The 131,742-nt window shown below is 45.8% G+C and overlaps 2 protein-coding genes across 6 annotated transcripts; one reads left to right on the forward strand and one right to left on the reverse strand.

Moving 5' to 3' along the window:
- Nucleotides 1-30,182: 30,182 nt before the first annotated feature.
- SNAP47 (synaptosome associated protein 47) lies at nucleotides 30,183-96,923 on the reverse strand. Of its 3 annotated transcripts, XR_009495113.1 has the most exons (6): nucleotides 96,789-96,923; nucleotides 86,531-87,075; nucleotides 55,626-56,116; nucleotides 48,955-49,079; nucleotides 43,189-43,417; nucleotides 31,666-31,756 (listed from the first exon to the last, which is right to left on the reverse strand). XR_009495113.1 is itself a non-coding variant. In XM_024994637.2 (5 exons), exons 1-5 carry the CDS (start codon nucleotides 96,921-96,923, stop codon nucleotides 31,610-31,612), a joined length of 1,194 nt encoding a protein of 397 aa, XP_024850405.1. In that variant the 3' UTR covers nucleotides 30,183-31,609. The 3 variants fall into 3 exon arrangements, 2 of the variants coding, with proteins under 2 accessions (XP_024850405.1, NP_001095790.1); XM_024994637.2 differs by lacking the exon at nucleotides 43,189-43,417 and having other exon boundaries at nucleotides 30,183-31,756; nucleotides 55,626-55,867; NM_001102320.1 differs by lacking the exon at nucleotides 43,189-43,417 and having other exon boundaries at nucleotides 31,114-31,756; nucleotides 96,789-96,879.
- Nucleotides 96,924-97,144: 221 nt separating this feature from the next.
- Nucleotides 97,145-102,358, forward strand: JMJD4 (jumonji domain containing 4). 3 transcript variants are annotated; one of them, XM_002688513.7, is made up of 6 exons: nucleotides 97,145-97,654; nucleotides 97,883-98,048; nucleotides 100,087-100,212; nucleotides 100,513-100,780; nucleotides 101,319-101,465; nucleotides 101,911-102,358. In XM_002688513.7, exons 1-6 carry the CDS (start codon nucleotides 97,390-97,392, stop codon nucleotides 102,211-102,213), a joined length of 1,275 nt encoding a protein of 424 aa, XP_002688559.4. In that variant the 5' UTR covers nucleotides 97,145-97,389; the 3' UTR covers nucleotides 102,214-102,358. The 3 variants fall into 3 exon arrangements, with proteins under 3 accessions (XP_002688559.4, XP_015327345.2, XP_059744479.1); XM_015471859.3 differs by having other exon boundaries at nucleotides 100,549-100,780; XM_059888496.1 differs by lacking the exon at nucleotides 100,087-100,212 and having other exon boundaries at nucleotides 97,857-98,048; nucleotides 100,599-100,780.
- Nucleotides 102,359-131,742: the final 29,384 nt, after the last annotated feature.

A 131,742-nucleotide genomic window follows, 5' to 3' on the forward strand; every position in this document is an offset into this window, starting at 1 on the left:
CAGAGGTGTCCACACTGGCCAGCACTCTGAAGCGCCCTCCCCTCCCAGGGCCCTGGCCACTCTGTGGCCTTCCCAGCAATCTCCCTTGGCTCCTCCACTGCACCCTGCAGCCCCAGGCCACACCCTCCACCCCCTACTGCAAGTGAGTCCTCTGGCCCACTCTACCCTGACCCGTCCTGAAGCCCATGGCCACGGCGCACTGCCATGATGGGCGACCACTCCCTGGCTGTGCGGGTCATATGGAGCAAGGAATACTTCTGTTGGTCTTTCTTCAGGAGATGGATCTTAGCAGCTAGGTTCTTTTGCTTCTGGAGAAAGAGATTCCCATGTCACAGGCCTCAGAATCATTAGGCTACAAATTCAGATCTCTGGGACCCATAGGGTTCTGGCCCTGGCCTGCTGTGGGGCCCAGGAATCTGTATTTATGCCTTGAAACCCATGTGAAGGGGGCAGGGCCAGTCTGAGCTCTAGACTCTGATGGGCTGAGCCTCAGGGACTGGAGGGCATCACTCCCTCCCCTGCCATCTTCGTTGCATCCCTGAAGCCTTTTCCTTCATGCCCCAGAAGCTCCTGCCTGCTGTGCTGGGTGCTGCTGCTCAGCCTCCTCTTTCAACTGACTCTCTGAGTGAAGGATACCCAGAAAACCACTGTCCTCAAGCAGCCCACTTTGGATGCTAAGACAGAATTACCCCAGAGAAGCAAGAAGAGGTCCTGCCACTCCTGTTCTTGAAGTCTGTTGAGGATATGTGGAATCAGATACTTTGAGTATCTTACCATTCGGGACCTTCCAAGACTTTTAAGAAATGATACCGAGCCAGAGGCAGCAGCATCGACTGAGACCCTAGACAGCTGCTGCTGCTGCTGCATCACTTTAGTCATGTCCAACTCTGTGTGACCCCATAGACGGCAGCCCACCAGGCAATCCCGTTCCCGTCCCTGGGATTCTCCAGGCAAGAACACTGGAGTGGGTTGCCATTTCCTTCTCCAATGCATGAAAGTGAAAAGTGAAAGTGAAGTTGCTCAGTCGTGTCCGATTCTAGCAACCCCATGGACTGCAGCCTACCAGGCTCCTCCGTCCATGGGATTTTATAGGCAAAAGTACTGGAGTGGGGTGCCATTGCCTTCTCCAGTCCTAGACAGCATCCCACCTCTTTTCAGGCCTTCTGAGGGATGAGACTCTGGGGTCCAGTGGGCCAGGGGATTACACGGAGGAACAGTCTGAGCTAAGCTCTGAGAGAAGGAGCTGTCCAGGTAGGCTGGGGTCTTGGCCAAGCTTCTATAGCAGGAGAGGGTAGGAGCAGGGGGCCAGGAACTGATGGCAGAGAGAGATAGGGCCCCTGCCTGGGAGGGGTCTCTGGTTAGGTGGGGCAGGGCCAAGAGAGGCTGATGAGTTTAGCATCCTTGGGGTACGGAACACAGGCAAGAGTGGGGCAGAGCCTGGATGGGACATGGTGGCCAAGTTGGGGCTGCAAGACCCACTGGTCCAAAGGATGAGATGCTGGGGGTACCTGGGAGATCCCAGCTCCTGACCACCTGGAGCAAACTTGAGCCTCTCTCCAGCTGGTGGCTCAGATGCTGAAGAATCTGCCTCCAACGCAGGAGACCTAGGTTCGATCCCTGGGCCGGGATGATCCCCTGGAGAAGGGAGTGGCAACCCACTCCAGTATTCTTGCCTGAAGAATTCCATGGACAGAGGAGCCCGGTGGGCTACAGTCCATGGGACTGCAAAGAGTCAGACACAACTGAGCAACTAACACTTTCACTTTTCACTTTCCTTCTGGTACAGTTAGTTCTCTTTCATTCACCACCCTCTCATTCATTCAGGAGTCCCATTCCTGCCCAGAGAGAGTGCAGTCAGCCTGGGGCATAGGAACCCCTCCAACAGCAGGAGGGGGCAAGTTAAAGGAGGTGATATGTATGTCAGTCTCAGCCAACCCAGGGGTTACCCAAACAAATGAAACCCCTACTGCAGAACCCAGGCATGATTACCTAGGAAGCAGCATAACTCAAGGCTGGGCCTGGCTGTGGGCCTTTGGCCCTCCTGTGAGTCATCTCTGGTGGCCCCAAAGGTCCTGGCCCACCCCAGGGGACAAGAGGGCAGCTCCACCCTTCCTGGGAGCAGCAGGCCTGTCTAGTTCCAGTGATGTCATGAGGATTTTCCAAATTACGTTTCTGGATCCATCACACGGGTCAGAGGAGGCATGAGGAACAGGCGGGACCTGGGCCCTTCCCTCTTTCCTCCAGGCTACAGCTCAGACACTGAGGTTCCACTGCTGCTGCTCTGCCCCCAGAGCCCCCCAGGTGCCCCTCCAGCGTCTGGGGACCTGAGTTTGGATTCTGCCAAGAGGAACTGGGATTCAAGGTGACTTCCCCGTCCCTGGGCCTGGCCTCCCTTGCTGTCTCTGACTAGGGAAGTTCCAGCATGTCTTCCTGAGCCAAGGCCCCTCTGCCACCCCCTGCAAGCCCTGTCACATCCCAGAAGTTTGTCAGCTCTTCATGGGCATTCAGGGCTGCACCCCTTGGTCAGCACCCAGAGTCCGGCGCTGGCCAGGAGCTCCCAGGCCTCCCCTTCCTCACTGCAGAGAACCCAACTGTGAGTGTGCACCTCCGTGCGGGAGTGAGCCCATCCTGGATCCTGTTGCTCAGTCCCTTCTAAAGACATCACAGGTAGATGTCATGAGTGGAACCCTCCAAGCACCTCACAGTAGATCTTAGGTATCCCTGAATGATAGGGATAGGAGCATGTCTAGAGGGGGAGGTTCCCGGGTGGAGGTTGGGAGGCTAGAGAAGCGGTAAGTGGAGAGGACTGTGAGGATGTGGGAAGGGTGTTTGTTTTAGGATGATCTAAGGGTGGGCTTAGATCGGAGAAGGCAATGGCACCCCACTCCAGTACTCTTGCCTGGAAAATCCCATGGACAGAGGAGCCTGGTAGGCTGCAGTCCATGGGGTCGCTAAGAGTCGGACACGACTGAGCGACTTCCCTTTCACTTTTCACTTTCATGCATTGGAGAAGGAAATGGCAACCCACTCCAGTGTTCTTGCCTGGAGAATCCCAGGGATGGGGTCGCACAGAGTCGGACACGGCTGAAGCAACTTAGCAGCAGCAGCAGCAAGGGTGTATGTGTAAACTGATGAGATGATCTAGGACAGGGGTTGATGAATTATGGCTCATGGACCACGTCTGGCTGCCACCTGTTTTATAAATGAAATTTTATTGGAAGAACCACCCCCCTTTGTTTCCATATTGTCACTGGCTGCTTCTACTCTACTGCAGCAGAGTCAAGTATGTAGTAGTAACAGAGACCATAACCAGCTCGATTAAACTCAGCGGGGGCCACTGGAGAGGCTGGGAAAGATTCACAGGATCTGCTCTTGTCCTAACTAAAGGAAACTGAGTGGTTGATGAGTTTTGGATGGACACAACCGAGTGTGACAGCTCAGCACCTTCATATTGCCCCTGGGGAGCTATAGCTGTGACTCAGCTCAGCGTGCTGTTGCTCAGAGACTGAAGCACACACGCAGGCCTTGGGCCTTCTCCTCTTCTGGGGCCTCTGTCTCACCACCTGATCCACCTCACCTGGGCTGCTCCTCCTCACTCAGGCTGCCAATGAGACCCTATGCACCTGAGATGGAGCCTCCAACTCAGTCATCAAAAATATCGATAATTTTGGAGAAAGTCTCAGATCCTATGGGTTTTACACTGCAGTTGTTGGATGGGGACAGATAAGGATTTAAACAAACAGGGGAGTCTCAGACAGGATGATTGCTACAGAGACCCTGGCGGGCTCCTCATCAGGCACCTGCCCCATGAGAAGCCTGTTCACTAGGTAGGTTGCTACCTTAGTTTTTCTTCTCTTCCACGATAACTTTTCTAGGCTGTCAGATGGCCCCCGCCAGTTGAGAACTTGCACCTGTTCTGGTCTGAGGTCTTACCTGTGGTCTCTATTCCTACTGTGTGACTGTGGAGGCTGACCTGACCAGGAAAACAAACTCACTTAAAGGGCCCAAGGAGTAGCAGGCCCTTACTGACCAGATGGCCAGGCTGGGAAGGCCTAGAGAGGGAAGGAAATGCCTGGCACCACAGGGCTGCCCAGCTGGGACAGGTCTCTTGGCTACCAATCATTGCTCTGAACAAAAAGGGCAGAGATGGCAACACAGAGGGTGTCCTAACATGAGCTCCCCCCATCCCTCCTTAAAATACCCTCTCTGATCTCCAAACCATATCTGGACCCAAGAGAACAGACCGCAGTGCTCCACCAATGGCCTTTGTTAACACCAAAGCCTCCGTATTCATCAGGGGCACGAGAGGCACCAGACACAGGCTATGGGAGCAGAGTGCACCTGCAGAGGCCTCGGGAAGGAATCCTGTTCTCTCACCAAGCGGCTCCGACATATGCCATGCACTGCTTGGTGCCGTGCTCACAGCAGGGCTTGGGGTGGGGGTCGGGGGCGGTTCCTGATGGAAGGGCCTGTACTTCACATGGAGACACCATCTAAAGATGCCAGGACAGGTGACTGGGCATGCAGCTTCTCACCTGTGACACGCAGGATAATCACACAGGCCTCACCTAGGCGCATGGTGAGTGATGCTTTCTGTTAGCTCTTCTTCCTACCTCCAATCTGATGCCACTATACTTTTCCCAAATGTTCTTTCTTGTCACTTATTTATTGTGTGAGATATTTTATGCATCCTTTACAAGCTGCTCCAAAACTAAACAACAAGGAGCACTGAGTATGTGCTGTGTGCCTGCCTGCCTGCATGTGCCGGCAGGTCCCCATGTGTCTGCGTGCGTCTGCAGGTTTCTTCATGTGTGTGTCTCTGTGAGCATCCCTGAGTGCCTGAGTCTGCCTGCACACGTGGGTCTCTGTGTGTGCATGCCTCTGCGTGTGCACACAAATGCACATGTGAAGAAATAACTGCGTAATTACATCTGAGTTGCTGGGGGATGAAGTCCCCGAGCAACTCTCCCACGTTGATTTTAGTGAGTTAGCACATGCTCCAGGAGCCCGTGTGATGGAAGGCTTGCTTCCACGGAGTGGCCACCAAAGGTAACTGAGACACAGCCTCCTCCTTCTGGGCCCAGTTCCAAGGGAAGGAAGTTTGTGTGACAAAACCTTGAATACACACAAACATTGCACAACATTACAAGTGCTCCTGACATCATAGGAAGACAGGAAGCTAGCCAGCAGCCCACGGTGCCCAGTGCTCCCCAGGGCATGCGTGGCCAGAAGGTTCTTCTGATGGCCCTTGGAGCACGGGTTTCTAGACTCACACACTCTAGCTGTGTCTACAAGTCAGAGTTTTGCCTGAAAATAACCTCCATTTCCTTATAAAGATTAAAAAGTAACTAGAGAAGAAAACTATTTTTCCAGCATAAACTTCCCCTCTTCTTTCCTTTCATGAAGACTATCTACTAACATAGATTTTGAGAATATCACTCCAAGGTGTACTAAAAAGCAAACATCAGTTTTGGAGAGAAGGTGCAGACTCCCACCCTGCAGGGTACCTGGTGAGAATGTGTCTGCACAGTTACTACTGCAGATGGTTCTTCGGAAATTAGTGTTTAATGGTCAACCCATAAATAAGATAAAAATTGCAACTGAGGAACAATCCCAGAGAGGAGGTTATGGATTTCAAGCTTGATTTCAAATAAATATAATGATGCACTTACCACCATATGTTTAAACTGTGACTTTTACAGAGGTAGCCAAGGAAGAGGCTGTTTTAGGGCCAGTCTCAGCTCCAATTTATTTTGTTGGTTTTACAGTAAATTCAATGTTTTAAGTTTGCCTTGCAATATCAAAACACTGATCCAGAAGCTCCAGGGAAGGAAAACTTGTGTTGCAAAGCTCCACACAGCTGCTTGTATTTTTAATTATAAATAACACAAGTCAGCAAGAAGCACCCAACACTTGCAAGGACCATGGAACCATCCCTAATCCATGCACACATTTAGTTCCAACGTTCGTGGGTCACGGAAGAACCAAGAGAGCTCCAGAAAAGCAGCACGAAGTTAGCACCTTAAAGGAAGACTCCAGACAGCTCTGCGTGGAAGGTGGCAGGTGGAAAAAAACCCACTTCTCCCGTCAACTCTTCAGCTTGCCCACATCCATCCAGAGATATGACAAAAGTAGGTATTTACATGCCATTTGGCCTTGGCCCAGCCTCCTGAGGTGACTTCACCCAGTCTCCTGGTTTGTTTCCTTCTCCACAAGACAGAGTTTCCTAAGCTTTTTTCCAGTTTTAAGCGTTCCATATACATGTTTTTATTTTAAGCCAGCATGATCCTTTCTGAGAGAAAGTAAACACAAACCATTAATTTGTTGACTGGTATGTTATCTGGTTATAGTGGCCCCTCCTTATTTGCAGGCTCTGTATTTGTGAATTTTCCTACTTTTTAGTGCTGGTTTCCCTTTTTGAAACTTATTTGGCCCCTTGCAGTGAAGGCCTGTGAACACAGGACCGGGGCTGGGGAGCAGCGCCTGACCTGGGCGGGACGGTCCTGCCCAGAGGGTGGACTCAGAGGCTGTCGGCCCTATGCTCCTTTGGTTAAGACTGTATGTTTTTGGCTCTCAGCACGGCGAGGCCGTGGGCCGCCTTGGAACAGTTCGCTCCACCTCTGCGGAGCCTCAGCGCTGCCAAGGGTGGGGGTTAAACCGGGTGCCTTTCTGCCCCCTCAACCCTGCTCGGCGGCCTCTCCTTCAGCTCTTGCAGTGTCGTCCAGCACTCAAAGAGAAGATGAGCCAGGCTTAGGAAAGGAGGGTGGGCAGCAGCCTCGCTTTCTTCAGTGGAAACCTGGCCCAAAGGCTTCCTTTGGCTGTGAAAAAGCTCTGCATGGCTGCAGCGAGGAACTGGAGAGGAGCTGACAGCACTCGGGGAGGACGGGGTCTGAGGGACGAGGGTGTGAGTGTCCTGCTGCCCCCTGAAGTGAGGAGCTGGGTGGAGGCCCGCCTCTGGGGGTCACCATCTCGACCGGAGCCTGGGCCCAGGTGGGATAGTGTAACTGCCTCACTGGACCTTCCCTTCTCCCATCCTTGCTTCTCAATGGCTGTGAGTCTAAGCCTGAGCAGCTGGGAGTGAAGCAGCACCTTGGTGGGCGGGAGGATAGGACTCTACAGAGGGTGGATTCAGAGGCCATCGGCCGCATGCTCCTTCTTGGGTAAGACTGTATGTTTTTGACTCTCACCATGGCAAGGCCCTGGGCCACCTGTGGCCAGTTCACTCTATGGACTGAGGAAGATGGACTCTTGCTGGCTTGCAGAGAACTTGGGGTGCCACAGCTCCTGTCCTCAGTCTTTCACCGCTTGCCCCAAGTTTCCCTGGATGGTGCACTGAGAACAGGACTCCTGGTATCACATGGGGCCTTGGGTCTCTCGAAGCCAGCCACAGATGGGCCAAAGGGAGCCCTGTGGTGTGCACACCCTGTGCCCTTCCTAGCTAACCCTCAGGGTGCCCTGATGAGGACACAGTCCCTCCCCCTTGGAGGGAGGAAGCAGCTGGGCTGGAGTTGGGAGGGCACAGGAAACGAGCAGGCCCCACAGAGGGCGTGCCTTGCTTGAGAAACGCAGGTGGGAGGTTTGAATTCTGTGAAGTCATTCTGGCTAATGGTTTCTTTACCACTGTGCCCCTCCAGGGGGACTGTATGGACAGTGCATCCTCTAGGGTCCCTCAGGTCCCAGGATGAGAACGTGCCATCCTAGTGTTCATGACAAAGTCCCACACACTGGGAAGCTTCTCCCAGGCGCGTGAAAGGTGCAGGGTCTTTGATTGAAGCAGAAGACTGGGAGAAGAGTGAAAAGGTCACATGGTGGCCCCAAACGTGGTGAAAGCAGGCCTGTCTAGTGCCTAGTGGATAGGGCACAGACTGCTGATCTTTCACAGGGACAGGACGTGGCGACCTGGGACTCACGCTGCAGTGACGCAGTCCAAGCGCTCACTGTTGCACTCTGTGCTGAGGCGGTACTAGTTAACTGTTGCCCGGGGAATCACAGGGGATGAAAAAGAGAATGATGCTTACTAGCGCCAGGACAACCTGGCTGTCACCAAAAGGAAGGCTTTGGCGTCAGAAGGAAGGACCACACACCTGGCTGAGAAGCCGGAGCTCACCCAGAGCACACGCACCATATGCTGGGTCTGGAGTGGGCGAGGAGCAAGAGTTGGCCACACACGTGGAGACCAAAGCCCAGTCCCTCAGACGGCAGCACTTCTGCCCAGGCGTGGGTTTCATCTCCCTGAGGGACCCCACATGCAGCTGAGTGGTGGCTGCTAGGCGTCTTGGGCACACCACCCAAACGAGCACCATTCCCTTTACTGCCCTGGCTGAGAATACTCACATTTCCTAATTCAGAAGTTGCGACTAATGTCCTGTGGGTGGTAGAGGGGAAAATTTGGAGTAGACAGCCCCAGATCTATCCCTGCCCAGGGCTGTGCACATCTCGGGGAGGTGCTGCCTGATGACAGAATGGGGCATGGCTGACCTCAGCTACTGGGAGGCAGAACTCCTTGTCCTGGCACAGGGCAGCCTGGGCCAGGCTCCCAACCCACCCAGACTCTCTCACACACACATGTGCACACAGTCACACCCCAGCCCCTTCATATGCACATATACCCCACACCCAAACGCGTGTACATACTTATGTGTACATTCATTCACATGCACACACACACACCCAAACTCTTGCACACACATATACATACACCCATGCACATGTAGGGCTTCTCTGATAGCTCAGTTGCTAAAGAATCTGCCTGCAGTGCAGGAAACCCCGGTTCAATTCCTGGGTCAGGAAGATCTGCTGGAGAAGAGATAGGCTACCCACTCCAGTATTCTTGGGCTTCCTTTGTGGCTCAGCTGGTAAAGAATCCACCTGCAATGTGGGAGACCTGCGTTTGATCCCTGGGTTGGGAAGATCCCCTGGAGAAGGGAAAGGCTACCCACTCCAGTATTTTGGCCTGGAGGATGCCATGGACGGTATAGTTCATGGGGTCTCAAAGAGTCGGACATGACTGAGCAACTTTCACTTTCATGCACATACAAACTCATACACACCTAAATTCACACACATACCCTTGCACACACATCTCCAAATCCACTCACACACCCTCCATTGCACATATATGACTCCACACATAGTGTACACACACCCCACACACACACACACTCATGTATCCACACCCCTTGTCCTACACCACCCCACACACACACATGTTCATGTATCCACACCTTTTGTCCTGTGGTGTGTACACACACCACACACTCATGTATCCATACTGCTTGCCCTGTGGTGTGTACACACCCCCCCACACACACACGCTCATGTACCCACACCGCTTGTCCTGTGGTGTGTACACACCCCACACACACACACGCTCATGTACCCACACCCTTTGTCCTGTGGTGTGTACACACCCCCACACACACACGCTCATGTACCCACACCCCTTGTCCTGTGGTGTGTACACACCCCCACACACACACACGCTCATGTACCCACACCCCTTGTCCTGTGGTGTGTACACACCCCCACACACACACGCTCATGTACCCACACCGCTTGTCCTGTGGTGTGTACACACACCCCCACACACACACACTCATGTACCCACACCGCTTGTCCTGTGGTGTGTACACACCCCCCACACACATACACGCTCATGTACCCACACCCTTTGTCCTGTGGTGTGTACACACCCCCCCACACACACGCTCATGTACCCACACCGCTTGTCCTGTGGTGTGTACACACCCCCACACACACACACGCTCATGTACCCACACCGCTTGTCCTGTGGTGTGTACACACCCCCACACACACACACGCTCATGTACCCACACCCCTTGTCCTGTGGTGTGTACACACCCCCACACACACACACGCTCATGTACCCACACTGCTTGTCCTGTGGTGTGTACACACCCCCCACACACACACGCTCATGTACCCACACCGCTTGTCCTGTGGTGTGTACACACCCCCACACACACACACGCTCATGTACCCACACCCCTTGTCCTGTGGTGTGTACACACCCCCACACACACACACGCTCATGTACCCACACTGCTTGTCCTGTGGTGTGTACACACCCCCCACACACACACGCTCATGTACCCACACCCCTTGTCCTGTGGTGTGTACACACCCCCCCACACACACACGCTCATGTACCCACACCGCTTGTCCTGTGGTGTGTACACACCCCCCACACACACACGCTCATGTACCCACACCGCTTGTCCTGTGGTGTGTACACACCCCCACACACACATGCTCATGTACCCACACCGCTTGTCCTGAGGTGTGTACACACCCCCACACACACACGCTCATGTACCCACACCGCTTGTCCTGTGGTGTGTCTTCATCCAGGACCAGGAACACTGACCGCAACAGCGCGGAGGGAGCTTGGCGAGCCACAGGTCAGAGCACTCCCTCCCACTGGCTCCCCTGCCCTGGAGCCAGGCTAGCCCTCCCTCTTCTACCTCATGAGGCTGTTCCCACTGTGTCCTTGGACAGCCCTAGGCATGCATCCCCAGACCAAACCCAGCTCCGCAACGAAGAGGAAAAGAAGCCAACGCTGAGCAGGGCTGCTAGTCAGTATCCTATGCAAATCCTGGTGGCCAAGGCCTGAGGAGGCCACAGGGCTTGTCAGAAGGCGGGACCCTCGGAAGGAGCTGGGAGCTTCCCACGGTCAGCTGACATCTGCCCAGGCTGAGGGCAGCCTGCATGCAGACATACTTGTCTGGAGGGCTCCACAGTGTGCAGGTACCACTGTGTCACCTCAGGTACTGTTTCCAGAACACCGTCAGGGTTTCACCCTGTCTCCCTGCCTAAGCTCGGTGCCTGGAGGGTGCGGATCCTTTGCTCCCCCTCCCCCTATCCTTTGCTGCTTACCAAAGACCTCCCTCCTAAAGAAAGGGAGCTCGGTGCATTGTCCCTTCCCACCTTCAGACTCCAGCTGCCGGGAGATGCCCCCCAGCGCTACATGCTGCCCTTTCTATCACCTGTCCCCTCCACTTGGATGCCCTCCTGCTGCCATGCCCAAATCCCCTTCCACCTGACCATCCATTGCCCAGCCCACACTGCTCGGCCCCTTCTGCCTCGCTGCAGCTGTAAGCTCACTCTCACACCTTCCCAGTGGTCTGGAGATCAGTGGGGCCCAGACAAGCCCATACGCAGAGATGATAGAGCTCAACATATGAATGAGCAAAATATTAATACTCCCCGCACAAAATTTTCATCTGGATCCTTTAGCACTATACAGATAGAAGGACTGTATTAAAACAGGCCTCAGACTGTACCTAATTTTTATCAGACTCTGAACATAAGGAAAGAATTAAGCTTTGAAGGAGGTATCATTTCCAAATTTAAGCAGATTTTTGTTTTGGAACTTTCTCCCTTGAAAATTACCAAAAGCCAAAACTGACAGGCATGCTTTCTTCTGAAATTGCAGAGTAATTTATTTATTTATTCAGGCCATGTGCTCGCTGGGATGGCATCTGGAGATAAACATCTGCTTTTGGTGAGAGTCTGCAATTTAGTCATGCCAGGCGCACAGCAACTTCAGGCGTGCAAACACACAAAATATCTGGCCCTCTTTCTAAAATAAGAGACTGGTCAGAGGTGGGAGCCAAGTGTGGAGTCCTTCCACATCCTCCTGTGATGGAGCTTGTCCCAGGCAACGGGTCTTCTTTACAGGAAGGGGCCTTAGGAATGCCTATCCTGCCCTCTCCCCAGGACCCTATCCCAGGCCTTCTGCTTTCTGCCTCCTCACTCCTGCAATTCCATGCTCACCACTCCCCTGCTCAGACACACCCAAGCTGAAGGCTTTAAGGCATGGGGCAATAAAAAGTAACCTCTCCCAGTGGCATACTCCTCAGAAGCTCTCCCATATATTATCCATCTGAACTTCATGTAGCCAGGACCCTAAATGGGTTTTGGTACGAACTGTGTGCCAGGCATGCCCTTATGGGTGCAAACGGTGCCCACTTGACCCCTGGGAGGCCCCACTGGAAGAGTGGAGAAGCCCAGCTGCAGGCGGGTATAGCTAACACACCCAGATCCTAATGAGGGCTCCAGCATCACCTCTGGGCCTGCTTGGGGCTCACCCTGAATGCCAACAAGCTGCAAGCTACCTGCCCGATCTCCTGTCCCCTCACATGGAGTTCCTGTAGTCCTAGTGTAAAGAGGAGAGGGAAGACTGTAGTCCTGAGGGCTGGAGAGTCTCCATCTCTGTCTCCCAGAGACACGCTTCATGGCAATTTCCAAAAAGTCTCTCAGGCACTGGACAGATGACAGATGAGCTTTGCTCCGTGCAATCAGTCAATTCAACACAAGATCTGTCAACAGCACTGAGTCCTTGTCACGCACAGAATTTCAGACACCCGGCTTGTTCTCTCCATTCTGTATCACTCAGAGGCAGCTTCCTAGTGCCCTGGGTGCCATCAGATGATCTCTGCCCCATTTTGGCCTCGCCCCCTCTCTCCATGGATGGAAGAGCCTCTCTTCCCTCCCGGAAGCCAAAGGGGTTTTGTTGAACAAATTCATGATCTCAGGACAAGCCAGGAGGGCCAGACTTGTCTCAGGTTTAAACACGAGCAATTTGAGTCAGGGACCCTCTTGACTGATTGGAAAAGACTGTGATGCTGGAAAGACAGAGGGCAGGAGAAGGGGATGACAGAGGGTGAGATGGCTGGATGACATCTCCAACTCAAAGGACATGAGTTCAAGCAAACTCCAGGAGATGGTGAAGGTCAGAGGAGCCTGGCATGCTACAGTCCATTGTGTCACAAAGAGTCAGACATGACTTAGCAACTGAACAACAAAAGTACCATTCTTCTAGATTCTACATATATGTGTTGGTACATGATGTTTGTTTTCCTCTTTCTGACTTACTTCACTCTGTGTGATACTCTCTAGGTCCATTCACGTCTCTGCAGACAACACAATTTTGTTCTGTTTTACGGCTGAGTAATATTCATATGTACCACATCTTCTTTATCCATTCCTCAGTTGATGGGCATTTAGATCACCTGGAGAGCATCACCAACTCAATGGACATGAACTTGAACAAACTCCAGGAGACAGTGGGGGACACAGCAACTGAACAACAGATACCCTCTCGTAACAAGATGACACCACCCTTATGGCAGAAAGTGAAGAGGAACTCAAAAGCCTCTTGATGAAAGTGAAAGTGGAGAGTGAAAAAGTTGGCTTAAAGCTCAACATTCAGAAAACAAAGATCATGGCATCTGGCCCCATCACTTCATGGCAAATAGATGGGGAAACAGTGGAAACAGTGTCAGACTTTATTTTTCTGGGCTCCAAAATCACTGCAGATGGTGACTGCAGCCATGAAATGAAAAGACGCTTACTCCTTGGAAGGAAAGTTATGACCAACCTAGATAGCATATTCAAAAGCAGAGACATTACTTTGCCAACGAAGGTTTGTCTAGTCAAGGCTGTGGTTTTTCCTGTGGTCATGTATGGATGTGAGAGTTGGACTGTGAAGAAGGCTGAGCGCCGAAGAATTGATGCTTTTGAACTGTGGTGTTGGAGAAGACTCTTGAGAGTCCCTTGGACTGCAAGGAGATCCAACCAGTCCATTCTGAAGGAGATCAGCCCTGGGATTTCTTTGGAAGGAATGATGCTAAAGCTGAAACTCCAGTACTTTGGCCATCTCATGCGAAGAGTTGACTCATTGGAAAAGACTCTGATGCTGGGAGGGATTGGGGGCAGGAGGAGAAGGGGACGACAGAGGATGAGATGGCTGGATGGCATCACTGACTCGATGGACGTGAGTCTGAGTGAACTCCGGGATTTGGTGATGGACAGGGAGGCCTGGAGTGCTGCGATTCATGGGGTTGCAAAGAGTCAGACATGACTGAGCGACTGAACTGAACTGAACTGAACAAGCAGGCAGCAAGATGGGCTGTTGAACCACAGCATTTCATGACGTTATGTGATGTACAGGTCCCTGTGGCCATTTCTCAGGAGAAAAAAAAAAAAGTGAGACCATCTCTAGCAGTGTCAGGAGTGCCCTGGCTTCTGGAACACCTCCAGGATGGGAACACGTCAGAAATGCTTACTGTCCCTAGTGGGAAGGAACTAAACTCAGGGGGTCCTGCTTTCAAAACAGACAAGATGCAAGCCCCAGAGGGCAGGGTGCTCTGAGTTTGCTCTCCAATCGGGGAGCATCAAAAACACTTGGCCAGCATTAGCCTGCCTGTCTCCGCCACACATCTACAGTGTGCAGAGAGTGGAGGGACCCTGCCTGAGCACAGCGGGTTCCATCGAGGCCTCAGCACTCTTCTTGCTGTCTCCTCCCTTCACACTGCCCTGCCGATGGAGCACGCTGCACCCACAAACAGCAGCAAACCATGATGTCCCTCTCGGACGCTTACTCCACTGGTCACTGGTAACTGGACAGCACCCTACTCACTCTATGGGGGTCCTGGATCCACTATTACTTCCTGTCTCTCCTGACTTTACTGCTGTAAACACCAGGCACCACGACACAAACTATTAAACTAAAAACATGCTGAACATGGGGAACAAATAGGAACATTTCCATAGACGGGTCTGGTGTCCAGCTGGCCATCTGCATTTTAAGTCCCCTGCTGTACCTCCCGGGCCCACTGCAGGTTCTGGTCTGGCTGTCACCTTGAAAATAGCCTGCTGGAACCAGAGCAAGAGGTTCCTTTTGCTATGACAAGGACACCTGGTCCCCAGGCTGAGAGGGTGAGGGGGTTTCCTCCCCACAGCTGTGGCCCTCATGACTGCCTTCATCATACTCCTTCTGTCTCCTCAAATGTGTGATGGAGAGGAAGGGACTTCTCCCAGGACCTCAGCACTAAAGACCTCCTGGAAAAGGAGTGGCTTCACAAAACCCTTTGTTCGCTGTCTCCTAGCTCCTGAAGCCACTGTGAGGACATCTCACAGCCACCAGGGGTGCGGAAGTCTCACAGATAAGCAGATAGGAAGTAATGGCTTGGGCCAGGGGCTCTGGCTGGTTGTAACAGTGGGCCTTTAGAATCCATATGTTATAGATGCAGAAGTAAGTTACTTCCCACTTCAGAGGTGGGAAGTAACTTACAGAAGTCCTACAGACAGACAGCAAGGAGAACCAGCACTGTGAGCTTATGCATCGGCCCTGTGGGTGAGGAGTGAGGTCTGCACCACCACTTTCCTGGAGGCAGGAAACAGCCAGGGGTAGATCCTAAGACACCCTCAACATTCCTGCCCTTGTGTTCACACAGGCTTGCCCAGCTTTTTGATCAAACACTGATAAGGTGTTGCTGCATAAAGATTTTGTAGATAGGATGAGGGGACCTTAAGATAGGAAGATATCCATGTGGGCCTGACCCAATTACATGACTTCCTTTAAAAGTATTTTTCTCTACCTGGTTGCAGAGGAAGAGGCCTAGGTTCACAGCATGAAAAGGATTTGGCCTGCTTCTGCTGGTATGAAGATGGAGGAGGCCATGGGGCAAGGAACATGGGTCACCTCTAGGGGCTCAGAGCAGCCCAACTGAGAGCCAGAAAGGAAACAAAGACCTCAGTCTCACTGCTGCAGGGAGACGAATTCTGCCAACAACCTGGATGAGCCTGGAAGAGCCCCAGATGAGCCCATATGAGGATGCAGCCTGGCTAACACCCTGATTTCAGAATTCTGGCCTCCAAGACTGTGAAAGGAAATTTCTGTTGTTTCAAGCCACCCAGCTTGTAGCACTTTGTTATGGCAGCCCTGGGAAACAAATACAGATTGTATTACTTGGGAGTGGTACACCACTGCAACAAATACCTAAAAACATGGAAGTGGCTTTAGAATTAGGTAATGCCTTGAAAAGTTTAGAGACGCATGATAGAAAAAGCCTAAACCGCCTTGAACAGACTATTGGTAGAAATATGGATGTTAACAACTCTGCCAGTGAGTACTCAGAAGGAAATGAGTAACATGTTATTGGAAACTGGAGGAAACTTATTATAAAGTGGCAGAGAACTCAGCTGAACTGTGTTCCACTGTGGGGTGAAAAGCAGAACTTGTAAACGAACACGAGGAGATTTCTAAGCAAAGTCTCGAAGGTGCAGCCCGGTACCTCCTTGCTGTTTATAGTAAGACTTGTTAAACAGAAATGATGAGCATCTGATGATGTGGGAAACTCTCAGCCTGTTCAGATAGCAAAAGAGGCTAAAATTAGGAGATTCGTCATGGTTAGTAAGGTATCCACTAGTGTGGCTGAAGAGATTAAGGGTGTGACTCAACCATCTCAGCAGAAGCAAGGAACAGAGATGGGGTTACCCAGGAAAGATCTAATGGAGGATCTTCTTGTCTGCGGTGTGGATCCCCATGACAAACACAGGAGACCCACACGTGTTTTGAGAATGTCAATCAGCAGAAACACTGCCAGCTGGGACTGAAAAGGATGAAGTGGAAAAGGGCTGTTGGACTTCTAAAATTCTACAGGCAGGAACCACGCTGATAGAGCTACTGAGCTATTGACGTGTTCCACCCTTCAAGAAAAAGGAAGAGTGTGCTGGGCCCAGAGGACGAAGCCTTGAACCACAGAGGATTCTTCTCAGGTCTTGAAACTGAGTGGGATTTGCCTTGCTGGACTTCCTTCCTTTATCTCCTTCTCTCTTTCCCTTATTTTTTCCCAGTGGTCTTTGTTTCTTAGAGCGGTTTTAGGTTCACAGCAAAACTGAGTGCAAGGTATAGAGAAAGTAATCCCTGGCCTGATGTTCACAGTGTCTCCCACCACAATCCCACAACAAAGGGCACACTCATTATAATCAGTAAGCCCACACTGACACATCACTATCATCCAAAGTTCACATGAGGGTTCCCTCTCGGTCTCATACAATCAACGGGTTTTGACAAAAATAACCCTATTTTTTAGCAGTATCATACAAAGTGGTTTCACTGCCCTAAAAATCCTCTGTGCCCTGCCTATCCATCCCGTTCTCCCCTCCATCCCCAATTCCTGGGAACCATTGATCTTTTTACTGCCTCCATGGTCCTGCTGTTTCCAGAACATTATATAGTTGGAATTATATAGTACGTATATTCTCAGATTTTCTTTCAGTTAGTTAATATACATTTAAGCTTTTTCCATGTCACTTCATATTTCATAGCTCATTTCTTTTTAATGTTGAGTAACATTTCATTGTCTAATCAGCAAACTGAAATGGACTGGAACGGGTGAATTTAACTCAAATGACCATTATATCTACTACTGCGGGCAGGAATCCCTCAGAAGAAATGGAGTGGCCATCATGGTCAACAAAAGAGTCCAAAATGCAGTACTTGGATGCAATCTCAAAAACGACAGAATGATCTCTGTTCGTTTCCAAGGCAAACCATTCACTATCACAGTAATCCAAGTCTATGCCCCAACCAGTAACGCTGAAGAAGCTGAAGTTGAACGGTTCTATGAAGACCTACAAGACCTTTTAGAACTAACACCCAAAAAAGATGTCCTTTTCATTATAGGGGACTGGAATGCAAAAGTAGGAAGTCAAGAAACACCTGGAGTAACAGGCAAATTTGGCCTTGGAATACGGAATGAAGCAGAGCAAAGACTGATAGAGTTTTGCCAAGAAAATGCACTGGTCATAACAAACACCCTCTTCCAACAACACAAGAGAAGACTATACATGGACACCACCAGATGGTCAACACCGAAATCAGATTGATTATATTCTTTGCAGCCAAAGATGGAGAAGCTCTGTACAGTCAGCAAAAACAAGACCAGGAGCTGACTGTGGCTCAGATCATGAACTGCTTATTGCCAAATTCAGACTTAAATTGAAGAAAGTAGGGAAAACCACTAGACCATTCAGGTATGACCTAAATCAAATCCCTTTTGATTATACAGTGGAAGTGAGAAATAGATTTAAGGGCCTAGATCTGATAGATAGAGTGCCTGATGAACTATGGAATGAGGTTCGTGACATTGTACAGCAGACAGGGATGAAGACCATTCCCATGGAAAAGAAATGCAAAAATGCAAAATGGCTGTCTGGGGAGGCCTTACAAATAGCTGTGAAAAGAAGAGAAATGAAAAGCAAAGGAGAAAAGGAAAGATATAAACATCTGAATGCAGAGTTCCAAAGAATAGCAAGAAGAGATAAGAAAGCCTTCTTCATCGATCAATGCAAAGAAATAGAGGAAAACAACAGAATGGCAAAGACTAGGGATCTCTTCAAGAAAATCAGAGATACCAAAGGAACATTTCATGCAAAGATGAGCTCGATAAAGGACATAAATGGTATGGACCTAACAGAAGCAGAAGATATTAAGAAGAGATGGCAAGAATACACAGAATTGTACAAAAAAGATCTTCACGACCCAGATAATCACAATGATGTGATCACTGACCTAGAGCCAGACATCCTGGAATGTGAAGTCAAGTGGGCCTTAGAAAGCATCACTACGAACAAAGCTAGTGGAGGTGATGGAATTCCAGTTGAACTATTCCAAATCCTGAAAGATGATGCTGTGAAAGTGCTGCACTCAATATGCCAGCAAATTTGGAAAACTCAGCAGTGGCCACAGGACTGGAAAGGTCAGTTTTCATTCCAATCCCAAAGAAAGGCAATTCCAAAGAATGCTCAAACTACCGCACAATTGCACTCATCTCACACACTAGTAAAGTAATGCTCAAAATTCTCCAAGCCAGGCTTCAGCAATATGTGAACCGTGAACTTCCTGATGTTCAAGCTGGTTTTAGAAAAGCAGAGGAACCAGAGATCAAATTGTCAACATCTGCTGGATCATAGAAAAAGCAAGAGAGTTCCAGAAAAACATCTATTTCTGCTTTATTGACTATGCCAAAGCCTTTGACTGTGTGGATCACAATAAACTGTGGAAAATTCTGAAAGTGATGGGAATACCAGACCACCTGATCTGCCTCTTGAGAAATTTGTATGCAGGTCAGGAGGCAACAGTTAGAACTGGACATGGAACAACAGACTGGTTCCAAATAGGAAAAGGAGTTCGTCAAGGCTGTATATTGTCACCCTGTTTATTTAACTTATATGCAGAGTACATCATGAGAAATGCTGGACTGGAAGAAACACAAACTGGAATCAAGATTGCTGGGAGAAATATCAATAACCTCAGATATGCAGATGACACCACCCTTATGGCAGAAAGTGAAGAGGAACTAAAAAGCCTCTTGATGAAAGTGAAAGTGGAGAGTGAAAAAGTTGGCTTAAGCTCAACATTCAGAAAACGAAGATCATGGCATCCGGTCCCACCACTTCATGGGAAATAGATGGGGAAACAGTGGAAACAGTGTCAGACTTTATTTTGGGGGGCTCCAAAATCACTGCAGATGGTGACTGCAGCCATGAAATGAAAAGACGCTTATTCCTTGGAAGGAAAGTTATGACCAACCTAGATAGCATATTAAAAAGCAGAGACATTACTTTGCCAACAAAGGTTCATCTAGTGAAGGCTATGGTTTTTCCTGTGGTCATGTATGGATGTGAGAGTTGGACTGTGAAGAAGGCTGAGCACCGAAGAATTGATGCTTTTGAACTGTGGTGTTGGAGAAGACTCTTGAGAGTCCCTTGGACTGCAAGGAGATCCAACCAGTCCATTCTGAAGGAGATCAGCCCTGGGATTTCTTTGGGAGGAATGATGTTAAAGCTGAAACTCCAGTACTTTGGCCACCTCATGCAAAGAGTTGACTCATTGGAAAAGACTCTGATGCTGGGAGGGATTGGGGGCAGGAGGACAAAAGGGGACGACAGAGGATGAGATGGCTGAATGGCATCACTGACTCGATGGACGTGAGTCTCAGTGAACTCTGGGAGTTGGTGATGGACAGGGAGGCCTGGAGTGCTGCGATTCATGGGGTCGCAAAGAGTCGGACACGACTGAGCGACTGATCTGATCTGATCTCTGACCACAGTTTATTGGTTCGTTTTGTCCTTTTGATTACAGTCCTTACCAGGTATGTCTTTTGCAAATATTTTTTTCCCCAGTCTGTGGCTTGACTTCTCATTCTCTTGACAGTATCTTTCACAGACCTGAAGATTGAAATTTTAATGAAACCCAACTTATCCATTCTTCCTTTCATGGATCATGACTTTAGGGTTGTATCTTTCCTAAGATCTAGGTTTTCTCCTATGTTATCTTCTAGGTATAGTTTCATGCGTAATACATTTAAGCCTGTGACCCATTTGGAGTTAAATTTTTGTGAACAAAGTCTGTGTCTAAAGATTAATTTTTTTTCATGCGGGTGTCCAGTTGTTCCAGCACCATTTGTTGAAGTGTATATTTGCTACATTCTGTCGCCTTTGCTCCTTTGTCAAAGATTCACTTACTACATTCAGGTGAATCTACTTCCGGGCCCTCTACTGTTTCATTGATTTGTCTATTTTTTCAACAATACCACACTGTCTGGATTACTATCGCATTATAGTCATCTTGAAGTCAGTCCTCAGACTCTGTTCTCATTCAGTATTGAGTTGCCTATTGTGAGTCTTTTGATTCTCCAGATAAACCATAGAATCAGTCTGCTGATACCCACAGAGTGACTTACTGGGATTTTGGCTGGCATTGCATTGAATTTATAGATCAAGTTGGAAAATACTGATATCATAACAATAGTGTCTCTTCCTATCCATGAACATAGAGTGTATTTAGCTCTTCTTTAATTTCTTTCATTAGTATATTGTAATTTACTACAATTACATAATACTACATACATAATTACATATACTACAATTATCTATAAGAGCTCTCATAGAGCTCTTATATATATTTTGTTAGATTTCTACCTAAGTATTATATTGGGGGCGGGTGTGCTAAAGTAAATGACATAGCAGTGAAACATGTATAATATCATGTATGAAACGAGTCGCCAGTCCAGGTTCGATGCACGATACTGGATGCTTGGGGCTGGTGCACTGGGACGACCCAGAGGGAGGGTATGGGGAGGGAGGAGGGAGGAGGGTTCAGGATGGGGAACACATGTATACCTGTGGCGGATTCATTTCGATATTTAGCAAAACTAATACAATATTGTAAAGTTTAAAAATAAAATAAAATTTAAAAAAAAAAGAAAGAAAAAGAAAGAAGATAGGAAACCCATGAGAAAAAAAAATAATAAAGTAAATGACATTGTTAACTTCAAATTCCATGTGTTCATCGATGGTATCTAGGAAAGTGATTGACTTTTGCATATTAACACTGTATCCTGCAACTTTGCCATAATTGTTTATTAGTTTCAGCAGTTTGTTTTGGTCAATTCTGATTTTTTTCATAGGAAATCATAACCTCTGCAAGCAAAAAAACTTTTATTTTTCCTTTCCAATCACTATACTTTTTATTTCTTTTTAGTTTCATTGCATTAACTTTCAGAACAATGTTAGAAGGAACACTTTTGCCTTGTCCCTGATATTAGCAGAAAAACTTCAAGCTTCTCACTATTATGTATAGTATTTGCTTTAGATTTTTTTGTAGATGTTCCTTATGAAGTTGAGAAAATTCCCTTCTGTTCCTAGTTTGTTGGAAGATTTTTTTTTTTTTATCGTGAATGAGTATAGGATTTATCTTATGGTTTTTCTGTATCTATTGATATGATCATGTGATTTTTCTTCATCTGTTGATGTGATGGATTATACTGACTTTTTAAAATGTTGAACCAGCCTTGCAAACATGGGATAAATCCCACTCAGTCATTGTGTATAATCATTTTATGCTTTGTTGATTTGGTTTGCTAACACTTTGTTGAGGATTTGTGCATGTATTGGTACCCTGTAATACTTCTGTCTGGTTTCGTATTAAGGAAATGCTGGCCTCATAGAATGAGTTAGGAAGTTTGCCCTGTGAACTCATTTCTTTAATAGATATAAGGGTTGTTGCTTTTCAGTTTGCTCAGCTTTTAACTTGTTGTTAGGATGGAGAAGTGACTTCCCAGCTCCCCTCATGCCAGACAGCAAACAGGAACTCTGGTGACCCTTCCTAACTTCCATATCCCCTTCCCCCCTTTTGGAGTAAGAACAGCCTATCACTTTATCATAGGCCTGCCCCACTACTGTATTTAGAAGCAATCTGTTTTCTGGCTTCACAGGTCAGAGATGGAGAGAAATTTTGCCCCAGGATGGACCATACCAAGTGTCTCACCAATACTAGATGTAAATGATTCAGATGATGAGGTCAGAGCTGATGATATTTAGATGAGACTTTGGATGAAGAGCTGTCATGTAATGGGTTGAGACTTTTGCAGATGTTGGGATGGACGAATATATTTTCTATGTGGGATGAATGTGAATTTAGGAGGAACATCAGACAGATTATAACAGGCTGAACTATCGCCCTCAAAAGACATGTCCAAGTCCTAATTCCAGGAACCTGTAAATATGACCTACTTGGAAAAAGTGTCTCTACGTATGCAGTTAGGTTACAAATCTTGAGATGACCAGGCCATATGGGATATTTTAGTGGATGCGAAATCCACTAAGTGTCCTTGTAAAAAAGAAGCACCGGGAATTTTGAGGCAGATACACAGAAGAGGAAGCGGTAATGGGAAGATGCAGAAGAAATGGAGAAATGTGGCTTCAGGAAGTGGAGAGGCAAAGATTCTCCCCTGGAGCCTCTGAGGAGACCAGGGCTCTGCTGACACCTTGACTTCAGAATTCGGAACTCTGGAATTGAGAGAGCTTAAATTCTGTTGTTTCAGGCCGCCCAGTTTGTGGTATTCTGCTACAGCAGCCCCAGAACCATATGTCTCCATCTACTTTGCAGACAGGCCAGGTAATGGGGAGATCCTAGTCCATGCTGTGAGGTCTGTGAGTGAAGGGCTGGGTGACGCGGAGACCCCACCCCTCTGAGGTCTGTGGACTGTGAGAGCAGAGTAACATGGACACCCCACCCATGATGATGTTCCTGTGCTGGGCAGTGTGACAAGGGAGAGCTGAGCAAGCAGGAGTGGGTGGATCTGTGAGCAGCCTCAGGCTAGTTTATGAGGCCAAGAGGGCAGAGTGCTTACTTCACAGGATCCAGAGGTCAGAGTGGGCTTGAACAAGATGCAGTGGTGTCTTTTCTTATGACCCCACGCTCCAACAAGCACACAGAGCAAGTGAGGCTGCAGGTTCAGGCATCTCCTCATTTTGGGTTAAGCTGACAGGACAGTGAGTGACCGAGAAGGCATCTTGTTGCCTCCCCAGCTATTGCTTCAACCCCCTCTGTGACCCTCCTGTGCTGAAGCAATGTTCTACACATGAATAAGCCAGTTGGGAAGACAGGTGGTCTCTAAGTTTAGCAAGCAGCTACTGCTTCCAAAAAGAAACAAATTTTCTATGACATGGGGCACAAAATGGGTGGGTTTGGATCTGTAAGTAACCCTGGTTCGTTGAGACCACACCCGTGACCTGGGACACTTCCCTTCTCTCCACACTGTTCTGCAGGCTCACTCCTGTTGGGCAGTCAGGATCTCAGCAGAGCCTTGACTACAGACCCTGGGGGGGGGGGGGGGGTGTTAGGTATTTTGTTTCCTCACTTGTCAGAAAGATAAACAGAGATGCCCTCTGGGGAACTTCTGTGAGCACTCTGCAAAGCCAACAGGCTTGTGCGTCTGATTCACAGACGAACCACTTACTGGGCACTTAGGAATGGGATCCCTGGTCTCGTCTTCTGACCCACTTCCATCATCTTCATTCCTAATCTCTATTCCCAAATTGTCTATCTCTATGCTGCCATCGCATTAGGAAACGAACCGCCCTCTAAAGCATCACTTCCATTGGAAAATGCAGCAGAAGGTCCAAACAACTCCATATGAGACTTCACAAGGCTGTGCATTCTCTGCTTGTCCTCACCTTCCGTGGTAGGAGAACCCAGTGCCCGCACCCCACCTGCCACTCCTTTCCAGGGCACCTGCCCCGAGCCTCTAAAAAAGGGTCCAGCCTCATTAATCCCAGCACCAGCTCCACTGACCAGAAGTGGGAACAGAACAGCCGCTGCGTGGGGGGAGCCGCGTGAGTGTGGCGGAGAGGCATGGGCAGCAGGCTTGGGCTGTTTGCACATCCTGGGAGGGCCGATCCTCCTTTATGGATAGCTGGGTTTCTGCATCCTGCCCTTTACTCACTCTGGGGAACATGCCCTAGACCTACTAACCCTCCAGCCTCCAGAAGAGATAGATGGCGGAAATGAGTTGCCGTTCCCTAGCTCACACCTCCCTCCCCAGGGTGAGAGAAAGGGCCAGAGGTTGTGATAGAAGATGAAGGTAAAATGCAGAGGTCACTGAGGAACCAGTGCCGCCTCGGACCTGGTGGGAGAGCACATGGCACAGTGTGGCACTACCGCACCCCAGGACAGCAGCTGCTCATGGTGCGACGGCCTGAATATGGCTGCCTACCCAGCGAGAGCCCAGGACGTGAGCCAGGCTCAAAGAACACAGCCTTGACCATGGTCGTGCTCACAGCTCCCCACTCCTGAAGCCGGGATCTCCTCACCTGGACGCTGCACACGGGCCTTGAGTGGCTCCTGGGTTGACAAGCAGCCCCTGCTGTCTTTGAATTGATGCCTTCTCTGCTCCTGCTGGTCTGTTTCTCACTGAGGAGGCTGAGGGACGAGACTAGGCAGTCCTTCTGGGAAGCAGGACCACCCTCGTCTTCAGACTAGCTGAAGGACCAACCTTGTGGCTTTTTACTTTCAAAATGAATCAGGGAAAATTACCTCCTGGGTAAACCCACTGCTGTTCTGTTTCCAGATGGGTGCCAAAAGCTTGAGATACTATGTGGCTGCGGAAATCAGTTGCAAATGCGAAAACTGATTACAATTTGCAAGTTGTATTCAAACCCATGACTAATAATTAAATCAGGAGCAGTGAGAGGCGAGCGGACTCCTCATAGGTGAGGCCAGTGGGGCCTTGGAAGCTTGCAGCATGGTCTCATGCCACGGCTGACATCCCAATCAATACAACTTCCTCCAAGAGGGCATTCCATCAAACCCAAAACCAAAGCCCCACACCCCAACTAACTGCCTGTAGTCAAGTTTCCTGTGTTATTTGAAAATGTCTCTAGGATTGACTGCTATCTTTTTCTCTCCTAAAATGTGTGTGTGTGCTGTTTTGGAGCCTCCAGAGATTACTCGTGGAAACCATTACCTGCCATTTCCCATCTCATTCTCTCTCTACTGTCCCCCATTTCTGCCTTATAAAGGGAGGGGACTGACTAGTGCCATTAACGCAGGCTTTGAAGCTCTGAACAGCTGAGCAGAGTCAGGAAACAAGCCGGTGGGTGTCTCCCAGCCTGTGGCTGGTACTTGTGCTGTAAGCAACTTTGCTGCGAGCAGTTTGGTCTCACAATTGGCTGTAAGGCAATTGTTCCATGAAAGATAATTGACTACAGTCTTGCAGAGCATTAATTATCAATTCTTTAGCTAATTTAGACACAGCAGCTTGTTCTCTAATGCTTTCTTAACCAAATTATGCAATATTAGAAGCTGGAGGGAAAGAAGAATCAAGGACCTCCTATTCCCCCCAACTCCAAAATACATGGTTATGTGATTCCTCATGAGCATAAGTTTCTTAAAAATGGTGACGTTATTTGATAGCAGAGTACGTGATGCAGCTAGAATTTTGGTATTTGGCACAGAATCTGGCTTAGATGATTTGGTTAAATATTAATATAGGAATGGGCATGTGATGGAACACTTAAATATAGGCCATGTATGTACTACCAATTATACACAATATATTGATAATAGCATCCTTCATCTGTTCATTTTACTTCCAGGAAAACGTCAAAAGATTTCAGATTTTTTTATATCATAAAGAACGTACAACTGACATTAGATCCTGAATCCTTAAATAATTGACTGTGAAAAAGGAAGTATCATCACTTTCTCTTAAAGTGAAATTGAAATAGCTCAGTCATGTCTGACTCTCTGCGACCCCGTGGACTGTAGCCCACCAGGCTCCTTCGTCCATGGGATTCTCCAGGCAAGAATACTGGAGTGGGCTGCCATTTCCTTCTCCAGGGGATCTTCCCAACCCAGGGATCGAATCAGGGTCTCCCGCATTGCAGGCAGATGCTTTAACCTCTGAGCCCCCAGGGAAACCATACTTTCTCTTAAGTTATACCCAAATACAAGTATAACCATGAATCTACACACATTTTAATGACATTCAAATATTTTTAGCATTTTCATTTTTCCAAAATAAGATCTTTTAAAGATTCTGTCATTAGTTTTTCATGTTTCATTGTCATTTTTGCCTTTTTATCTTTTATGGCAAAAATACCCAAAACCCTCCCAGCCGCAACCCTAGACTCAGTGCTGGCCACCACAAGGAATGCCGTGTGAAGAGCTCAAGCCACACTTGAGTTTGGGGCTAAGGAGGGAAGTGAGATGCCCTCCAGACAATGCTCAAAGACTCTGATGTGAAACGTCAAAGGAACACACCCATCTGGGCAGGTGAGTGCAAAGCCCTGCAGTCTGTTCTCCTATGGCTTGCAAGCTGGGGACGTGTCTAAATGTTCAAATGGTTGAAAGAAAATCAGAACAAGAATAACATTGTGGAACACATGAAATATATGAAATTCTAACTTCACAGGTAGTTTTGATGGAACACAGCATGACCATTTGTTCCTAAGTCCAGGCTGCCTTCATTTAACAGTAGACCTGAGACATTTCAACAGATACCACATGGCTTGAAAGATGAAGTATTTTTTACCTGGCCTTTTATTGAAAAAGTCTGCTGACCTCTGCCCTAAACAAACAAAATAATCAGCCATTTTTGATGAAATGTCAAAGCAGTTTCATTTCAGCTCAGTATTCGTCTCACGGCTGCATTAGATGTGGGTCCTTATTCTGCCCACCTTTATAGTGTAAAACTGAACTTAAAGAATTACATGTTTTAAGAAGTGCAAACTCCTTATAGGGTGACAACAAACTTAACTCAATCCATTCCCTCAGTCAGAGGTTAAAGGGCAAATAGATTGTTACTCACATGCGTGAGCTTGACCCCCCCACACAAACCCAAAGTCAGTGTTAGGAGGACAAACTCCACATCAGGAAAATTAAAAGCACAATAGGAGACACAACAGGTCCTGATCCAAACACCAGTGGTGATGATCACGGGCTCGGTGTGCCTTTCCTGCCACTCTCCAGAGGGTCTACTCACCTGGTAGGATCCACTTGGTTCCAGCCGTCACGCTTACCACCTAGGCCGCCTGAGGGTGGCAGGAGAGCTCACCAGCTGACCTGCTTGTCCCCTTCCCTTGGCACTGCTTCTAGGAGCATCTCAACAGCTGTCCCCCTCGCGGCCTCCCCATGTCCAGAACACAGAGGCAGAGCCAGTGCACCACAGTTGCAGGGAGCAGTGGGAGGTGGAATTACTTCCCTGGGATAAGTGTATCATGGGAGTCACTGCCTGGTTTCATAGAGTTCCTGGCAATTTTGCTTCAGCCTTGGTGACTAACCATTTGGCAGATGGATTTTCTGCTACGGGAAGGTGTTGAGGTTAAAAAGTTAGTTCTGGGGTCAAGGTTTAAAAAAAAATAGCGTAAAATGGTCTTTGATGGCCCCCTTTTTTTTAAAAAAAAAAAACACACTCTAAGTCTCCACGTCAATTTAGCTATTCATGGACGAGAAAGGGCCCAGAGAATAGTCCTCTAACAGTACAATGTCTTCTGTGCCACACACCTTCATGCTCAGAGTATCTGGTGATGGATAAGGAGAGGGTGAGGCCCACAGAGCTCAGGGCTTGTTCCTGGCAGGGGATCACCAGCAGAGTCCTGGCCCCTGCTTTCCAGAGGCCTGTTGGCAGCTGAGGTGTGTATGGTCCTGATGCCAGAGGAGTTACCTATTTTCAGGATGAGCAGAGGCTGGCTGGCTGCTGGAGACTGAGCTGGGGACCTCTGACCAGTGCCCACCTGTATTCAGAACAGCATCATGAGTGCACGGATCTGTGTTCATGTCCGCTGCTCAGGGCTCTCCAGAGCTAGATGCAGAGAGCGCAGGTCTGGCAGTAAGTCACCTGCTAATTGAGACATCTGGGTAACGCACGCACCCTCAGGTGTCCTGACTCCGGGCCTGAGGTCAGTGTGTGTTGTGTGCATGTATGTCTGTGTTTTCTGAGTCCCAGGCACGAGCCCCGTGCGTGGCCATGGTGAGAACCACGTACTCTACCCCAGGGGACACACTCTTTGAGGGATGCCATGAGAAGCTATGGTATTTGGGTGTAGCCTGCCCACCTGCACTTGCCTGTGCCCAAGGCACATGTGCTAAATCTCTTCAGTCGTGTCCAACTCTATGCAACCCCGTGGACTGTAGCCCTCCAGGCGCCTCTGTCCATGGGATTCTCCAGGCAAGAATACTGGAGTGAGTTGCCATGCCCTCCTCCAGAGGATCTTCCCAACTAAGGGATCTAACCCGTCTCTCCTAAGTCTCCTGCACTGGCAGGCAGGTTCTTTACCACTAGTGCTACCTGGGGAGCCCATGCCCAGGGCACAGGCTGCCTTTCCTCAAGTGTTCCTCCAAGTTCCACAGGGATGTGATCCAGCTGCGGCTGCCTCTAGGCTGCCTCTCAGTAACTGTCCTTGTTGACACACCTTCCCATCTGCTGTGTTCTCCCTGACCTCCCTGGGATCATGCACAAGAAAGGGCGGCATGGGCTCAGACCCCATGGAAGGGGCACGAGCTCTGAGCTGATCCGTCATTTGATGCAAAGGAAAGGTCAAGAGCAACTCTGCACATGCCTGCATTGGTACGAGAAACCTCGAGAGGACAGGCCCACTTCTCATCTTGGAGGTTAGTGAGTACAAACCAAGGAAGACAAACAGAGACCAGGAATATAATTTACCAAACTGAATAAAGAAAGACCCTTATGACCATTACTCTCTAGAAATGCTACTTTCCATGTCTTTTTGGAATGGATCGGCTCTCACAAGGCTGGGCATCCCTAGGTGACCCAAAATCCATGCCCACTGGGAACCTCAGGCCTAATGTGGAAATGGGGTCTCTGTAGACATCATCAAGGTAAAAAGATCTTGAGGTGAGATAACCCTGGATTAGGACGGATCCTCATAAGAGAAAGGACAGGGAGTTTTGAAACACAGAAACGTGGGATGGTGGCCACATGACAATGGAGGCAGAGATCTGGGTGATGTGACCACAAGCCCAGGGATACCTGGAGGCACCGGTGACCTGAAATGGCACAAATGATCCTCTCCTAGAGACACCAGAAGGACCGCAGACTGCCCACACCTCAACCCTGAATTTGCGGCCTCCAACCATGCATTCCTACTGCTGTAGGCCTCCTGTTTGTGGTACTTTGTTAGGGCAGCCCCAGAAAACTAACACTGTATCTGTGAATTAATTCTTAAAACCACCCAGGACTTAGTACGCAAGTGGAGTGGTGCGACGTGGCAGCACAGGGCTTGCAGGCGCCATCCCAGGAGGGCTGTAGCAACGGCGCTTCACAGCAACACCGTACAAGGCCTAAGTGAGCTTCTCTGGGCAGGGCTCTTGGGATGTGATTTCAAAGCAGCCTGAACGGGGCTTGTTGTGAGAATGGGAGGACGCCACCCACTTCTCTACTCTCCCTCATCTTCCCATGAGGGGCTCTCCCAGGCACATGCTGTGCTGTGCTGTGCTTAGTCACTCAGTCGTGTCTGACTCTTTGAGACCCCTTAGTCCATCAGTCTCCTCTGTCCATGGGGATTCTCCAGGCAGGAATACTGGGGTGGGTTGCCATGCCCTCTTCCAGGGGATCTTCTCAACCCAGGGATTGAATCCAGGTCTCCCACATTGCAGATGGATTCTTCACTGTCTGATCCGCCAGGGAACACACTAAGACACCCCAAACCAAGCGAAAAGGCATCAACGTATAGCTTCAGACAACATTCTAAAACTAGCATTTCTGTCTCTGGATAGAAATGGGGCAGAAAAGCAAAAATTAACACTATTTAAAACAGGTGCAATTTCACCAGTCAGAATGGCTGCTATCTAAAAGTCTACAAGCAATAAATGCTGGAGAGGGTGTGGAGAAAAGGGAACCCTCTTACACTGTTGGTGGGAACGCAAACTAGTACAGCCACTATGGAGAACAGTGTGGAGATTTCTTAAAAAACTGGAAATAGAACTGCCATACGACCCAGCAATCCCGCTGCTGGGCATACTCACCAAGGAAACCAGAATTGAAAGAGACACGTGTACCCCAATGTTCATCGCAGCACTGTTTATAATAGCCAGGGCGTGGAAGCAACCTAGATGTCCATCAGCAGATGAATGGATAAGAAAGCAGTGGTACATATACACAATGGAGTATTACTCAGCCATTAAAAAGAATACATCTGAATCAGTTCTAATGAGGTGGATGAAACTGGAGCCTATAGAGTGAAGTAAGCCAGAAAGAAAAACAATACAGTATGCTAACGCATTATATATGGAATTTAGAAAGATGGTAACAATAACCCTGTATACGAGACAGCAAAAGAGACACTGATATATAGAACAGTCTCTTGGACTCTGTGGGAGAGGGAGAGGGTGGGATGATTTGGGAGAATGGCATTGAAACATGTATAATATCATATGTGAAACGAATCGCCAGTCCAGGTTCGAAGCACAATACTGGATGCTCGGGGCTGGTGCACTGGGACGACCCAGAGGGATGGGATGGGGAGGGAGGTGGGAGGAGGGTTCAGGATGGGGAACACGTGTGCACCCGTGGCGGATTCATGTTGATGTATGGCAAAACCAATACAATATTGTAAAGTAATTAGCCTCCAATTAAAATAAATAAATTTATATTAAAAAATAATAAATTAAAAAAAATAGGTGCAGTATGTACTGTTTTCATGTTTGACTAAAAACTGAACAGTTAAAGAACATTTCAGGTGTCTACAGGATGATCTCGGGGTGCACCAGGTGTACTCTTAGCTTTTGTTAGAACTTACAGTATAACCAAAGAGAAACTGACCTGTCCATCAGAGAAAAACGGAACAATGTGAAGGCAATGGGGTCTGTGCTGAGCAGGCCATGCAGGAGAGGCAGGCTCAGGACTGAATGTAGTTCTGGAGAAGAGATTTTCCTGACAAAGGATACGCCTGCAGTGTTCAAACAGGCAGAGGGTTAGAAATAAGCAGATTCTTTCATAGAGACATAAATCATCCGTTTTATGGTTATCAAGAGGAGACAGGATGCAAATACAGCTAGTTGTGCACTGGAGACCTGGGACTGTGGCCAGGCAAAGTGGTCCCTGAGGCCTGCGTCCAGCTCACCCTCAGAATGAAGACGCCGTGCTGCCGTGGCCACCTCACAGGGCTCAGCCTGTGTTTGAATGTGTGTGCGCTCCTGACTCCCCAGGCAGCCTGGGAGGGCCCTGCGGGCAGGAGCTCACTGTACTTGTAGGCAGAACTCCTTCCCTGCACGTTCAGCTCCCTACAAGGGAATCCCTTGGTGGCAGCTACGATCACCCCGAGCCACTTTCTCAGCAGCCCTTCATCCTGAGGCAGCCATGCACCTCCCAGGACAGGCACTTGGAATGACTTTCCGGGGTCTTCATCTCAAAGGAAGCATGCAGGATCTGAGAACAACGTACTCAGAAGTGATTCTCATCAGAAGCAGTCGTCCTTACGCTTGCCTGTTCTTCTAAGTCAGTTTCTTCATTCGTCGGTTATGCTTGTCGATGGTTAAGGTCGCCCGGTCCACAGCTTCAGTGATGCCATCCAAGGCCTCATCCTGTCTCTCCAGCTCTGTCTCGGTGTCTAACGCAAGACCTTTGAGCTTCCTCAGGATCTGCAAGAGAAGTAGAAATGATAGGAGGGGCTGCCTTTTCTCATGCTCTCAAAAACAGATAATGTATCTTTCCATTATTTTCATAATACTCAGAAAATGTGTAAGTTAATGGAGATAACCAACCAATGTGTAAGTTAATGGGGAGGCTCTGAGCACAGAGCCTCCAGCTCTGACCTGGCTTTGGGTCTCAGCGCTGCCGTTTTCTGGCACTGACCTTCGGCGAGGTAGGGCTGTTGGGAGATGATGCATCCGCTGTCTGGCCCTGCTCCAGGCCATAAACAAGGAGACTGACCACACAGCCCCAGGAGATACATCCCTGAGGCACTGCTGTTTCCAACCCGTGATTTCGACGCTGACCGCCTTGCTGAGAATGTTACCACATCCACATGGAATTCCTGCGAACGGCAGTGGCACGGCACAGAACCAGGAATCCGGAGGCTACAACTCAGATCTGAGTCCCAGCTCTCACCTCATCACTGCTTCATTTACCTTTCTGCACCCAAGCGCCTAACTGCAGACTGAAGCTGGAAAAGCAAAGCTTAAAGAGAAAGGCAACCCCCCTTTTTCGTCTGTATATTTGGGATATTTCACACACAAATATAAAAGGCAGAACACAACAGGAGAGATAGCCAGAGGTGATGAAGCAGGGACACACCATAGCCCCGTGGGCCTACCCAGAAATGCGGGGACAGCCCCGCGAGCGCAGGCCCTGGCGTCCCAGCGAGCGCACACACGGGGGACACACAGAGACGCCATGAGCGCACAGTGACGCCCGGGGAAGGACGGCGTCCCAGACCAAGGGAGCGGCCCAGGCTGGACGGCAGCTCCTTGCTCCATTGCCGGGACTCATGTCATACTTCATACAGTTTTATAAACTAGTTGAGGGCAACACTGTATTACTGTGAAATGTACTTTAATTATATACCTACTGAACCGGGGTTTAAAAATTTAATGTCTTTGACAACAAAAAGAAATGATTTTGAGAGAAATCTTAATGACCAACTACTTGCAATAAATATCAATACTGTTCCTCTTTTAGAGAAAGGTTCAGGAAAGGAACTGCACAATCTGAATTAAGTCGAGCCCTTGGTGCCCGGTTTACTAACTCCCGATGGACCAGCCTGCCTATGGATCCACGCCAAGTCCTTTATCACAGGAGGACGGGTCTGACGATGAGCAGCCTGGGTGAGCACCAGAGGAGGACCCGAGTGCAGTCCTACTGATGACATATCACACTCCAGACTGAGAGCCAGTCCCCGCGCAGGTCCCACCCAGAGACACAGGCAAGAAAGCTCTGGGCTCCACAGGCGGCCTGGGATAATCCTGAGCAGTGCTACTGCCTGGGAAAGGAGGCCACACCTCACAGAGAATAAAGTGCAGCCACATGGTGTCTCAGAAGGCACAGTACCTGTGAGGTCAAACGAATCAAAAAGCAATGCCTGAGCACCTGGCCCACCACCCACTGCCTGGGAGAACTCCTCCGTCTGATTAACAAGAAACAGAATAGGCAGGGAGATGGTCAGGAGGAGAATACGATCAACTCCTTGCCTAAGAACGGTGGGGCTCAAATGAGATCACAAATGTGAACAAGCTGTGAAAACCATAAAGTGCTGTGTAAGGCGCCGCCGCCAAGTCTTCGAACGCTCAGGCTGAAGGAGCCCAGCAACACGCCCCGCTTTTCGAATGCTCAGGCTGAAGGAACCCAGCAACACACCCCCGCTTTTTGGAGGGCGATGTGGAGATGAGGCTCGCTGAGGTCATCCGCAGTTATACGCAAGTCAGCGACAGAGGCAGGATTTACCCCGTCTCTCTTCAAACAAAGCATCATCACAGGGATCTTCGTCATGAGAAAGAAGAATAAATCCTGATCCAAGCTAGCAGTCTCAGACACTACCTTTTTGCGCCCTCTGGGAGCTGGTGGAAACTCCATCAGTTGAGTCACTTGAAAAACTGGACAGAGCTCTGGAAAGTATACTGTGGGGTCAGTCAGCTCTGGAGGGGATGGGCTAGATGACCTCATACAGGAGGTCTTTTCCATCTCTCATTTCTATGATCTCATATGGCTGAGGCCCAGACAGCATAATAAAAAAGTCACCACTCACCACTATGTTAGGCAGGTCCTTCCATGCTGTTCTCTCTGGTCAACTATTCCTTCCTTATTGCCTCCATTTCAGTGTGATAATAAGGCCATTCTACCAGAAACTTGCGCAAAATGTCCCCTTTGTCAGACACCTGCATCCTACGTGACACCTTTGAGGAGGTCTCTCCCCTACGCTGAGTGATTAGGCCACACAGACCCTGTGACTCTCTTTGCAACCTCTACATCCTTGTCAATCACATCAAAACGTGGTCAAGTTTATTTTCAACTGAACTGTTTTTCAGGACTACCAGGTTCTGAACTGTAAACAGTCACTGTTCGCACATGCACTGATGGCAGGAGACGGGCTTCAGCAAGGGAGCCGCGTGCTCCCTTCCCTGCACACAGCCAACTGTTTTGCTCTGTTCTGATATTAACAGTGCACACAGAAAACCAGGAAACAGAAGACATGATAAAAGTCCTCCAAAACCCAAATCCAAATTAGTGCCTGTTAGACAAGCACTGCTGATAATATTGCTTTATCATCCCAACACCCGAACACTCTCAGAGGAAAGTAAAACTGGGGATTAGAGAGTGTGTGTGTGTGTGTGTATCTATATATGCGTGTGAGCTCAGCTGGGTCTGACTCTTTGCAATCCTTTGGACTGTAGCCTGCCAGGCTCCTCTGTCTGTGGGATTTTTCAGGCAAAAATACTGGAGTGGGCGGCCATTCCTCCTCCAGGGGATCTGCCTGACTGAGAGACTGAACCAGCACTGCAGGCAGATTCTTTACTGCTGAGCCACTGGGAAAGCCACATAGATATATGATCTCTATGTATGTATGTGTATATATATATGTGGTTTTGTTTTCTGTGTTCTCATTCCCCAGGTATCTGAAATAAGAATAGAATTTAGGGGACCCCTACAATGTGCCCTAACTATTCTCTGCTAATCCTCAATCTAACTCTGCTTCACAGATGAAGCTGAGAAGGGTGGCTGACTTGCTTGAGTTCCTGGGGTCTAGCTCCTACTGTGGCCCTGACAACCACTGCATGGACAAGAGATGTCACGGCCATGACTCAGAGATCGCAAAAAAACGGCAACAGGGCTCTCACCAAGGATAGGCAGTCGATTCACATATCCTAGAACCTGTACCAGCTCTGAGACCCCTGAGCGACCATGGAAAGATATCCAATTAGGGAGAGCCATACTCGAAATTTCAAAATTTCTAATAAAAAGTAAATAGTATAATTAATTTTAATAATATATTTTATTTAAACCAAATAACCCAAAACATTATCATTTAAACATGTGAGTGGGTGCTCAGTTGTGTCCAACTCTGCAATCCCAAGGACTGTAGCCAACCGGACTTTACTGTCCATGGAATTTTCATGGCAAGAATACTGGAGTGGATTACCATTTCCTTCTCAAGGGGATCTTCCCAACCCAGGGACTGAACCCGTGTCCTTGGTGTCTCCTGCAATTGGCAGGTGGATTCTGTACCACTAGCACCACCTGAGAAGCCCCCCATTTAGACATGAAGTCAGTAAACATTAATGAGAGATTTTATATTCATTCTTTTTTTATATGACGTTCTCACAAGCTACTTGGAGAACTTGGACCAGCTGCTTTTTAAGTGCTCAGCACCCACACGTGCCCAGTGGCCCAGGCCCGTATCGCCAGGCGACAGCACTCTCACCAAGGACCACTTTGTGTGACTGAGGCTGTGTGTCCTACGCTTCCACAGCCATCTTTCTCTAGCGGATGAATCAACCGCCTCTTTTCCAAAAGGAAACAGTGGCAAAAGCAAGAACACCTATATTCTTGAGTCTATGCTTAATAAACACAGTAGTAAAAGGCACATACAACTTATTTTGTGAACAGGAACAGCTGACATGCCTACAAAAGTTGAGCATTTACCGAGTATATGAGTCCAAATAAAGGCTGGTTCCTGTTGAGTTTCATTTGGAAAAAGTTTCACTGAGATGGTCTTAAAAATAGCACTCGTTCTATGCAGCCTGTTGAGACCCTTGGTTGGTCTGCCAAAACTGCACTTGAAATTAATTAATACTGCAAAACACAAGTGAGATCTTTAAAGCTACCAAATCGGCAAAGAAAATTACTGAGTAAACCTTCAAACTACTAGTACCTCTGGAATACTGGTTCAGTGTCTTTTTCCTTTAAGAAAGGGATTGAAGTAATTAAATGGCATCGTGTGCATTCCATATAACATGGGATGGAAAGAATGGAGAATATGAAGTCTGGCCAAACCTTAAAACAGTTGTTACTTCTGTGGCCCAGGATGACAAGCTGTCTAGTCATCAATGCACGATGTTGCCAGCCTCTGGAGAATATCAACGGGGCTCTCAGACGAACCTTCACTGGGCTCTGACTCAAAGACCAGGGTCAAAATGGACTCTTCCCCAAGTCTCTGCTCCACTAATAAACAAACCCAGCAGCCAGCCATCATCCAGCTACATTTGTACCTAACACAGAAATTATGTGATTAATAGTACATTGAGTTTTAGGGAAAACTTTGATAAATTCCCAAGAAATATATAGTGCACATAAGTTCAAGTTAAGACAAAATAACATGTATGCCAGTATCTCTGGGAGCAGCATCTTGGGAAAACACCACAGAAACGCTCAATGCTCTTCAGCTCAGGAGTCCCAGGCACTCAACAAAGCCAGAGCAGGAGGCTTGGTTCCCCATAGGCAGGACGCTGGCCGCACTCACGAGCCTCAGAAACCAGGAAGTGGGAGAGCAGAGATGACTCAGGCAGGAAGTGGGAGGCACCACATGGTCCCCAGGACAGAGCAGAAGTTTCTGTCTTCTCTGGAAGAGGAAGACCTTCTGCTCGGCCACATGCTACGGTGACCTCCATCTCTGCAATGTCACAGACCTCAGAACGGCGGCACAGACACCATCTGGGTCGACAGAAGAGCAGATACAGAGATCCTTTAGCTTTCCAACCATTTTCACTTTGTTTATTAAAAAAAGAAAATAAATTATGGAAAAATGGCTCACCCAGTAGAGGAAGCTCCCTTACCAAAACAGACGTATGCCTCACGCCAGCTATCAAGGTGTGAAAGCCTGGGAATCAGAGGCCCCAAGCTCTGCTGTAAGTAGAGCCTGGAACATGTAGGCTTGTGCTTTCACTGTGTAAGGACATGGCCTTAATGTTTCTACAAAGCCTATAATATGCTAGTTGTTGCCTCACTTATAGTCTGAAAAAAGAAAGTGTTTTGTTCTACCTCACAATACAACTCCAGGATTTAGACTATTAGTATATTTAAGTACCTAAAATGAGTAGGAGAAGGAAACGGCAGCCCACTCCAGTATTCCTGCCTGAGAACCCATACACAGAGGAGCCTGGTGGCCTCCAGTCCATGGGGTGAGGGGGTATCACAACAAAGAAGTCGGAAATGGCTTAGCGACTGAACAACAGAGTCAGTTTAATATTAGCTAGACTGTCTGCCTTGATCTTGTTATTAAACTGACCCACTGAAAGACTGAATTTTCTTGCAGTAAGAAACTAGCAACCATTTAAGAACAGAGCTGGGATAAATCAAGCTGTCTGCAGTTCTACCATTTGGGACTATTAACATGCTGTAGAGAAGGCAAAGAGGGAAAAATTGGCTCCCTCTCAACCAAAGCTCTAGAGGCTGTACAGAATATTCTAGGCTACAATCTGTCACATTCAGCACTCACAGGCCACCCCCGTGCCCCGCCCTGCCCTCTTTGCATTCCCTGAGGTCCTGAGGGCAACCTGTGATGCACAGGGGCAGGAAAGGGTTCTCTTTTAAGGAGCACCCCTCTTCATAACCCTCTCGCAGCACAGAGAGTTGAGCATAAACCTGCCTTATGCACCAGGGCTGTGTCTGTACAAGACTTTGAGAGCTGAGTCTTCAGAGGTCTGTTAACCCTCACTTGAAGTCTGCTGAATAGCGCAGTTACAGACACCGCAACGGCCCACAGCAAAGATGGCCCCTTTAGCTCACGGCCTGGGCAAGGAAAGCACCTCACAGGACTACAGAGAAGTCCTGGGAACCAAGCTGCTATCAGACTGTAAACAGAGCTTCCCATGATGAGAACCACGTTTTTAAGAGAGGAATGGAACCCCTACCAAGTGAAATGCTCAATAAACTGAAGGTTCATCTTACATTAGGAAGTAAATGCCTCAGTGGGGACATCTCAGGATATGAAATAAAGAGAAAATGCATTAATTTGGAAGTTCTTCAGAGTTGACTGGGGCACAAACATTTGAGGCCCCACTGGTAAATTTGTTCAGAACAGAATTCTGCTCCATATAGTACCGGCCTCACCTTCACTTCAAAGCAAGCCTCAAGTAGGGGACCCTGTTTTGTAAAACGTGACAGTAGCATTTTATCTGGGAAATGTGCAGCCTGCTGAAGGCCACACGGCTCACTTGGCAAAGGCACTTACTGGCTGGCCACAGGAGCTATGTTTCCAAGAATTAGTCTCCAGCCCTATGCTACAGATGGGATGGACAGAGTACGCTGCCCAAGGCCATGAAGCTTCCCCAATACTGTGTCCATGTATTCAGTCCAATTTTACATTTAAATACTGCATAAAACCAACTTTCCAGCCTAAACCAAAAACCACCTAATACTAGTTAACTATTTTTCAAAAGTTAAAAAAGATGCTGGTAATGGATGAGATATCCCGATAGAAAATCAATAAGGAAACACAAGACTTGAACACCATCTGCACCCAACAGAGGTGCTCCACTCGAATCAGTGGAGCCCGCAGTCTCCTCCAGGGCACACAGAACATCCTCCAGGACAGACCCATGGCAGGCCTCAAAATAAGCCTCAACTTAAGACTGAAGTAATAGAAAGTACCTTCACAGTGGAAAGAAACTAGAAATCTGGAAAAATAAAAAAAAAAAACTTACAAATATGTAGAATTACAACACTCTTTAACAACCAATGGGTCAAACAGGGAAATTAGTAAACTCTCTAAGACAAATGAAAATAAAACCACAGCATACTAAAATAGTAGCAAATTAAACCCAAGTAGAAATTATGTCAGAATGCAAGGGTGGTTCAGACTTAGAAAATCAATTCATGCAATATACCATATTGTTAGAACAAACAGAAAAAACATACATAATCAACTCAACTGATGCAGAAACAGCAATGACAAAACCCAACATCCTTTCATGATAAAAACCTTAGAAAAGCAGGACTAAAAGAGAACTCCCTTCTATGATAAAAGAAACCTAACCTATCCTTCTGAAACTATGCCAAAAAAACTGCAGAGGAAGAAACACTACAAAAAGAAAAAAAAAGAAGGAAACACTTCCAAACTAATTCTATAAGGCAGGCGGATTCTTTACCGCCGAGCCCCTGAGGAAGCGGCCCCCGCCCCACCCACTGTTGGTGGGGATGTAAACTGGTATAGCCATTATGGAGAACAGTTTGGAGGTTCCTTAAAAAACTAAAAACAGAGATACTATATGATCCGGCAATCCAACTCCCTGAGCACATACCTGGAGAAGAATCAAAATTCTAAAAGATGCAATTCTAAAATTGGTACTTCTAACTCTGTGAAAAATGCCATTGGTGATCTGATGAGGATTGCACTGAGTCTGTAGATTGCTTTGGGAAGTATAGTCGTGCTGACAGTATTGACCCCGCTCATTCAGGAGCACGGCACTCTCGCTCCGTTTGTGTGGCCTCTGATTTCTTTCAAGTGTCTTGCAGCTATCTGCATACACGTCTTCTGTCTCCGTAGGTACGTTTATTGCTAGGTGTTTTATTCTTTTTGTTGCAGTGGTGTCACAGGATTATTTAATTTCTCTTTCTGATTTTTCACTGTTAGTATACAGGAACACAAGGCATTTCTATGTTTTAATTTTATATCTTGTGATTTTACTAAATTCACTGATTAGCTCTAGTAATTTTCTGGTGGTGCCTTTAGGGTTTTCTATGTGTAGTATAATGTCATCTGAAAACAGTAAAAGTTTTACGTCTTCTTTTCCAATCTGGATTCCTTTTATTTCTTTTTCTTCTCTGATTGCCACAGCCAGGCCTTCTAAAACCATGTTGAATAACAGTGGCAAGAGTGGGCCTCCATATGACCCAGCAATCCCACTACTGGGCATATACCCTGAGAAAACCGCAATTCAGAAAGACACATGAACCCCGGTGTTCATTATAGCACTATTTACAATAGCCAGGGCATGGAAGCAAGCTAGATGTCCACTGACAGATAAGGACACTGTGGTAAGACACTGCCACATTTAAAACAGAGACCCAACAAGGGCCTACTGTACAGCACAGGGAACTCTGCTCCATGTGATGTGCAGCGTGGATGGCAGGGGAGTCTGCGGGAGAATGGATACACGCACACGTACGTCTGAGTCCCTTCACTGTTCACCTGAGACTGAATATTACAGAACGTTAATACCTCAGCTATTAAAAGGAATGAATCTGAGTCAGCTGAACTGAGGTGGATGAACTTAGAGCCTGTTATACAAAGTGAAATCAGAAAAAGACAAATGTATATTAACACATATATATGGAATCTAGGGAAATGGTGCTGATGAGCCTATCTATAGGGCAGGAATAGATATGCAGATGCAGAGAACAGATGTGTGCACACAGCTGGGGAAGGAGAGAGCTGGATGAATTGAGAGTAGCACTGAAATACATACATTACCATGCGCAAAACAGATTACTAGTTGGAAGCTGCTGTACGACACAGGGAGTTCAGGCCAGTGTTCTCTGACCACCTAGAAGGATGGGGGCTTGGGATAGGGTGGAGGAGGGAGGCTCAAGAGGAAGGGGATGTATGTATACTTACGCCTGATTCATGCTGTTGTATGGCACAGGCCAATACAACATTGTAAAGCAATAATCCTCCAATTAAAAATAAATAAAAAATACATGTACCCCAGTGTTCACTGCAGCACTATTTACAATAGCCAGGACACAGAAGCAACCTAAATGTCCACTGACAGAGAACTGAATAAAGAACATGTGGAACATACACACACACACACACACACACACACACACACAATGGAATATTACTCAGCCATTGAAAAGAATGAAATAATGCCATTTGCAGCAACATGAATGAACCTGGAGATTATTATACTAAGTAAAGTCAGACAAAGAAAGACAAATATCTTTCTTTGATATTTCATATGATATTGTTCATATGTGGTGGTGGTTGTTCAGTCACTCAGTCGTGTCTGACTTTGCGACCCCATGGACTGCAGCATTCCAGGCTTCCCTGTCCTTTCCCATCTCCTTAAGCTTGTTCAAACTCATGTCCATCGAGTCAGTGATACCATCCAACCAATTCATCCTGTCATTCCCTTCTCTTCCTGCCCTCAACCTTTCCCAGCATCAGGGTTTCTCCAATGAGTCAGCTTTTTGCATCAGGTGGCCAAAGTACTGGAGTTTCAGCTTCAGCATCAGTCCTTCTAATGAATATTCAGGACTGATTTCCTTTACGATTGACTAGCTTGATCTTGCAGTACAAGGGACTCTCAAGAGTCTTCTCCAACACCACAGTTTAAAAGCAACAATTCTTCAGCACTTAGCCTTCTTTATGGTCCAACTCTCACATTCATACATTACCGGAAAACCCACAGCTTTGACCATACGGACCTTTGTTGGCAAAACAATGCCTCTGCTTTTTAATATGCTGTCTAGGTTTGTCACAGCTTTTCTTCCAAGGAGCAAGTGTCTTTTAATTTCATGGCTGCAGTCAGCATCTGCACTGATTTTGGAGCCCAAGAAAATAAAGTCTGTCACTGTTTCCACTGTTTGCCATGAAGTGACGGGACCAGATGCCATGATCTTCGTTTTCTAAATGGTGAGTTTTAGGCCAGCCTTTTCACTACCTTCTTTCACCTTCATCAAGAGGCTCTTTAGTTCTTCTTCACTTTCTGCCATAAGGGTGCTGTCATCTGCATATCTGAGGTTATTGATATTTCTCCCGGCAATCTTGATTTCAGATTGTGCTTTATCCAGCCTGGCATTTCTCATGACGCACTCTGCACAGAAGTTAAATAAGCAGGGTGACAATATACAGGCTTGACGTATTCATTTCCCTGTTTTGAACCAGTCTGTTGTTCCATTTCCAGTTCTAACTGCTGCTTCTTGAACTGCATACAGGTTTTGCAGGAAAGGTGGTCTGGTATTCCCATCTCTTTAAGAATTTTCCATGTGGAAAATTATATGTAGAACCCCCCTCAAAAAATGATATAAATGAACTTATAAAAATAGTAGATATGACATGAAGGCATGACAGATGGAAATCATAATGAAATACAAATGGAGTATAATATAGGAGATACATGAATTATTGAGAACATATATAATGATTAGAAATAGAAGAGCCTGTAATAAAGTAAAAACTTAAAAACATTTTTTAAAAAGGCACTTATGAAAAATCCAGCTAATAGGAAACTCAATAGGGAAGGACTGAAAGCGTCTGCAAATTAGGAGACAAGAATGCCTACTTCCACCACTGCTACACAGTACTGCTATGCACTGCAAGTCCTAGACAGAGCAAGTAGGCAAGAAAAAGAAATAGAAGGCACCCAAACTGAAAAGGAAGAAGTAAAACCATCTCTGTTTTCATGTGTAACTGGTAACCTGTGCTAGTGCTCATCTGTGTCCGACTCTGGGAGCGCATGGACTGTGGCCCGCCAGTATCCTCTGTCCATGGAACTCTACAGGCAAGAAGACTGGAGTGGGTTGCCATTTTCTACTCCAGGGGGATACTCCCAACCCACATTTCTTGCATCTCTTGCCTTGACAGGCAGGTTCTTTACCACTGCACCACTTGGGAAGCCCCATTTTCATATGACATGATCCTGTACACAGACTATCTCAAAGAATGCTGCTGCTGCTGCTGCTAAGCTAATTAAAAAGTTAGCAAAGTTACAGGATCAACACACAAAAACCACCTGTGTTTCTATACAGCAGCAATGAAGAATCTGAAAAAGAAATTAAGAAAATAACTCCGACAAGGAAATAATATGGCAGCTAATTAAAAAGCTAAACATAAAATTATCCTACAACCAAGCAATTCTACTCTAAAGTATATGTACAAAAGAATGAAAGCAGAGACTCAAATACTTGTGCATGAATGTGTGTGGCAGCAGTATTCACAGTGGTCAAAGGCTGGAAATAATCTAAGTGTCCATCAGCGATGAACAGATAACACAAAGCATGTTTTATCCATACAACAGAAGACTATTCACCTAAAAAAAGGAAAGAAGTACTGATTCATGCTACAAGATGGATCAGCCTTGAAAACATTAAGCTAAGTGAAAAAAGCCCGAAACAAAAGGACTATAATACTTACAGGAGGTTCCTGTGCTTGCGCTCAGCGGCTCAGTCATGTCTGACTCTGGACCCCATGGACTATAGCCTGCCAGGCTCCTCTGTCATGCGACTTCCCAGGCAAGAATATGGAGTGGGTTGCCATTTCCTACTCCAGGGGATCTTCCCGACCCAGGGATTGAACCCGCATCTCCTGCATTGGCAAGTGGATTCTTTACCACTGCACCACTTGGAAAGCCCATTGGAGGGTCCTAGAATAGGCAAATTCATAGAAACAGAGAAGATTAGACATTACCAGGAACTGGAGAGAGGTGAAATGTGGAGTTATTGTTTCATTATAACAGATTCTGTTGGGGTGATAAGAGAGCTCTGGAAATAAAACCATTAGTGGTGATGGTTGCAAAACATTTTTGAATGTAATTAATACAATTTATATAGTTAAAATAGAGAAAAAAATTTTTAATAGTTAAAATGACAAGATTTTATTCTATATATTCTACCACAATAACAAACACGGTTATAATATACAAAACCTTCCACAGGCAGGTACTCAATAACAGTATAATCAAACACTTGATTTTAAGACTTGAGGTTCATTCAAAAGCTGACCAAGGACACAGGAAAACGTTCTAAAGGGTGAACAAGTCATCCTCCAAAACGAAATACCTGAGCATCTGTTTCTTGCCCCTTGGCATTCTACTTTCTGCATCACCAAGCAGCTGCTCTAGAATTTGTTCCCTGAGATGCTGGTACATTCTGGAATCACAAAATCTTAGAGTTCCTTATCTGGCAGCTTCTTTCCTATCCACAGTTCCCAGGGGTAACAGAAAATACAGAGTACATCCCCAAGATTCATCTGCGTGGGTATCTGGACCTGAAGGACAGGTGCCTTCCCCATGCAGCTCAGGTTCACACCACAGCTTCTGTGTGGAGGAGGTCCAGCGTGCCCACACAGCTTTCTCTGTCAACTGCAGAGGACACACAGCCACGCACTTGGACTGGCCCTCTCATCATGAACAGTCACTGTCACAGACAAGGGCCTCTGCTAGAATGGTGACCATACCCAACATACTGGGAATTCTGAAGGCTGTTACGGAGAAGAGCTGGTTGTCCCAGGCAATTACAGAGGGCACCAGTGGGAGGCACATGAAACCACAGCCAGCAGGGCTGGGCTAGGCGGTAGGGGCACCACGTGTCTGTCTGTCTGTCAAAGCAGTGCTCATGGTTACCAGTGACCCAGCTAACCAACAGAGCAGACAGGAAAACCAGAAATGAATAAGTGAGGCATGGCATCTTTCTGTAACTCAGCTTTCCTTTCACTGTGGCAGATTCTGCATTAGATGGTAGGTATTGGAACACACTACAAGTCAGTCCTTTGCTTTTCAGAAGTGGAGACTAGGGCCAGGGGAGCGAAGCAGCCTTCCCAGGACTACAGAGACAACAGGCAGGGCCGGGACCAGCGCCGGGATGCCCGGTTTCTAAGCCAGGGCTCATCCTAGGCCATGTGACCTTTCACTGAAATGTGCCCCGTATGTGGACAACAAAAGCTGCTAGCTACCTTTTCCTCTTCTAATGGCTTAACATTTAGAAATGACATGGGATATGATGTCAGAAACATTTATTAGTAACTCACAATTAGAGTAACATATATCTAAATAAACGGCCTACTTCGTTTCTAATATTCAGACTGGTATCAAAGCCATAAATAAAAATACTAACTTTCTAACTGTGCCCCGTAATGAACAAATGAAATGAACTATCTGAAAAAGATTCAGAAGACAGCAGAGGACAATAACAAGAGAACCTGAGGAGAATGAGTAAAAACCTGAAATCATCTCCTCTCTCCTTATTTAAAAATCTTCAATGATTCCAAGCTACTTACAGGACAAAGTCCAGACTCCTTTGAGTGCACACGTCCAGCTCCCTGTCCCCAGGCCCCTCCACAGAGCCCACTCCAACAGAGGTGTCGGCACGCCTTCCCAGCACTGGTCAGCCGTCCTATAGCTGGTGGAATGCATTACCCCTGCCTTTCTACTTTTGAAGGCCTACCAGTTTAGCCATTCCCACCTTCATCCTAAGAAGTATCAGTTCTAGAATGTGCATTTCTGGGGTGTGGTTTAGTCTACTGCCGCAGCTGATGAGAAGCATCGTGGATTACCACCCCTCACTCATTATCTCAGACTTTGTCCTGACAGTTATTCAAGGAAACCCAGATGTGTTGTCTTCTCCAAAAAAACAAGTAGTACACTGAAGCCAGGGCTATACAATCCCACTAATTCAGGCATTTATTTTAGGCTAAAGATCAGTTATGCAAGAAATGAGAGATTCTTTTTTTTTCCTGACTAGGAAAGGAGACATGAATTGGGACAAATTTAAATAACTGGGAAAAAAGTACAAGGAAAAAGACCAGAATGGTGGAGTTACTGAAAACGAAATGTATTTTAGTATTTCTACAAAGAAGAAAGAAAAAAGAAAAAAAGATAAGACTACCTTGTAATAAACCATAATGGAAAACAATGTGAAAAAGAATGTAAATAGACACACACACAACATATAGAAAGAGAGAGAGAAAAGGACATTAATTTCTTAAGATAGTTAGCAAGGAGAGAGCCATAGCATCCTTTCTGGCCTTGAATTATTTCAGGAACCATCCAGTGAATTACCAGTGCAGATACATGTGGAACTTGGCTCAGCTAATCAACGCAGAGACAAAAGGCCTGGCCCTCAGTCCTCTCCCCAGCACAGGCATCCACAGGACTGCCTTTTCAATAAACTCTTCTCCTCATGCCAGCTGACGAGCTAAGTTTTCCAGTAAACCAACTTTCTGACTGAACTGAATGAATCACCTCCATTTTTAATTTTTGTGTTTTGCACTTATTGTTTATAAAGATACCACAACAGTAGGCAAGCTAAATGCCCAAATATAATCAAACAGAAAGTTCAAAACTATGACCTAAAAACTCGCCATGAACCCACACTCTGTGCAGCCCTTCTTCTTGGAAACGATGACGCGCCCGGGGCGAGTCTCCCCTCACTGCTGCTCCGCGGCCGGGGACGCTGAAGAGCCCGAGAAACCGTAAGGCCAGAGCCGAGTCAGCTTTCCATTCTGATCCTTTCTTTGGTGAGAGACGGAGGAAGGGTGAAAAAACAAGCACAGGACACAGAAGCGGAGAAGAAGAAGTTATGAAGAAACTTTATATAAAACTGCAATGTCCTGAGGACAGAACCATGCCGTTTTTGTCTTATCACTTCCAAATGCTGTATCAAATACAAGGGAGCCACAGATTGAGTAATGAAAGAGCAGGAGTTCTGAGGCAGGAAAGGTTAGCACATCAGACATTGGAAATGATTCACGGGATTCTGCCAAACCCCTCTGAGGGACTCTGATTCCTCTCCCGGCCTCCTCCACCACGTGCCCTCCCACAGTGGATGGTGGACAGCCACAGCTACGCAGCAGATGGGGCCCAATTGTAGGCCACATGCCTGCTGCAGAGGCCCAGCACAGAGGGAGCTGGCACAGCGCGCTGAGCACGCTGCTCCCTGAGGAAATCACGGCGCGTCTTCTCTCTAGCACCCCAACTGCACTTTAAGTCACCAAAATCCATTTTCACGTAATGACTTTAATAGCATCTGCAGCAGAAACCACAGATGAATGGAGGGAGATTTTCTTGCATTTTCATTTTCCCTAGAAATTTAACTCATTCCTACCTATGCCTGAGCTTCAGCTACACAGCTCAAAATTCTTCTCTAAATATGAAACATGTGTTTTACCTCAAGAAGACAACCTCATATGAAACTACGTTCTCCCTGCAGGGAAGGAGAATGAGACAGCTAACTAGCACAAAGGCCCGCCCCTCCTGTGGGTAGGTCCTGCCAGCCCAACCGCTCAGGGATCACCACGTCCTCTGCCCCAAAGCCAGCGTCCTGATTCATGACCATGGCATCTGCTGTTCCCAGCACAGACGCCACACGGCTCACTGAGACTTGTTGATGACAGTCAGGACCAACCACATAGACACAAGCTTTGGGGGGAAGAATGGCGACCTCGGTGGTTACTGAGGAATCTTCTACTCTTAGCTGTTGGTGCATCCATCCCGCTCTCTCCCATTCCATCCATCTAGCTTTTAGGGGAAGGGCACACTGGACATGACAGCAGAGATTGTTTATTTGAAATTGGAAGGACCCTCTCAAACTACATGGCCACCAGTAGAATTAACAGATAAGATTATGCATTTCCCATGAAAAAGCCATGTTCTTGCTCCAGTCTCAGCACAATGGTGGGACACAGAAGAGCTCGTCTCAGCCACAGACATCTTCGTTGGAGGGTGAGAGAAGGGACCCAGATCCCACCAGTCTGAGGCCTGTATGTACCCTCATTCACTTTCACAAGAACAGGCAAAGTTTGCCTTCATGGTACAAAGCTTTCTCAAGTCCCAAGACAGAGAAGATCTGTAGTGTTCTGTAGTCAATAAGCCCATCAAAAGAAGGGATTACTAAGCTGCAAAATTTGCTAGTTGCAGCTAGAAAGCAGCATGTCTATGTGTCATTACTAAAAGTGATTAAGTCAGATCAGAAGGAATAAGTGACAAATGTTTAAAATACCCCATAGTAAAAGATGAACACTTTTTTCCCCCAAAAGGAAAAAGCTGAGTTTAAAGGAGTCTATGCCTATGTAGACACGTAGAATAAAATTATCTAAAAACAGGTTTAAAAGCCATACAGTCTCTTACAGGCTTTGATGACATTTGTGGGGTGCCACCAACAAATCAGTCTCTCCAAAACAGAGCCTGAATCTGATGGAGCCTCTAGAGCTACAAACTGCCCTACAGGAGTACCAAGGCAGAGAGGAGACAGCTCACCGCCTGCTGGGAGCTGGGGAAACCAAGGAAGTAATATGTTGCAAGTTGCAAAATTTTGACACAGAAACAATTCAGCTTTTTCCATCAAATAAAGTGCAAAAGAAGAAGAAGAGATGACAGAGGAAAGTGGTGAATGAAAGGTACTTCACTAAAGGCAACACAGGGGCCTTCTGAGGATCCCAATCGGAACAAACATGTGACCCATCTTCCTAAATGAGGAGCTAAGGGAAACCTGCGCGCTGGCTGACGTCTGATGACACCAAGGAATCTACCTTTTACTTTTTAAGGTGAGTATGGTACTGTGCTAATTTTTTAAAACAGTTCTTTCTTTTAAAGCTACTGAAATATTTATAAATGAAATGACACAATGTCTAGGTATTTGCTACATAATTATTAAAAAAGGAGAAAGAAAAGGCCCCTGTGTTGTCCAGCATTAACATAGGAAGGTAAATTGCAAGTATTTCAATCAAATATTGTTTAAATTTCAATTTCCTGGACAAACAGTGGCAAGCCTTCTCAAGAACCAGTATTCAACACTGAGGGCAAGTGCCCTCAACTATACATGCCCAGCCAGTGCACACACACACAGGTGCTGCACATGTGTGCACACAAGGCATACGCCACACACGCATGCATGTACATGTACATGTACGGAGCATATGTGTGCACACACACACACATACGAGAGGCAAGACTACTGTGTGTGCACAGGAATGCTATGTATATCTGCATGCCACAAAACGAAAGGAATCAGAATGGGCAATGCCTTTATTCTCCTTTTTCAAGCCACAGGGAGCTGAGCAAATCAGGTGGATATCCCAACATTCCCATGTAGGTGAGAGGCAAGCATAAATCAGTGGAAAATTGTTTTTAGGCAAGAAAGAGCAGCTGCCTGCAGGGGAGGATATAACAGTATGAATGCACGTTACCTGCCCCAGTTCCTGGGTGTCTTCCTCAGAAATCACTGGCTCGCTTGTCTGTAGCTGAAGTGGCCTCCCTTCCTGGCTCCCTGAGGAGGGTTCACAGTGCGTGGCTTGGTCCATCAGTCCAGATGCTGAAATGTAAAGTCAAACACAGTGGCATTTTCCAGAAGGTGTGAACAACACAAGCACATTCAGAACTTTAGAAAAAGCGGTGTTTAAGACCGTCAGAGCTCTTTAGGTTGACAGAGTGTTTTCACAGTCACCTATGGGTGCAGAGCCTCTGTGCTTGCCAGAGCAGGAAGTGTGGGGAACTCACTTGGCTGAGCCTCTGCTTAGCTGACTGAATGTGGGACTTGCCTGAGCCTTGCCTTCTATCCCAACCCAGGGCTGCTTCCTTACCTGACACTGATTGGTGTACAACACGGTGAATACTCGGGATCTTGTTCTATAACTGACTTTGAGAAGAAACATCTTTTATCCAGGAGTATATATTATTTAGTCACTAAGCTGTGTCCAACTCTCTTGTGACCCCATGGTCTGTGCAGCCCACCAGACTCCTCTGTCCATGGGACTTCCCAGGCAAGAACACTGGAGTGGGTTGCCATTTCCTTCTCCAGTTTATTAGGATGCTGGAAAGATGAAAGCATATTGGTCTGAGAACCAGCATCTGGATTCCAGGACCAACTCCTTTGAGCAGCCTGCTCTGCTTCAGCAGAATGGGAGGGCAGAAATGGGACGCCCCCACTTCCTTCCAAGGACCGTCAGGGCAGTAAGCAGCGTCACCTTCTGGCAGAGTGGCCTAGAGCAGCTGATAAGTGCATCGTTAGGAAAGGAAATTCATTTTGGGGTCCAGTTCTTGCTGGGCCTGAAGAGTAGGAATACAGCTGGTAACTCTAAGGTATGCTAACTGCACAAGTCCCTGCTCCCAGGGGAAAGAACAGCCACCTCCAACAGGTATACAAGTATCCCCTTATTCTTGTTTCTTAAAAAATTTCTTACAAACTAACACTCCCTGAAATTCCCTAACTGAGCAGAGAAGACATGAGGATGAGAGCGTGTTTCCTGAGATACTAGAGTCTAGGTCAGATAGAGTGAGCTCAGGAACCAGCTGATGCAAAGCAAAACCTGCATGGAGGCAAGGGCAGGGGGTCCACACTGCAGACCTGAGCACGCCCCTGGGAAGGAGACCCTAAGAGAGACGCTTGCCTTTTAACTGTGCACACCTGTGAGAAGTGCAACCTACACACAACTGCTACACCGTCACATACACCTTGGGAGTCACAACACAAAAACCTCAGTACAGACCACGCACTCGGGTTGCTTTTCTATTCTTTATATAAAAGCTGCTTGCAATCAACCAAGCTGATTTCACAACCCATGTTCTACAATCCCCAAAGTGCCACTGCTCCATCATCCTAAGGGCTTATTAAATAAAGAACTTTCCACAGCATACAACTCACTGTTGGTTGGACTTTCAAGACCTGAATGTCACTAAGATGTTACCTAATAAAAAGCACTTTTCTAACACATTAGCAACAGAACACCATCAGAGCTAAACTGGAGAACAGAGGGCGTGTTCTACTAACTATTATCAGCCTAAAGGAAAAGCTATCTAACGCACATGACCTTAAAATATTATCAGTGGTAACACGACAGCCAAGCGCACTTCATTTGTGTATGTGAACAGTGGTTCTCTGGCCTAATGGGTGAAAGCGAACTCCTCGGTCAGCCTACACCCTTCTCCCTAGTCTGCTCCCTGACCCTGCAGACTCCTGTTCCTGCCACCTGGCACCCTGCCCCAGCATACTGGCCCTGCCCACCATGCACCCCACTGCACATGTCATGCAGACAGATGTCCCCTAGCCCGAGTCTGGAAACGTGTTCTCTCCTCAGCCCTTTCATCACAGCAAGCTCCCCGCATCTGTCCTGGTGCCATTCAGTTTACACAGGACAGGGACTCGCTTGGTGCTGCACTGCTGTTTGTCTCTTTCGGCATCTGTTGGAACTGGGCTCCCCCCAGCTGGCTTCTCCGGGAGTAAGGCCCACGTCTGATTCACACTCGTGCACTTGTGCCCTGCTCCTTCACTGTCACTCTGGTTTCCATTCCAACAGCTACAGCTGCATGACAGGCAGAAACACACTACTTTTAAATTTTTAACAAATGGGAGGGAACAACCAGAAAATCACAACTGAGGACTTTTCTTCCTGGAACATGCTAATCAGAGATGTTTCGCACAATGAGCTGTGGCATCACCAGGGTCCCGCCTAGTACAAAACTCAGCCACCCTCAGAACTGTGTGCTGAGACCTGGGTTGCTGACTCAGTTACTTTAATACTTCCAAATATCTTCTGAAAAAAATTAATTTGATGCTGTATAAGATGGGTTTTGTGTCAGAAGTCAACAGCATTAATAGTTAAACAAAATAAGCACAAATTGTTCAAGCTACGTGAGAACTTACCGACGATCCCACTCTCTAAGGACACGGAGGCATCAAGGGGAGCCCTGAGCAGGGACCGAGCTGGCAGGGGCAGCACCAGATGCAAAAGTCACCTCTGTGCACCAGACACAGACTGGTCGCCTCACTGCAAGTTCAGAGCAAAGACCACCAGGGCCTGCCCTGTGAGCAGAAAAACTGCTTCAAGTCTGTCTAGTCATGAGCAAATCCTTCTCCCTGTCCTTAGGCCCCAAATGCCCCACTGATGACACAGGAAAATGCCTACACTAACCAGCAGCTTATGTAACTGGAGTGGGAAGCCCTTTCAGAAACACACACAAAATGCCCCATGTCCTCAATGTAACAGGAGGTATATGAGAGAGAAAGCTGAAATGGAGAGAGACACTAGTCTCAACTAATTACAATTTTAAAAAAACTTACTTTGCAAATTTACAAAATTGTATGGTACACAGCTTGGACCTCTGGGTCCTCGAAGGGGTCAAGGGGTTGAGGGTCAAGCAGCTCTCTGAGGGCCTGTCGACAGTCAGGAGTCACCATGTCCTAATAACCACGTGGGGCCTGTTTGAAGTCAGTGCACTCGTGTTCTAGTGGCCACGTGGGGGTCTCTCGGTGGTCAGCCTGACGGCCGTGGCCCATCAACCACATGGAGCCCTGCTGGTGGGAAGTATGATGCCGTGTCCCAGGGTCAGAACCTCACTGCTCCAAAAGACGGTCCTACATTAATGGCCCTGTGCAGAGACTTCAATGCCCTAGAAGTTTACTTACCATTTTACAGAGATGCATGTGCTAAGCAAGATTTCTACAGGGTCAGTGAATGGGAAACCAGTCTTCTTAAATTAGATGGTCAGAGAAGGCCCCTCTCAGAAGGCAACAGTTAGCAAACAGTAAAAACAAAACTCAGTACCAAAAAACTCCTTAAAAATGCTATGCAAGGACCTTGCTCTTATGATAAGAGCTCTGTGGTCTTCCTCCCCAAACCCATCACCCCAGTGGATCATGAGACAACATGAGACAAGGTCCAGCTAGGGAAAAGGCTACAAAACCTGACTACTGTCAAGATCATCAAAACAAGTGGAGTCTGAGAATCTGCAATAGTCTAGAGGAGTCCAAGATGAGACTCCAAAATATCATGTGGGACCCTGGATAGGATTCGGGAACAGTAAAACTTAAGGAAATCTGGATAAAGCATGGAATTTAGTGAGTACAGATGCATCAACACAGACAGGTTCATTAGTTGTGACGATGAACAATACCAACGTAAGACGACAAGAACCGGGGGACCTGGGTGTAGGAGACACCGGCACGCTGCGCTATCCTCACAACCCTCCCTCAAGTCTGAAACTGTTCTAAAACTTAAAAGATTATTCTAAAGATGCTGCGCAGGCAAACAGCAATTTGCAACTGCTCTTGCTTAAGGTGGAATCTTCCCACCTGCACCATTTCCAGCCCTTGAAGCCCAGGAGACTCTCCTCCTCCCCCAGTTCCCAGCCTGGCCACCTAGGCCCTCAATCTGTCTACACTACACATTACAACAAAAGTCTCTGGAAAGTTCTTCTGGACTCTGGTTCTTAACAAACATTGGTCCACTGTTACTAGATCGCCACCTTCTGGCCACACATTTTACTAAAATAGCTCACTGAGGAGAGAGAGGTTTCTGAGATGTCAAAGTCATCTCCACTGTTTCTGCTGTTTCCCACACAGAAAAGTAAAAACAGAGGTGCTGACAGATGCAACAACAAGAAAGGTTAACAGTGAGAAGTAAGTTCTCATTACTGGGCTTGACAGGACCACTGTGAAGTTCCAAGCAAATAAGATATCCTCTTGCTTACTGAACTCAGCATGCTGGCTTCTTCCAAACGTAACTCCTCATCACCTGCATTCCTCCAAATCCACAGCTGTAAAGTACACCTGCCTTGCTGGGCAAGGCAGCTTCACAAGGGGAGGATGGCAGACTTCATGCTCAGTGCAAACCCAGACACACTGCAGGGATCCCACCCAGAAGCTAAAGTTAGCACTGAAATGAAAACCAATCTGTCACGGTGGATGTGGCTCAGCTCATTCCATATATATACAACCCATTACTGGGATGGGTGAGGCCATAGTCCCCAGTTATTCAATCCAACCCTAATCTAGCTGTTGCTGGGAAGGTGTTTATAGATGTGGTGAAAGCTCTCAATCAGTTAACTTTAGGGGAGGGGTTCTATCCTAGACAATCTGGTGGGCCTGGTTCAATCAGCTGAAAAAACTTAAAGGTGTAATATCCGCAGCTTCCCTAAGAAGAAAGACATTCAGCCTCTGCTCAGCAGCCTCAGTTTATGAGCAAGAGGTCCATTTTCCCCTTCCAGATGGGTGGCCTTGCAAATCTGCAGTCGCTTAGCTTCCTGCAGTCTGATCACAGCTGCAGAGTCCCTGGCGCTCACTCCCTGCTGCTCTCTAGCCCCATCTGCCACCTGTAGGCTTAGACTCAGAGCTTATCATCCCATCCTCGGGGTCTGCCCTCCGTGACAGCAAGGCCCAGCAAGCTTGCACTCGTCTCACTTGCACAGTATGACTTTCTGTGCCACACAAGACATGATCCCACCTGCCATCTCATTTGTGCCACGTTCTCTCTGTGCCACGTTCTCTCTGAAATCACCATGCCTAACAAGACCCATGAATTGAATGTGCTAGAGCTCCATGAGAAGAAGGATGGTTTTCAGGACTACAGGTACCTGGCATCATACCTGGTATAGGTGAATTCCTCAACAGCACTGTTAAAACCAGTAGCCCACAGTGCTCTGCATCTGGTCCCACCAGCCAGGCCCTCCTTCCTCCTCTCACTGCTGAGGCTCCCCCAGAGGAAAAGAGCAGTGATGAGGACTCAAAGACGTGGGTTATCAGAGGAGCTAACCAGGCTGAGCTTGCAGACAGCCTTTCCTCAAGGGTCCTTCTGCTCAGCATCTGATGTTGGCTGGTACAATCTACCCTTTTTGGCCCTTTTATGTAAATAGATTACATACTGAAATCAGTCACTTAAGAGGAAAAGGAAATGAAAGGAACTGGAATAGTAACAAACATAGCTCTTACAAACAAACTCTAACAACTGAAGTTAACAAGAAAAGATTATTACTTATTAGAAAAATCACTATAACAAGGAAGTAATGTCACCTGTAATGTTAGTATTAGAAAACAGAAGAATATTTTATGACTTTGGGATTTCTTAAGTAGGGCTCAAAAATAAACTTAAGGGGAAAAGTGGTGGATCTGACCACGGCAAAATTAGAGGTTTCTGTAACGGAGGCTGACAGTCTGGGAGACGTATTTGTCACTTCTAAATCAACGAGGAATAATAATCAATAATCAATAATCAACAATAACAATCAATAATCAACGAGGAATCAATCTAGAATGAATAATGAACCCCTATAATTATATCAGAGAGAAAAAAAAAAAAAGCCTAGTAGAAAAACAAAAACAAACAGAACGACCAACCCACACAGAAAAATCTGCGAGACCAAAAAGCAACTACAAGGTGTCTGATATTTCACCTCACAATCAAAAAAATAAAAATACCATCAAGATACCACTGACACCCTCACATCCACATGTCCTGCCACCCACACTGGACCCAGGGGCCAGACTCAGCTATACCCTCCACACCCCACAGAGACCTGCAAGAGGATACTGCAGTCACACTGCCAAGAAAAGCAAAGGTTTTCACGATCTTTGTAGACGCTAAAAATCACACAAAAACTATGCTGCATAGTTATCAAAAATTCTGACATCCAAACGTACATCTGGAAGGTGGGCTTGGAAGACCTCGACTAAGTGCCAAGAAAACCAAGACTGATGCAGGTCCGGGCGGAGACACCAGGGCAGGTGGAGATGAAGCTAGGCAAGACCCTGAAGTGTTGGTTCTCAAATCAAGTGGAGGAAAGGGGTGAAAACACCTAACTTGGGAGCTTTCCTTCTTCTGAAAGTGTCACCAAAACCTTTCTGACCCACTTGGAAACCACAGCTCTAAAGGAAATGATAAAACCGAGTGATCTGATATTCAGAGGGTAAATACTAAGAAAAATGGTCTGAAAATATTTTTATTTACAAGCAAATGGGCAGTCGCTAGTGAGCTGAAACCAGCAGTTGCTGTATGTGATGCATCATGGTCAGTGTGCACCATGGGTGTGCTGAGTGTGACTGTGACTTTACAGGTTTTGTGCACAGACTGTTTTGATGATCACTCACCTGCATGCCAGACTGAGTAGCCCTTCTCTGCTAGAGAAGAGGTTCTAGTGCTTCCGAGCATCATGGCGACTTCTAATAACTCGATCTTCTTGCTGAACTGTACTTCCAAAATGGGGATAACCTCTGGCATCTTGGCAGATATCAAACGATAACTTATGTCTGGCTTCCCAATGAACCGCTGGCAGATGCTAATTTCATAAGGTGTGTGGACCTTGATGTCATCCACATCTTCTCTTTCAAATCTGTGCATGAGCAAAGAATCTGAGTTGTAGATTTCCAACCCAGAAACAAGGACCGTGAGCCTTCCTGGTTTAACATGAGATTCTGTTCTTTGGGAAATAACAGCAGGAACTTGGATTACTATCCCTTCTTTTCCAAAAGCTTTGGAATCAGCCATGGAGGCGTCCCACTTGGGCTTTGTCTCCGATGGCGTCTTCCAAAGCTTGGAGCTAAAGGGCCACCAAGAAGGAGACTCCAGTTCAGTCAGCAACCTAAAAAAGCAAACAAAACACAGAAAGTAGACAATCAGTTGTTAATTTTTTTTTTTTTTTTTGAAAATTGCTTTGACCTTTATAAAGACTGTTACCATTTTATAGTTTTCTTTTCCACAAGCACTCCAAGAAGCAGCTAGAGCAGGAATTATTATCCTCGTGTTTTAAAAAAAACTGAGGCTAAGAGCAGTGGGACATTTGTCTACAGACACACAGATAACCAGGAGTAGACACACAACAAAAACATTTTCTGACTAGAATACTGCTCTTTTCACACTTGACCTGGGGTAGTTTTGACCAAAATAAATCCTGATCATAACCTTTACCAAGCTATCTAATAGAACTTTCTGCACTAATCTGTTATTTCCTAATCCAGTAATGGAGACACGTAGCTACTGGGCACCTGAAATATAGCCAAAGCAATGATGAACTGAATTTTAAACTTAATTTTAATGTGGTTAGTGGCTATCACATTGGACAACACAGCTCTAATTTAACCACTAATACATCAAGAGATAAACCTAAAAAGTAAGAAAGGAAAACAGCGGAAGCAAGAAAGGAAAAGCAAAGGAACAAAACAGCAAATCAAATAAACAGGAAACAACGAGATAGTAGAATTATCACAACCCTATTTGTAATCGTACCAAATATAAGTGGACTAAATTCTCTAACTAAAAGGCACATGGTCAGTCCAAATAAAACAGTTATATCCTGTTGACAAGAAGCAATGTGAAATATAAAGACACACGACAGATTGAAAGTAAAAGGACTGGAAAAGTAAAATAAAATAACATGCCAAAATAAACTTTAAGACAAGAAATGTTACTGGGAAAAGAGGGACAATGCATAATAATAAAAGGGTCCATCTAAAAAAAACAGACAATGACAGTAAACATGCATGCATCTAAAAACAGAACTTCAAAATTCATTCAGCAAAAACTGACAAAACTACAAGTTGCAGGTTTTAACAAATTTCTCTCCACAACTGATACAGCAAGAAGACAAAAGTAATTAGTAAGAATAGAGAAATTTTGAACAATAGTATTCAACCATCTCAACTGATACCTCCAAATGCTGGATGCACTCTGAAGTATATTCAGAACATAAACAATAACAACAAAAATGTTATGTAACAGAGTGGTCAAGATGGCACAGAATGAACACCTTCACTTCCTCCCACAGGTAAACCAAAATTATGACTACTTACAGAGGAACTATCAGTGAGAAGGACCTGGAGACTAGCAGAAAAGATTTCCCCAAACTGAGGATATCAAGAAGGAACTACAATGAGATGGGTAGGAGCAGTGGAGCTGCAGTATAGTTAAAACCCACATCCCCAGGTAGGTGACATATAAAAGGGTGGGCAATCACAATTGCAGAGGTTCTCTCCAAGAAGTCAGGGGTCCATACTGGGCTCCCCACCCCAATAAGCTCCATAACAACTGACTTGGAAGGTCAGCAAGTCTTGTGTGTGAGAGCTAGAGGGCTCTAGGAAAAGAGAAATGCTTCTTTTAAATGATACAAAGTATCACATGCTCAGAGACCCAGCAAAGATGGAGTAATTTCAAAGGGAGTCTAGATCAGACCTGCCTGTTACACTTGGAGAAGGCTGCCAGGGAGGTAGGAAGCCACCAGAACTTCTAGGGACACAGATGCTGGTGGCAGCCATTTGTAGGAGCTGTTTAGGTTCTATCATGAGGATACTGAAGCTGGCAAGCGCACCAGTGGATGTACTTGTTTGGAGTCTAGACTATCGGCACTGGAACATGGCTCCACCCACCAGCAGGTGGCCAAGAGTCCTGGGACCTCCCACACTGCACAGCCATGACCCTGACAACGGCAGGCTGAGACCCCAGTCCTGGACCAACAGAGCTGTAGCCAGCCACACAAGAATCTGGCACCACCCATCAATGGGTAAGAATCAGCTCTGGGACCCCAGGCCCTACAGGCAACTATACCGGGAACAGGTTCCACTCATAATCAGGCAGGCACCAGCCCTAGGAGTCCTTGCTTCACACACTAGCAAGTACTGGGACTTGCCAGCTCTTGCAGACAGCAGTCCAAGGCTGGTAGTCCCCAAAGTCAACTGTACTGGGACCAGACACCACCTACTAGGAAACTATAAAATATTTGAAGTGAATGGAACTAAAAACATGATATACAAAAATATAGTGGAATGTAAACAGAGCAGTCATGAGAGGGAAGTTCATCTTTCTCAATGCATATATTTGAAAACCTCTTGCAATTCAGTTGCTCAGTCACATCCAGCTTTTTGAGACCCTATGGACTACAGCACACCCCCAGGCTTCTCTGTCCTTCACTATCACCTGGAGTTTGCTCAAACTCATGTTCATTGAGTCAGTGATGTTATCCAACCATCTCTTCCTCTGCTGCCCCCTTCTCCTCCTGACCTCAATCTTTCCGAGCATTAGGGTCTTTTCTAATGAGTCAACTCTTCCCATCAGGTGGCCAAAATATCAGAGCTTCAGCTTCAGCATCAGTCCTTCCGATGAACATTCAGAGTTGATTTCCTTTAGGATGGACTACTCAATCTCCTTGCAGTTCAAGGGACTCACAAGAGTCTTCTCCAGCACCACAATTAAAAACGATCAGTTCTTCGATGCTCAGCCTTTTTATGATCCAACTCTCACATCCAGGGATGTCTACTGGAAAAACCACAGCTTTGACTATACAGACCTTTGTTGGCAAAGCAATGCCTCTGCTTTTCACTCTCTAGGTTTGTCAGCATCTTAATTTCATGGCTGCAGTCATGGTCCGCAGTGATTTTGGAGCCCAAGAAAAGAAAATCTGTCACTGTTTCCACTTTTTCCCCTTCTATTTGCCATGAAGTGATGGGATCAGACGCCATTATCTTAGTTTTCTGAATGCTGAGTTTTAAGCCAGCTTGAAACTCTCCTCTTTCACCCTCATCAAGAGGCTCTTTAGTTCCTCTTCACTTTCTGCCATTAGAGTGGTATCATCTGCCTATTTGGGGTTGTTGCTAATTCTCTCAGCCATCTTGGTTCCAGCTTGTGATTCATCCCAGCCTGGCATTTTGCACGACATACTCTGCATCTAAGTTAAATAAGCAGGGTGACAATATACAGCCTTGACATACTCCTCTCCCAATTTTGAACCAGTCTGTTGATCCATGTCCAGTTCTGACTATAGCTTTTTGATCTGCATATAGGTTTCTCAGGAAACAGGTCAGGTGGCCTGGTATTCTCATCTCTTTAAGAGTTTTCCACATTTTGTTGTCATCCATACAATCAAAGGCTTTAGCATCATCAATGAAGCAGAAGCAGAAGTTTTCCTGGAATTCCTTTGCTTTCTCTATGATCCAAAAAATGTTGGCAATTTGATCTCTGGTTCCTCTGCCTTTTCTATATCCAGCTTATACATCTGGAGGTTCCCAGTTCATATACTGTTGAAGGCTAGCTTGAAGGATTTTGAACATGACCTTGCTAGCATGTGAAATGAGCACAACTGTCTGGTTCATTCTTTGGCATTGCCCTTTTTTGGGACTTGAATGAAAACTAACCTTTTCTAGTCCTGTGGCCATTGCTGAGTTTTCCAAATTTGCTGACATATTGAGTGCAGCACTTCAACAGCACTATCTTTTAGTTTTTTAAATAATTCAGTTGGAATGTCACAACTTCCATTAGCTTTGTTCGTAGTGATGCCTCCTAAGCTCCACTGAACTTTACACTCCAGGACATCTGGCTCTAGATGAGTGATCACACCATGGTTATCCAGGTCATCAAGATGTATTTTGTATAATTCTTCTGTGTATTCTTGCCACTTCTTTTTAATCTCCTCTGTTTTTGTTAGGTCTTTGATGTTTCTGTCCTTTATCATGCCTACCCATCTCTGCATAAAATGTTCCCTGATATCTCCAATTTTTTGGAAGAGATCTCTAGTCTTTCCCGTTCTATTGTTTTCCTTTATTTCTTTGCATTGTTTACTTAAGAAGGCTTTCTCATATCTCCATATTCTCTGGAACTCTGCATTCAGTTGGATATATCATTCCCTTTCTCCCTTGCCTTTCACCTCTCTTCTTTTCTCAGCTATTTGTAAAGCCTCCTCAGACCACCACTTTGCCTTCGTGCATTTCTTTTTCATTGGGATGGTTTTGATCAACACATCCTGTACAATACTAGGAACCTCCACCCATAGTTCTTCAGGCACTCTGTCTACCATATCTAACTCTTGAATCTATTCTTCACCTCCACTGTATAATCATAAGGATTTGATTTAGGCCAGGCCTGAATGGCCTAGTGGTTCTTCCCTATTTTCTTCAATTTAAGCCTGAATTTTGAGGAGATCATGAAAACTTCTTAGGAAGGTTTAAAATCAGTGGTCTAAGCCTCTACCTCAAAAAGCTATAAATTATACACAAAGAAAGTAGAAGGAAAAGTAGGAAACAATGAAAAGGAACACAGAGAAATTATAAAACATTATCTCTGAAGTAATTTTAAAAATTAAACCCCTAGCAAGAAATAATAAAGAAAAAAATTGAATGAGAGGGAGCAAACAACCTAAAAAGTAAAATAGGCTTAAGTAATTTTATTTTTATTTTTTAATAAAATTTTATTTAAATTGGAGGCTAATTACTTTACAATATTGTATTGGTTTTGTCATACATCGACATGAATCTGCCACAGGTATACACGTGTTCCCCATCCTGAACCCCCCTCCCACCTCCCTCCCCATACCATCCCTCTGGGTCATCCCAGTGCACCAGCCCCGAGGATCCTGTATCCTGCATCGAACCTGGACTGGCAATTCGTTTCACATATGATACATGTTTCAATGCCATTCTCCCAAATCATCCCACCCTCGCCCTCCCCCACAGAGTCCAAAAGACTGTTCTGTACATCTATGTCTCTTTTGCTGTCTCGCATACAGGGTTATCGTTACCATCTTTCTAAATCCCATATATATACGTTAGTATACTGTATTGGTGTTTTTCTTCCTGACTTACTTCACTCTGTATAATAGGCTCCAGTTTCATCCACCTCATTAGAATTGATTCAAATGTATTCTTTTTAATGGCTGAGTAATACTCCATTGTGTATCTGTACCACAGCTTTCTTATCCATTCGTCTGCTGATGGACATCTAGGTTGCTTCCATACCCTGCATATTGTAAACAGTGTTGCGATGAACATTGGGGTACACGTGTCTCTTTCAATTCTGGTTTCCTTGGTGTGTATGCCCAGTAGTGGGACTGCTGGATCATATGGCAGTTCTACTTCCAGTTTTTTAAGGAATCTCCACACTGTTCTCCATAATGGCTGTACTAGTTTGCATTCCCACCAACAGTGTAAGAGGGCTCCCTTTTCTCCACACCCTCTCCAGCTGTTATTGTTTGTAGACTTTTGGATAGCAGCCATTCTGATTGGCATGAAATGGTACCTCATTGTGGTTTTGATTTGCATTTCTCTGATAAGGAGTAATGTTGAGCATCTTTTCATGTGCTTGTTAGCCATCTGTATGTCTTCTTTGAAGAAATGTCTGTTTAGTTCTTTGGCCCATTTTTTGATTGGGTCGTTTATTTTTCTGGAATTGAGCTGCAGGAGTTGCTTGTATATTTTTGAGATTAATTTTTTGTCAGTTGCTTCATTTGCTATTATTTTCTCCCATTCTGAAGGCTGTCTTTTCACCTTGCTATAGTTTCCTTTGTTGTGCAGAAGCTTTTAAGTTTAATTAGGTTCCATTTGTTTATTTTTGCTTTTATTTCCAATATTCTGGGAGGTGGGTCATAGAGGATCCTGCTATGATTTACGTCAGAGAGTGTTTTGCCTATGTTTTCCTCTAGGAGTTTTATAGTTTCTGGTCTTACGTTTAGATCTTTAATCCATTTTGAATTTATTTTGGTGTATGGTGTTAGAAAGTGTTCTAGTTTCATTCTTTTTTAAGTGGTTGACCAGTTTTCCCAGCACCACTTATTAAAGAGATTGTCTTTTCTCCATTGTATAGTCTTGCCTCCTTTGTCAAAGATAAGGTGTCCACAGGTGTGTGGATTTATCTCTGGGCTTTCTATTTTGTTCCAATGATCTATATTTCTGTCTTTGTGCCAGTACCATACTGTCTTGATGACTGGCTTTGTAGTAAAGCCTGAAGTCAGGCAGGTTGATCCCTCCAGTTCCATTCTTCTTTCTCAAGATTGCTTTGGCTATTCGAGGTTTTTTATATTTCCATACAAATTGTGAAATTATTTGTTCTAGCTCTGTGAAAAATACCGTTGGTAGCTTGATAGGGATTGCATTGAATCTATAGATTACTTTGGGTGGTATACTCATTTTCACTATACTGATTCTTCCGATCCATGAACACAGTATACTTCTCCATCTATTAGTGTCCTCTTTGATTTCAGTGTAAGTAATTTTATATTCATCAATTATTACATTGTTAAGATGGCAAAACTCTCCCAAAATGACACATTCAGCCCAATTTCTATCAAAAGCCCAACTGGCTTTTGTGTAGCAACTGGCTAGCTGATCCTAAAATTCACATGAAAATGCAAGGGACCCAGAACAGCCAACAATCTTGAAATAGAAGAACAAAGTTAGATTCCTATTACCTGACTGCAAAACTTACTACAAAGCTATAGAAATGAAGATGGTGTAGTGCTGGTATAAAGTTATGTATATGAATGAAATATAGTAATTTTCATAATTCAATAATAACATAATAATTCAGAGTTCAGAAACAAACCTTGACATTTATGGGCAATTGATTATCAACAAGGGTGACAAGACAATTCAATGGGGAAACATATCTTTTCAACAAACATTGCTGATACAACTGGATATCCATAAAACAAACTGGTCCCATTCTTATGCCTTTTTCAAAAATGAACTCAAAGTTAATCATATATAAGAGCTAAAACTAGAAAAACTCTTAGAAGAAAGTACAAGAGTAAATCTTTGCAACCTGGGATTAGACAAGAGATTCTTAGATATGACATCAAAAGTGAAACAATATTAAGGGAAAAATAGATACATCACACTTCATCAAAATTAAAAATTTTCATATTTCAAAAAAACAATTAAGAAAGGGAAATGACAATCCACAGAATAGGAGAAGATATCTGTAAGTCGTATGTCTGATAAAGGGACTTATATGCAGAATATATAAACAATTCTTATAACTCTAGAATAACAATAATAAATGATCAAAGGACTTGAAAATAATATATACATATGAACAAAAAGCACATGAAAAGATGCTCACTACTGTGAGGAAATGAAAATGGATACCACAATGAGATACCACTTCACACCCACTAGGATGGCTATCATTTTAAAAAAAGGCAATAGCAAGTATTAGTGAGGATGTGGAGAAAACAGAACTCTCATACATTACTGGCAAGAATGCAAAATGGTGCAACTCTTTTGAAAAACAATTTCTCAGCTTCTAAAAATGTTAAACAAAGACCCAGCAACTTCCCTCCCAGAGGAAATGAAAATATGTACCTATACAAACACTTGTACATGAGTATCCATAGCAGCATTATTAATAATAACCACAAAGTAGAAACAACACGTGTACCATTGGGTAGGGAGTCCCATGGTAGTCTAGTGGTTAGGATTCGGTGCTTTCACTGCCGTGGCCAGGTTCAGCCTGGGGACTTGAGATTCCACAAACCATGTGGTGCCCTCCCCCGCAAAAGACTAAAAACTAGTCAATGGGTAAACAAAATGTGACAGATCTACAGAACAGAGTGTTACTCAGAAATACACAGTAGTAAAGTACATCCTACTACGTGAATGTATCTCAAAAACCATAATGCCAGCTGAAAGGAGCCAGGCATATATTAACTCTGCAGAAAGACAAACCCATACAATACACAAAGAGAGCAGATTAGTGGTGACCCGGGCTATGCTAAGAACAGAGAGTGACAGCAACTGGGCTTGAGGCAACTTTTGAGGGTGACAGAAGTGTCCTAAAATTGGACTCTAGTTACATTCACTTAACTCTGTAAAGTAACTAAAAATCACTGAATTGTTCACATAAAATAGTGAATTTTATGGTATATAAGTTAGAAAGCTGTTCTAAAACATCTACAATAGACAAACAGCAGTAAAACATTAGAACATTTAAAATAGGCAGAAAAAAACATTAGCCACAAAGGAACAATAAATTCTCTCTAGCAATAACATATGCAAAGAGGACAATGGAAAACATCTTCAAAATGTTGAGCTGAATTTGGCTTAACTGTGAAAAGCCAAATTACCATTCAGAGTGTCAGTAAAATAAAGGCATATTTCAATATATGAAGACTGAGACAATGCTACTTACTCATAGAACCCAATGAAAACATAATGAATTCTAAAAATTCATTATGTAATCCTTATTTTACCACAGAATGTGAGGAAGTGGTAAAGATCTGATTGAAGAATGGCATGGCTGTTAAATGAGTATTAGGGAACCAGGACTCTTAACTCCCTCCCAAGAGGCAGCTGTAAATAAAGCCTCTGGACACCAACTGCACTGATGAGACTTTCTCCAGTGACTCTGAGCTTCTGTGCCTCGCCTTGCTTCTGCTCTATAGTGTGGGCTTTACCTGGAATTTGTCTGCAGACCATTCACCCAACAGTCATATTTAAAAGGTAATAAAAGGTGACAGGGGCTGTCCCTGAATACCTGAGGTTATATAATTTAAGGTTTACAATCCTAGATATTACTCCCTGCTAAATAATTGGATTAAAAATGTCACAACATGCTTAAAGATGGAACAGCTTAACGTTCAGTAGTATACTAATTGCAATGGATTGAAACTCATCAAATACTTTTAGATCCAGGAATTCAAAAGGATGTTAAAAATTATAACAACATTTTTTAATGATGATAAAGAACAAAATCATTACTTTGAAAACTGCTAAATACAGAAAAACAATGAAATTTGCTCTAGAATGAAATGGTCACATGAAGGGCATCATCTATTCATAAAAGCCATATAGACAGTGAGTACAGGGAAGATGGTGGAATAGGAAGCTGCAGAAATCTGTCCCTCCAGCAAAACAAATAAACTGGCAGAACTGTCTGAAGCAACTACCGTGGAACCCTGGTCAAGGAGAACATTTGCAGCATCCAGAGGAAGTTGATGCAGAGACAGTGAATTTCAAGCAACTTCTGCTTTCAAGCAGTAGCAGCTACCATCCCCCACCCCACAAAACCATAGCTCACAGCTGTGGAACAGCAGCAAGTATTCCTAGTGTGGCCTGTTGGAGCCAGGGTGGGCAACAATGACCTTTCCTCCAAAAACTGAGACTGTTGAGTTTTGACTGGGGCTTTCGATTGCTGAGAGGCTGGCACAGAGTTCTCTACCACCATGGGCTGGAGTGCTCCCCAGTCAGGAGGGAATTTAAAGAAACAAGATCTATTTATTTTTTCTTTCTTGGGAGCTTCAGTGGCCACACTTAACAAGGAATACACGCTTTGCAAAAATAGTCTGGAGTAGTCACAAAAAGTCAGTTCCAACCCTCAACAAGCAAAAACCACCAACCCCTGAGGTACAGGAGAATTAGATTTCCAGAGTGTTATCATTCAGCTTGGGCTGCAACAGACTGGTAGCTTAAGCAACAAATATTTATTTCTTACAGTTTTGGAGGCTAAAAAGTCCAAGATCAGCATTACAACAGATGTGGTTTTTGCTCAGAGCTCTTTCCCTGGCTTTCAGTCACTTTCTCTCCAGCTTCTTCCTTCTCTGTAAAGACACTAATCCCATCATGGAGGCTACACCCTCATGACCTCATCTAAACTTTACCTTCCAAAGGCCCCACCTCCTAACACCATCACACTGGTGGTTTAGACTTAATACATGAATTTCAGGGACACATACATTCAGTCCATAACAGAGTTCTGAAAACATAATCTTCAAAATATGTAGTTCTGAAGACAAAATTACAAATATACAAAGAAAGAGGAAAATATGCCCCATTCACAGAAAATAAAGAAAGCCCAGACATTTGAATTATCAGTCAAAGACATTAGACCAACTGTCTTAAATATGTTCAAAGAGCTAAAGGAAATTATGGACAAAGAACTGAAAAAAATCAGAATAACAATATATAAGCAAAGAATCTCAATAAAAAGATAGAAATTATGAAAAGAAACCAAACAAATTTTAGAGCTGAAAAGTAACAGTAACTGAAATAAAAAACTCACTACAGGAAGTCAAAAGCAGATCTGAGCAGGGAGAATAAAGGATAAGCAAATTTGAAGGTCAAACATTTGAAATTTTCTAGTCTGAGGAGCAGAAAGAAAAAAGAAGAAAAATGCTGCTGCTGCTGCTGCTGCTGCTGCTAAGTCACTTCAGTCGTGTGTGACTCTGTGTGACCCCATAGACGGCAGCCCACCAGGCTTCCCTGTCCCTGGGATTCTCCAGGCAAGAACACTGGAGTGGGTTGCCATTTCCTTCTCCGATGCATGAAAGTGAAAAGTGAAAAGTGAAGTCACTCAGTCGTGTCCAACTCTTAGCAACCCCACGGACTGCAGCGTACCAGGCTCCTCTGTCCATGTTATTTTCCAGGCAACAGTACTGGAGTGGGGTGCCACCGTCTTCTCCAGAAGAAAAATGAACAGAACCTAAAGAAACTATGGGACACCATCAAGCAGATCAACACATGTATTACAGGAATTCCAGATGGACACAAAAGGGGCAGAAAATATATTTGATTTGAAACTTCTCAAATCTGGTGAAAACCATGAATAGACACATCCAAGAAGCTCAACAAACTCCATGGAGAATAAAAAAGAAACACATTATGATCAAATTGCTGAAACTTCAAAGACAGAAACAAAAATTTAAAGCAGCAAGAGTGACTCGCCATCTACAAAGAATTCACAGTAAGTAACATGCACTGTAACCAACCCACCAAGCAGCTGACTGAACACCCTGGAGAAAGATGCCACAGTGGAGACTCAGTGCTGACCGCTGCTGCCACGGGACTGCAGGGCAGTGGCAATCGCCAAGCCGGCCTTGATAAGTGGAGTTCGTGCTTCAGTGCCCAAACACAGCCTCCTCCACCCTGTTGCCGTTGTGCTCATGGGCCCACTGGGCAATAACAGGATGGACTGGAGAAACAGGCTGACTGGTGTCCAGAGAATGGGTCTTCCTATTCGTTTGGTTACTAAAATTCTCTTCTGCTGAGGAGACGCTTTGGTGACCCCTCACGTGGGACATATCTTCACCTTTCTGCCCATTCAGAAAGACTATTCATCCAATTCTACCCCAGACCTGCTCGTCATCAAGTTTCCAATCATGTTTCTTCCCATCCCTGAACCTCCAGCCAAACCACTTTGCCACAACCAATCAGAACACAGTTCAGCCTCTGGCCATCCCTCCTTCCAAGCAGACTGTTGACCAGAATGCTGCTTATCGTCACTAATCCCAGAAGAGGACTCCAAACACCTCCCCACAGCACCGTGGTGTTGGAGTCAGCATGAAACACAACACAGTTAAGCGCTGGATGGAGCAACGCCTTACTGAGTTTTATTTACATAGAGAAGAGACAGAGCAAGATCAGTTCCAATAATAGGCACAGGTCCCTCATGGTCAGCAGGTCCCTCCAGCAGCCAATGGACAGCAACTGGCTCGTGCACACCCCTCAGTACCATAATGGAAGGACCCTTCCCCTTCCCCCACGGAGTCTGAACATCTTGAAAGACTGGGTATGCTTGAGAACCACTAATGTACAGGCTTAAGCAGAGCAAAAGATCACTGGTAGAGATTGTAACAAGGAAAGTTATTCCCCCAAAAGCATGGCATAGGTTGTGGGGTTTTTTTTTACCTCTTGATAATAAAGTGTTCTAGCCCCAAGGCCCACTCTTAAGAGGCAAAGTAGGGGTAAAAAGACTGCATACACAAGACTGCGTTTCCCAACACAAATGAACCAGAAGCACTGCTTGTGGTTCTGTCCACTGGGAGGATTTCCCTTCACCACTGTCCTTTAGGATGTCCCAGGGAGAAACCGTCCTGCTACTACTCTCCTCCTCTGGGTAGTGCCTACATATCCTGCAACTAGGCCCCAGTGTTTCCTCCTCAGTCAACTGATTACAGGGCATTCCCCAAGTACGGAATGGTTGGGAAACAGAAGGCAGGGTACCAGAAAAGGGTGGGAGGAGCATGCATGTGGGCCAATTCCTCATGCATCTTAACCTGTGCCTTCAGGGCCTACTTGAGCCCAATCTTTTGTATCCCAATTTTTGTGGGATACAGTTGATGATGGGGTACTGCTAAGTATACCCAACTTCATGAATGGTGAGTCAGATAACAACCACTCAAGATGGCAGCTGAACTTGTATAGTAGCTTGGTGGCCTGTGGTTGTGTTCTGTCTCTACTAATGCCCAGCAGCAGGCCAAGAGCTGATTCTCAAAAGGAGTAGTTATCTGCAGAGGATAGCAGGGCTTTGCTCCAAAATCCTAAAGGTGTGTACAGAAATTCCCTAGAAAGGTTTGCAAAAGGCTCCAAAGAGCACACCTGCCACTCACACATCACATACCAATGGATCATGTGACCCCAGTGGCAGAGCGGCTCTGCGGCGTCTGGACCTGCTTCAGAGCCTTCTCTTGTTCTAGGCCCTACTCAAACCAGCAGCTTCTCAGGCACTTGGTAAATGTGCCCGAGTAAGACATCCAAATGAGGAACATGTTGCTTCAAATGCTAAGAAGCACTGCGCCTCCTTTTTGGTTGTAGGAAGAGTCAGATGCAACAACCTACCCTTCACCATACAGGAGATACTTCAATGAGCCATATACCATGGGATTTCTAAAAATTTCACTGCAGTAGAAGGCCCTTGAATTTCTGTCAGATTTCCCATCCTCTGATATGCAAATGTCTTATGAGTCTAGAGTAGTTGCTACTTCTTACTCACTAAGTACAATCAGCATTAACATCATGTCATCTTGTGGAAGAGAAAGCATCAAGACCTTTGTGAACTAAATCATGACACAGGGCTGAAAAGTTGGTATACCCTTGAAGTAGGACAGTAAGGTGTACTGCTGGCCTTGTCAGCTGATAAAAACTGCTTCTCGTGGTCTTTACTAACAGGGATGGAAAAAAAAAAACTTACCAGATCAGATGCTGCATACCAGACACCAGAGGATATGCTTGTTAATCTGCTCAAGCAGTAAAACTACATCTGGAATGCCAACTGTAATTATAGTCACTACCTGGTTAAGTTTAAGATGTCCTGCAAGACCCATATTCTTTTCCATAGCCAAATACTTGAGCTGAATGGAGATGGGGTAGGACTTACTATCCAAGTTCTTGACACTTGGTGGTACTCATCTCTATAATCCCTCCAGGGAAGCGAAATTGCTTTTGGTTTACTAATTTTCTAGGTATAAGCAGTTCTACTGGTTTTTACTTAGGTCTTTTCCACCAGAATATCTCTCATTCCACAGGTCATGGAACCAGTGTAGGGATTCTGCCAGTTCCTGAATATGTCTATTCCAATTACATACTTCAGAACTAGGAAAAATTACCACAGAATGGGTCAGAGGTCATCTCATTGTGAGATGAACCTGAGCTAAAACTCCACTGATCATCTGACCTCCAAAAGCCCCTAGATGAACCACAGTGATGTTTTGGATCTCCTAGAATCAGTTTTGGAGAAGGCAATGGCATTCTTGGAGAAGGCATGCCTTCTCCAATGGCACCCCACTCCAGTACTCTTGCCTGGAAAATCCCATGGACGGAGGAGCCTGGTGGGCTGCAATCCATGGGGTCGCTAAGAGTCAGACACAACTTCACTTTCACTTTTCACTTTCATGCATTGGAGAAGGAAATGGCAACCCACTCCAGTGTTCTTGCCTGGAGAATCCCAGGGATGGGGGAGCCTGGTGGGCTGCCGTCTATGGGGTCGCACAGAGTCGGACACGACTGAAGCAACTTAGCAGCAGCTTAGCAGAATCAGTTTTAGTTGACAGCTAGTGTCTAGTGTGAAAGTGCTTAGTCTCTCAGTCATGTCCGACTCTTTGAGACCCCATGGACTATAGCCTGCCAGGCTCCTCTGTCCATGAAATTTTCTAGGCAAGAATACTGAAGTGGGTTGTCATTTCCTTCTCCAAGTGTCTGGCAGTCCCTGACAATCTGATTATTTCCTTTTCTCCAGTGCACGGTCACCCTGGTAAAATGCCACAGGTCTCTCGGGGGGAAAGCTGGGATAAAGATGAACAGTACAAAATTTGATAGCGTACTGAGATCCTTCCACAAGATGACAGACCCACCTTCCCCATTGTTGAAGGTGGTTCAAGTCTAGAAATCGATTAAGAAGCAATGACTTTTTTAAAAAATTCAATTTAGATGTTGTTCACATCACCTACAACTCTTCTTCTTAACAGTTCGAGTAAGAATTGAGTCAACTGCCTAACTATTTCTCTTCTAGGGGCACATGATCAAGTGGCCAACTGACTCCCAGGTCTCTGGGAATCAGATTATTCTGATTGCTTGTTTTGACTCTGCTGTCGATTATGGTAACCACCCCTACTTGTCTTTGGTGATTTAAGTGCTACCACTTAGCCCTGCCACCCCAAACTCCAATTATCCCTGCTCAGTTAAGGATCCCTGTTCAGTGGCAGCAGTTCCCACTGTAATTTCTGGCCTGCAGAGAAGAGCAACCACACAGCTCTTCAAGGATGCTGGGACTCCTCTTAAAAATGTATTTCCCATAGTCAAGGTGAAAAGTGTGTCTTCCTTGGACCCTGTCAGGGTAGATGAGGAGATCTCACATAATACGTCTACTCTACCATTCCAATCTTCCTCAGTCTTCCTGTGAGTATACTCCCTATACTTCCTCGGAGATGCTTCCTCTGGAGTATACCAAGGCAGTTCTAGCATTCCAAACTTCATTTAGTCTAGGCTGCCTTTCAGTCCACATCTCATCCAACCAACCGTTAGAGCCTTTCTAACTTCTCGAGCTACAGCAACAAATCCAAGATCTCTGTTTAGCAAGCCCCCATTTCAGGAAACTCAGCCACATCCAACTTCATATTCCTCTCATCCTACTTCATATGCCTCTAACCACTGACCCACACCCAAGATATCCATACCCACACATATTCTTAAGATCTCTGTCTGTAAAAACTAGAAAAATCATGTGGTTCTTTTAAAGTGTTGTGCACCTCCTTTTGTAGGTCACACTTTGGGCTTCATCTTTTGGGATCTGCTGAGACTTAAGCCTTAACAATATACTTAAAAGCACAGTGGGATGGTGAGGGTAGGTCTTGAGGAGATTCTGCGTTGTCCTGCAAAGCAATTATCTCAGGGGAGGCCATTACAGATTCCTCAGGCAAAGTGTGGTTAATCACCCCAGATAGGGATGGAAGGGCTGCTTTTAGTGGCAAAGAAGACTCATCAGAATTTAGAGGTTCTCTTCTTTCAGTTTCATCAGGACCTTTCCATGTGTCCACATTCTAATTTTCAGGATCCCATTTCATTCCTATTAATACCCTTGGTTTAACAGCAGACACCATGCAAAGTTGGGATTTCAATTTACATGATTCAGTCACTCGCAGGACGACACTCTGGATCTGATTTTCAGCAATCTCAGTTGTGCAGCTCTGGGAGCTAAGGTTTTCTTTCAGGGCAGATATAGCAGTGTTCAGGTCACTACGGGGCACCTGAACTCATCCCTTCCTTTCCATACTTTGTTCAGTGCAGTCAGAGCAGCCAGCCAATTTCATTACCTATCAGCATGTCAAAAATGTTATTAGAAAAAAAAAGTTATTAGGTATCAAACACATGGTCACTCAGAGCCTTTTACAAATATTTGATTATGCGCAGCCCACAATGATATTTCATGTATCACCACTGCCACATCACCATTGTCTCCTATACCATTTGAAATAAGGGTTATTAGTCACTTTAAATCTAACCAGATTATATTTCAAAATCTGTAGAATTCCGAAAACTCATCTTCCCTTAGTACAAAAAGAGAATGAAAGAGGAAGGGGAACAGGGAGATAGAAAGGGAGGCAGAGAGGGCCAGAGGAACGTGGCGGGCGTGGGGGGAGAGAAAGGGAAGGGACCATATTTTGGAAAGACTGTTGAAGGCACTGTCCTGTGGGCTTAGTTGTGTCTGACTCTTTGCAACCCCATGGACTGCAGCCTGCCAGGTTCCTCTGTCCATGGAATTTTCCAGGCATGAGTACTGGAGTGGGTTGCCATTTCCTTCTCCAATGGTTGAAGACACTAACTGCATAAATCTACCACTGTCATGGGAAGATGGACCCGACATTCTCAGACCACAAAACACTACTCTCAAACACTGTGACCACACTCCTTTCAGCAGAACCAAAAATTTCACTGTACACCTCAGGCCTTCCCACGCAGAAAAATAAGACAAGGCTATCCATAACAACCCAAGAAAAAAGAGAACAGGGCATCCATGAAGTAATAACAGGCTGATACTCAAAATAAACACTTGGAAAACAAAAAATAATTCTTGGAAATTAAAAATATGATAAAAGAAATAAAAGGTAGGAAGATAAAATTCAAGAAACAAAAGCAGAACAAAGACTGCTTCAAGATAGAAGAGCAGAAGGAAATGTGCTCATTTTCTCCTGCGAGGACAACAAAATCGCAACTAGCTGTTGAACAACCATCGACAGGAGGACACTGGAACCCACCAAGGACAAAGGACAAAGGAGACAGACTTCCACAAGACTGGGGCAAGCAGACGCCACTCTTGGGAGGGTACAAATAAGACCTTGCATGTACCAGGACCCAGGGGAATGAAGCAGTGACCCCACAAGAGATGGAGCCAGATCTAGCTGTGAGTGTTTGAGGGTCTCCTGTGGAGGCATGGGTCCACAGTGGCCTGCAGTGGGGACAGGGGCACTGGCAGCAGGAGTCCTGGGAGGTGCGTGTTGGTCTAAGTCCTCTTACAGGTAGCTATTAGCCCTACCTTAGAGCCTGCAGACTCCAACACTGGGTCACCTCAGGCCAAACAACTAAAAGGGAGGGAGTGTAGTTCCACTCATCAGCAGACAACTGGATTAAAGATTTACGAAGCACAGCATGGCCTTGTCAAACAGAGCAAGTCCCAGTTTTCCCCACAGCCAGTCCCTCCCATCTAAAAGCTTGCACAAGACTCATCCTCATTCACCAGAGGGCAGACAGAAGAAGCAAGAACTACAATCCCATAGTAACCACAATCACAGAAAGCAAACCAAAGTGAAAAGAAGTAGGATTATGTCCCAGGTAAAGGAACAAAATAAATTACCAGAAAAACAACTAAATGAAGTAGAAATAGGCAATCTTCCAGAAAAAGAATCCAGAATAATGATAGTGAAGATAATCCAGGATCTTGGAAAAAGAATGGAGGTAAAGACTGACAAGATGCAAGAAATGTTTACCAAATAAGAACTAAAGAACAAACAGAGATTTACAATACATTAAGAATAACTGAGGCAAACAAAAGGATAGATCTGGAAGACAAAATGCTGGAAATCACTGCCCCAAAACATAATACAGAAAAAAAGAATGAAAAGAAATGAAGGCAGCTTAAGAGACCTCTGGGACAACATTAAATGCACCAATATTCACATTACAGGGGTCCCAGAAGGAGAAGAGAGAGAGAAGGGAACCGAGAAAATATCTGAAGACAATAATAGCTGACAACTTCCTGAAGATGGGAAAGGAAATTATTAACCAAGTCCAGGAAGCACAAAGAGTCCCAGGAAGAATAAACCCAAGGAGGAACACACCGAGACACAGTCATCAAACTGACCAAAATTAAAGACAAAGATAAAATATTAAAAGCAACAAGGGAAAAAAGACACAATAACACAGAAGAGAAATCCCACATAGTTATCAGCTCATTTCTCAAAAGAAACTCTACAAGCCAGAAGGGAATGGCATGGCATATTCCAAGTGATTAAAGGGAAGAAACCACAACTAAGAACACTACCCAGCAAGACTCTTGATCAGATCCAATGGAGAAATCAGGCTTTCCAGACAAGCAAGGGTAAGAGAATTCAGCACCACCGAATCAGTTTCACAACAAATGCTAAAGGAACTTCTCTACTCAAGAAACAAAGAGAAGGAAAAGGTCTTCAAAAAACAAACCCAAACAATTAAGAAAATGGTAATGCTGCTGCTACTGCTAAGTCCTTCAGTCATGTCCGACTGTGCGACCCCATAGACGGCAGCCCATCAGGCTCCTCCGTCCCTGGGATTCTCCAGGCAAGAACACTGGAGTGGGTTGCCATTTCCTTCTCCAGTGCATGAAAGTGAAAAGTGAAAGTGAAGTAGCTCAGTCGTGTCCGACTCCTAGTGACCCCATGGACTGCAGCCTACCAGGGCCCTCCGTCCATGAGGTTTTCCACGCAACAGTACTGGAGTGGGTTGCCATTGCCTTCTCCGAAGAAAATGGTAATAGGATCACATGTATCAATAATCACCTTAAATGTAAATAGATTAAATGCACCAACCAAAAGCCATAGACTGGCTGAGTGAAAACAAAAACAAGACCCATATATATAGTTGTCTACAAAAGACCTATCTCAGACCTAGGGACACTTATAGACTGAAAGTATGGGGGTAGGAGAAGGTATTCCATGCAAATGGAATTCGTAAGAAAGCTGGAGTAGCAATACTCATATCAGACAAAATAGTCTTTAAAGAAAAGACTATTGTAAGAGACAAAGAAGGACACTACATAATGATCAACCTAAGAAAAAGACATAACAACTATAAATATATATGCACCCAGCATAGCAACACCTCAGTATGTAAGGCAAATACTAACAAATATAAAGGAAGAAATTAACAGTAACACAATAATAGTGGAGGACTTTACCACCCCACTTTTATCAATGGACAGATCATCCAGACAGAAAATTAACAAGGAAACACGAGCCTTAAGTGACACTTTAGATGAGCTGGACTTGACTGATACTTAGAGAGCATTTCACCCAAAAGCAGCAGACTATGCATTCTTCTCCAGTGCACATGGAATATTCTCCAGGACCGACAACACCCTGGGCCACAAGGTGAGCCTTGGTAAATTTAAGAAAATCAAAATTATATCAAGCATCTTTCTGATCACAACATATCTGATTAGAAATAAATTATAAGGAACAAAACAAACCTCTAAAAACCACAAACACGTGGTGGCTAAACAATATGCTCCTCAACTACCACTGGGCCACTGAAGAAATCAAAGAGGAGTGAAAAACACCTGGAGGAAGGGAAGGGCTGCCCTGGTGTCTCAGATGGCAAAGAGTGTGCCTGTGATGCAGACCAGTGTTCGATCCCTAAGTTGGAAAGATCCCCTGGAGAAGAAAATGGCTACCCACTCCAGTATTCTTGCCTAGAGAATTACACAAAGGAGTCTGGCAGGCTACAGTCCATGGAGGCACAAAGAGTCAGACACGACTGAGTGATTGAGTGCACACACACACACACATACACACACACACTGAGACACATGAAAACAAAAGCACAACAGTCCAAAATGTATGGGATCAAACAAAAGCAGTTCTAGGAGGGAAGTTTATAGCAATACTATCCTACCTCAAGAAATAAGAAAAATTTCAAATAACCTTGCACCTAAAGCAACTACAGAAAGAACAAACAAAACCTACAGTTAGTAGAAGGAAGGAAATCATAAAGATCAGAGCAGAAATAAATGAAATGGAGACAAAAAAACATGCAAAGATCAATGAAACTAAAAGCTGGTTCTTTAAAAGGATAAACAAAATTGATAAACCCTAAGCAAGACTCACCAAGAAAAAAAGGAAAATTCAAATCAGTAAAATTAGAAATGAAAAAGAAGTTACAATTGACTTCACAGAAATACCAAGGATCATAAGAGAATACTATGAACAATTGTTTGCAAATAAAATGGACGACCTGGAAGAAATGGCCAAATGCTTACAAAGGTACAATCCCCTTACACCAGGAAGAAATAGAAAATATAATAAACAGACCAATCACAAGCACTGAAATCAAAACTGTGATTAAAAACCTCTTGGGCTTCCCTTGTGGCTCAGCTGGTAAAGAATCCACCTGTAATACAGGAGACCTGGGTTCGATCCCTGGGCTGGGAAGATGCCCTGGAGAAGGGAAAGGCTACCCACTCCAGTATTCTGGTCTGCAGAATCCCAGGAACTGTATAATCCATTGGGTCACAAACAGTCGGACACAACTTTCACTTTCACCAAAGAAAAGTCCAGGACCTGATGGCTTCACAGGTGAATTTTATCAAACATTTAGAGAAGAGTTACCTATCATTCTGAAATGGTTCAAAAAAGTTATAGAAGAAGGAAAATTCCAAACTCATTTTATGAGACCACTATCACTCTAACCAAAAGCAGACAAAGATACCACACAAAAAAAGAAAACTACAGGCCAATATCACTGATGAACATAGACGCAAAAATTCTCAACAACATACTAGCAATGTGTATCCAACAATACATTAAAAAGATAACAGACCATGAACAAGAGGGATTCATTCCAGGGATGCAAGGATTTTTCATCCACCAATCAATCAATGTGAAACACCAAATCAACAAACTGAAGAACAAGAACGATATAATCATCTCATTAGATGTGGAGAAAGCTTTTGATAAAATTCAGCACCCATTTATGATAAAAAAAAAAAAACTCTCCAAAGAGTGGGAATAGAGGATACACACCTCAACATAATGAAGACCATATACGACAAACATACAGCTAATACCACACCCGATGGCCAAAAGCTGAAAGCATCCCCTCTAAGATCAGGAAAGGATGTCCGTTCTGGCCACTTTTATTCAACATAGTTTTGGAAGTCCTAGCTCCAGCAACAGAGAAGGCAATGGCACCCCACTCCAGTACTCTTGCCTGGAAAATCCCATGGATGGAGGAGCCTGGTAGGCTGTAGTCCATGGGGTCGCTAAGAGTCAGACACGACTGAGCGACTTCACTTTCACTTTTCACTTTCATGCATTGGAGAAGGAAATGGCAACCCACTCCAATGTTCTTGCCTGGAGAATCCCAGGGACGGGGGAGCCTGGTGGGCTTCCGTCTATGGGGTCACACAGAGTCGGACACGACTGAAGTGACTTAGCAGCAGCAGCAGCAGCTCCAGCAATCAGAGAAGTAAAAGAAGTAAATGGAATCCAAATGGGAAAAGAAGAAGTTAAACTGCCACTGCAGATGACATGATACTATACATAGCAGATCCTAAAGATGCTACCAGAAAACTACCAGAGCTCATCAATGAATTTGGTAAAGCTGCAGATTACAAAATCAATACACTAAAATCTGTTGCATTTCTATACACTAACAATGAAAGATCCAGGAGAGGAATTCAAGAAGCAATTCCATTTACTATCACAACAAAATGAATAAAACACCTAAGGAGACAAAAGACCTATACTCCAAAAACTATAAGATGCTGATGAAAGATATCAAAGAGGACACAAAAAGATGGAAAGAAATACCATGTTCGTGGATTGGAAAAATCAACACTGTCAAAATGACTATATTACCCAAGGCAATCTACAGATTCGATGCAATCCCTATCAAATTATCAATGGCATTTTTCAAAGAACTAGAACAAAAAAATCTCAAAATTTAATGGAGACATAAAAGACCCCGAATAACCAAAGCAATCCTGAAAAAGAGAAACAGAGCTGGAGGAATCAGGCTCCCTGACTTCAGACTATACTACAAAGCTACAGTCATCAAAACAATATGGCACTGGCCCAAAAATTGAAATATTTATCAATGGAACAGGATAGAACACCCCCAAATACACCCAAACACCTACAGTCAATTAATCTATGACAAAGGAAGCAAGACTACGCAATGCCAGAAAGACAATCTCTTCAACGAACGGTACTGGGAAAACTGCACAGCCACAAGTAAAAAAAATGAAATTAGATCATTCTTTAACTCCATACACAAAAATAAGCTCAAAATGGATTAAATGCCTAAATGTGAGACCAGACACTATAAAACTCCTAGAGGAAAACAGGCAGAACACTCTCTGACATAAATCACAGGAACATCTTTTCCAATCTATCTCTCAAAATAATGTAAATAAAAACAAAAATAAACAAATGGGACCTAATTAAACTCAAAAGTTTTGCATGGCAAAGGAAACAATAAACAAAATGAAAAGACAATCCACAGATTTGCAAATGATGTGACCGATGGGCGATTAGTCTCCAAAATTTACAAAGAGCTTATGATGCTTAAAAGCATCAAAACAAACACCCCACTCAAAAAATGGGCAGAAGACCTGAACAGACATCTCTCCAAAGAGGACATACAGATGGCCAAAGGCAACGAAAAGATGCTCACCATCACTAGTTACTGCTGCTGCTGCTGCTAACTCGCTTCAGTCATGTCCGACTCTGTGCGACCCCATAGACGGAAGCCCACTAGGCTCCCCCATCCCTGGGATTCTCCAGGCAAGAACACTGGAGTGGGTTGCCATTTCCTTCTCCAATGCATGAAAGTGAAAAGTGAAAGTGAAGTCACTCAGTCGTGTCCGACTCTTAGCAACCCCATGGACTGCAGCCTACCAGGCTCCTCCCTCCATGGGATTTTCCAGGCAAGAGTACTGGAGTGGGGTGCCATTGCCTTCTCCCTAGTTACTAGAGAAGGAAATGGCACCCCACTCCAGTGTTCTTGCCTGGAGAATCCCAGGGATGGGGGAGCCTGGTGGGCTGCCGTCTATGGGGTCGCACAGAGTTGGACACGACTGAAGCGACTTAGCAGCAGTGGCAGCAGTTACTAGAGAAACACAAATCAAAACTACAGTGAGCTATCTCCTCACACCAGTCTGAATGGCTATCATCAAAAAATCCAAACAGTGAATGCTGGAGGGTGAAGGGGGAATGTAAACACCTACACTGTTGGTGGGAATATAAACTGATATAGCCATCATGGAGAACAGCATGACGCTTTCTTAAAAAACTAAAATTAGAGCTACCATATACCCTGCAATCTCACTCCTGGGCATATATCCAGAGAAAAACATGACCCAAAAGGATACATGCACTCCAATGTTCATTGCAGAACTGTTTACAATAACCAAGACTTGGAAGCAACCTAAATGTCCACCACCAGAGGAATGGATAAAGAAGATGTGGTATATATCTACAACTGAATATTACTCAGCCATTAAAAAGAATGAAATAATGCCATTAGCAGTATCATGAATGGACCTAGAGAGTGTCATACTGAGTGAAGTAACTCAGACAGAGAAGGAGAAATACTGTATGACATCCCTTATGCTGCTGCTGCTAAGTCACATCAGTCGTGTCTGACTCTGTGCGACCCCACAGACGGCAGCCCACCAGGCTCCCCTGTCGCTGGGATTCTCCAGGCAAGAACAATGAAGTGGGTTGCCATGTCCTTCTCCAGTGCATTAAAGTGAAAAGTGAAAGTGAAGTCGCTCAGTTGTGTTCGACTCTTTGCAACCCCATGGACTGTAGCCTACCAGGCTCCTCTGTCCATGGGATTTCCCAGGCAAGAGTACTGGAGTGGGGTGCCATTGCCTTCTCCAACATCCCCTATATGTGCAATCGAAAAAGACAAGTCCTTCATTGGAAGGACTGATGCTGAAGCTGAAGCTCCAATACTTTGGTCACTTGATTCAAAGAACCGACTCATTGGAAAAGACTCTGATGCCGGGAAAGATTGAGGGTAAGAGGAGAAGGGGACGACAGAGGATGAGTTGGTTGGATGGCATCATTGTCTCAACGGACGTGGCTTTGAGCAAACTCTGAGATGGTAAAGGACAGGGAAGCCTGGTGTGCTGCAGGTCACAGGGCTGCAAAGAGCGGGATACAACTTAGTGACTAAACAACAACAAAAAAGAAATGATACAAATGAACTTATGTACAAAACAGAAAGAGACTCACTGACTTAGAAAACAAACTTATGGTTGCCGGGGGAAGGGACAGTTAGGGAGTTTGGGAAGGTCATGTACACATTGCTATATTCAAAATGGATAACTAACAGAGACCTACTGTGTAACACATGGAACTCTACTCAGTGTTATACGTCAGCCTGGATGGGAGGGGTTCAGGGGACAATGGATACATGTGTATGTGTGGCTGAGCCCCTCCGCTGTCCACTTGAAACTACCACAATGTTGTTAAATGGGCTATACCCCGATAGGGCTTCCCAGGTGGCACCAGTGGTGAAGAACCTGCCTGCCCATGCAGGAGATGTAAGACACACTGGTTCGATCCCCGGGTTGGGAAGATCCCCTGGAGAAAAAAATGGCAACCCACTCTAGTATCCATGCCTGGAGAATCCCATGGACAGAGCAGCCTGGCAGGCTAGTCAATGGCATCACAAAGAGCTGGACATGACTGAGCAACTTAGCACACACATACCCCAGTACAAAATAAAAAGTTTAAAATCTGAAGAAAAAGCAGAACAAAAGGACGAGGAAAAAGAAAAATGAGAACAATACTGGAAGATCAGTTCAGAGTTCAAGAAGTCAGATAACAAAATGGGGGAGTTCCAAAAGAAATACATTTTAAAAAATGAGGTGAAAAAATTTTCAAAGAAATAATACAGGAAATAATAGGCTTACTGAGTGTCTATCACAATCAGCTTGAAAGGACCCATGCCGAGAAGAATCAGGAACCACAAGACCACCATCTAGGAACACCAGTCGGCTGCTCTCTGGGTAAATCACCACAGAGCTACACAGTATGGTGTCTGCATGTACCCTTCCTGTTCAGGTATTTATATTTTAATTCTATATTTTTCCTACAGTATTATTTTGCATGTTAAAAATCATATAATGGTATCCTGCTGTACACATCTCTTTGCAACTTGCTTTGTTTTTCAAACAGTGCTTTGAGATTTATTCAAGTTGATATCTAATATATAACAGTTAACACGAAAAATTAGTCTATTTTGTGACTAAAACATAGCTTATATACCCAATCCCCTTGAGAAACAACTGATTGTAATTGCTCGCTACTGTCCAGAGTCTTTTATGAAAGTTCACGTCCACACACGCTGTGCACGAGAGCCAACATTTCCCAGGTTACACATCTGAAAGGGAAAGGTCACAGCACGGGGTCTGTGCACCTCTGGCTTCACCAGGTATTTGACAATTGCTCTCCTAAGTGGCTGAGCCAATTCACATTCTTGACAGGAACATCAGAGTTATTATCATCCCACATCTGAACTAACAGCTGGGGTTACCCACTAATATACTTGTTGGTTTAATTTAACTTTCCTTATTACTAGGGATGATGAACTCCCTTTTTACTGGTCTTTTGGGACTTCTCCATTGCGAGACACTGTGGCAGAGACTACTCATGATCCCTATTATCCATTCTCCTCTTTTTCCTTTGATGGTGAAATATCTAGGTAACCTCTCACAACCACCCAGCTTCTTTGTTCGTAAGTGTAGCTACGAGATTAAGCCCTGCCAGTAGGATATGGGCAGAACTGATAAGGGCGATTTTGGGGTCATCTTCTTAAAGACATGGCTGTACACCCTGGGCTCCCTCTCTGTTCCGCCTCCCCACTGGCTGGGAATGATCGATGCCACCAACTTCTGACGTAGTAATGGTGCCATGTGATAAGACAGGAGGACGTTCCAGTCAACATGCAGCCCCAGGTTACGGCGTAAAGCAGAGCTTTACATATGCCTGGGATACCTACCTTCCCTTGGACCATTAGATTAAACTTCTAGCTTTTATCAACCACAATATTTTTGGATCTCTGTTACAGTGGCTTGTTAGTCTAAACTCCAATCAACGACCTTTCCTAACGTTCCTGTTGAATGGTCTTTTTCTCATTCGGCCTGTAACTAACCGGATATTAATCTTTTGTTGGGATATGGGCAGGTATCACAAGTACTCTCTTCCAGTCTCAGGGTCATCCTTTCCCTTTGTCTTTTGTCAAAAGAGGATTTACAAACCACCCAACTGTTCTCCAAAAGTATTATGCCATTTGTTATTTTTATTATATTCTTTGCAGCCAAAGATGGAGAAGCTCCATACAATCAATAAAAACAAGACCTGGAGCTGACTGTGGCTCAGATCATGCGCTCCTTATGGCAAAATTCAGGCTTAAATGAAGAAAGTAGGGGATACCGCTAGGTCATTCCAGGATGACCTAAATCAAAGCCTTCATGATTACACAGTTGAGGTGACAAATAGATTCACGGGATCCGATCTTGTAGGAGTGCCTGAGAATTATGATTTGGACACCGTACAGGAGGCGGTGACCAAAACCGTCCCCAAGAAAAACAAATGTAAGAAGGCAAAGTGGTAGTCTGAGGAGGCTTTATAAATAGCCGAGGAAAGAAGAGAAACAAGAAAGGGAAAGACATTCCCAATGAATGCAGAGTTCCAGAAAACAGCAAGGAGAGCCAAGAAGCCCTTCTTAAATGAGAAATGCAAGGAAATAGAGGAAAACAATACAACTGGAAAGACAAGAGATAGCTTTAAGAAAAGGGGCGATATCAAGGGAACATTTCATGCAAGAATGGGCACGATAAAGGACAGAAACAGCAAGGACCCAACAGAAACAGCAGAGTGAGAAGAAGTGGCAACAATACACAGAAGAACTACACAAGGAAGTTCTTAATGATCCAGATAATCACGATGGTGTGGTCACTCACCGAGAGCTGGACACCCTGGAGTGTGAAGTCAAGTGGGTCTGAGGAAGCATTACTATGAACAAAACTAGTAGAGCTGATGGAATTTCAGCTGAGTTATTTAAAATCCTAAAAGATGATGCTGTTAAAGTGCTGCATTCAGTATGTCAGCAAATTTAGAAAACTCAGCAGTGGCCACAGGACTGGAAAAGGCCAGTTTTCTTTCCAATCCCAAAGAAGGGCAATGCCAAAGAATCTTCAAACTACTCTACAACTGCACTCATTTCACATGCTAGCAAGGTTATGCTCAAAATCCTTCAAGTCAGGCTTCAGCAGTACATGAACTGAGAACTTCTAGATGTACAAGCTGGGTTTTGAAGAGGCAGAGGAACCAAAGATCAAATTGCCAGCATTTGCTGGATCATGGAGAAAGCAAGGGAGTTCCAGAAGAGCATCTACTTCTGCTTCATTGACTACACTAAATCCTCTGACTGTGTGGATCACAACAAACCGCGGAAAATTTTCAAAGAGATGGGAATACCAGACCACTTTACCTGTCTCCTGAGAAACCTTTATGCAGGTCAAGAGGCAACACAGACACAGGCAATGGACTGGTTCAAAACTGGAAGAGGAGTAGGGCAAGGCTGTACTGTGTCACTCTGTTTATTCAACTTCTATGCAGAGTACATCATGGGAAATGCCAGGCTGCATAAATCACAAGCTGGAATCAAGATTGCTGGGAGAAATATCAACAACCTCAGATGCAGAGATGATACCACTCTAATGGCAGAAAGCAAAGAGGATCTAAAGAGCCTCTTGAGGACGGTGAAAGAGGAGAGAGAAAAGCTGGCTTGAAATTCAACATTCAAAAAACTAAGATTATCACATCCTGTCCCATTACTTCATGGCAAACAGGAGAGGAAAAAGTGGAAGCAGTGTCAGATTTTACTTTCTTGGGCTCCAGAATCACTGTGGACGGTGACTGCAGCAGTGAAGTTAAAAGGTGCTTGCCCCTTAGAAGCAAAGCTATGACAAACCTAGACAGCATATTAAAAAGCAGAGACATCACTTTGCCAACAAAGGTCCACACAGTCAAGCTATGATTGTTCCCATAGTCACATTCAGATGTGAGAACTGGACCATAAAGAAGGCTGCCCGTGTGTGTGCTAAGTCGCTTCAGTTGTGCCCGACTGTTTGCGACCCTATGGACTATAGCCTGTCAGGCTCCTCTGTCCACGGGCTTCTCCAGGCAGAAATATTGGAGTGGGTTGCCATGCCCTCCTCCAGTGAATCTTCCCAACTCAGGGACTGAACACATGTTTCTTATGTCTCCTACATTGGCAGGTTGGTTCTTTACCCCCAGTGCCACCTGGGAAGCCCAAAGAAGGCTAAGTGAGAAAGAGTTAAGTCACTCAGTCGTGTATGATTCTTTGCAATCCCATGGACTGTAGCCTGCCAGGATCCTCTGTCCATGGAATTCTCCAGGCATGAATACTGGAGTGGGTAGCCATTCCCTTCTCTAGCGGAGCTTGCCAACCCAGGGATCAAACCTGGGTTTCCAACATTGCAGGCATATTCTTTACCTTCTGAGCCACCAGGGAAGTGCTGAAGAATTGATGCTTTTGAGCTGTGGTGTTGGAGAAGACTCTTGTGAGTCCCTCTGACTGCAAGCAAATCAAACCAGTCCATCCTAAAGGAAATCAACCCTAAATATTCATTGGAAGGACTGCTGCTGAAGTTGAAGCTCCAACATTTTGGCCACCTGATGCAAAGAGCCGAGTCATTGGAAAAGACTCTGATGTTGGGAAAGATTGAAGGCAATAGGAGAATGGGGCAGCAGAGGATAGGATAGATAGATAGCATCACCAACTCAATGGACACGAATCTAAGCAATCTCTGGGAGAGAGTGGAGGACAGAGGAGCCTGGCCTGCTACACAGTCCGTGGGGTCGAAAAGAGTCAGACACTACTTAGCAACATAAGAACAACAAAATTCTTACTTTTAGTTGTTACTAATCTGATCATTAAAACCTAGATTTCCATTATTTTAGTGTACATTTCTTTGATTTCCAGTGTGGATGAACATTCTTCTAAATCTCGGATCTCAGTGTTCTGTTGTTATGTTGAAGCTATTTAATAGGTGTCTCTCTTTCCTACAGGACTGTTGTGCTAGTCCACGAGGGTTGCCTGCTCTAACAAACAACTCCCAGAATCTTTAGGGCCTAGCCCAGTAAAGGACTATCGCTTGTTCACACTGCAGTCCAATTGAGGGCTCAGATCAGGGCTCTGCTCTGGGAGGCCACTTGGGGCCCTAAACTCTATCTAACTAATGTTCCTGTCCTAGCGCCTTCCAGTCCTGGAGGATTCCAGCAGATAAAGGGGAAGACAGTCTTAGAGACTGGGTAGGAGAGCTTTTAGAGTCTAGGCCTGCAAGTGACCAACACCACTTCTGTAACAACTCAGTCGTATAATTCCTGAACTGCAAGAAGAGTGGGAAAATGTCTAGCCTTGTTCCCATGAGGAAAGCTCACAGAGGTCTGATGATGTTACATCTCATTTACCATAAGCACCTCCTCTTAAGAATAAGAAGCAGGGCCCAGTTCCCTGTAGCTCTAGCACAAAGCCCTTTACCACACAGGGCTTAGAAATAGCAACAGGTGGTGACTCCAGAAGCAAGGGTCTCACAAACAGCAGTCATGCACCCCTGGTCTCAGGGTCCATCATAAGACTGTCACCTCATCCTGAGCTCTCAAGCAACCATTCCAGACATCAGGGAGGGAGAGGTTACTCCTACTAGACTCAAAAATCCCTGACATATTTTATAGGTCGTATAGTTAGCACAGCACTTCTCAAAGTGTGGTCTTTGAGACCCTCCGAAGGAGTCTGGGAGGTCAAAATTACTTCATACAATACCACAACGCTCTGTAGCTTTTTACTCTCATTCTCTCACAAGTGTAGAGTGGCGTTTCCAGAGACTTGTGATATCACATGTGACTTGTGATACCACAGCAGACTGATTGCAGAAGCAAGCATGAGAATTCAGCTGTTTTATACTAAGCTTTACCTTAAAGAGAGGTGCAGAAAATCTTAAACAGTGACACTCCTCTCACTACACATTTTGCTTTATAAAAGTTATTTTTCATTAAAAAAAATTGTCATTTATTTTACTAGAAGCCTGGCATGCTGCAGTCCATGGGGTCGCAAAGAGTCGGACGTGACTGAGCAACTGAACTGAACTGAGGACTTGGATTTATCATTGTACTTTTTAAGTGAATAATTATTTAGTGCCTTAGTTTTTTTAAAAAATATGGTACATATTGGTATATACAACCCACATAAACAAAAGCTCTTTGGATACTCAATTTTTAAGGAGGATGAGATGGTCCCCAAGACTGAAGGTTTGCGAGTGGTTTGGGGCAGTGGCTAAGATGGCAGTTTCTGAAGCCAAAATGCTTTAGCTCAAACCCTGCTGCTATACAGGTATGAAAAAGAAATAAAGATGAACTATGCTAACAAACTTAGTGTGTGTGACCTTGAACAAATTATTTGGCCTCTCAGCCTCAGTTTCCCCATGGACAAAATGTGGACCAACATGCTCTTCCTGGCTTGTCTGGTGACTGAATGAGGTAATCCCCATAAACACTTAAAACTGTACTTGGCACATACTGCACGCTCAGTGAATGCTGGCCCTCATGCTCAGCGCAACTGCCTAGGAGTACAGCTTGTGTTTTCAGATGCTGAATGTGAAATAAATGGAAGATGATGGAAAAGATACCATACCACAGCCATTCCAAGGCCAGGCTAGGATTCCAGAGTTTGCTTACCTGTCAGCCACATCCAGGTCAGATTCCATCTTGTCCAGGCCTCTGGAGATACCGTCGAGTTGCTCGCCCTGATGGTGGAGGACTCTGGCTGTGTCTTCCAGACGCTTCTGGGTACAGGCCATCAGACAAGTCAGCTCCTTCCCCTTGGTCATGGAGGAGGAGGCCGCCTCAGCGGCAGCTCCTGACTCGGACAACAGCAGCTCTCTCCAGAAATGCTCGATGACGCTGAAAACAGCATTTCGGCTAGGCTGCAAGGAACTGAACCAGTGCTTGCTGTGGTCCCTCTCCAGGATGGTAATGGAACTGAAGATAAAATGAGAAGCTTCTTTCTTGATCTCAATTATACTAGAGAGGGGAAAGCTGACAAGAGTCTCTCTAGTTTTATCAGTCATAAACTTCAGCGAGAGAGAAGTTAACGACAGTCTTCCAGGGACCCATCGCTTTTCAAGCTCTAAATAATAGGAGCACGGCCAGGTTTGGACACAGGTGTCTCCGCTCATCTGGTTCCTGCGCAGGTTTGCACCACGGCCAACGTCGCTCTGCCTCTGAAGGAAAGGGCACACGTTAGTGGGCGGATGAGCCCGAAACAGACCTGGACACCTGGACCAGGGACAGCCGGACACGGACGCTGAGGGGTGATCCGGGTTCCGAGCCCACGGGAGACTCCAGCACAGGCCAGGCCCGCACCTGCACGGGCTCTCACACCACCTGTCACAGGCAGGATGAAGACTGCACCCAACGCGGAAGAGAAGCGAGGGCGGGGGCCAGGCCTGTACTGGTCCCAGAGCACCACGGTCCCCAGGAGCCCTGCACCACAGCACCCTCGATGCTCATCTGTGGCCAGATGCGACCGAGGGAGAAAACCACTGGGAACGACTGCCCACGGATTCTTCACAGGAGCACCACTCCAGCTGCGACGGCTCCCACCACTGTACGTACTACAAGTTTCTAAACCAACACTCTTCTTTTGACAATTTTATAAGTTTACTTAGTTTCATATAGAAAATAATCCTACAGACTTTTTCATTTGTGTAATCCCAACCAACTTGATAGAGTTCCATATCATTATATGTACATATTTATATATAGTTTTATATAGTTACAGGTAACAAAGGTATACTATTCATATCTACAGGTTGCATTTACCAATGCATTTTTTTCTTTTTTTGGACACGCTGCACAGCTTGTGGGATCTTAGTTCTCCAACCAATGACTGAACCCAAGCCCTCATCAGTGAGAGTGCAGAGTCCCACCCACTGGACCAGCAGGGCATTCCTTATCAAAGCATTTAAAAGTCATCAATGACAGATCTGAAACAGCCCTTGTGGAACACTCAGTCCGACCCTCTCATCATACAGATAAAGAATATAGGGCCAAGAAAGGATGAAGACTTTGTACAGGGTCAAACCACAAGTTTTAAGTCCCCCAACACACTATGCTGGGCTGCAAGCAGAAAAGAAACAACATCCTTGGCTCACAGAGCTTAAGAGTCCACTGGAATTCTATAAACTTCCTCACTGAGTTATACTCTAAAGACTCAAGACTCTTCAAAGTAATTACTGTACTACATGCCGCATCAAACAACACAAGGCTAGACACCACAAAAGGGAGTAGCTGCGCCTGAGGAGCTGCCCTGAATTGAGAGGCCCGGTGATAAAGAAATAAAGTCACCTGAGATTTGGAAGAGCATCATCAACTGTGAAGTGAGTTAATGCGAGAAAACAAAAAACCCAGAGCTCATAGGTTACAGGCATAAAAAGAGACGTAAAGAAGTCTTAACTGGACTACAGGGGCGTCTGACTGGCCTCCCGCCTTTGGTACTCCAAAGCACTACCTGCTGCTGCTGAAGCCTTCTTTCCAGACTGAGAGAGGCCTTGCCGCCCCGACCCCTCCTCCCCTCTTTCTACCTTGCGGGGCTGCACAGAACTTACGCACGCTTACAGAACATGTTAAATGGCAGGATGACCACTTGTTATTTGACTGCAGGCTCTCAAAGGGCAATGATCATATTTTATTCATAACCCTGACTCAGGAAACACTTTGAGACTGAACGAGTGCAGCAGATACTCATGGCTCATGGTGTCTGTCCAGCGGTGACCCTGAGCACAGTTGTGGTCGGTGCTCAGGCTGGCCTCACCCTGCTGCTTAATGTTCTCCATACAAGGTGCGGACATTACAGAGAGGGAATTCTTCACGGTGTCTCTCCACAGATTATATCAAAAACTGATATGAAATTTTATGTCATGAGAACTGTCCAAGAATGTCTTCCTTGTAACTGTGGACAGTGTCTTCCTCCTGGCTGAGAGATCTGTTTCCTGACCAGGATAAGAAGTGAGTGTCCCCTCTGAGGCAACGGTTAGACAGGTTTGCTAGCAGTCCCCCCATAAGTTATGCCACAAACCCATGGAATGTGCAGCATCCACGTGGGCCTTAGAAGTCAGGGGCAAAGTGGGCAGATGTACAAGAATCCTGCTACACAGCAGGCCCTTTCTCTCTGACCAAGGGCCTCCTGTCTTCTTCCACATCTGCAAAACTAAGGCAGGCTCACTCTCAAACCTATAATAAAGTCTCAGACTCTGCATGATTCCCGGCAGTGATGCACACCCCAAGATCATTCTATTTTGGGGTATGGGTTCTTCATACCAGAATCTCTATTAAAACTAAGTATTTAGGAGGTAAACTCCACAAATCAACTCTATCAACTCATAACACCCCTAAGATGTTTCTATTTGACTTAAGGGAATCAAGACTTTCCCCAAACTTAATTCATTTTAAAAATAAGTACATGAAAAGCTCAAAAACAGGAGTCAGAAGGGTAGTTATAGCCAGGGAGAAGGGGGCCTTGAGGAGGACCCTGTGGTACTGATAATGTTCTGCTTCTTGCCCTGGGTGTATTCATTTTGTGATAATTCAAGATTTGTGCTTTTTCTGTTCTTATGATTGGCTAATTTTTCTGCATTAACACTTCAATGGAGGATTTACTAAATATTTACTAATAAAATAAAATTATATTAAAAATTAATAATAAATGTACGTACACATGAGAGATGTACCAAAACTAAATTTCAGCTGGGTATCACAATTTCAAAAACACCTAAAATCACTGCCTTGGGTAGCAGTGCATCTAGAAGACTACAACACAAAGCTCTCATACAGATAATGGCCGGTGTTCCCACTCATCTGTGAATGACCCCTTCTGTGTGTGACTCGGCCCTCCTGCATCCACTTCCTGATCTGTAGATGGAGGTCACTGTACGTATCTCATACTGCAGTGGTGAAGCTTAACTGAACCGATCTGTGAAAGGTGCTTAGACGAGTACTTGGCACCTAATATATGCTGTAAGTGTAATTATGAATACTATAAAGTATCTACAGAGCTAACTCAGCTCATCTATTAGGTGTGAAGAGTCTATAGTTTTCTCTTGATCCCACTTCTTTAGCAACCGCTAAAGCATCACTATACTCAGAATCTGTCATTTGGTCTCATTAGTTTTCACCATCTGATCAGAGTTGGCTACAGACAGCACCTGAAGAGAAAAAGAAACATGCCAGTGAAACAGAGAAGAAAAGAAAGAAGGATGCGCGTAGACATGCAAAATTAAGGTGTCAAAACAACCTGATTCCATTACAAGAGGAATAAATTTAACTATGTTAATCAAACTGAAGCACTTTCCAAATATATTCTAGAACTTCTCTCAATCACAACAGAAAGGGCTGGCCCAAACTTCCCAGATACGCGTATGTGCCAGTCAAGCCCTGTTACAACTACAAAGCAGTCCAGTTTCCTAGGGCTGCTAATTACTAATACCTGCGATTAGGACAAGCCTAGAAGAAAGCTGCCACACCAAGATGAGAATGTTGTCATCACTACAAAGTAAGACATGGCACTTGGAAGTAATAAATATAAAGGTATCAGGGCTGGAGGGACCACAGAGATCATCTCCAATTCACTTCATTCAACAAATGAATGAGCACAGTCCTATCATGGCAAAAGCTCTCCAAGTCCACTGATAGGACTTTCCTGGAGGTCCAGTAATCAAGAGTCCGCCTGCCAATGCAGGGGACACAGGTTCGATCCCTGGTCTGGGAAGACCCCACACGCCACGAGCAACTAAGCCCAGGCACCACAACCCCTGTGTGCCTGGAGCCCGCACTCTGTGGCAGGAGAGGCCACTGCGGTGAGAAGCCTGTGCGCTGCCATGAAGAGCAGCCCCACCCCCCAGCACAACTAGAGAAAGCCCACACACGGCAAGGGAGACTCAGTTTAGCCAAAAATAAGTATATAATTTTTTTTTTAATTGAAAGTCCGCTGACGGCTTGGCTAATACTTTCAGGAGTATTAGCATCTTCAAGTGTTTTCTCTGAGTGTCAATTCTGAGAAAGCAATAGCCTTAGGATCTACATATTTAAGGAGACATGAACCCAAGAATCCATCTTCTCAGCCAACATGATGATGAATGCCAGACCAACACTAAAAACACACTGAACAAACAAACAAACTCATACTCCCAGCTCGGCAGGGCTCTGTAAACGATCCAGGAAATCCATGCTCTTATGTCACTGGAAAGCTAACGAAGATCTCCTCAGCTGTTTGAAACTCCTGACCTTCTGTACCAAAGACTGGTGTCATCTTCTTTGCAGGCTTTATCTGTGAGCTCCCTCCCAGGTCCTCCCGGCACATGCTAGGATTGTGAAGAAGCAGAAAGCAAGGGGCAGAGCAGTTGGGAGGGGGCCTTTCCTCTTAAACAGCAGTGCCCACTGGACAAAGGAACTGCAAAGCCAAAGGGTCTTCATCAGACCTTTCTCCCTAGAAAGAACACTCGCCCAAGCGCTCTGAAACAGACATAAAACAGACTACAGAGCATCGCCTGACTGGGACGCAAGGGAGGTGCAGACCTTCAGCTTGTTATGCCATCCTTCCTGAGTTGTAAGGACCCTGGCAAGCCACCTGCATAGCCCGCTAGCACCGTCTTGCCGTGAGGCCTCTGCGCAGTCATTCAGATGTGAATAAGAGAAAAGATTTTTCTCTGAGAATTAGGGGACGACTAACCCCAGCAATTTAACCATGTTTTTCAGTGTTTCCACATCCAAGACAAGGTGCCTCTGGCCTCAGTCACCAGTGTGCTCATAGCTCTGGTCAGGCTCCAGCTCTGAAACTGGCAGGACCTCGTCCTTCTGACTGGAAACAGCCTCCCGCCACCTGGCCACCCTGTGCCCGCCATCAACCCCAAGAGAGCTGATGAGGGGCAGGAGCTTGTTTACTGCTCCTCCCCACACGTAAGAGATTGACTCAGCATGAAAACTGAGTTCACACTAACAAACCACCTGACCTGAGCCGTCATTCCTGAGCATGTACTCTGGGAGGTATTCCTTGAACACTGAGATTACGCACAAATCCCCCACAGAATTGTTGAGTCTGGCATTGCAGCATCCAAGGAACCATGCTGTGGTTCCAGTGCCAGCTCCATCACAAACTTAATGACTGTGGAAAAGTTATTTCACCTTCTGGGTCTCTGTTAACCATTAAAATCACTAAAAGACCCAAGGACAACAGCAGCTCTAAACTATTCTAAAACTCTCTAAAGAGAGAAAAGAGCAAAGAAAATTCAAGAGAAGAGCAAAAACACTTCTCTTTCCTGTAGTATATAAAAGAAATACAAGAAAAGTACTTAGGTTTGACGAATACCAAGGAAAAAGCAAAAGGAGAAACCTGTGGCCACAACTTTTCCTACAACAGATTTCCATGGCAGCCTTCCAATCAGACCAAAATAAATGACGATTAAGTGGAAGAGCCAAAGGAACAACATTCCTGTGTGCGTTAGCATGACCCCACAGACACCCTCCCTTTCCCTCCGTTAGGACTCGGATACCACACCTGTCCCTGGGTGTCCACCTTTCCTCTCTCCACGCACAGTTTGTGGGAAGCAGTGTCCCCACTCCCTCAAAGACCAGGTTCTAGTCCTCTTGATCCCAACCCCCTCCCTCTCCAGCAGCAGTAACTTCTCTGTCCCTTCACCACTAGGAGAGGGTATGCTTTTCCCCACCTCTAAGGGCCAAGTAGTAAATATTTTAGGCTTTGTGAGCAGATGGTCTCTGTTAAACTATTCTGCTGTTGCAGACTATAAGTAGCCAGACAATCCCCACAGTCCACTCACTGTTCCTCCAAGAGACTCCAAATGCGGCCCTGTGCTTGGCCACCAGCCAGGAATGTCCCCCTCCAGACAGGCTCCTGTCCCCACTGCTCACGGACACTTCTCAGCCCAGGCCTCCAGGTGGCCAAATCTAATGCACATATCTGTTCTAAGCTCTGTCCAACACACCTGCCTACCTCCTGGGAGACATCATGTCTTGGATTCTTGGATACCATGCTCCCCTGGTCTCCCATCCCCTGGAGCCTGTTTTCAGTCTGCTCTGCTGGTTCTTCCTCTTCTACCTGACTGCTAAATGCTGGAATCACCAGGTCACAACCTTGGTCCTCTTAATCAATACTCGGTTCTTAAGTGAGTCAACACAGTTTCGTGACATTAAATATACCTTCCAGCTGTTGCCTGGCAAACTTTCCTGTCCAGCCCAGACTCTCTTGAGACTGAGTACTGCCTGGGCATTTCCACCTGACCATCTAATAGACATTTCCAACTTAGCAAGCCCCTCCATCTGCTCCCGCATTTCAGTGAAGGTGTGCCAGGTGAGTTCTCATAGATTCCCTCTGCCTTACCCTCTCAATCCATCAGCAAGTCCTGGCAGCCGTTTCTCACACCCGCCCTCTGCGCTGCCCGCCCCCCCCGACAGCTACAACTCTAGGCAATGTTGTCACCACTCTCCTGGACAACCTCCCAACTGACCTCCTTGTTTCATTCTGCCCCACCACTCATTCTTTACCCAGCAGCCAACGTGACAACCGTAAAACAAAATGAGAAAATATCGCTCTTCTACTGAAACCCTTCCCCGTGTACCTTGAGCAAAGTCACCAGCTAAGACAGGTAGGTTTTAGTAACCACAGCCACACCACCCAGCCCAGTAGAGACAGCCTCTCTCTGCTCCATTCTTCAGGGCTCCCCACCTGCTGCTCTTTGGACTCTGAATGGCCAACTCCACCTCACTCTTCAGGTCTCTGTTCCAGTGGCATCCTTGCCTCTTCACCAACCACAGCACTCACGTTAACTCCAAAGAGCCTGTGAATGTGTTTACACGTTGACCAAGTGGGTCAAAACACTGGAGAAGGCAAACACTACAAGGAGGGTGCCTTGGGGACAATACTGGTGCAAAACAGCAACCCGGGAAATATGGGATGAGTGAACTACAAATCATACGATGTGAAAACACCAGCTGTGTCCACTGGGGACAGTCATCTTCCTTCTATATGCTAAATTAGGTCCCCATTCTATGCTAAGTTCCTGGAGGCCTTCCTTGGTCCTCGCCTGCTGTAACCTGGAACCCACATCTCCAGTGAAAACACAACACACCTGCTGACCTATGGAGAGAGTTGAATTAGGGAGGGGAGGTCATGGCAAGACACCTCAAGAGTGTCTAAAAGTAACCCACACAGTGATGCTCTCGGGGAAGAAATGAGTGGTCACAGGGACTGAACTTACAACATCCTGCAGTTAGTATAATGGATCTCTTTTAGCACTTCCATCAGACTTGTGTCCTGGAGTAGACTCAGTATCAAGTAAACAGCCTATTTTTAGCTAATTTCCAATGTAACAGACCAAGCAGCATTTTACACACCTTCCAATAACTCCTGACCATAAGAAGGATTAGAGTCAGAACAGTGGGAGCAGTGTCTCCAGGCAGCAGCAGTCAGTCTTTTCCATTACCTTCACCTCCCGCTCCTCAGAGGCTCCCACTTTCAACCTGGGAGGTTTGGGGTGTTTCATGGCAATAACACAGCCTATTCACATGGCATGCACCATCTTCTTAACTTCTCAGAGCCGAGAACTAGGATTTTGTGTTATTCCCACTGCATTTCCTAAAACGCTAACTTTTAAACTCCCCTCCTGCTATTTTTCCTCTGGCCCTCTGTGGGGTGTGTCACTGGGATGTGATAAGGCATGCCATGCTCCCAGATCTGATTCAGATCTGGGTGGAGCTCAGGAATGTGCATTCGCCACCAGTGCCCAGGTGATACCAGGGGTGTTGTCTAGGGGCCTTGGAGGAACACAGACCTGTGTTCCAGTCCCAGTCGTGTTCTCAATAGCTATGTCAGAAACTCATGCATACAATGGCAGTAATAGGGTCAACACTAGAGAGCCATCATACAAACTAGAGAAAATACAGGACAAAATACCTGGCCCAGGGCAAATGCTCGAGAAAGGAGACATTTTCTCCTACACTGAGCTACTCGTTCAGTTGCCCCAACAATCCTGGGAAGCATGGGGATCTGCTGGCCTAAAGCATCCCCTTACTTATAAAACTTAGTCGCAACCACAGAGCTTCAGAAGCTGGAATTCTGGAATTCTTCCCAGGCAATGTCTATCTGAACTCCATATTTCCCTTATAAGGCAAACTTTGAACCATATTTCCCAAATCTTTAGACAATTATGAACATTCTGCTGCCCATACTTTTCCTATTTGCCTTCCATACTCTGCACATACCACAACTAAAATCAAATAACTAAGGAACACCCAGTCAATATGTGGCAAAAAAAAAAAAAACTGACAACTGTTAATCTTTTTTAAAAAGTTAAAAGCAGCAAAAGCTTACATATGTAAATTCACTTACATATAAAATAGAAAGACAGACTGTGTGTATTTGTGTGTGTGTGTGTATGTGTACAGAGAGGGACATAGAGAAAAAAAAAACGAATGAATGAGTACATGCCTGGAAGGATACTCTATATCAAGAAATGAAAAAATGCTCATCTCTGGATGGAATTAAGGGTGACTCTTTTTCTCCATTTTAACTTCTAAAGGCATTCTAATTTTCTGCCCAGCACTGGCCCAATGAAGAATTCCACAGCTTGACCATGTGAGGCACAATAAGACAGACTGGGAAAAGCGCCCAGTGCACAATCACACAGCCCCTCACACTGCTCTGCTCGCCACAAACTCTCCACCACCTGTCCCCTCCTACCCACATTCTCAGCTCCCACTTTAGACCCCTCCTCTACCTGGACTTCAGACTCTCCCTAACTCACTTTCTTCCTAGTCCTCCCCTCTGCCTTACCCCACTTCTGGTCCTTGCTGTTCTCCTGCATAAGCTTTAACCCCCCTGGGAAGAGTCTCCACCCCCAAACCCCTCTCCAAAGCTCAGAGCCCCAATATCCCCAGAGTCTCCCTTATGCCACCTATAAGGATAAACAAGGTTACATCTTCACTGTTCAATAAAGGGGAAGAAGCTGCCCCTTCTCTACCCTTTGAGTGTTTCTTTTGGTCAGGAATGAAAGAAACTCAGTGTTCAGATTTTACAGGGCACAGTCACCACCTGCTGACTCAGAGTTGTAAATAAACAGGGACCTCCAGAACCCAGGCAGGAGTCTCCTGTCAGGCACAGACTACACAGGTGCATCTATTTTTCCCTCGAGGCTATGACAGAGGTCTTCACAATTCTTTCTCTGCTTTTTGTGTGTGAAATGTGTGACGTTCTGCCCAACTCTACTCTCTTGCAGATGCCTTAAATGTATGTAATCTGCTCACACAGCAATCTGTTTTCTTCTCTCCATATTGATACGGGTAGATTTGAGTTGGAAGGACATGTATTTCTCCAACATGCTGAGACCCTGACGTGTCATCCCCACTCAAGTCCCCCTTTTTTGTCCCTCGTTTCAGGTCTGCTGGTGTGCACAGCCTCGTATCTCCACACTTGAACCCCCACACCTTCACTTCAGACCCTCGCTATTCCCCCAGCATCTCCTCCAGGTTCCCACCACCCCCTCCAGGCCCCATCATCCTATCTTGGTCTACACATCCCCTCCACGTTCTCAGCATCGCCCTAGGCCCTCAGCACTCCCCTAACCCCTAGCATCCCCACCAGGTCCCACCATCACCGGCAAATTACAGCATTCCTTCCAAGTCCCCATCATCTCCCAAGGCCTCTCCATCCCCTCCAGGTCCCCAGCATCCCTTGAAGACCCCCAGCATCCCTCAGATCCCACCTCTGGCCCTTGTACCTCTTTGTTAGCCCTGCCCACATCCCATCAACCTTCCGCAGTCCTTGAAGGTTGAGGAAGGAAAGAAGAGTCCTTGCCTCGCAGGTAGCGTCAGGGGGCATTATGCCGGAAGGGCACAAGCCCAGCTGCAGACTGGAGACACCGCTTACCTGAGTCGCTGGGAAGACGAGAAAACAGCGAGACTCGGGGCCGGCACCGTTCGACAACCTCTGAAGCCCTGGGGTACCCGAAGCTGGGTCGAAGCCGCTGCAGGCCGTTCCAGTACCGGGTGCGGGCCGCAGCATGAAGCGAGCATGCGCGCAGGGCCTGGCTCTCCGTGTTTCAGGCTCCGGCAGGAACTCCGAGTGCAGACTCTTGGTTCCGCTTGACTGCTCTGGGACAACCTCGGGCTCTGCTGTCTGTACCTCGCCGGTTTCTCTCTGGCCGGCTGTGGGCTGTGAGCCACGGACGCCCAGAGGGTTTACTCCGGAAGCAGTTTTAGCAAACACTTCCTTTTTCTTCTCCCAGTTTAAAGAGCAGAGACGTAGGAATGCCCAAGTGGGATTCCGGGCTTCCGCCCTTCGCGGGTCCGCGGCCGGGAGACTTCACCGCTGTTTCCATTATCCGTACCAGCCCCTCTGTCCCCGCTGCTCCTTCGACATCCCCCGAGCCCCGCCCCGTTCCCAGCAGCCCTCCAGGCTCCCCGTCCCCCCGCGGCAGACTCCCAGCCCAGGTTTCCCTGCACCCCACGGACGCAGAACCTGGCCCGGGATGGACAGGGAGACGCGCGTGTTCGCCGAGAGCCACTTCAGAGGCCTCGAGGGGCGTCTCCCCAGCAGGGTTTGTCCGAAACTGGACCGCGTGGACTTCATCGAGAAGCCGGACTCCTTTTCCTACGCCGACTTTTTCAAGGGCTACCTGCTCCCCAACTTGCCCTGTGTTTTTTCCAGCGCCTTCACCGAGGACTGGGGCAGCAGGAGGCTCTGGGTGACACCCAGCGGAAAGCCCAACTTCGATTATCTGCTTCAGAACTATGGTAAGGACTGGGCAGGAACAACCTGGAGTGCAAGGTCAGGCCTTGACTCTGACCTGAGTCAGACTGTGAGGGCGGAGATGAGGAGAGCCAGAGAGGGCTTGAGGGAGGCAGGGCATGAGAATTCACTGGAGACAGTGTAGCAGTGAATTGGAGGGCGGACAGGGTCAGGGAGGATGGACAGGCTGGAGGACTCTCAGAAAAGTCTTGTGCCTGACCCTTTGCTTTCAGGAGACGTGGTTGTACCTGTTGCAAACTGTGGGGTCCAGGAATACAACTCCAACCCCAAAGAACACATGCCCCTCAGAGACTACATCAGCTACTGGAAAGAGTACATTCAGGCAAACTACTCCTCTTCACGGGGCTGTTTATATCTCAAAGACTGGCATCTGTGCAGGTAAAGGGGCCTGGAATACTGGCCACAGCACTGCTTCTCAGTTCTGAGTGAGCCCTGGCTGCACGCAGAGGAACTGGGCTATAACCCATTTAGGAATTTAACGTGATCTCTTCAGTGGTTCAAAGTGTCATTCTCTCCAGTCATGGCCATCTCACTATGCCATCACAGGCTTGCCTGCTGTGAAGAATGTGGGCCTGGCAGAGGCGCATATGGCTGTGGTTACCCACCTCTTCGTTGTCAGTTTTGCCCAGAACCTTCCTTGTCAGCTTCACCGCCATCTAACTGGCAGCACCCAGCCTTTGCCTGTCTTCTCAGGCGTCCTGGGACCAGCCTCCCGTGTCCAAACCTACTTCCCTAGGTCAGGCCTCTTACCATTCACCTTGGTTGCTGCCAACCTCCAGACTGCCCTGCCTCAGGTACTGGACTCCACTGCTAGGCTCACTGAAGTCCAAATGAGCTTTCCAGCAGGACTGTGTCCCTCCCGTTTAAAAATCTCCATCACTAACAAGCAATGGCAACTGTTTAATGTGGCCTTCCAAGGTCTGTCCCCACCCACTGCATACTTCTTCCACCTGGAGAGCTCGAAGGATGTTGTCCTGAGAAACATCTCGCTCATGTGGGCAATCCCACCCATTCTGTGGTGATCCCATTCTCTGAGGTGGTCCTCGGGTTTTGTAGCCATTTCTCCTGCCAGGGTTATGCTTTTCACAGGCAGAGAAGGGGTCCTACCCAGATCCCCACTCTCTGGCACAGGGCCTTGGCACAGAGTAGGTGCTCATTTAATAAATGAGTGAACAATCGAGTTCTTGTTTCACTGACGCAGGAATTAAGACTCAAAAAAAAAAAAAAAAAATGAATTCAGGCCCTTGTGATTCCCAAGAGCAATCCAAGAGTACATGAAAGGCATCAGCAGCATCCTGCTCACAGCTTGCCTTGGTACTAGCTGCCACACAGTTTCTTACCTGGCAGATAGAAGCTAAGATGCAACCAAACTCTGGCCTTGGCCTCAGGGATTCATATTCCAGCAGCCCAGATGGACTCATAGACTCAGACACTCATGTCCTGTGATTTTGTGCTTCAGATAAGCAATGAGTGGTTTTTATATACTTACCCTAGAAGCTTGTTCACTGTTTATTTGAAATTCAGTTTTGACAGAGTGTCATGCGTTTTCCTGGGCAACCCAAAACTAAAAAGAGCAGAGGAAGACCTGCATCAGGTAGGCAGGGGTAGCCACAGGGGAGATAATGTCTGAGCGGGGTTTTGAAGGGCAAGCAGGTGTCTGTTCGTGTACAGAGGCATGGCAGCGGAGGAATCTGCACGGTGTTGGGGAGACTACCCGTGGTGTGGCACCACTAAGGCTGTACCCTGGCATGGCTCTGACCGACAGTGTTGTGTGACTGTGTAGATAGATGCGCACTCTCCCTTGGGCTGGTTTAGAATGTTCCTCTACTTGGGATCCCATCGGTTGGGCTGTGGGGGTGAACCAGGAGAGTGAGGGATTGAGAAACAAAGCAGAAAGGAGCTTGGTGTACCTGGGCCGTCCTCATGGCTGGGCTCATGGCTTTGAATCTGCTTGATGGTCCGGGTCACTGGTGTGGGTAAAAAAGTGGAAGCGCGCAAACTCGGGAAGCCGTCATGATGCAAATGACGCATTTATAACGCCTGCTCAGCTCAGCCAGAGGCTGAGATCCTGGAATGGGTGTGCAAGGGGCCCTAAACATCTAGGTTACTGCCTGTACAAGTTATCTAGGTTCTGTCATAGCACCCCCAAAGCCATTTTATCTGCTTACATCTCTGGTTCAGTCATTTGGGCAGGGATCAGCTAGGGTCACTTGGGGCTGTAGTCATCTGTTGGCAGGGCTATGGCTGGATGGTCTGAGGTGGCCCCACTCCTGGTGGTTGGTGCTGACTCCAGAAGGCAGGTCAGGGTCATTCACATAATTTCAAAACTCTCACGATATTTCATGTACTCAGGATGTGGGTGCTGGGAGGTTGGCTTGTAGCCACTTATGCTGCAGCTTCATGCCACTTTCTAAAGGGACTTCTTGGCAGAAGGCGTGTTCACCCTGCCCATATACTTCTCATCTGACTGGCTCAACGAGTACTGGGACGCCCTAGACGTGGATGACTACCGCTTCGTTTACATGGGGCCCACCGGCACTTGGTAACTGCCTGTCTGCTCCCATCCGCCATCCTACACCCCTGTCCCGGTCACTCCTGAACCTTCCTGTTGGTCTGTTGGCTCTTGCCCAGAGCCTCTCAGAGATCCCTGTTAGCCAAATGGAAAGAGCTCCTACACCTCCTTTGTGATGTTCCAGGGTTGGGGAGGTTTGGCCCTCCCACCTGGCTCACAGGCCAGGTGTGAGAACTGGGGACCACTGAGGCCTCTGAGCCTGGCCAGTCTATTCAGAAGAGGCATAGCCCACACCCAAGCCACATGGCACCAACAGGAGCTCTTGCACAGGTCGCCGTTCCATGCTGACGTTTTCCGCTCCTTCAGCTGGTCCGTCAACATCTGCGGGAGGAAAAAGTGGTTCTTCTTCCCACCAGGGCAAGAAGAAGCCCTGCGGGATTGCCACGGTGGCCTGCCCTACGACGTGACCTCCCCCACCCTCCTGGATAGCCGCCTACACCCCATGCGAGATCGCTGTGGCCCACCACTGGAGGTCACGCAGGAGGCAGGCGAGATGGTGTTTGTGCCCAGTGGGTGGCACCACCAAGTCCACAACCTGGTAGGATGGCACTCCACACCCCACGACCTATGGCCCGGGCGGGTCAGGGAAACAGGCCACGGTACTACACTGGGCTAACTCTTACCCCGACTCAGCTGAGCACTTTGGCCTGCCAGCAGCTCTCCTTGCCTTCAGCACCTTCCTGAGTGCGTTCCTGCAGAGTGGGCAGGGAGAGCCTGGGTATGGGAGGGGGCAGGCCATGGGCAAGACTGGTGCTGCACGTAGCCATGTTGGTTCCCGCACGCAGCGCTGCTGACGGCCCCCAGCCTCTTTGCCTCCCTTACATGTTACTTTCTTGGGTGACAGTGGGCAAGGGATCCACACACGTGGGGTTGTCCCAGCCTTTGGGGAGCCCCACTATGGGTTAATAATTGTGGATTAGGATGATCCCAGCCCCAGCTCCCTCTTCTCTGCCAGCTCCCACTGGGAGATAGGAGTGGCTTTTCCCAGCTGAGGAAGTCTGAGCGGATCTCAAGACAGGGAGGGGACAGTGCCCCCTGAGGGATCATGAGGACAGCCTGCGCCCTGCCCCTTCCAGGAGGACACCATCTCCATCAACCACAACTGGGTCAACGGCTGTAACCTGGCCAATATGTGGCACTTCCTGCAGCAGGAGCTCAGTGCTGTGCAGCAAGAGGTCATTGAGTGGAGGGACACCATGCCTGACTGGCATCACCACTGCCAGGTGGGACAACTGGTCTGAGCAGTAGTGGGGCACGGGCTGAGTGAGGCTCGCCACAGCTATGTAGGAGTAGGAGGTGGGTAGGGGCCTACCTGGGCCAGGGCCACAGTCGGGGCAAGAATATGCTCACTAGGCCAAGGCCTCAGTCGGGGAAAGGTGTGGGAAAAACCCCGGGACAGCCTGCAGTCTGAAGGGAGGTGTGGTCTCTGAGGTCGGAGCTGCAGTCTTAGGGGCCCAGTGGCAACTAGGACTACCTATGTGAGCGAGGGTCTGGGCTTCCAGGCTGCAGGACTCAGACCCCTTTGATCACTGGCCGACCCCCAGGTGTGTCTCAAGGACTGGACTGTGTGTCAGGGCCCTTTGTAGCCTAGACTCAGTATAGGGTCAACAGAGCTTGCCCAGAGCTATGAGTGAGCAGCAGCTCACTGGCTGTTTCTTTCTGACCCAGGTCATCATGAAGTCCTGCTCTGGGATTAATTTCGAAGAATTTTATCACTTCCTGAAGATCATTGCTGAAAGGAGGCTTCTCCTCCTTGCGAAGGGGATGAGCCCTGGCCAGGTGGAGGGTGGCGAGGACACTGGGTTGGGCCCCCAGCAGGCCGCATTTGACATTGGCCGCATAGCTGAGGTGCTGGAGTCCGTGGTGGCCCACCCTGACTTCCAGAGGGTGGATCCTAGTACATTCTCACCACGGCCAGAGGTACTACTGCGACAGCTGGAAGAGGCTGTAGCTGCCACCACATCCCTTTAGTGCGTGCTCTGAGGACTGGGTGAAGCACGTCTCTGGGGGACGCTGGAGGCACCAGTGTGGAAGGCAGTCATCCTGCTCCAGGATCCCTTCTGGAAATTCTTCTGGAAATAAAGCTCTGCCCTCCTGTGTGGCCTGGGACTTGTCACCTCCCCGTTGAACTGTCACTTCAGTGTCCCAGGCACAGATCCTGCTCTTAGGGGTCTGGTATGTCCTGGCTCTCTTTTGGCATCCCTGGGGCCCTGACGCCTGTCCAGAAGGTCCAGGCCCCTTGTCCTTGTGAGGCTCAGCCAGGACTGGGAACTGGATCTTGTGAGGGGGTGCATGGGGAAGTGTTGGTCATTTGGACCCAGGGCAAGGAGGTTAGGAATGTGCTGGGGACTCAGGAGTGGGGGTGGCATATGGCCAGGTTTTCTTCCCCCTTCTTCCCCCGACCAGCCTTCCCTCAGCAAAGGCTAGCACCCATGCTGACAGCCTCCCATCCTCAGCAGTGCAGGGCCCCCTCTGCAGTAGCACCACATCCCTGCATGAGTCCACACATCTCCCACTAGAAGAGGGTTCTCAGTGTAAGGTAGAGACTGAGGCCCAAGGCAGACCCAAGATCCAAGGCCTATGTCTCCATCCCACATTGGAATCACTTTAAATAGAGCGTTCCTTCCCTCTTCTGGCCTTTGACCCTCTTTTCCCCAGCAGGATCCTGTGCTGTCTATTAGTCAGAGCTCCAGGCCTCATGTGCTATCCTTCATGCAGGTCTCCCAGATGTCATAGGTACATCGTTCAGGTGCTCTTTGGGCCCTGGCAATAGGGCAAGGCAAAGTCTGTCCCCCTCCTGCTTGCTACAGCAATACCTTTCCCCTGCAGAGACTCTGAGGTCACCCTTGTAGCTGCACACCCAGTGAGGCAGAATGCCTTGTCTGAGGTCTCCCTGCGGGCCAGGTAGGGCCCAGAGGCCAGCTGGAGCCTGGGTCTCTTCCACACCTCATACACCATCCAGCTTCAACTCATTGCACACCCACTATTGGCCATCTAAAGTCACTTTGCACACTGATTCAACAGCCACTCTTTGTGCACTCATTCTGCCCTGTCCAGAATTTATCATTGCACTCTTTTGACACTTGTCTGTACCATCCAGTTTCCACTTGTTGCACACCTATATTATATGCAGTAGTCAAGTTTCAGGATTCTCCACAGAAATGGAACCAATAGAATATATGTAGAAAGACAGGTGTTAAGGGCTGGTAAGTGTGAAATCTGCTTGATAGGCTGTAGACCCAGGGAAGAGCTGACACTGCAGTCTTGAGTCTAGAGGCTGGAAACTCAGGCAGGGCTTCTGTGATCCAATCTAGAGGCAGAATTGCCTTTTTGGGAAACCTAGGTCCTTTGCTGTTAAGATCTTAAACTGATTAATGAGGTCTGCCCACATTTTGGAGGGTCATCTGCTTAAAATCTCTTGAGTTGAATGTTAATCACATTTTAAAAATGCCTTCACAGCAACATCCAGACACTAGCATTTAGCCAAATAACTGCACCATGACCGAACCACACTGGCACATAAAATGGACCATTGCAGTCACTCCTTACATATTCACTGGTCACTCTGCTTCATCCAGTGCCCCGTTCTTACATGCCCACTCAGACTCACCAATATCTCCTTGCACACTCACTGTGTAATTAAAAAGCCGGTGACTGTCATTTCCAGGTCATTTTGCACATCTACTTGCCGTCTGGAGTCACTGCATACTCTCCCTGTGCAGTTCACCAACCAGTCTACGCGTGTGTGTCCCACTTTCACTCCAGCACACTCCTGTAGCATTAACAATCGCTCCTCCCATGCTCACCATCAGATTTTCTATTCTCACACACTACTGTGTGCTAGTCTATAAAGTTATTGCACACACACTGTGTAAGACTGCCCGCACACTGGGGCCAGGTTATCAACTGCCCCCCATGCTCCTCACTCTTCCAGCTTCCCCTCCTACACAGCCATTGTGTGCCATTTAACAGTGCTTGCACACTCACTGCAAAACAACTACTCCACATTTCTGTGAATTTATCTGTCTTTCCTTGCACATTAGTTCTGCACCATCCACATCCATCAATAGTCAACTCCGTTATGGTCATTATGTATAGTTCAACCATCAGACGTAGGGTGAGCTCTATCTTGCTCATCCTATGTCTTCCTGCACTCCGACTTGCATTCAACAGTCACTTGCGCGAATCCTTTAGGGCCTGGCAGCGGTGAGCCCTACTGTGTGTCTGAGTGACAGAACCATCAGGAAGGAAAAGGTAACTCAGAATTGCCCCACAATTCATCTGTTTCTTGCCTTTAAAGGCTATATATTCAGGGGAGGGTATTGAAAATATGTGACAGTATAGTCTGAAGGCTGTGTAGGATCCCAGGAGCTCCCTCACTGTGCCTGACATTAACTCTTTAGTTTCCAATCCTAGGAGAAGCCTCAGGAGGGCACTCAGGTGAGGGCAGGGCAATGTGTGTTTCCCATCCAGGTTGGAAGCAGTCTAGTGTTTAATTGGCAGAGCTGTGTCTGTGCTGTCCATGGATTGTTGGTCCTGGTGGTATACCTTCTCCCTGCCTATCAGGCTGCATCTTGGAGCCCTTCCTACAGGAAAGGTTGACATCTCCATGACATAACCAAGCCCCAGACAGAGAAGAGTGGCCATTGGTGTGCCTGATAGGGGCCTGGGGACCATCTAGGACATTTCTGCATTAAAAGTTTGCAGGGCACTGCAGGGATGCTGGGAATCCTTGTACACAGGCAGCAGGAGTGCTGGTAGAATGACATCACAAATCTTTCCCTGGAAAAGAAATAAGCAGGGAAAGGAATCCTGAGGTCAGAGGAGTATTCCAATTTATGTGAAGTACTGATCTTGGGAAAGTGGGGTGATGGAAAATCTTGCCTGCCCTCAGTTTGTTTCCTAATAACCTTCCTCTGCCTTTTTCTTTTCCATGTTGTATGTTTTCTCTTTTTCACAAGTTTCTCCACTTAGGGCTTACAGAATTGCAGAGTTTGACCAACAGTTTCCCAATTGGTGGTCAAAAGATATCTCAATAACAGAAGCAGAAAGCTCTCCCTCCATAATGTAGAAATCAGCCATTGTCCTGGGGTAGGAAGTGATCCTGGCAAGAGTTAACTTTTAAGGATGCCCACATTTCAGTGGTTGTTGATATGCCTGTGAAAATACCTTCAGCTTCCAAATTCCCCAAGTTCTGAGGGGCTTTCTCAGCTCCTTGTCCAGTTTAATGATACTGAAACAAACATCTCTGTGAAAGATGGATGTGGATATGTCCTTCAGAGAAGAGTAACTGGTGCTTCTTTCTTCCACATACAATAAACTGATGGCCTTGCAAGACTTACTGAATGAGGAATGAGAGTGTCTGTCTCTTTTTAAACACAAAAAATGAAAGAATCACAACTCCTAGGCTGTAGTAGAAAATGGGATTTTAGTACAATATTCAAGTGCAGCTTTGGCTATTTACAACAATAGTAAACTTTTTTTTTTTCCACCTTTTATACAAAAAAAGCAGTTACTCTCTTACCTCTGAAATCTTCCCACTGACCCCTTCTCCTGTGGTCTCATAAGTCCTTGGTGCTTGGCACTTGCAGTGGCACCAGACAACATCAGTGGGATGAAGATGAAGAGCAAGATACGTGAAGTGGGGTCTCTCCTCTACTGGGGAAGGGAAGTGGGTAAGACTGTCACTCTCAGTTGGCCTTGATGATAGAATCTCTGAGATTCCTTCTAGCCTGAGAAAGTGGTGGGAGGTAGGACAAGGATCCCTGGGAAGGTCATAGGCAGGTGCTGTGAAACAGGAGAGAACTGCAGTCATCTGACCCAGTGGGTGAATGGGGTTCTGGGCAGCCTGTGAGCACAGCTGGCAGTGAGTGGTACCTGTGAAGGCCACTGTACAGAGGGCAGTATCTGGCAGCAGCAGGCAGGGCACTGTGCCCATTGGCAGTGCTCAGCTAAAGTTAACTAGCCTTCTGGTTCCCAGAGAGCAGAAGGCACCTAAGGCAGTAAAACCTGTGGGAGGCCAGGTTAGCCTGTGAACCGCCCAGCCAGAAAACAGGTTCAGTTGATGAAACAAGCCAGGGGGTGGCCTGGGCTGTCAGGTTTTAGCACGGTGTCTGGTTGACCTGGGCCACTTCAGTCTGGAAGTCTTTAATTCACTCTGGAGAGGGTGATCCTGAGGCTGGCTACTGTCAGGAGTCAGAAGATGCCCTTTGTGAACCAGAGAAAGAGCAAAGTAAGGCTAAAAACTTAAGAGCAGAGATGAATATAATATGAGAACAACATAACAATGGAGAAAATCAACAAACTAAAAATTGTTTATCTGGAGAAATGAAAAAATTGACAAACATTTAGATAAATTGACTAAGAAAAATGTAGAGAAGGCTCAGCTAAAGTCAGAAACAAAGTTTGGGGTTACCCAGAATGACCCTGGGTGTCCCATCCCTGCTGCTGTTGCTTTGTTGAGTGCAGTGGGTACAGCCCATCCCACTGGTAAAGTCAGTGCTCTAACTATAATCCAGACAAGAAACCAGAGAACAAAACACAATTTTGGATGTCATCAGACAGTGGTTCCCTGGGCCCTTAACGGGGCAGAGGAGTGGGACGTGCAGACTCCAGGAGTGGTGAGGACCTCAATCCTCCCTCGTCTCCGTATTAGCTTCCTCTGGCCCTGGATGTCCAGTTCACTAATGAGACCTCACCAAGCCTGGACAGTAAACCTAACTCCACTTCCAAATGAGGACCCCAAGCCTCCAGCAAAGATGGTCATGTCTCTGGACTTAACTATGTTGTGAATTATATCTGGTCCTCAATCACCCATGCCCTCAAGCTATTCTGCTTGGAGGATTGCCCGTGTCCTCAGCACAGTGGACCATCCATGGAGGACCAAGTCCAAAAGATACTTCTCTTGGAAGCGGAACTCTTGGGATCACTCCATGCACCCAACTTATAGAGGAGGAAACTAAAGATTTCTGTAGCCCCCTCCACACTAAGGGATTTTGCTCAGATGCCTATATCAGTAGACACAAGACCCCAGCAACAAGAGTTCCAGGTGCCTATATCAGTAGACACAAGACCCCAGGCACTGTCCTGTCTAGGATGCTCTACAGGTATCCCATTCCAGAACCCTGGGGGACCTCTGCCTATCAGCCTGATATCACTCCCCCTCCCCATGCTGTGGGCCTGTGGACATGCTGCTAGGAGATTAAATGTCCCTACCCTGTAAGAGAGCTTCCCCCAACCCTCTTTTTCCTCTTACCACCTTCAGGTGTCTACTCTTCCTCTGCCCCCCATACTTATGGTGCCCACCTGGAAGTCTGTGTGTATTGGAAGGATACTTAAAGGAATATGGCCCATTAAGGAGAGGGTGAACAGGAATCCACCAGATTCCTATTGAATTTCATTCTTAAAACATAACCTATGGGAGTGGTTGACTAAGGGTATCAGGATAAGAGTTGGGCATAAGAGGTTGGGATTAGGGATCAAGTGTAGGACATTAGAGTCAGGGTCAGTATTGAAATCTGGATCAAGATTGAGATCTGAGATTAAGATTTGAGTTTGTGTGTGTGCTTGGGTTTCGGTTTGTAATTGGGTTAAGGGCGTCAGGGTCAGGATGTAGGTTAGGGTCAGAATTAAGAATAGTGTCAGGGTCAGGATCAGGTTTTGGCTTTGAGCCTAGGGTTAGGATCAGGATAAGAATCAAAGTTTGGATTAGGTTTTAGATTTGGGGATGGATTGGGGGTTAGGGATTTGAATTAGGGTCAGGGTTAGGTTTAGAAACAATTTTAAGTCTCTATAAACACTTCACACATTACAGAATATCACTTCCATTAACAAAACACTGTTTGGAACACAGCTTCTAAGTAGCTTCTAGAAACACCTTTGTTTCAAGTCCCTTAAATCTTCACTACAGGCATTATAGAATAGGTGACACTTCCATTTACTGATGGAACACTATACCGATTGCAGATTTCAGTGACTGTTTAAAAACCATTTCAAGTCTCAAACATTTCACCACATGCATTACAAAATGGGTATTATTTTATTCATTGAAAGAACGCTGTGCTGAAGGCACCTTGCAAGTAGCTTGTAAGAAACATCTTTATTTCCAGCCAAGGTCAATCTGAGACAACTGTTATAGAAGTTAATTGAATGGCAACTCAGAATCTGAGGACAAGTCACTGATACCTCAGACAGACAGCTAGTCAACCCAGAAGGTAGGCATCCTAGGCCAAGGCCAAGGCTGAAACACTTTAGAAAGACAGGTGACTGAGCTAGTAGCCAGGTGCTTAAGGCAAAGTCTAGGATGATCGGGTTAGACAAAAGGTCAACACGGCAGCTTAATGCCTAAGGCCAACTCCAGGACTCCTGTGAAGGACAGCTGGTCTGGCACTTTAGTATTAGAGGTCAAGTTTAGGATGCCTGATACTTTATATAGGTTGTTGACATGGCAGCCTGACACAAGAGACCAAGTCTGGGACACCCTGGAAAGGGCTGGCCAACCCAGCAACCTGGTGGCCAAGGCTAAGTTTGGGGTGCCCAGGATGAACAGCTCTTCAAACCAGAAGACTAATACCCAAATCCAAGTCTGGGAGGCCTGGGGAAAACAATTGGTAGACACAGCAGCTCAGTGCCCAAGGGCAAGTCTAGAACACCTAGGACAAAGAGCTGGATGATCGAGCACCCAAGATCAAGTCTGAGAGGCCCAAGACATACAGATGATCAACTAAAATCTGGCACTAGAGGCCAAGTCCAGGACACTGGTTGACCAACAGTACAATGTCCAAGGGTAAGTTCAGGAAACCTGGGATACCAGTGATAGATTGACCTGGCAGCTCAGTGCCCAAGGCAAAGTCTGGAACCTTCCAAGGCACATGAGACATCCACGATGAATAACAAATCAACCCAGCAGCCCAGTGCCTGATGTCAAGTCTGGGATTCCTAGGATTGTCAGCTGGTTTACTTGACAGTCTAGTACGCTAGGCCAAGTCTGAGTACTAGACATGGGATGCCTGGGATTCATATGTCGTTGATCCAGAAACTTGACACTTGAGGCCAAATCCAAGATGCCCAACAAGACAGCTAGTTACTTGGCAGAGTGGCACCTGAGACCAATTTTGGGATACCTGGGTCAAAGAGTTGGTGGGCCTTCCAGCCTGACACCAGAGGTCAATCTGAAATGGACACTTGACTGACCTGGAAGCTTGGAATCCAAGGCCAAGCTCAGGTCACCTGGGATGAATAATTGGACAGTTCAGTAGGCTGGTGCCAAGTTCCTGAATGAACAGCTAGTTGACTTGGCTACCATCCCCCAAGGTCAAGCCTGGCTCTTCTAGAATGAATATTTGGTCACCCCAGCACCCAAGGCAAAGTCTGGGATGTCTGAAAAGGACATCCCAGCTGATTGACTCTGCAACTTGGAGCCTTAAGACTAAATCTGGGACATGCCTGAAATAAACAACTTGTCAGTCAGGCAGTCTGGCAACCAAAGCCAACTCTGGGCCACCCCAGACAGCTGGTCAACTCAGAAGCTCAGTGCTTGAGGCATAGTCCAGAAAACCTTGGACTGACAGTCAGTTGACCCAGCATTGCAACCATGGAGATCAAATCAGGGACCTCCATAAGGGACAGCTAGTCAACATAGTAGGTTAACACCCTAAGCCAAGGCTTGTTGTTGTTCAGTTGCCCAGTTAAGTCCAACTCTTTGTGACTCCATGGACTACAGCACTCCCTGTCCCTCACCATCTCCTAGTTTGCCCAAGTTCCTGTCCATTACATCGATGATGCCATCCAGCCATCTCTCCTCTGATGCCCTCTTCTCCTTCTTCCTTCAATCTTTCCCAGAATCAGAGTCTTTTCCAATAAGACAGCTGTTCGCATCAGGTGACCAAAATATTGGCCAAGGCTGGGACCTTACAAAGAGACAGCAGGTTGACTTGGCAGCTCAGTGTTTGAGGCCAGTCAGTGATGCATGGACATCACTAAGTTGGACAGATGTTAAACCCACAAGCCTGATGCTAAAGGCCAAGTCAAGGATGCCTGAGGTGAACAGCTGGTCACCCCAGCACCCTGGCATTCAAGACCAAGACTTGGAAACCCTGGACAGACAGCTGTTTGACCCAGCAGGCCATGTCTGGGATGCCACAAATTAACAGCTGGTGGACCCAGAAGCCTAATGTATGAGGCTAAGTCTATGACATCCTGGGTCAGATAGGTGGATGATGTGGCAGACCAATGCTAGAGGCCAAGTCTTGGATCCTGGAGGAACAGATGGTCAACCTGACAGCCAGTGCCAGAGGCCAAGTCATCTAGGGGTAGACAGTTGGTTGACCTGGCAGACAGATGCCAAATGCGATATTTGGGAACCCCCAAATGGACAGCTGGTTGACCTGGTAGCCCACTGAGAAACCAAATCCAGGATCCTCTGAACAGATAGCTGGTTGACCAGGCAACCCACTCTTCATGGCCAAGTCTGAGACAACCAAGATGCCTAGGACACAGTTGATACAGCAACCTGACACTGGAAAACAGATATAAAAAGGCTAGAATGTTTGGGATGGACAGCCGATGGAGTCAGTAAATCAATGCTGGTAGCCAATTCTTGGATGCCTTGGAGAGTAAGCTAGTCAACTCAATACTCTTGCCACCCAAAGCCAAGTCTAGGATGCCAGAGGTTGACAGCTGGTGAACCCCAAGACCTGGTGGACAAGGCCAAGTTTCATGATACCCCAAAACTGATAAGTGGTCAATCTGAAATCCTAGCAACCAAGGCCAAGTCTGGGAAATTGGGACACCCTAGACTAATATCTTGGGGAAGGCGATGGCACCCCACTCCAGTACTCTTGCCTGGAAAATCCCATGGATGGAGGAGCCTGGAAGGCTGCAGTCCATGGGGTCGCTGAGGGTCGCACACGACTGAGCGACTTCTCTTTCACTTTTTACTTTTATGCATTGGAGAAGGAAATGGAAACCCACTACAATATTCTTGTCTGGAGAATCCCAGGGACGGGGGAGCCTGGTGGGCGGCCTTCTATGGGGTCGCACAGAGTCGGACATGACTGAAGCAACTTAGCAGCAGCAGCAGACTAATACCTTCAAGAAAATTAGAGATACCAAGGGAACATTTCATGCAAAGATGGGCTCAATAAAGGACACAAATGTTATGGACCTAACAAAAGCAGAAGATATTAAGAAGAGGTGGCAAGAATACACAGAAGAACTGTACGAAAAAGATCTTCACGACCCAGATAATCATGATGGTGTGATCACTCACCTAGAGCCAGACATCCTGGAATGTGAAGTCAAGTGGGCCTTAGAAAGCATCACTACGAACAAAGCTAGTGGAGGTGATGGAATACTGGTTGAGCTATTTCAAATCATGAAAGATGATGCTGTGAAAGTGCTGCACTCAATATGCCAGCAAATTTGGAAAACTCAGCAGTGGCTACAGGACTGGAAAAGGTCAGTTTTCATTCCAATCCCAAAGAAAGGCAATGCCAAAGAATGCTCAAACTACCACACAATTACACTCATTTCACACACTAGTGATCTTGCCTGGAGAATCCCAGGGACGGTGGAGCCTGGTGGGCTGCCGTCTATGGGGTCACACAGAGTTGGACACGACTGAAGTGACTTAGCAGCAGCAGCAGCAGCACACGCTAGTAAAGTAATGCTCAAAATTCTCCAAGCCAGGCTTCAGCAATACGTGAACCGTGAACTTCCAAATGTTCAAGCTGGTTTTAGAAAAGGCAGAGGAACCAGAGATTAAATTGCCAACATCCGCTGGATCATCGAAAAAGCAAGAGAGTTCCAGAAAAACACCTATTTCTGCTTTACTGACTATGCCAAAGTCTTTGACTGTGTGGATCACAATAAACTGTGGAAAATTGAGAAAGAGATGGGAATACCAGACCACCTGCCTTTTGAGAAACCTATATGCAGGTCAGGAAGCAACAGTTAGAACTGGACATGGAAAACAACAGACTGGTTCCAAACAGGAAAAGGAGTACGTCAAGATTGTATATTGTCACCCTGCTTATTTAACTTATATGCAGAGTACATCATGAGAAATGCTGGGCTGGAAGAAGCACAAGTTGGAATCAAGATTGCCAGGAGAAATATCAATAACCTCAGATATGCACATGACACCACCCTTATGGCAGAAAGTGAAGAGGAACTAAAAAGCCTCTTGTTGAAAGTGAAAGAGGAGAGTGAAAAAGTTGACTTAAAGCTCACCATTCAGAAAATTAAGATCATGGCATCTGGTCCCATCACTTCATGGGAAATAGATGGGGAAACAGTGAAAACAGTGGCTGACTTCATTTTGGGGGACTCCAAAATCACTACAGATGGTGATTGCAGCCATGAAATTAAAAGACGCTTACTCCTTGGAAGGAGAGTTATGACCAACCTAGATAGCATATTAAAAAGCAGAGACATTACTTTGCCAACAAAGGTCCATCTAGTCAAAGCTATGGTTTTTCCGGTGGTCATGTATGGATGTGAGAGTTGGACTGTGAAGAAAGCTGAGTGCCGAAGAATTAATGCTTTTGAACTGTGGTGTTGGAGAAGACTCTTGAGAGTCCCTTGGACTGCAAGGAGATCCAACCAGACCATTCTAAAGGAGATCAGTCCTGGGTGTTCATTGGAAGGACTGATGCTAAAGCTGAAACTCCAGTACTTTGGCCACCTCACACGAATAGTTGACTCTTGGAAAAGACCCTGATGCTGGGAGGGACTGGGGGCAGGAGAAGAAGGGGACGACTGCCGGGAGCCAGCATGAGGAACTCCGCCCATGGCAAAGGTCATGAGGAAGGAGGCTCAGCATACACAAAGGCAGGATCGAGCCTCAGGAGTCCCCCTGGAAATTCTCGAGCACCTACCCCCAAAACCAGAGTCTGCCTACTTTACTGCTTTGTGCTCTCACCTACACCTCTGACTTTACGAGGGGCTGTCCCCCACCACCTCTCTCTGAAAAAGAGTTAACTTACAGCTCCAGTTAATAAAGTTCCTGGGCATGACAAGAGTGTTTCAACCTACAAACTCCTTTGGAAATCCTCTAGCCTGCCTGAACAGGTTCTTCTGGCCACACGTGATTGTTCACAGCCTCCCAACCGTGAGAGGCATGAGATGTTCTAAACTGTCTAAATACAGATTCCTTTGAGCAGTTAAAAGATTGATTAGAAATTGTATTGGTGAAGAGTTTTTCACTTGTTGGGCCAATGTTTGCTGCTGAGTTTCCGTATCCCTTACCTACTGTGTCCCTAGGAGTGTATTGATTAATATAATTGGTGTATAGGAATGTAAGCAGTAGCTTTAATGTTTGTAACCTTGGACCCTTGAGTTAATTCTTTTCTTGTTATAGCCCACCACACCTTTGCCCTATAGGAATGCAACTTTATCTAATGCTTTTGGAGGGTGGTGCCTGACTTTAGAATAATCACCTTTAGAGAAAAATAAGTTTTCTGAAGAAGGGTTATAAAATGTCAACAGGCCCCCTGGCCAGAAGATGATGTAAATCACCTAAACTTTGCATATGATAAGTTTGAAAGCCTGGCTTCGATAAGGATCAAGGACTGCTGACCTTCCCCCATTATCCTCTATGCACAACTTAAGGTGTAAAAACTACTTTGGAAAATAAAGTGCGGGCCTTGTTTACCGAAGCTTTGTCTCCCCATGTCATTCTTTCTCTCACCTTCTGGCTGAATTCCCATCTGGAGTGTGGAGGCTCATCAAGCCTACTAATTATGCCTGAGCTTCTAAGATCTGACCAGGGAGGCCCTAGTGTCTCCTCTCCTTCGGGAGAATGGGAGGATGCCTGCGGCCTATGTAGGTGAAGCAAATTCCTTGTCTTGGAATTTTATTAGCTTTCCACGTAAACCAAATTATTCAGCCTCTTTTCTCCACTGAATTTTCTCACTGAGCTATCCTTACTTAACCACTCTTTATATCTTTAATTAACGCTTAATTGATCTATTGTTTCCTGATCGCCGACGCCGTCCCCACTTCAAATTCCCTGGATCCACCAGGGCTGGACCCTGGCAGATGACAGAGGATGAGATGGCTGGATGGCATCACCGACTCAATGGACATGAGTTTGAGTAAACTCCGGGAGTTGGTGATGGACAGGGAGGCCTGGTGTGCTGCAATTCACGGGGTCGCAAAGAGTCAGACAAGACTGAGCAACTGAACTGAATTGAACTGAGACTAATATCTGGTTGACCCAGAAGCCCAAGTCCAAAGGTTAAGTCTGGGAACCCTGGGATGGACAACTGGTCAACCTGGAAGCCTGATGCCTAAAGCCAAGTCAGAGATGCTATAGGATGCACAGCTGGTTGCAGCCACCTGACACTGGAGGCCAAGTTTAGGGCACTATGGGTGTCACAGATGGTTGACTTGGGAGGCCCAGTTGCATGGGATGGACAGCCAGCCAACCTGGCAGCATGATACTGGAAACCAAGTCCGGTCCCAGCACCCCAGTGGATGAGATCATATCTGGGGTGCTTGGAACAGAAGCTTCTCAACCCAACATCTGGGCACCCAAGACCAAGTCCAAGAAACCCAAGAAGCCTGGCATGGACAATTGATCAATTCAGCAGCTCAATACCTGAGGGTACTTTTGGATCAGAAAGGACAGGTAGCTTGTCAACCAAGTAGTCTGGCACCCAAGACCAACTTCAGAACATTCACAATACCCAGTGTGAACAGCTGGTCTGGTAGCCTAATACTGGAGACCATGGCAAGGATACCCCAGAAGAATGGTGGGTTTATTATAGGGAAGAGCCAATTTTGACTCCATGTTGGATCCATTTCTTTTACTTTAACGTTTGCTTCCCATTGCTTTTGTTCACTACAAGGATACTCTCCATACATAACTGTCTGCCTCAGGGAACCCTGCCCCTCTGCCTGAAAGTTAAACCAGAATGCCTTTGTTTAGGACCCTGTCCATGTGTGGATGGCTCCAGAAAGGAAGAAATTAACGCATCCCCTGCCCAAATCTGGCTATTCCAGGAGATATTTGAAGATAAATGGTCTTTTTACTTTATTTCCTCACCTCCCCCCTTTTCTGTTCTATAAAAGAACCTGGCCTCCAGACCCCGATAAGATGGTTATTTTGAGACATTAGTCTGTCATCTTTTCAGTCTGTCAGCTTTCCGAATAAAGTCATATTCCTTGCCTCAACACTATGTCTCTCACATTTATTGGCCTACTGTTGGTGAGCACAGCAAACTTTGCTTCAGTAACAATAGCAGGTGCTATCCATGACCAGTTCTAAATTCATTGGTCCATCTTTCACTGCAGCTACAGCTGTGATAGTTTTACCTATCTTAGGGGCTTTCCACTTCAAACATCTGCTGCATCTTTTGGTTTTCTAATTTAGGACTCTTTCTGAACCCCCAAGACCTAACCAAACTACAACTCCTGTACTGCAGGAGAGTTAATGCCCAAGAGAAAACCATCAAGTAAGCTGTGCTGTGCTTAGTTGCTCAGTCATGTCTGACTCTTTGTGACCCCATGGACTGTAGCAAGCAATGGGTAGGAGTAGACAAGTAGTTTCCTTTCTTTGAGGTGACAATTCTGAGGTGTATTCCACATGTTAGAGGGTCTCCAGTAGCACTTAGCCCATAGTGATCACAGAAGTAAATAGCAAAATAGTATATGCTTCATTGCCTTCATGCTTTCTCAGTCTCAATCTCCCTGTTCCCTCAGTCTTGTCTCCTTGTATAGCGTTCTGCTTTTGAGGGGAAAAAAGAAGGAAGATGATTCTAGCAAAAAATTAGAAATTACTGAAGCAAACCCCTCATTGAGAGAATAAATAAAACTATAAATAGGGCTTTGAAAAGGATAACAAATTTGATTACAGGAAACAAGGCCAAAGAAAAAGAGAGCAACTAATCAACAAAGGCGGAGAAGGCAATGGCACCCCACTCCAGTACTCTTGCCTGGAAAATCCCATGGATGGAGGAGCCTGGTGGGCTGCAGTCCATGGGGTCGCTAAGAGTCAGACATGACCAAGCGACTTCACTTTCACTTTTCACTTTCATGCATTGGAGAAGGAAATGGCAACCCACTCCAGTGTTCTTGCCTGGAGAATCCCAGGGACAGGGGAGCCTGGTGGGCTGCCGTCTATGGGGTCTCGCAGAGTAGGACACGATTGAAGCGACTTAGCAGCAGCAGCTGCTAAGGAATCAATAAAGGAATAAATAAAGGAATCAATAAAGGAAATCAGAAAGGAAAACCATTAAAGATCCAGTAGTCTTTAAAATATGAGGGCTATGAACAACTTCCTAAAATTGTGAAAATGATTATAAATGGGCAAATTATTGTAAAAATTTAATCAAAGTTGTTAAAATTGAATTTTTTTTCATCATGGCATCCAGTCCCATCACGTCATGGCAAAATAGAAGGAGAAATAATGGAAACAGTGACAGACTTTATTTTCTCAGGCTCCAAAATTACTGCAGATGCTAACTGCTACTGCTGCTGCTGCTAGGTTGCTTCAGTCATGTCCGACTCTGTGCAACCCCTGAGACGGCAGCCCACCAGGCTTCCCCATCCCTGGGATTCTCCAGGCAAGAACACTGGAGTGGGTTGCCATTTCCTTCTCCAATGCGTGAAAGTGAAGTCGCTTGGTCGTGTCCTACTCTTAGCGACCCCATGGACTGCAGCCTACCAGGCTCTTCCGTCCATGGGATTTTCCGGGCAAGAGTACTAGAGTTGGGTGCCATTGCCTTCTCTGGCAGATGCTAACTACAGCCATGAAGTTAAAAGACACTTGCTCCTTGAAAGAAAGGCTATGACCAACCTAGTCTAGTCTAATCTAAGTAGCTAAGTCATGTCCAACTCTTGAGACTCCATGGACTGTAGCCCGCCAGGCTCCTCTGTCCATGAGATTTTCCAGGCAAGAATACTGGAGTGGGTTGCCATTTCCATCTCCAGGGGATTTTCCTGATCCAGAGATCAAACCCGGGTCTCCTGCTCTGCAGGCCAATTCTTTACTAACTGAGCTACAAGAGAAGCCCAACAGCAGCTCCACCTAGACAGCATATTAAAAAGCAGAGACATTACTTTGCTGAGAAAGGTCCATCTAGTCAAAGCTATCATTTTTCTAGTAGTCATGTATGGATGTGAGAGCTGGACCATAAAGAAAGCTGAATGCCAAAGAATTGATGCTTTTGAACTGGGGTGTTGGAGAAGACTCATGAGAGTACATTGGACTGCAAGGAGATCCAATCAGTCAATCCTAAAGGAAATCAGTCCTAGGTGTTCATTGGAAAGGACTGATGCTGAAGCTGAAGTTCCAATACTTCGGCCAACTGATGTGAAGAACTGACTTATTGCGAAAGACCCTGATCCCAGGAAAAATTGAAGGCAGGAGGAGGAGGGGACGACAGAGAATGAGATGGCTGGATGGCATCACTGACTCAGTGGACATGAGTTTGAGCAAGCTCCAGGAGTTGGTAATAGACAGAGAAGCCTGGTGTGCTGCAGTCCATGGGGTCACAAAGAGTCTGACACAACTGAGCAACTAAACTGAACTGACTAAGTAATAAATTTTAAAAAATTCCTTAATTGAAAATTTTACCATTTAGAAAACCCCAGGTCTAGAGAGCTTAAACAGTAAACTATCTAAACACATAAGGAAAAAATATAAATCTGACCAACAGAAATTTTTCTAGGGAATAGAAAAAGAGGGCATATCCCATTTATTTTATGATTACAAGAATTTGGTATCAAAATCCTATCAATGTGACAAAGGAAAAATATAGGCCAATTTTATTCATGAACACAGATACAACAATCCTAATAAAATTATTAGCAAAAGTTTGGCCAAAATGGCAAAGTAGGAAGAGCCTAAGCTCAACTCCTCCTGTAGGCACACCAAAATTACAACTCATTACCAAGCAATTATTGAAGATAAAGATTGAAATTTAGCAGAAAATATTTTCTACAATTAAATATATAACAAAGGAATCAAAACAATACAGGCAAGAAGGGCAGAGTTACAGCCAGAGATTCCAAATTCCAGCTCTGCTCATCAGACAACTTATACTGTCTTTGTTTCCCCCTCCGCTTTTCTTCTGGTACTCAGTGGATGTCTTTATGACTACTCTGACCTCTGCCACTCTGTAAACACACTTACTGGAAGTCTATGTGGTCAGCCCAGGGAGGGGCTTTATTGTCCTGAGAAAGGGTGCAGCAGAGACCTCAGACCTCCCACCCACGTAGGGGTAGTTCACTAAATGGCCTAGAGCTCTCTCTTTGCAGCCATTCTTGACTGGAGTGGTCTCTTTTACCATTAAGCATTTGTCATTGGCATTGTCTTGCCATGGAAGCACTGTCCCAACCAATTCAACAAAGGTTGAGCTAGTACTAACCTCAGAACGCTGCAAACTACTAGGCCCTACAAACCAGAAGTCCAGCACCAGCCCTGAGATTCCAGGTTCCTGCAGACAAAGAGCCCAGAACCCAACTCTTCCCATCAGTAGGCCAGCACCAGCCCCAGGACCTACTTTCACCCACTGGTGAGTTGGCACCAGCCCCAGAATCCCTGAACACTGGGACTTCCCTGGTGGAGTGGTTAAGACCCCGTGTTGCCACTGCAGGGGACACAGGTTTGATCTCTGGTCAGGGAACTAAGATTCTGCATGCTATGCAGCATGGCCAAAAGTTTAAAAAAAGAAATTCCTAAGCCACTAATCCTGTGAAAACCAGCCCAAGGCTACTGCAATCCACAGCTTGCCATGTCAGGACACAGACAAACCTCTAGCAGGGCAGCACCAACCTTGGTATTCCTGTGCCCTGGTCCTGCTCACCAACAGGCTGACAAGAGACCTGGAAATCCCTAGGCCCTGGATCCACCCACACAGCAGGCCAACAACAGCTCCAAAACACCTTGGACCCCTCAAACAGTAGCCCAGAATCCAGCCCCACCCAACCGGTCAGCTAAGACCAGCTTTGAGACCCCCAGGAACCTGAAGTCAGTGACTCTAGGACCTAGCTCTACCCACCAGTGAGCCAGCACTAACTTGGGGACCCACTGGGCCCTGGGTTTAGTCCACAAGCAGGCCAATACCAGCTCCTAGATACCTTAGACCCCTCATCCAGCCAATATTGGATAGAGCTCCACTCACCAGTGGATTATGACTTCCCTGGTGGCTCAGAAGTTAAAGCATCTGCCTACAATGTGGGAGACCCAGGTTTGATCCCTGGGTCAGGAAGTCCCTCTGGAGAAGGAAATGGCAACCCACTCTAGTACTCTCACCTAGAAAATCCCATGGACGGAGGATCATGGTAGGCTGCAGTCCACAGGGTCACAAAGAGTCGGACATGACTGAGCAACCTCACTTTCACCAGTGGATCAGCAATAGCTTTAAGGCACCCAGAAGCCACAGCCAACTGTGTCAGGAACTGGCCTTACCCACCAGCAGGCCAATGCTAGATACAGGAATCCATCCCTAACTACCATTCCAGAACCCAGTCCTGTCCACCAGTGGGTCAGCCTAGCCCTGGAATTCCCTGGGGTTCCACACCCACCTGCTTCATGACCTGATCCCACCAACAAGTGGCAAGCAGCCTCCACACAAGGCAAGTCCTGGCAACCAATTGGAGCAGAGACCAGTCACACCTACCAGATGACCCACAGTAATCTGCCCACCACAATATAAGGACTCATGCAGCCCACATAGGGGGAGCATTAGCTACAGCATTAGCTTTATTGATAAGAGCAGAGTGAGCTGTTTGCACGCACAGGACATCTCCGACAATAGGCCACTTCTCTGTGGTTGGGAAATGTATCAAACTACCATACATACAGAAATAAACTGCAAATTAGGGGAAAAGGTGACGGAGGTGTGCTCTGTGCTAAGTCACATCGGTCATGCTCAATTCTTTGTGACCCTATGGACCATAGCCTGCCAGGCTCCTCTGTATGGGATTCTCCAGACAAGAATTCTACGTGGGTTGCCACATCTACCACCAGGGGATCTTCCTGACCCAGGGATTGAACCCACGTCTCTAATGTCTCCTGCCTTGGCAGGTGGGTTCTTTACCGCTAGTGGCACCACTAACAACATAAAAGCCAGTAATGATTGTAAACATGATCAAAGAACTCAAGAGAAGAATGGATTAAACACAGAAGTTAAAAAGACATGGAAGATATAAAAAGAATCAAGTAGAGCTGAAAAAACACAATAACTGACGTTATCGACAGGAGAACAGAAAATACAGAGGAACAGATGAGTAAGCTTGGAGACAGGGTAATAGAAACCACTGAAACCAAACAGAGAAAATAAAAAAGAAATGAGGACAGTTCCTGAGCCAGGAACTGGTGGCTCAGAGATTAAAGCGTCTGCCTGCAATGCAGGAGACCTGGGTTCGATCCCTGAGTCAGGAAGATCCTCTGGAGAAGGAAATGGCAACCCACTCCAGTATTCTTGCGTGGAGAATCCCATGGATGGAGGAGCATGGTGGGCTACAGTCCACGGGGTCGCAAAGAGTCAGACACGACCAAGCAACTTCACTTCAAGACAACATCAAGCATACTAACGTTCACGTGATAAGGGTCCTAGAAGGAGAAGAGAGAGAGCAAAAGTGGCAAAGAGCATATTTCAAGACATAATAGCTGAAAACTTCTGTAACTTGGGAAAGGAAACAGATATCTGGTCCAGGAGACACAGAAAATCCAAAACAGGATCATCTCAAAAAGGATCACACCAAGACACACTGTAATTAAAATGGCAAAATATTAAATGAAAAGAGAATATTAAAAGCAACAAGGGAAAAAGGAACAAGTCACATACAAGGGAACTCCAATAAAGCTGTCAGCTGATTTCTCAGCAGAAATTCGGCAGGTCAAAAAGAAGTAGACGGTCTTGTAGGTCTTCATAGAACTGTTCAACTTCAGCTTCTTCAGCATTCCTGGTTGGGGCATAGACTTGGATTACTGTGATATTGAATGGTTTGCCTTGGAAACAAACAGAGGTTATTCTATCGTTTTTGAGATTGCATCCAAGTATTGCCTTTTGGACTCTTTTGTTGACTATGATGGCTACTCCATTTCTTCTAAGGGATTCTTCCCCACAGTAGTAGATAGAATGGTCATCTGTGTTAAATTCACCCATTCCAGTCCATTTTAGTTCACTGATTTCTAAAATGTTGATGTTCACTCTTTAAATCCCACATAAATACAGCCAATTGATGTTTGACAAAGAGCAAGGGAAATACAATGGAGCAATGACAGTCTCTTCAACAAATGGTGCTAGAAGAACTGAACATCCACACACGCACAAATAAAATGAATCTAGACACAGATCTTACATCCTTCACAAAAATCAACTCAAAATCAACCTATATGAAAGCGCAAAATGTAAAATTTTAAAAGATAACATAGGAGAAAACCTAGACGACCTTGGGTAAAGTAGTGACTTGAGATACAACACCATAAACATGATCAGTGACAGAAATAATTGTAAAGCTGGACTTCATCACAATTAAAATGTCTGCTCTCGTGGTACAGTGGATAAGAATTCACCTGCCAGTGCAGGAGACACGGGTTCAATCCCTGGCGCAGGAAGATTCCACATTGCACAGAGCAACTATAGCTCACAGGCCACAATTACTGAGCCTGAGTATTGCAACTACTGAAGCATATCTAGAGTCTGTGCTCTGCAACAAGAGGAGCCACCACAGTGAGAAGCCCACACACTGAGATGAAGGGTAGCCCTCACTTGCTGCGCCTAGGGAAAGCCTGCATGCAGCAATGAAGACCTGCTGCTGCTGCTGCTGCTGCTAAGTCACTTCAGTCGTATTCGACTCTGTGCGACCTCATAGACGGCAGCCCACCAGGCTCCCCGTCCCTGGGATTCTCCTGGCAAGAACACTGGAGTGAGTTGCCATTTCCTTCTCCAATGCATGCAAGTGAAAAGTGAAAGTGAAGTTGCTCAGTCGTGTCCAACTCTTAGCGACCCCATGGACTGCAGCCTACCAGGCTCCTCCAGCCATGGGATTTTCCAGGCAAGAGTACTGGAGTGGGGTGCCATTGTCTTCTCTGAATGAAGACCTAGTGTAGCCAAAAATTATATAAATTTTTTAAAAAATGTCTATTCTGTGAAAGGCACCATCAATCTAATGAAAATAAAAGCCATAGACTGAGAGAAAATCTGCAAAAAGCTATATCTGATAAAGGACTTATCAGATATTATCCAAAATATACAAAGACCATTAAAGCTCAGTAGTAGGAAAATAATACGATTTTTTTAAATGGGCCAAAGACTTTTATGGCAAATAAGCATATGAAGATATATGGCAAATAAGCATGTTAAAAGATCATCATATGCTCTACATCACATGTCATTAAGGAAATGCATATTGAAATAACAACGAGATTCCTTCACATGCCTATTAGAATGGCCAAAATCCAGAACACTGACAATACCAAATGCTGTCAAGGATGTGAAGCAAGAGGAAGTCTCATACTTTGCTGAAGGGAATGCAAAATGGGAAGTCACTTTAGAAGACAGTTTAGTAGTTCTTACAAAACGAAACATACTCTTACCATATGATCTAGATGTGAAAGTATTAGTCATTCAGTCATGTTTGACTCTTTGTGACCCCATGGACTGTAGCCCACCAGGCTCCTCTGTCCATGGTGTTTCCCAGGCAAGAATACTGGAGTGGGTTGCCATTTCCTTATTCATATGACCAAAGAGTCATACTCAAAAGAGAATTTGAAAGCTATGTCCACACAAAAACTCACACATGGCCATTTAAAGCAGCTGTATTCATAATTGCCAAAACTCATAAGCAATATAGATGCTCTTCAGTAGGTGAAAAGATAAAAAATATGGTACATTCAAACAATGGAATATCATTCAGCTTTAAAACTCAGTGAACAAAATCAAGTCACAATGAAATCAAGTCACAAAAAGACGCATAGGAAACATAAATGCATATTACAAAAGGAAAGAAGCCAGTTTGAAATGGCTTCATACTGTGTGATATCAACTATACGACATTCTGGAAAAGGCAAAACTATGGAAACAGTAAAAATATCAGTGGTTGCCAGTTAGGGGATAGGGAGGGATGAACAGGCAGAGCACAGAGGATTTAAAGCTGTGAAACTACTCTGTAACCATAGATATGTCATTCACTATATATTTGTTCAAACCTATAGAATATACAAAACCAAGAGTTAACCCTAAAGTAAACTACAGAATTTGAGTAAGTGGGATGTCACTGTAGGTATATCAGCTGTGACAAACATAACACTGGGGCGAATGATGTTGATAATGAGGGAAGCTATGATACATTGGTGTAGAAAATAAATGAAAAATTGTGCTATCTTCCTCTCAATCTTGCTGTGAACCTAAAACTGCTCTTTAATACTTTTTTGTCTTTTTTCACACACACGCAAAAAAAAAAAACCGAGGTGTGGTGGACACAGTGGGAGAAGGAGGATAAGAAGAACTGAGAGAGTAGCACTAACGTGTGGACACTTGTTGTCATTGTTGCTGTTCAGTCACTCAGTCCTGTCTGACTCTTTGCGACCCCATGGATCACAGCACACCAGGTTTTCCTGTCCTTCACCATCGCCTGCAGCTTGCTCCAACTCATGGCCATTGAGTCAGTGATGCCAGGTCTACACTACAATGTGTGAAATAGACAGCTACAGATAGCTAGTAGGAAGCTGCTGTATAGCACAGCGAGCCCAGGCTGTCAGTCTGTGATGGTCTAGAGGGTGGTATCGGGGACAGGTGGTGGAGGCTCAAGAGGGAAGGGATATTATATATATAAATTCAGCTCAGTTCAGTTCACTCGCTCAGTCATGTCCGACTCTTTGCGACCCCATGAATCGCAGCACGCCAGGCCTCCCTGTCCATCACCAACTCCCGGAGTTTACCCAAATTCATGTGTGTTGAGTAGGTGATGCCATCCAGCCATCTCATCCTCTGTCGTCCCCTTCTCCTCTTGCCCCCAATCCCTCCCAGCACCAGAGTCTTTTCCAATGAGTCAACTCTTTGCATGAGGTGGCCAAATTATGGGAGTTTCAGCCTCAGCATCAACCCTTCCAATGAATACCCAGGGCTGATCTCCTTCAGAATGGACTGGTTGGATCTCCTTGCAGTCCAAGGGACTCTCAAGAGTCTTCTCCAGCACCACAGTTCAAAAGCATCAATTCTTCAGTGCTCAACTTTCTTCACAGTCCAACTCTCACATCCATACATGACCACAGGAAAAACCATAGCCTTGACTAGACACACCTTTGTGGGTAAAGTAATATCTCTGCTTTTGAATATTCTATCTAGGTTGGTCATAACTTTCCTTCCAAGGAGTAAGCCTCTTTTAATTTCATGGCTGCAGTCACCATCTGCAGTGATTTTGGAGCCAAAAAAAATAAAAGTCTACCACTGTTTCCACTGTTTCCCCATCTATTTCCCATGAAGTGATGGGACCAGATGCCATGATCTTAGTTTTCTGAATGTTGAGCTTTAAGCCAACTTTTTCACTCTCCACTTTCACTTTCATCAAGAGGCTTTTTAGTTCCTCTTCACTTTCTGCCATAAGGGTGGTGTCATCTGCATATCTGAGGTTATTGATATTTCTCCCGGCAATCTTGATTCCAGCTTGTGCTTCTTCCAGCCCAGCATTTCTCATGATGTACTCTGCATATAAGTTAAATAAGCAGGGTAACAATATACAGCCTTGACGTACTCCTTTTCCTGTTTGGAACCAGTCTGTTGTTCCACGTCCAGTCCTAACTGTTGCTTCCTGACCTGCATATAGGTTTCTCAAGAGGCAGGTCAGGTGGTCTGGTATTCCCATCTCTTTCAGAATTTTCCACTGTTTGTTGTGATCCAGCAGAAGTAGATGTTTTTTCTGGAACTCTCTTGCTTTTTTGATGATCCAGTGGATGTTGGCAATTTGATCTCTGGTTCCTCTGCCTTTTCTAAATCCAGCTTGAACATCTGGACGTTCACAATTCACATATTGTTGAAGCCTGGGTTGGAGAATTTTGAGCATTAGTTTGCTAGCATGTGAGATGAGTGCAATTGTGTGGTAGTTTGAACATTCTTTGGCATTGCCTTTCTCTGGGATTAGAATGAAAACTGACCTTTTCCAGTCCTGTGGCCACTGTTGAGTTTTCCAAATTTTCTGGCATATTAAATGACTACAGCCTGGTGTTAATCTCCTGGTTGTACGTTATGGAGCATCTGATCTTTATCTGAAGACTGGTTACTGAGATAAGCTTTAGAAACAAACTTAGAGTGTCCTTAATAACTTTATTAAATCTTTTATCAATATAACATAACAACAAGGAACTATTTCAGAAGTGAGTCTTAGTAAACACTAGACCTTAATTAACAAAACTAGAAACTTAGTTTAACAATTAACAAAACTTAACATTCAATTAAACATAATTTTTCATTATGAGGGCATTAACCCCGTAGCCAGGGAAGGCTTTAACCCATCAAATAAAAATCAGGTTTGTCAGGGAGCCGGGAAAAGCCAAGCGGCCGTCTTGGATTTCCCATAGCCCTAACGCTTTGATTTACAGCTACTGTTCACCCATTTTTAATTCCCCAATTCAGGAGTAGACTGTTGCCACGTTTTAAGGACATCAGGATAGCAAAAGTCTGACCGTGAGGGCTTTTTTTTTTTTTTTGTAGAAGCAGAATAAGCTTTGTATACATGTACTGTAATCTTAAATAATGTTTATTTAGTTTACCAAAGTAACAAAAGATTTTTAAAACAAATATAAACCACTTAAAGGCAAAGAAATTCATAATGTGTTATCAAAAACTGCTTTTTAAGAAAACTTTGTTCTCTTAACATAGAGAGTAGACTAAATTCCAGTCTGTTACCAGATAACAAACAGAATTTGTTTATCACTTAATCTTAGAAAAGTCTTTTCCATAAATCTTGAAGTAGCAGTATTCCGGCAAAGGCATCAGAGTGAAACCATAGAAGGCAGGTTTAAAATCTGATTAAATTGTAATTGACAAAGTAACCTGGTCGTTGCTGTGACTTGTAACACTTTAACATGATAACTAGAATTATAACTGACAACATTTTACCAGGACATACCAGATTTTCATGAATTTCACATAATTTCTAGGATATCTATATTAGTAACATCAACCATACAATATAATCTGAGAAGACTTATCACCCCTTCAACAGGACTTCCCATGTAATTTAACAGGTCCAATGAACCCAGGTAGCTTAATAGCTCCCTGGGATGTCTCAGGGGCCCTCTGAAGCATCCCAAAGTTAGCTAGAAATCAAGTTATTTAGGAAGTTTTGTCGATAAATATTGAAAGGGTTTATAATACTCAGTCAGATAGAATCATATAGATCATTGCAAAAAAATATATTCACTTAGCCAAAGTAACAAAGAAGATTTCAAAGGTAAACATAGAACAGATCACTTCAGAGGTAAAGAAACTTAAAATCCATTATCAAAGGCAGTTCAACATCTCAATAAAACTTGTATTTATGCCCAAAACTCTTCCCTTGGGGTCCACTTTCCATAAAACCTTCTTATCACTTTCTGTACCCATTACTCTGTTCTCCCATCCTGAAACTGCCATCTGTAAGTCAGAGCTACTTCCTTTTCCCTTCATAAAATGTAATTTCATTCCTCATACCTTCTTTACTGAAAACACACATCCTACTTTCCTTAAGCAACCAAGAACTGACCTTTATATTAGCATTCTATAGATTGGTGAACATAAATACCAGTGACAAATTCTAAAACAAATTTTAGAGAACATCTCAGGATGGCATCAAACATTATTCAATAATAGTCCAAAATCACTAGTTTCTCTGTAAGAGGAAGTTAGTGTTCAGTAATGAATGTTTCAGAATCTTATTTTATTTGGAAATGACCTAGCTATTCAATAAACTTCCATCACTTAGTTTAGCACAACCCTAGAAATTCAAGTTACCCCATTCTGAAGAGACTGTTTTAGACAGACATTTCTGCTGCTGCTGCTGAATCGATTCAGTCGTGTCCGACTCGGTGCGAACCCATAGATGGCAGCCCACCAGGTTCCCCCGTCCCTGGGATTCTCCAGGCAAGAATACTGGAGTGGGTTGCCATTTCCTTCTCCAATGCATGAAAGTGAAAAGTGAAAGCGAAGTCGCTCAGTCGTGTCCGACCCTTCGAGACCCCATGGACTGCAGCCTACCAGGCTCCTCTGCCCATGGGATTTTCCAGGCAAGAGTACTGGAGTGGGGTGCCATTGCCTTCTCCAAAACAGACATTCCTAAAGTATAATTATTCTAAATAATTTAACTAAAAGCTCTTGTCTCATTTATATTTTTATTTTTTAAAAGTTTCTTCAGTCAAGTTACTTTCCTTGCTGACAAACTTGTAACAGATATAACAATATAACAATATTTAACTTATAATAAACCTAGGCACAATGAAAATACTATGCTTAATGACTCTTAGACATGTCTATATTAGATTAGAAAAAAAACATTAATACTAGATATTTAATACTGAAAATTCCCCAGTTCACGTAAACCTGAAATTCATTTAGGTTAATTTCTCTTGTATTTAAGATTGTCTGATTTGTAAGCGCTTACTTTTCTTTAGGCCAATTAAGTTAGAACTCATTTACAACTTCAGCAGTATTATTTAAAAAAAAAAAAAAGACACACACTGAGACATACATAAACCCAGACAGACAGACAGAGATTTCATAGTTTTCCACTGAGATTTAAAATGTCTCTTTGACCCCTTATTTTTTGTTTTTTTATTTTTGTTTGGCTTGAAGTGCTAATTTGCCCAAGGCTGAGGCATCAGGTAAAATGGGCTGTGTATTTCAAGGACATGGAAAGGGTTAACTTCAAGCTTTTCCCTAGACAGCCTTTTATCAAGCTAGTTGTTTTTAACTGCATATGCAAAAAGACTGGTTTTGCAGTTTAGAAGAAAAAAAATTTCATTTTAACCAGTTTTCTCCAGAGTCTAAAGAATATCATGGCCATCCTGTGTCAAAAAGTCATCTTTCCTTTCTATAAACTACAGACCAAATAGTGCTCAAATTGACTCTGATATCAGGGGCAGATCAGCTGATAAAAATCTTGGATTGTCCCTCTGGTGGGAAGTGAGGTCTTTGTTCCATTAGAAGAATCTGAGGGATTAAGGGAATTTGAAGGGGGGAGGCTTGGTCCTTCCCTACTCTTAGCAGTAGTTAGAAGAGAATTCTTTAGGATGTTCAGGAGTGGGGAACACTTGGTTCCCTCCCCACCTGAGAGATAAGCATACATAGAGGAGAGTTTTTGATCCTTCAAGCTTTTGAATATAGAAGAAAGACCTGGACCAAAGGGAACCTTAGAATCCTTTCTTAGAGATCATGTGGATATGCAAGGTCAAGTAGGGGTCATCTAGGAAATCTGATGGAGAGAGACAGAAGGGGACAGATGATAGGAAGGCAACAGAAAGACACATGCGGCATGAGCTCCTCAAATCTGGATTCTGACTGAGGACCATGAAGGACTGAATACAAGGAAATTCTGAGTCCTTTCCCTGCTTTTGGCAAAAGATAGTATGTTACTCAGGGGCCATTTTTGGGGGCCCCCCAGTTTTTATTGGGCCAGGCCTTTTGCAGTGTCTCCAGTTTCTGAGAATGTAGCCAAGGGGTGAGTCTGAGAGAGGCTCCTGAGACGTACCAGAATCCACTCTTAGCCTATCTGCCGTAGGATGCGGGTACTGAGAGACCCTGGCTGACAGAAAAGCATCCCTTTTGTTCCAGCGATCTCTCTGTGTGACTAATGGCACAAAAATGGCCAACTATCCCAAGTTGCATCCGACAGCAAGAGGTGACCCCTGAGAACCATGTGACCTGGGCAGAGAAAGACAGCACCTGTGACCTGGGCAGAGACAGATAGAGACTCCTGGGAGCAACCGGGTGACTCACTCTTTGGCGATTCCCTGAAACGTGGAAGCCATTCTGGGGATGGCTCAGAGGCAACACCTAGGCTCCTGTAAATCAATCTAGACTGAAAGGGAAAGAAGTGAAAGTGACAGGAAGAAGGCTGAGGAATCTGCCTTATGAGCGTATTAGGGAGGCGGTGGCCAGGGGACAATGCTCTCCGTTTTCCTTCAATCACTATGTGCCTGACATGGCATACGGAAATTGTCTTGCTGCGGGCAGATGCCCTTGTGGCCTGTGTTCTGTGTCCCCCTTATCCTCACACGAGAGTCTTCATGTGTCAGGCTCCCTAATGGCTTTTAAGTGCCTGATCCGAGCCCACACAAAATTGGTTGGCCTAGTCCTCAGTTGGAAAGAAGACACAGGAGAGACCCTCACCCGTTCAGGCAGCAGCTACTGGGGTGCAGTGAACAGTGGGGCCTTTGGAACACACCAGAGGGAAACCCTGGCCAGAGTTCTTCAGTTGCTTCCACAGCACTTGCCTGTTTGCAGAGGGTCCCTATGAGAAAGAAGAGAGGAGGTGGGGGAAGAGGCCCCAAGGTCCCCATATGGGCCACCAAAAATGTTATGGTCCGGATGTGGGTCAGAAAAGAATTTCCAGACATGAGATAGAATGAGAAGGAAATAAAGTTTATTAGAGTGGGAAACGCTGTTAGAACAGTGGGGCAGCTCAAGGGAGAACCGACCTTGAACAGGGGTCCTTAGTTCACTTTTATACTCAGGGTACAAGGAGTGGGATGGTGTCTTGACGGTTATTTGCTGATTGGATGAGGCACTTATACTGGTTGGAGGGAAGAGTAAGGAAATACCTTCTCCCTATGGGGTAAGAGGGGAGACAAGTTATAATGCTTAGGAGGACCTGAAATCTGTTAACAGTTACAACATGGGGGAGAGAAGGATGATAAGAGTCTGATTTTTCTGTTCCTGCATTTCAAGACCCTCCCTGGTTTTATCTGCTCTTTCAACCTTGGGTCACCACAGATGCCATGATCTTAGTTTTTTTTAATGTTGAGTTTTAAGTCAGCTCTTTCATTCTCCTCTTTCACTTTCACCAAGAGGTTCTTCTTTGGAAAACTGGAATGGAAACTGACCTTTCCAGTCCTGTAACCACTCCCAAGTTTTCCAAATTTGCTGACAAATATTGACAGCAGCAATTTCACAGCATCATATTTTAGCTCAGCTGGAATTCCATCACCTCCACTAGTTTTGTTTGTAGTGATGCTTCCTAAGGCCCACTTGACTTCACCCTCTAGGATATCTGGCTCTAAGTGAGTGACACACCATCGTGGTTATCCAGGTCATGAAGACCTTTCTTGTATAGTTCTTTTGTGTATTCTTGCCACCTCTTATTAATCTCTTCTGCTTCTGTTAGGTCCTTACTGTTTCTATTTTCTTGAGATTTCTAGTCTTTCCCATTCTATTGTTTTCCTTTATTTCTCTGCATTGTCCACTTAAGAAGCCTTTCTTGTCTCTCCTTGGTATTCTCTGGAATTCTGGCATTCACTTGGGCATACCTTTACCTTTCTCTCTTGCCTTTTGCTTCTCTTCTTTCCTCATCTATTTGTAAAGACTCCTCAAACAACCACTTTGCCTTTCTTTTTCTTGGGGATGGTTTTGGGCACTGCCTCCTATACAATGTTAGAAACCTCTGTTCATATTTCTTCAGGTACTCTACCATATCTAATCCCTTGAAATTATTCATCAGCTCCACTGTATAATCATAAAGGATTTGATTTAGGTCATATCTGAATGGCCTAGAGGTTTTCCCTACTTTCTTCCATTTAAGTCTGAATTTTCAAATAAGGAGCTCCTTTTTGGCTTCAAAGACTATAATTATTCTGATTTTGGTGTTGGCCATCTGATTAGGTCCATGTGTAGCATCATCTCTTGTGTTATTGGAAGAAAGTGTTTGCTATGACCAGCATGTTCTCTTGGTAAAACTCTGTTAGCATTTGCCCTGTATCATTTTGTACTCTAAGGGCAAATTTTCCTGTTACTCCAGGTATCTCTTGACTTCCTACTTTTGCATTCCAATCCCCTGTGAAGAAAAAGACATCTCTTTTGGGTGTTAGTTCTAGAAGTTAGACAAGGCTGTGGTCCTAGTGTGATTAGATTGACTAGTTTTCCGAGTGTATGGTTTCAGTGTGTCTGCCCTCTGATGCCCTGTAGGTCTTCATAGAACTGTTCAACCTCAGCTTCTTTAGCATTAGTGATTGGGACATAGATTTGGGTTACTCTGATGTTGATTGGTTTGCCTTGGAAATGAACCAAGATCATTCTCTCATTTTTGAGATTGTATCCAAGTACTGCATTGTTGAATATGAGGGCTACTCCATTTCCTCATGAAGGATTCTTGCCCACAGTAGTAGTTATAATGGTCATCTGAATTAAATTCACCCATTTCTGTACTATGTTCAGTGATTCCTAAGATGTCAATGTTCACTCTTCCATCTCCTGCTTGACTATGTCCAATTTATCTTGATTCATGGACCTAACAATCCAGGTTTCTATGCAATATTGTTCTTTACAGCATTGGACTTTACTTTCACCACCAGACACA

The sequence above is a fragment of the Bos taurus genome, chromosome 7, assembly GCF_002263795.3.
Source record: "Bos taurus isolate L1 Dominette 01449 registration number 42190680 breed Hereford chromosome 7, ARS-UCD2.0, whole genome shotgun sequence".
NCBI classification, from domain to species: Eukaryota; Metazoa; Chordata; class Mammalia; order Artiodactyla; family Bovidae; genus Bos; species Bos taurus.

Coding starts and splice junctions, on each gene's coding strand:
- SNAP47 (NM_001102320.1), bottom strand. CDS start 87,030: ATGAGCGGAGACACCTGTGTCCAAACCTGGCCGTGCTCCTATTATTTA. Junction 56,117..86,530: donor GACCTGGATGTGGCTGACAG/GTAAGCAAACTC, acceptor TTGCTTTTTTAG/GTTGCTGACTGAACTGGAGT. Junction 31,757..48,954: donor ACACCCAGGAACTGGGGCAG/GTAACGTGCATT, acceptor CTTCTCTTGCAG/ATCCTGAGGAAGCTCAAAGG.
- JMJD4 (XM_002688513.7), top strand. CDS start 97,390: ATGGACAGGGAGACGCGCGTGTTCGCCGAGAGCCACTTCAGAGGCCTC. Junction 97,655..97,882: donor TTATCTGCTTCAGAACTATG/GTAAGGACTGGG, acceptor CTTTGCTTTCAG/GAGACGTGGTTGTACCTGTT. Junction 100,213..100,512: donor ATGGGGCCCACCGGCACTTG/GTAACTGCCTGT, acceptor GCTCTTGCACAG/GTCGCCGTTCCATGCTGACG.